Source organism: Loxodonta africana, chromosome 3 (assembly GCF_030014295.1).
Source record: "Loxodonta africana isolate mLoxAfr1 chromosome 3, mLoxAfr1.hap2, whole genome shotgun sequence".
NCBI lineage: Eukaryota > Metazoa > Chordata > Mammalia > Proboscidea > Elephantidae > Loxodonta > Loxodonta africana.
Window position 1 is genome coordinate 36,207,176 of NC_087344.1, and position 129,420 is coordinate 36,336,595.

Here is a 129,420-nt window from a genome sequence, read left to right on the forward strand (position 1 = left end):
TGGTAAAGAATGCAATGACTCATGGTGCCGTTTGGCACCAAGCCTTGATCTGTGCTAAGGCCCAGACATTTTACCCACCATTACTTTTTACCATCAGTGCAAACATCAACACAGGGGAAAAGACAACGTCACCTTTTGTGCAGAGAACCTGGGTTTGATTCCTCATGTGTAGCTGCCGCCCATCTCATCTGTCCGTGGAGGCTTTCATGTTGCTGTGGTGCTGAGCAGGTTTCAGTGAAGCTTCTAGACTAAGATGGGCTAGGAAGAAAGGCCTGGTGATCTAATTCTGAAAATCAGGCAGTGAGAACCTATGGATCACAATGGTTTGATCGGCAACCATCATGGGGATGGTGCAGGACTGGACAGCATTTGGTTCCATTATACAAAGGTTGCCATGAGTTGAGGCCCAACTTGATGGCAGCAAACAACAAATTATTATGAAAATCATTTGGATCTTGCAGACCCTGAAAGGCTCTGGGGCTCCCAGGGAAGCACTGCTCTATGTACTGGTTTGAGTCATGTACTGCATTCTGTTTCTTACTTTCCCACTAAATGTGTAACACCTGTTGCCGTCAAGTCGATTCTGACTCATAGTGACTGTCTTAGGCTAGGTTCTCTGGAGAAGGAAAATGAGTAAAGCATATAAATACATATATAGAGACATTTATATCAAGAAAAATGGCTCATGGGATTGTAGAGCCTGGAATGTCCCAAGTCCGTGGATCAGGATAGAGGCTTCTCTTGATTCACTTAGCCACAGGGGCTGGCAAACCCAAAATCGACAGATCTGAGAGCAGGGCTTCTGCTCTCAGGCTGTGAAAATTGAGGAATCCCAAGATCTGCAGGTAAACTGATAGCTCAAGTCCCAAGAGCCGGAGGTCAGATGAAGAGGAGGCAGCCACAGGATCCAGAGTGAGCAAAAAAACAGAATGTCTGCTTATATTTGGATGCAGGCCACACCCCTAAGGAAACTCCCTTTCAACTGATTGAATACTCACAGCTTATTCCATCATGGGAGTGATCACATATAAACACTGAAACTCATGGCCCAGCCAAGTTAACACAATATTAACCATCACAATGACCCTATAGGGCAGAGTAGAACTGCCCTCACAGGATTCCAAGGAGTGGCTGGTGGATTCGAACTGCCAACCCTTTGGTTAGCAGCTCAGATTTTAACCCCTACACCACTACTGCTCCTTTCCCACTAGGCACTGTGTTTTAAAGATCCATCTGATGCCCATGTGAATCTCTTTTCTTGTTTCTAACCGACATGTGATATCTACAAGTGTGGCCACTCCTGTGGTCTCGTCCACCACTGGACACCCGGTGGCTTCTAGCACCACCACCCCAACGGGACTGTCATGAACACCCTCCTGCACATCCCCTTGGGGGCCTGGAGGAAATTTCTTCCTGGCACAGAGCGGCTGGGTCATGGGGCGGCTCAGCCACAAGTTGGCCCACACAAGCCCTGATTTAGTGACTCATTTCTCATCTCTGACTTGCCCATTGTAGGCCATTAGCCTTTCCCTTAACAACAGCCCTCCGCTCCCGTCTCTCGGACCCTGGAGCACTGGGCAGTCTCTGCTTGTGAAGACAGCCCTGGCCAGATGTGTGGCTTGTCACTCTGTCTGTTGCTCCCTCCCTCTCTCCCTGGCTTGGGGTTGGATGAACCTTTGAATTGGGGTGGGGGGGATGGTGGGGAGGGATGGGGGGGCTGCACCTTGTTGGGTCCTTGGGTAGAGGCTAGAACTGCCTGTAGCTCAAGGGCTCTCAGTCCAACGCCACACCTCCCATCACAGTCTCAGGGCAGGGCTGCTTGAGCGTTTTGCTTCTTACAGTCCCAGGGTCTGCTGCTGGGTCTGGGCTCCAGCTCTAGCTCCAGCTGGCTTGACCAGCTATGTGGCATCAGTGGCCAAGCTTGCCCAGACCTGTGGCTCCTCCCAAGCCAGCCTTAGTTCTCTGAAGTTTCTGCATCCATGAGGACTGGGGAGGGGGTGGAGAGTGGGGCCTGCAAAGGAGCCTGGGAGGCTGGGCAGCTGGTGGCTCCGGGTAGAGGCCCAGCTTCCGGACTTAACACCCAGAGGTGCCCTGACCCATCACCAGGACTTCTCTGCCATGGGTCTCCATACTATGGGTCCCACTCCAGCCTGGAGACAGCCCCCCCATCTGATACTGGTGGGCACCTGAAGAGCCAATGTGGGTGGCCCAGGCTACCTCAGAGGCTAGGGCCTCTGCACACTGGTTGGCGTGGGGACTGCAGGCACCAGGAGGTCCTCCCAGGGCAGGCAAGTACCGGGAGTGGGAGCAGTCAAGAGGGGCTTCTCAGTGGAGGGGATGCAGGCACTCTGGAAGGAGAGAGCTCAGTGTGGAAGTGGGCATTGGAGGGCAGCACTGGCCAGTGAGGACAGCCTGGAGCGGAGATCCCTCAGGGGCTCCTGGGAATCTGGGAGTGGGGGCTGGGCAAGGCTGGAGTGGGGGCCTCCAGGACAGGGAGCAAACGGGGTCTGGGGGCTGGAAGCAGGTGGCAGCTCTCTGATTTCTAGTACTGGTTCTGTGTCAGCCTTTGGGGGCCTTGGGCCAGGGGTCTAACCCAGGGTGGACCCCATGGACAAGACTGGGCAGTGGATCCCAGGAGTAGAGAGTCTGGAGGGGGAGCTGACTCCAAAGTTGGCTGTGTCCCAGCTCAGCTGGGTTGGGGAGAGGTTTGCCCTCTCTGGGCCTCAGTTTCTCCCTCCAGAGAGCGAGATTTGTCTGTGTTCTGGGTGGCCAAGTGGGGCCAAGAGAGGGGACACCCACCCTGACATCTCCTCCTCAAGAGGCTGGTTCCCTACCCCCCGGGGACTTCCCAAGTAGGGTTGCCAGATCAAGGTGAGGCAGTTCCACTTCCTGGGCCCTGACGCAGGTGATGGGAGGAAGAAAGGTGTCAAGGGGCAGGCTGGGGCTTGTGGGGGCTTTGCAATGGCTGCTGTGAGCTGGTGCTCTGCAGCAGACAGTGGAGCCAGGATGGGGCTGCCAGTGAGTCCTCTGGGACAGAGAGCCAGGACAGGGCTCTTGGGTCCCTCTCCCCCACCAGGGGCCAGGGAGGGCTGTGAGCTCAGGACTTCAAAGGTCTGCCCAGGAGCTGCTATATCCCTTCCTTGTGGCCTTGCAAGGATAGAGGCTAGTTCCTGTATGGGTGAGGGTGTGTTATCAGGGTGTTGGGCAGCATACCCTGAGGACTCAGGGCTCTGGGGCCGGGGCTACCTCCTGGTTCAGTGAAGCTGCTGCTTGGGGACAGGAGTCAAGCAGACCTCTCCACCTTGTCGCCAGGCCACCTGGTCTAACCTGGTGCCCCCAGCACTGCCTAGAGTTGAATGATGCTGCCAGGGGTGGTCATTGTGGACAATGGCCAGCTCCTGGGGCATGGTGTGGGAGTCTGGGCCAGGTTTCAGCAGAGTGGCGAGGCCTGAGGCTGGAGGTGCAGCTTCCTTTAGTTATGGCCCGGAGGCCTGGAGGCCTGGAGTCGGTCAGAACCCTGCTCCAGTGCAGGACAGGGCAGGCCTCACTTCGGGTGGCACCACAGTGGACTGACCACTCCTGCTCTGACCCATAGCCCCCTGCCCTGCTCTGGGCCTCTCTTCAGCTCCTGTGGGCCCCAGAAACTGTTGGGGTGGCAGTGCTAGAAGGGGCAGCCTTGCTAAGGGGATCATGAGGCTTTTGGGGCAGGGACATGTGCGAGGGCCCCTGGACACCTGGCTTGGTGCACCAGGGCCCACGCCAGGGCTGACTTCATGGTCCTCATGGCCTCGCCCTGGCTTGTGTGGGCCTGGTGGGGCACCCCTTGCCTAATCAAGCTCTCTGTGCCAGCTCCAGCTGAGCCCCACGCCCGGCCTGCGCACCACAGACGTGTCTGGACATGGTTGCCGGGCTCCAAGGGAGGCAGGAAGCTGGGGCGCCTGCTCCGGAACCAGCAGCGTGGCTAGGACAGCACCGGGAAGGCACGCGTGTGGCGGAGGGGCTTGGCTGTCCAGTTGCTCAGGCGAGGCTGGCCTGGGAGACGCCATACCTGTGGGTGAGCCGGGGGCCAGGGGAATGTGGGAGAGGGGGCTGAGGAGAAGAGGGGGCCTGGGAAGGTGGTGATGGGGCCCAGCCCGGCCAGCAGGGGATGCCTCTGGGCTGAGAGCCGAGCCTCAAGTGCCAGGTGCCCGGGGCCCTGGGGCTGTCTGGTGCCCATCCACCTATGCTGTTCTGAGGCCCAGTACCTCAAAGAGTTCCTGGGTAGCCCATTCCATGTCTGCTGCTGCTCTGGGGGGCAGGCTGGTGGGCCAGGGAAGAGAAGGACAGATGACGAGGGTCCATCCATCCTCGGGGACTGGAGGGAGTCCATGAGGCGTGGGTTTGAGGAGGGAGTGAGGCAGAGGTGGGGGCCCACCTGGACCCACCTGCCACGGGTGCTCTGAGGTCCTGGAAGGGGGCTGGACAGCCTAGGGCTTGGCAGGGAGCCTGACGCGGCCCCCTGTAGCCACTGGGATACTCCCCACGCCACCTCCTGGCTGTTCTACCTACCACAGGGCCCTGTCCTGATGTCTACTCCAGGGCCCCTTGAGCTCTGTCCTGGACAGGTCGACAGGCTCCGGGACCCATTGCCAAGCTACGCTAGGCCCTGCTAGGCTCTCTGTGGTCACCAAGGCCCAGGAGCCAAGGGAGGGGGCTCTAAGTGGGGAGTAGGCACCAGTGAAGAGGTGGCCAGGAAGGCTCTGGAAGACACTGGCCTGGAAGAGTAAGGCGGAGTTAGATGGATGGAATGAAGGTGACAGGAAGACTCCAAGTAGGGAGATGAACCCAAGCAAAGGCGTGAAGATGGGGCCACGCTCTGGAAGGTGACAAGAAGGCTGGTGGAGCCTGGAGCACTGGGGAGCCACGAGAGTTAGGATTCTGGGCTTTAATGGTTCAGCCAAGTGGGTGCCCTTGGCAAGACCAATACGGCCTTGATTTGCTGCAAGGACTGAGTAGCAGCTGATGTGACCAGAAGACCCTGGGGTTTGAGAGTGACAGTGCGGGAGCCTGAGGGAGAAGGACAAGGGGAGCCCTCCTTGGGGCTCCTCCTGCCGACCAGAGGGCCAAGTGAGCACCTTTAGCACCCAGCCCAGCAGATGGCACTGGCCCAGTTCTGAGACTCCCAGGCATCCCTTGCTTTGCAAAGTTTGCTCCTTGGAGGTCGGCTGGTTTCTGTAAGATGATTGTTCTGCCTTTGTGTTTTATCAAGATATGGAGAAAGTCCAGCACAGAGAAACACTCTGAAAGTTGTGGAGAGGAGGTCCTTAATGTGGTCATCAGCCTCTGGCTTCACTTCCCTCCTGCTCTTTGGCCCTTCCTGCCTGGCCGTCTATGGCCTAACACCACCTGCCTTACACCCCACCTCAGTGGTGTGTTTATTTATAAGGCCTGGTGAAACTGGGGAAACCCTGTTGGTGCAGTGGTCAAGGGCTACAGCTGCTAACCAAAAACTTGGCAGTTCGAATCTACCAGGCACTCCTTAGAAACACTACGGTGCAGTTCTACTCTGTTCCATAGGGTCGCTCTGAGTTGTAATCAACTTGACAGCAATGGGTTTTGTTTTTGGAATCCCTGGTGGAGTAGTGTTTAAGAGCTATGGCTGCTAATCAAAAGGTGCTCCTTGGAAACCGTATAGGGCAGTTCTACTCCTTCCTATAGCGTAGCTATGAATGGTAATCTACTCAATGGCAGTGGGTTTTTTTTTTTTGGTTTAGTGTAGCTGGGCTGCAATACAACACCCCACAACAGGGGGCACCATGGCATTCCTGCCTGAGAGTTGCTAACCTGGACAGCTGGTCTCATCCACCAACTCCCTCTGCCCCTTCTCACTCTCTCTAGGTGTCCAATGACCAGAAGGCCCCAACTCCATCCCAGCAAAGGACGCCGGGGCCCCTGGGGGTAGAGTGAGCTCAGAGCAGCCCCCTCCTGCCTCCTGTGGATGGTTGGTGCCAGCTGGTAGTCCAGGCCAGTTCTGCCTCTCGCCTGCTGCTGCCCTAACAGCTAAGAGCAGTTGGGCACTCCCTATAACTCCCCCACCAGCTGGCCCCTCACCTGGCGCTGCTGCCTTGCCTGAAGACCCAGGGCCTGACCTGGAGGGCAGAAGAATGTTCCTTTGTGCCAATGTGCTGCCTGTGGGTAAGTGAGGGCTCTTGGCTCCGGCCAGAGGGCATTGTTCTCTTCTTGCCATTGAATGAGGGGACAGTGGGGTTTTGGGTTCGGTTCACCAGCGACGGTGGGGTCCCAGGCTCACCTTGGGAGAAGGGGGCTCTGCAGTCTTGCAGAACAGCTGGGCTGCCACACACCTGAGGAGCCTGGGTGTACATTGCCAGGAGCCAGCAGGGCTCCCTGTCAGTGTACAGGGCGGGAGTCCCTCTGTCGATCTTTCTCTAGGCTGGGGGTCTCAAGCATCCACTCCCCATTCCAAGGCCCTGGACTTTTCTCTAATTGACATGAAACATGAACCTCGGCATCTCATCTCCAGTGTACCCCAACTGTGGCTTTCCGTGGCTCCAGGCAAAAGCAAGAGCTGGGGGTGGGAAAAGGGGGCTGCCCTGGGCTCATCCTCCCCTTGAGGGGCAGAACAAGGGGTGAGAATGAACAGGGAATGAATGCACAGGGTGGGTTTGAGGGGCAGAACAAGGGGTGAGAATGAACAGGGAATGAATGCACAGGGTGGGTTTGAGGGGCAGCCTCTGGGCCCCCAGCTTCTCCTCAAACAAGACCAGCTCGGTCCAAAAACACCAGTTGCAGTCTTGATGACCCTGTCTCATGGCGACCCCATGTGTGTCAGAACGGAATTGTGTTCTGTAGAGATTTCAGTGGGTGATTTTTTGGAAGTAGGTCTCCAGGCCTCACTTCCGAGGTACCTCTGGGTGAACTTGAACCTCCAACCTTTCAGTTAGCAGAGGAGCACATTCACCGTTTGCACCACCCTGGGACTCCCCACTTGGTCAGATCCCTGGAACCATGTCCTGCCATGGTGGGTCTGCAGGGAATCTGTGTGTCCCAGAGAGGACGCTCTGTAGGTCTTTAGGCTTGGCTCTCTGTGCTGTTTCCCAGTGACTCTGAGGCTGTTGGCAATGACACTGAGGCCTCTGACAGGGAGTTATGCTGGTTCATGTGTTTGCTCTCTTTCAACTTCCAAGAAAACTCAAGCTGTAATCTGCACATTGTAAAGTGCACACATCGTTAGCACCCAGCTGGCCGAAGTGCCACAAGTGAACATGCTGAGCAGCCAACATCCATATCAAGAAATGGAACATTCTAGCACCTGGGGTCTCCCCTTGCCTCCCTGGGACTGCCTCTCCCCTCACCAGGAGGGGACAGCACTGTTCTGGTTTCTCCATCGTAGATTTGTTTGGCTGCTTTTTGACTTTCAGTATTTGGGGCCACACAGGTGTACTCAGGCTGGCCAGGTGTGAGAGCCCCCTGTCCCTGGAGAGGACAGATGCCCAGCGGTGCCCTCAGCCTGCCACCCTCTGGGCAGCACAGGCCCCACTGGCTGGACCCCCCTTGCCTTGAGTGCTGCTCCTGTCCCATTCCTGCTTACAATGTGCTCCATGTCCAGCCAGATAGAGTCTGTCTGCATCTACAATCTGCAGCTACGGATTGTTCTGACAGCCGGCAGGCATTTGGGCACGAGGCAGGGGCTGGGCCCGGGTGTCTGGAAAGTGGGACGCTAACACCCTTTGCCCCAGACCAGTTGGCTACTGCCTTTCCTAGGAGCCAGCTTGGAGGGCTGAGTGGAGCTGTCATGGGCCTCGCCTGCCTGCTGTTCTGGGCCTCAGGGATGGGCTGAGTTGCCCCCACCCGAGGCCTGCCCTCACTGGCTTGTCTTGGGACCCACCCACTCCAGGACAGGTAGTGGCTCAGCCCACCTGGGAGTGGGGTGGGGACCCCTGAAGGACAGCCCTCAGCCCACCTGGAGTGTTGTGGGTACCTGGGACTGGGTGGAGGCAGGGGCTTCCGGGGAGCTTGGGAATGTTTTCTTCTCTGGTGTGTTGTTGGACCTGGCGCCTGGGCAAGGATCTCTCAACATGGGTGAAAGCTTCTGAGTCTAGCCTGGGAACCTCCTGGTGCCTACTCTGTGTGGGAGGCCTCAGGGAGTCAGGGCTGGTTCTTGTCACTCTTGCATTTCTGGTTAGTCTGGCTGCTCGTCTGTGCCAGGTAGGGTCTCCCTGCCCACGTGTGCATGTGTGTGTGTGGGTGTGTATGCATGCATGCATGTGTGCTGGTACCTGCTGCTTCTCCTGGGGGCTGGCTTGGACCTGACCTTCCATGGAGAGCAATGGTGGAAGTCAGCGTTTGTGTGTGTGTGTGTGTGTGTGTGTGTGCGTGCACTGTGTGCCAGCATCTGCGTGTGCTGGTCTGTGCACGGGGTGGTGCCTGCATGTGCGTATGCAGGCTCATGTGTTGGGCCCCCCGAGCTGGCTGTGGCTCTGGCTCTGGCTTGCCAAGCCCACATTCTCCAGACGAGCCCAGACAGGTCTCTGCTGAGAGGTATACTATTCTGCTGAGAAGCACGTGGCCCAGCTGGGGCACCGAGGGCCCTGTGTTTTCATCCCTGTCTGGAATGGACACCCTGGCAGGGAGTGGCTGAGGGGCGAAGGGAGAACAAGCTGTGCTCCCTCCTTCAAGGCCCCAGAGTTCCTGAGAGTCCCTGGGCCCAGGCAGAATGTTTGGTGGAGAGGCTGCAGTCCATGGTGCAGGGTAGGGGGGGAGGGTGGGTCCGGGTTGTTCCTGCCCACACCCCCTGCTAAAAGAACCACAAACCCTACTGACAGGGCCCCACCCCTGACTGAAACGCCCCACCCCCTGCTGACAGGGCCTCACCCCTGCTAACAGGGCCTGACCCCTGCTGACAGGGCCTCACCACCTGTCGATAGAGCCACACCTGCTACTGACAGGGCCCGACTGCCTACTGACAGGGCCATGCCCCTTGCTGACAGGACCACACCCCCAGCTGATAGGTCCATGCCCCCTGCTGTCAGGGCTCCACCTCCTGCTGACAGGGCCATGCCCCCAGCTGATAGAACATGTTCACAACTGACAGGTAACCACTCCCTGAAGACAGGGAACCACCCCTGCTGACAGGGACCAAACCTCTACTCACAGGGCCACACACCTTACTTACAGGGTCTCAACACCTGCTCGCAGGGCCACAACCCCTACTGACAGGGCCAAAGCCAATGCTGACCAGCCCACACCTCCTGCTCACAGGCCCCACCCACATCTGGTTTTGTCATGCTGACATCATACCTGGCCCTGTGCTGGGTGATGAGCAGAAGGGGGAGTGCCAGGCTATATACCCTTTGTGGACAAGCCCACACCCCCTGCTCACAGGCCCTGCCCATGCCTGATTTTGTCATGCTGATGTCATATCAGGCCCTGTGCTAGGTTCTAAGTCTGGGAGGGAGTGTCTGATGGGACCCTGAGATCCCTCCTGAGGCTACCTGAGGCTGCCCTAGTGAGCAGGGTGGGAGTCACCCAGTCACCCATGGCGGAAAACAGGGAAGGGCTTCAAGGCACTGAAACTACAGGGCCTGGGCTGGTTCATGCAGGGTAATGGTCAGAAAGGTGTCCTGGGTGGTGTGGGTCTGGGGTCTGCTACAGGGCCCTCAACACAACCCAGTGCCCACACTGCGTCAGCCTCACTGCCCATGCCATGTCCCACAACGGGGCTCAGGACACTACTCTCCAGCCAAGACCACTGAGTCTGCCTGGGTGTGTTCTCCTGAAAGCTGGGCAAGAACGCAGACCCTCGGCCCTCATCCCTTCCATTCGCCTCTGCACTTGAGAGAGTAGTGGTGGGAGGACGAGATCGGAGGTTGGGAGGGCACCAGCTTCTTGGGTAAGGTGCACTGAGCTCCCTTTCAGAGCAGCCCTCTAGCCCTTCCCCATTGGGCCTGCAGCCCTCTGCCCCAACCCAACTCCCTCTCCACCACCAAGTGTCTGAGGCCTGAAGGTCCCCTCTTCCAGGAAGCCTTGAGCAGGGAAGTGGCTCCCATCCCCTGAATCCACAGGCCCTTGGCTGGCCTCTTCCTCACAATTTTTGCACCCTAGGGCCCATGCTTCTACTCCCACTAGATACCCTGTCCTTGAGGACAGAGGCCAGGTCTCACCTGCTCTGATCGGGACTCAGGCACTGACCAGAGAGTGATGGATAAAGGTGTGGAGATCTTCATGCCTCAAGAGCCCCAAGACATGGGTTGGGAGGGCAGTTCACTTGGTGGGGAGAGCGGCCTAGCACCCAGCTCAAGCTGGCCAGATCAGAGGCCAGCTAGTAGCTGAGAAGTTGACCTAGAGTCATAGCACCCCTATGTGTGTCAGACTACAACTGTGCTCCGTAAGGTTTTCAATGGCTGATCTTTTGGAAGTAGGTCATCAGGCCTTTCTTCTGAGTTGCCCATGGGTAGACTCGAACTTTCAACCTTTTGCTTAGCAACTGAGCAAGGGTACCATTGATGAATGAAGCAGGGGCTGCCTTATAACTCCCACCCCCCTCCCCTACCCTTCCCTCCCCCCTACCATCTCCTCCTTCCCCTCCCCTCTCCCTCCCAGAGCCCACCCAGTACCATCACTGTGGACCTCACAGCTGGGTGGGCCATCTTACTGACGGTCGGGCTAAGGCAGGCAGCCGCCCCCCTTCCCGGGGTGGGAACATTGCAGGCACAGATCATGCAGCCTCTGGGGAAAAACATGGGGTGGTACTGGGTGACCAGGCCTGGGGAGTGGGCTGCTCTCCCCCTACCAACCCCAGCAGGGCTCTCAGAGAGGTAGGGAATTGGTTGGACCAGCGTCGAAGGCCTGCCTGGTGGGTAAGGAAGCGAGGCCTGGGGGCAGGGGGCAACATTGGGGGCCTCCCCCGCTGCCCCCTCAGAGCTGACAGCCCCCACTCCTACAGTGTGATTTGTTTTACCCCAATTCTCGTGTATCCATGGTAACGCGGTTTCATTTAAAGTGACTGAATCCAATCCCACAAGCTAAGGATGGGGGAGAATGCCAATGAGCCCAGATTGTAGGAGATGAGGGGTCAGGGCTGAGGCCAGGCCTCAGCGACTAGGGGCTTCAGGAGCCTCCATCAGACTGCAGGCCCCCCCAACTCCGAGAAGTGAGAGCTGAGGCTGCCCCAGGGCTAGGCCCCTCCATGGACCTGATACCCTCACTCACGAGGCTCTAGAAGTGGCAACCTTTTCTCTGAGCCTTGTGGGATCATTGATGCCCAAGGTGACAGGTCAGGGGCCAGAGTCCAAGGTCTTGAGGAACAGAAGGGACAGGGTGTGCATCCTACAGCTGCCGATCCCCTGGTGCAGGAGTGGCAGCCCACCAGGTCTCCAGCCTGAGGGCCGGCAGCCAGCTCTTGCTCCTGGCACCCCCTGGGTGGCCATGCCCTGGGTTGGCAGGGTTGGAACCAGAACACTGCTTGGTTGGTTGTTGCAGAGAATAACAGGGTTTTGAGCCAAGACACTGCAGACAGGCTGCAGTCAGGGGTCCTGGAAGTACCCTTCTGTCCACTGAAAGGGTCCTGGGCTGGCTGGCTGGCATGTGCAGGTCTGTGTCCTCCTGAGGTGGGGCTGCAGGGGGCGTGGTGGTTGTGGTGAGGAGGGGGTGGTACAAGGCAAGAGTGTGTCCACATGAAGGACATGTCCAGCACTGCACTCCCGGGCTCGGACTTCAAAGTGTGTACAGATCGGCACCTCCCCTGGGGATTCACACCCGGCTCTGTGGCAGCCTCGCTTGTATTTTTTTTCCCTGATGATGAAAGCAAGACTAGCTCAAAGGAGGTGCTTTGGAAAATACAGAGAAATATAAAGAAGATATTAAAAGTTGCCACAAATCCCTTGCTTAGAGATAGCTGCCCAGCCGTAGGCATCTCTTCTTCCCACCTCAGTGCCTGTCTTAGTCATCTACTGCTGCTATAACAGAAACACTACAATGGATGGCTTTAACAAACAGATTTTTATTTTCTCACAGTTTTAGGAAGCTAGAAGTCTGAATTCAGGGCACTGACTCTACAGGAAGGCTTTCTCTCTCTGTCGGCTCTGGGGGAAGGTCCTTGTCTCTTTTCATCTTCTATTCCTTGGCTCCTTAGTGACCTTCACGTGGCATGGCATCTCTCTTCCCTCATCTTTGCTTCCTTCTTTTTGCGTCGCTGCTGGTTTGATATCTCAAAGGTGATCAGTTTTAGATAAAAACCAAACCCATCGCCCTCCGGTCGATTCTGACTCATAGCAACCATACAGGACTGAGCAGAACTGCCCCGTAGAGTTTGAATTCGCACTGCTGACCTTTTGGTTAGCAGCTGTAGCATTTGACCACTATGCCACCGGGATTTCCTGGTTTAAAATACACCCTACAATAATACTGCCTCATTAACATAACAAAGAAAACCCATTCCCAAATGGGGTTATAACCACCATTGAACGTCTCATTGATTTGATTCAGACTCATAGCAGACCCTATAGGACAGAGTAGAACTGCGCCATAGGGTTTCCAAGGCTGTAATCTTTGTGGAAGCAGACTGCCATATCTTTTTCCCTCAGAACAACTGGTGGGTTTGAACTGCTGGGTTAGGATTTACCACATGTATTTTGGAGGACACAGTTCAACTCACAATAGTGCCCATGGAGAGCACTGACCTCAGATGGTTTTGCTCCTGACTGTTTGACCCCCCCCTCATTGCTGTTCTACCCCCTCCTGGGGCAAGTCCAATCCTGGTGTTCTAAAAATGACCAGGTCGGTTCCCTCTTAGCCTCTGGGTTTTCTTTTAGAGCCTGCTTTTAATGGCCAACCCCATAATCCAGCGCACGTGGCCCCAAGTCAGCAGCAAGCATTCCGGAAACTTCTAAGCACTCATGTTTTTCAATAACGTTGAAAGGCAAGCTCCTGCCCAGGTGTCTTGGTCTGTGCCTCTGGTGTATCCTTGGGAGCCACGTATCTTCCCAGAGGCATCTGAGAGCTCTAGGCTCTTTGAAGCTCCCACCTTCAGCTTCTTGCTGAGAAGCCCCAGGCAACAGCTGGCTGCATTCACGTGTTCCCGCGGGTGGCCAACCAAGTAGCCTGTGCCGGAAGCGCTCAGAACCCCGAGCTCACTGCCGCCTCTCCTGAGTCAGCCTCTGCCTGGTGCCAGCCCAGAGGCTTTTCCAGAAGGAGGCAGGACACCTGCTTACCTCCAGAGCCATCTGCGGCTCTCTGGAGTGTGGCAGTCTTGGACTTCCTCTCTTCCTGGGCACCGTGAGGCTCCTCTTTGTTCCTGGGCAGACAAATAGAAGTTGCCACGTCCGAATACCTGTGAGCTCCCTCCCTCCCTCTGATGCTCACACTCAGCCTGGCAACTCTTGGTTTAGGCACAGTTCAAGTGGATAGCTGAGGCGGTCAGCCAGACTTGGCTCACCAGGGCCAGCTTGAATCTCCAGCCTTGGAAGGGCATGGTAGGGGCCTTTCTTTTAGGAAACACCCCTCCCAAGCAAGTTGGCTGCACCAGCCTACCTGGGTCTCCAGGTCTGGACAGGGGAGGAAAGGGGGTCTTGTTGTTTGATCCCCATCCTGAAAATGTGTGGGTCCCTTTCACATGGTGACTGATGCTTTGTGTCACTGTAAATCCCTAGGCAGGTTGCATGATTCCATTGTGAGTAGTTTTATGTCCTTGGGTGTCCACATCATGCCTGGGAACACCAGGGGGGACATGAGCCCCAGCAGGCAGGGGGTCCCTCGGCAGTGGGGATTCCCCCTGTGACCGAGCTAGCTTCATGGGGAGGTTTGTTCTGAGAAGTGTGGGGCGTCAGCTCCCCGCTATCCATGACTGTTAACTCCATCACACACCAGGTCCTGCTGGGTGTCCTGGCTCTTCAGGGTAGGCACAGGCCAGCCTGGCCGCGGACTACACTGCCTGGCCTGCAGAGCAGCGGGCAGCCGGGGTCTCAGCCTGGGAAGGTAGGGACTGTCAGACACCATACCAGGGAGAAGGGGAGACTGGCAGGGTCTGGAAGGGGGTTGGACACATTGGAAGCAGGGGACAGAGCTAGGCATTGGTGGACAGGTCACCTGGGGGACAGCAGCCAAGGAAGCGGATAGGCTTGAGGCGGGGTGGGTCTTCATGCAAGGTGCATTGCTCTTGGCTTCCCCCGTACCTGGCCCAGCTCTGATTCCGAAGGGGGTTCCAGAAGCCACTGTTGTTGGTGCCGTCGAGTCGCTTTTGACTCATAGTGACCCTGTGTACAACAGAACGAAACACTACCTGGTCTTGGGCCATTCTCACCATCATTGTTATACTTGAGCCCATTGTTGCGTCAATCCAGCTCACTGAGGGTCTTCCTCTTTTCTGCTGACCCTGTACTTTATCAAGCATGATGTCCTTCTCCAGGGACTGATCCCTTCTGATAACATGTCCAAACTATGTGAGACATAGTCTCACCATCCTTGCTTCTAAGGAGCATTCTGGTTGTATGTCTTCCAAGGGCATTCTGGTTGTACTTCTTCCAAACATTCTGGTTGTACTTGTTCGTTCTTTTGGCAGTTTCTGGTATTTCAATATTCTTCACCAAGACCACAATTCAAAGGTGTTGATTCACTGGGGGTGGCCAAATAAGGCTGGGGCCAAGGAGAACTATGGATCGTTCAGTAAGGCTGGAGTCCACCTGGTACTGCAAGAGGCCCCGGCCTGGGTGGACTTGCCAGGGTTGCGGGGTGTGGGAACATTTTTCCTCCGGCCAGGAAATGAGCATGGTATCTCCCCTGTCCCTCCTGTGGCCAAAGCCCCTCCCATGGCAGCTCCTAACAGAGCATCGCCTTTGGGCCTGTGGCTTGAGAGCAGGGAAGAGGCAGGGAGGGTGGCTGTGGGGGCCACTGGCAGTTGTGGCCTGAGGGCCCAGCTAGTCTTGTTCCTGGTGGCCCATTCCCTGGGGACTTTAGCCAGTAGGCATTTGCTGTGCTGCAGCTGGCAGGTGCGCGCTGCCTTAGGGCACAGCTCCACCTGAAGTCTGAGGATGCGTGAGGTGTCAGCAGCCAAGGAAGCAGGGTCTGCAGAGTGGGGAAGGACAGGCAGTGTGGCCTGGCCTGGGGGCAGGCCACTGGGGCCTCCCAAGGTGCCAGCTGAAGAGGGCTCCCCTGGGCCCAGGCCAGAAACATCACGGGGAGTTTTGAGGAGGCTAGGGGTCAAGGAGGGGCCAGGCATGACCCACCTGGTGGGGAGTAAGTAGGGGCATGAAGTCCTGCTGAGCCCAGTACTACCCACATGCCAGTCCACAGCTGTTTCCTCCCAAAATGGAGGCTGGGAGCAGCCCACTGCCCCTCCCTCCCCAAATTTACACCCTCCCCTGAGCCAGGGGGACTTACGGCCTGGTCCCGTGGGCACATCTGTGAGGTTCTGGCGCTCCACAGGGGCAGTTACAAAGGGCCCCGGTGTGTCTGTCCTGGGGGGACTAGGGCAATTCTGGCCTCACCCCCGTGCAGCTGGGCCGCTTCCTGCTCAAGACCGTGTTGCCAGTGTGGATCCAGGCTGGCCCAGAGGGTTCTGGGGCTCTGGCCTGCCAGAGGTTCCATATTAGGAGATGGGCAGCTGATTGGCTCACAGGTGGATCTCCATTCTACGAGGCCTAGAGGTGACTTGGGCAGGGTACCCAGTTTCCGGGGACCCTGGGCAGGGGCCTTCCTCGACCTGAGCCTCTGTTTTCCCTCAGAGAAAAAGGTGTCAAGAATCAAAGATTTCCAAAGGTCGGCAGTGCCTCAAAGGCGCCTCTGGCCCATCACAGGCTGCCCTTCCAGTGTGTCCCCCGTCTCCTTGGCACCAGATCCGCCACCCCAGGATGTTGGGGTCAGAGGTCCCTCTGAGTCTGGCAAGCAGCCGTGCAGTGACGTACCTGGGAGTCTTGGAGCCAACTGGGTTGACCCTTCCCCTGGAGTGGGGCCAGGTCCCCTCTCCTCCCAAAGCACCCCACATGCCTGTGGGAGATGCCCAGGCTGTCATCTACTGCCAGCCCTAGTGAGACCGGCCTCTGCTTCCCTGCACTGGGCCCTGGGGCCACCCTAGACTCTAGGCAGCAGAGGCCGGGCTGGGGGACCTAGGTCCAATCACCTCACCATGTTATCTTAAGTTCTTACAATCCAGAACAGGACATTTTAAGATCAGATGCTGGTGAAAAATGAAGCACACACTTTCTAAATTTAGCCAGTTGAGAATCGCACATTTACCCAATTAGACTTATTGATTTGACAAGCAGGCGCTGGCTGTCTGCGCCTGCCCAAGACCCACCCGCTGCCCCATTGCTCGCGTCTCTCCAGTCTTGTGTCTCTCTGGGCCTGCCTGTCTCTCCCCAGGGCTACCCAAGCCACCCTCCCCAAGCGCAGGCCCTGCCCTGGTAGCTCTGCCCCTTATCCCAGGAGCTGAGACACCGCCAGCAGAGGAGAGTTCTGGGTCAATGGGGCAGTGGGTCAAATTGGCAGATTCCTCTCCCCTGAGTGTCACCCTGGGAGTCCCATACTGCACCAGGCCCGGCTATTGACTGTGGGGAGCTTGTGGTCTTGTCAGGAAGGGCAGCACAGACTCGAGTCCTGCCCTGCAGCATCACAAGGGGCATCTGAGGCTCAGACTGGGCGCTTCCTGGTCTCAGAGGAGGAGGTGAAGAGGCAACCAGGGAAGGCTTTCTGGAAGAGATGTCTTGATCCACCCTTGGAAACATGGGAGGGGACAAGGGAGGAACGCGGAGCAGGAGGGGTCAGGTCTGGTGGAGCACCTGTGCATGGGCCCCTGGGCAGACAGAAGGAAGGGGGAAAGGGCATCAGCCTGTATAGGGGCAGCCAGGTGCCAGGCTGAGGGGTCTGGTGTAGCCTGATGGGAGTGGGGCTCATGGCCCGGGTGTCAGCAGCAGGTATGCGGCACTGGAGAGAGGCCTGGAGCCAGATGGGGCTGAGGGTAAGGCCCAAATATTGACATATCTGGGACATGGGGGCTGGGCAATGGTGGGTGGGGGTGGGGGAGGGCAGGCTATCCCCCTGTGCAGGTAGTTCCCCCATCTCCACAGCTGGCTCCCTAAGGCCCTGAGACAGTGGGTCCAGAGGTCCAGTGCCTATGGTCTGGGAATTCTGGGAGTTCCTGACTTGGAAAGGAGATTTCTTTCATGGTTTTACATTTGCATTTCAGTTTTGGCTCCATTTTTAGAGGAAGCCTGGGCTCCTTGGTCTGTGGTTTCCTCAGGTTCTGTCTTTCTGTCTCTAGGTTGCGGTCACTCAGCGCTGTTCTCTCTCTCTGTCTCTGGCTCCAGGTCTCAGTTACTTGGCTCTAGTCACTCTCTCTGTCTCTGGGTCTTTGGCTCTGGGCACAGAGAGCCAAAGATTCTTCCCTGGGCCTACCTCTGAGGGCTGCTGGAATCTGGCTGTGCCCGGCAGCCCCCTCCTGAGCTGAACCCCAAAATGTCTGGGAAAGGCAGGCAGGTGGGCAGGATTTGGAGGGCTTTCTCACCAGAGATGCCAGGAGGTAGATGGAGTAGGTCCCCTCTACCACCCACCACACCCAGTGGGGGTTTCTGAGCTAGGCCATGATGGCAGCCTGGGGAGGGCCTGGGATGAACCAGGTGCAGAAGGAAGCCCCTGGCCTGCTGCCAGCCCTGCCTGTCCAGGCCCCTGCTGATATCTCAGGAGCCAAAGAATGTGAGACACCACAGGTGTGATCACCGATGGCTGTGCTGCTGCCAGGCAGGAGTTCCATCCCAGCCACCTTGGCTCTCCCAGGCTTCTGCACACCTTCGGGTGGGGGCTGGGCATGGGGCAGGAACATGGGTAGGGGGCTCCTTTCTTCTCATAAGCACACGCATGCTGTGGGCTTTTGGCCATTCACTCTGTCCATCCTTCTCTGGTTTCTGAGCATTGTTCCATGGGTGTGTCTGTTGTCCATCCCTGTTGCCCATTCGATGTGACCTTTCTCACTCATTTTGGGGTCCTGGGCCCCCAGGTTAGGGGTGTCACACCATCAGGATTGGGGTAAGGAGGGTAGAGGAGACGGTGGCCCTGCCCAGGCTGGGGCATCAGGCTCTGGAGTGCGAGGAGGACAGAGAAGTTGCTGGAGCTGGTATTCCAGGAGCAGAGGCCAGGGCAGAGGAGGGGGGGCCAGTACCCATGCAGTGAGGGAGCCAGGAGCTGGCCTTGGCTATGTGGAAAAGCGCCGAGCCTGCACCCTGGAGCCCTGGAGCTGGCCAGGGAGGCACAGCTGCTCTAACTCCCTCTGCTCTGCAGTCCCATTAAGGCAGCACAGCACAGGCGCCTCTCTCGGCAGCCTCTTGCAGAACGATGAGGAATCTTCTCCTAGGCTGCACTGGGAATACCCCACGCTGCCCCGAGCAGGTGGGGGAGAGGGCTGTTAGAACCCACCCAGCCTAGCCAGACCAAGTGTCCCCAGATGCAAACTGGCGCAGAGCTCCGTGGGCACTGTCTGCAGAGACAGCTGAGAGCAGGTCTCAATCATGCCAAGCACTCCTAGAAAGTGGGTGGCTTCAGAGTCAGCTGGCCTGGCAGGCCCGAGATGAGGTTTCTTGAGCGTCAGCCTTGGCACTCGAAGGCCTCCCGGGCACACTCTGGGGTCTTCAGTGCTGCTAAGGAACTGCCGTGTGGTTTGGGGGAAGTGAGGAACCTCCCGGGCTTCAGCAAACTGGAAAGAACCTCAGAAACAGCAGGTCTTACACCTGGGGAAACTAAGGCCCAGAGGGGCGGGGCTTGGTTGAGGCTATTTGTGAGTCTGTGTGGATCAGAGGTATGAACCTGCACCTCCTGCCTCCTCCTTAGACTGAGGCGAGCTGGCGGACAGGTCTGCCTAGGGGCAAGATGGTGACATTGTCGATGTGTCTAAGGGACACCCTCCTGGACTGCCCTCCCTCCAGCCCTGGTCTCCCCACCTCCTGCAACCTGCTCCCTGCCTGGCTGACCCAGGCCTTGTCCCAGACCTGGGCCCTCCCTCCGCCACTGGGCAAAGCTGCCTGGCCTGTGGTTCTGAGGTTCCTGAGGGCTGAGCTGAGAAAACACGGGGACCATATTCTCTGCCCCATCACTCTGGTGAGGAGCCCACTGTTAACTGAACCTCCCATGTCAGACCCGAAAGATTTGACTCCAGGGCCCTTCAGGTGCAGAACCTGGGTGGTGGTACAGACGGGGTTGTCCTGAGTGAATTCTGTTGACTTCCCTAGCAGTCTGGGGCTTGGAGTGGCCAGTGCGGAAGCTGGGGGGCTCAGAACCTTGGAAGGAGGGGCTTGCCAGAGGGAGTCCCGGCCTCTGTGGACACAGGTGGCTGTAGGGATTTGATCTGTTCCTCATCTCAGCCTCCACCTTCATCTCTCTGGATGGGGGTGGGGGGGTGGCGGTGGTGGTGGTGCTGGGGTCTCTGAGAAGGCGCAGGGCATCCAGAGAGCCAGGTCTGGCAGGGTGGTCCCATGAAGGGTCTCCAGGGTCCAGGGCCTATCTCTGCCCCTGCTCTAGGGGTTCTCAGGACTGGGAACAGTGGGGGTGGGGGAGGAAACTTGTGTGCTGGGGCTAGTGACAGGCCCAGGGGGCATGGGCCAGCTGCGCAGGGGGGCAGTGCCTGTGCTTACAGGTCTTGAGGTTGCTCCTTGTCCAGGCATGTGGCACATGACCAAGACTGCCAGCCGAGTGCCCTCCCCCAGACCCGGGAGGGCTGCCCCCCAATCTGGAGCCTGGTCTTTTCCCCCTATGTGAGCTAAGGGATGCCTCCACACAAGGGGCGGCTACGTGTTAGGCTGTCACCCCTGCCCTGCCAGTGAGGGCACTTCCCCAGGTCCCTGTACGGGCCACTTAGTCTTAGTTAATGGAGGGGTGGCCTGGCCCCACTCTTTCAAACACGAGAGTGAGGGCAGCATGGTTGGGGGCTGACGCCCAGAAAAACGCCCTGCCTGGGCTGCGCGGAGCTCCGGGCTTGAGAGCGCTTGGCCCCACCCCCTCCCGGTCCAGCTAGCGGCCACGCGGACGCGGTGGGGGGTGGACAGGCGGGAGGCCGCGCGCGTCGTTGCGGGAGAAAGTACTTTGGCTGCGGCAGGTGCGGGCCAGGCAGCCTGGCCGGCTCTGCGCCGCCTACTCTGCGCCCTCCGCTCCGCACCCACGGTCCTGCACCCCTTACCCTGGGACACCGCGCCCCGCTGCGCCGCTCCCTTGGCTCCCTCCCGGCGCGAGGCGGGCAGGGGGTGTGGTACGGGCGCCACGAGTGACAGCGCGCTTCTCGCGCTGCGCCTCCACGGGGCGCAGTGTCACTGCGCCGAGTCCGCCGCGCGCATAGCCCCACCGCGGGCCGCCAGAGCTGCGCGACCATGCGGCCGGAGCCTGGCCCGGAGGCGGAGCAGGGCTGCTGACGCCCTGAGCCCTCACGCCCCGCGCCCGCGCCCGCTACCGCTGCAGCAGCTGCCGCTGAGACAATGGACGCGGGAGCCGCCCCGCAGAAGCACAGTAGGTGCCGCCGCGCGTCTTCGCTCCTGTTGCTGCGCCGCCTCGGGCTCGTCGACGCGCGGGGGCGCCGCGGGGAGAGAGGCTGAGGAGGGGGCGCGGGCCGTGCGCTTCAGAGCCCCGACCGCAGAGGGCAACTGGGTGCTGGGTGCGCCTGCAGGGGGTGCGGGATTGCGCCAGGGCAGGCAGAGGTCCCGGGCCCTCCTGGAGCCTCAGGTCCCAGAGAGGGAGTTGTAGGGGGGCACTCCCCAACTTTCCCGAGTCCTTCCCTTGGCAGGGGTGGCTGTGCGCTGGGGCTGTGCCATGGGTGCCGAGGGCTGACCCCGCCGAGGCCAGGCAGGATACCTGTCCCCTCCTGGATGGGCAGCGGGGGCCGTTTGGGTCTGCAACGAGGTGGCCGTGCCTCAGCGACTGCCTGGAACATCTGCCTGGGCTGCAGGTGCGGACTCTGGCCCAGGGCCAACCTCTCCTGCACTACTAGCTGGTGGGGGAGGCTCCGGCCACTGCCCCCATACGCAGGAACGCGACCAGCCCGGGCTGGAGGGGGGGGGCAGCGAGTGTGGCACTGGGCAGCACTTCCTGGGGGTGGCGTTGTAGGGCGTTCTTTAGGGAAGGTGGGTACTTATGAAGCTGGCCCCCCTTTTCTCTCCCCTCTCTTTTTCCCTCTCTTCCGCTCCCCACCATTTCCCTCCCCTTGCCACCCAGTGCATCCCTCCAAAGCCAGCTGTTCTTCCCACCCCATCCCCACCCCTCATGAGCATTCGCCTGGTCTGGGTTGCCTTTACCCTTTTCACATTGACCTCCTGTGAGGTTAAACTCAGTATCTGGATGCTTCTGTCACCTACTGGGGTCTTCTGATCTGCGGCTACAGAGGGGAGTCCAGGCACCAGGGGGAGCTGGGCCTCGGGGCAGGTCAGAGGTCACCATCGTTTCTCCAGGTCCCTGGGGACTGGAGCCAGCCTGCATGCCTTCCAGGACTCTGGGCTTTGAAGTCCCCAGCCTTTCCTCATTCCCTCCTCACCCTGCAGCCACACAGCCATGTCCTCTGTGTGGCCCACGGGGGGTCTGGGCTTCCAGAGGAAGAGGAGGCAGGTGGTGGCTGGCGTGGGTGCCATTGGCTCTGCCCTGGAGGGTCCCCATGCCCCCTTTTCCTGAGGCCCTGATGCTTGGTGGCCCTGGCCTCTGGCAGCTGGCAGGGTGACCTCCTGGTCTGGGCTGGGTGCTGGGTAGGGTAGAGGGGGTGAGCCCAGTGCCTGCTTGGGACACCTGCCCAGGGAATAGAGGGCAGCAGAAGGGAAGCTAGGAGCTGGCCCGGGCGGCTCAAGGTTTGAGCGTCGGGCATCTTCAGGCAGTGTGAGCTGTGCCCCCCTCCTAGAGGGTTTGGCCCCGGGGCCTTCATATCTTAGATCCCACTCCCTGGGGGTGCACAGTGAGACTGGGGGTCTGTAGGGCTCACGCCTATCACCCAGAGCTGCTGTCTGCTCTTGGAAGCAGCTGGGGCAGCGCTGCGGCTGGAGGACCTTTTGGCACCGGGGGAACCGTCTTCAGAGGGTACCAGGCAGGCCGGCGGGGCCCCTTTTGGGGCTGACCAGGCAGGACCCCACCCTCCTCCCCTCAGCTGGCTCTTCAGGGTCTGCCCCTCCCAGCTGCATCTTGAGTGCCCCCCTACACCCTCGGGGCCCCCATAGGGGCCAGAGGGGCTGTGGGTGGGAGACCCCCTGGACAACTCTCTTGGGGGCTGCTGGGGCCAGGCACCCATCTCCACTAGGCCCACCCTTGGAATATGCAGCCCCTCGCCCCACCTAGAGTTGAGGTTACATAATCCCCCAACCCACACTCAGGTTGCCGGGAGTACCACAGCAGCCAGGTTTGACAATACAAGTTGTAATTGGATTTTAATTTTTAATGTCTGCAATAGATGAAGAGCTATGGGCCAATTTGTATATATTCTGTTACTCTACACCTAACAGGACTACTTCATTAGCTGGTTAACTACTGAGCCCGCCCTGCTGCCTGCGCCCAGCCCGGAGCTGGTGCCAGGAACTAACAGGCTGCCTACCACCTGCTCCTGGGACGGGGGACAGGAACGGCTGGGCTGCTGGGGGTCATGGTGAGGTCTCGGGGTGGGGCTGAGGACCCCCCAACCATCCTCAGTTGCCCAGCCAGCCATCTCCACCCAATCCTGCCCTGTGCCGGCTGCAGCATTCGGGACCCAGCATGCATGCCTGTGGCTGTACGAAGGGGCAGCCACTGGTCTCAGGCTTTGGCCAGGGCTTCTGAGGTTCCATCAGAGCCATTGAACACCCACTTCCATGTAGCTGCCTGTTCTCAGGCCATGAAGTCCTGTCCTTTGACCCTGAACAAAGGCCACTGGGCACAGGTCTGGATCTTCTGGGGTTCCACTTACCATTCCTGACTGCCTACGCTGTGGGCCCTGCCAGGCCGGCCCCATGAACTGGGGTGGGGCTAGTGAATCAGGACTTCGCGTTCTGCCCTCTCAGGGGCTGGGGGCAGAGCCTGCCCCCAGGTGCCCTAAGCCTCCAGAGGGACCCAGGCCCCCGGGTAGAAGCAGAAATCAAATGCCTGCTGGTCCTTGAGCTGGAGGGGACCCAGGAGGTGAGCGGCCTGTCCCCCTGCACCGCCATCCTCCGAATTATTCTTAGGCCTGTTGCGTAACAGGCAAGCATCTGAGCAGAGGAGGACGGCTCCTGGGAGATGTCTCCAGCGGCAGAAGCTAGCCAGCCGGGAGTGCAGCTTTTGTCCCTTCTGCCTGCCCAGCACAAAGAGACAAAGGAGGATGTCTCCACCACCTGCCCAGCAAAGGGCTGCCAGCCAGGGCTATGGAGAAGGGCCAGGGCCAGCGAGGGTCTGGCCACCCCACCTACTGGTGCTCCCCAAGGCTGAGTGTGGCTTGAGGCTTCTGCCCCTGCAGCCATGTGTGTGTGTATGCGTGCATATGTGCACGTGTGCCTCTGTTCACGTGTTTATGCATATGCATGTGTACATGTGGGTGTGAGTGCTTGTGTGCACATTGTTCATGCATACGTGTATGTGTGCATGTGTGTGCTCTCCTCCTGGGTCCAGACCGAGATTGGCACAGTGGCCTGGGTGAGTGAGGTGGAGGTCTGCTCTCTGCAGTTCTTCTTCCTGCCTCCCTCCCCCTCTTGTGCTCGCAGCAGCCTTCAGGCATTAAATGGGGGTCTCCACCCCCGTAGTCAGAGCTGGCGCTTCACAACTATTCTCTGAACTCCTGCTGCGCACCAAGGAGGTGGTGGGGGGATCAGCCTGCTCTCTAGGAGTGGGGCCTCCGAGAGGCTGTGGCAGAGCTGTCCACGCACGCTCGGCATCTTGTGGGCAGGGCCTGAATGCCTGCCCTGCATCCTGCAAGACTGCCTGCCACCTGCCACACATCTTCTTCCTCCTTGTTGGGCCCACAGAGGTGTGTGTGGTGTGTGTCGTCCTGCATACGTGTGCACATGCATGAATACGTGTACACATGGGGTGGAGTGGCCCCCACTGTCCCTTTTAAGATTGTCATGTGAGGAGAGTCTTCACACCGACTGGTGGAATCAGGACCTGGGACAGTGTGGGGAGCAGGAAAGGACATAGCACAAGGGGACAGATGGTGGGGGTGGGGGTCTTTAGATGGACTGAGCTGCTGACCCTAGGGGGATAGGCTGGTGGGGGCAGTTCTCTGGAATATCCCTTTGCTCGGTCCCCAAGGGGGGCTCAGTGAATCCTCAGCCTCAGCTACACGCCCTGGGCCCGGTCCCCCACTTCCCTGATGTGGCCCTGCCTGCAACCCGGGGTGTTGGCGATGAACCCTGTCCTTGCCAGGGCCAGAGGTTACCTGAGGGCCTTCAGTTACCTGAGGGCAGGTGCTCTGTTGGTTCAGGCTTTCCTCAGCCCCGGTTGCACGTGAGCCCGCTTGTGTATGCCTCAAGACTCAGGGGCTCCTGTCCCTTTGGAGGACCCCAGTCCCCTTCCTGGCTTCAGGACCTAGTTGAGTCCCCTCACCCCCTGTGTTGCCCTGCGCTTCTGGAAAGCAGCGTCTGGAGCCAGCTGCTCAGGGGCACTGCAGATGCCAAGCGAGGCCATTCCAGTGATCATGTGACCCTGGGCACAGCTGGGCAGGACTCCCTTGGCCATGCATGCTGTGGTTATTGTACCTGGGGCGACCCTCCAGGGCAGCCAGACCAGGCAGAGGGGCCTCCATGTCCAGGAGGGCTTCCCTGAGAGCCCAGCCTGTCTTCCCCCTGCCCCAAGCTCCAAGGTGCCCCCAGTGACACTTGGCTCTTTTAACCAGTTGCCATCAAGTTGACTCTGACTCACGGCGACCCTATGTGTGTCAGAGTAGAACTGCTCCATAGGGTTTTTAATGGCTGATCTTTCGGAAGTAGATTGCTGGGCCTTCCTTCTGAGGTGCCTCTGGGTGGGTTTGAACTTCCATCCTCTTGGTTAGCAGCCGAGTGCGCTCACCAATTGCTCTGTCAGGGACTCCAGCTCAGCCCTACATGACTATATTGGTTTCCTGGGGCTGCTGTAACCAATTACCACAAACTGGTGGCTTACAGGAAACCGGGAGGCGTAGTGGTTAAGTGCTATGGCTGCTAACCAAGAGGTCAGCAGTTCGAATCCACCAGGTGCTCCTTGGAAACTCTATGGGGGAGTTCTACTCTGTCCTATAGGGTTACTATGAGTCGAAATCGACTTGACAGCAGTGGGTTTGGTTTTTTGGTGGCTTACAGAAATGGATTGTCAACAGAGATTCATTCTCTCACAGTTCTGGAGGCCAGAAGTCCGAAATCAATGTGTCAGCAGGGCGGCGCTCCCTCCGAAGGCCCTAGGGGAGGATACTTCCTTGTCTCTTCCAGCTTCTGGTGGCCCCAGGCGTTTCTGGCTTTTGGCAGCATGGCTCCGTCTCTGCCTCATGGTCACATCACCTTCTCCTTTGTATGTCTGTCTCCTCTTCTGTCTCTTACAAGGACACTTGTTGGTTGATTTAGGGCCTACCCAGATAATCCAGGATAATCTTATCTTGAGAAACTTAATTCCATCTGCAAAGACCCTCTTTCCAAATGAGGTCACCTTCACAGGTTTTGGTATTAGGGTGTGGACACATCTTTTGGGGGGCCACCATTGAACTCACTGCAGTGATGGTGTGGCCAACTCTGCCCACTCCCTGCCTGACTACCTCTGGACCCACACTGGCCTGGGAGGTGCAGCCCATGTAGGCAGAGCAGCTGAGCAGTGGGAGCCCCTGACTGACCTGCCTTCTGGGATCCTCTGCCTGAGTCTCTCCTCAGGCTGGGGCTCCAGAGGGTCCTGGAGGGACATGCTGGCCCCCTAGGGGGTGTCGAGCCAGGTGAATCTCTGGTGGCCAGAGATAGGAGGCCAGACCTGGATTCCAGATGGAGGCCAATGGAGCCAAGCTGCTGCCAGTGGTTGCAGGGAGGGTGGAGTGACTCAGACAGCCCCTAGGGGCCCCATAGCTCTGATGACACCTAGCCCAGTGCCACCTAATTGCAGCTGGCTTAATGCGTCCTCTGGGAGTGTGGAACAGGCAGATGCCCGGCCCCACTCTCAAGCCAGGGCTGCTTTAGTAGACAGACTTATCTGAAGCAGGCTCTGTAGATGGGAGGACCATGCTTTGAATGGTGTCAGTGGGAGTGGGAACAGGATGGCACCTGGCCTCCTCTGTTTTTGGAAGGATGATCCCCAGGCTAGCCTTGCCCAGTGTGAGATCAGCAGGTTGGAGGCCTCAGCCCTGGAACTGGGCTGGCTCGGGGAGGAACCCAATTCTACTACCACTCAGCTGGGAGCCTTGGCTAGGAAGCTTGACTTCAACGTCTTCATCTGTAAAATGGGCCAAAGGTAGCATGCTGTGAGTGATATGGGCAGTAGATGTGAGGCCGAATTGAAGCTGACCTTGGCAGTCTTTTGAACACTGCTGCCCCCCATCCTTACCCCCTGTCCCCTCACCCCTGCTGCCTCTGGTCCAACACAAGGAGTCCACTCAGAGTCCTCCACCTATACAAGTGGGAGTGAGGGGCCAGGGAAGAGCCTCATTTCCGCCTCTCTGCTCCCTGTCATACCCAGAACCCACTGATCTCTGCAGAACCCAGTGCCCAGAGCTGAGCGGGTTGGGGGGCCTTAATTCATAAACAGGAGGCTAGTGCTGGGCCTTGCCTGTGCCCGGGCCCCAGTCCCCCCACGCACAGTAAGTACTGGGAGACCTTTTCTTTGCACGCAAGGCCTTGGAAGCCCTGGCCCTCAGCCACCTGGCTAGTGTCCCCTCCACTCTCCCACAGGATTGTCCACCTGCCAGCAGGAGTGCTCCTTCCTGGGGGCCAATATGGGGAGACCCCTCCCAGGAGGGCCCTGGCCTGCATTTGCAAAAATGCCGATCAGAGCCCACCTTTCCTCTCACCTCTCCCCTTCAATTCTGCACCTTCCCAGCTTTCGCAGCTCCTTCCTTTGCTGCTGGCCTTTCCCTTCGGGCCTCGTTAACTAATCATGAAATGCCCCACTTTTCTGAGAGCTCTGACCACCTCCGAGCTGCACAAAGTGGAAATGCACGGCTCTGGATAGCTCCCACAGCCTCAGAAAGCTAATGAGCACATTCTGTTGGTGGTCCCCAGCCTGCCTGCTCCCAGACCTACTGTGTGCTCAGCATCGACTCCATGACCCTTGGCCAGGCCCCAAGCTGCCAGCCTGGCTCACATCCTGGTTTGAGGGGAGCCCCAGTCTCCCTGAGCCTCAATCTCTTCGTCTGTAGAAGGAGTTTGTGATGACCTTATGCATAGGGTGATTATAAGAGAAAATTAGGTAGCAGTAGAGAAGGTGAGGAACATTCTGGAAGGTGATGATCACCCCACCTTGCTAGGGCTTCCTCCTTCACAAGGCCCCCCCATCCTTGGAGAAGGTAGCTTCTGGGAGGGGCTGGGGTTCAGCCTCCCCCTCCCTCAGGGGTCTGCTGCTTGGTCACTTGGCATGCATTGTCTGGTACCCCACAAGCCTGGCCAGAGTGCTAATGCCCTCCGATCATGTGGAGGGGACAGCCAGCCTGGAATGTGACAGCCCCTCTCCCAAAGCCACAGCCACTTCTCTGGGCACCTGCAGAGCCCATCTGAGCAGGGTCCCTGCAGCTGGGAATAGAGAACCTGGGCCGGGAAACTGTGGACTGACCAGGCAGATGGGGTCCCTCTGCCCGGGCGGGTGGCACACTCCTGAGTCCCATCACCCTGGCCCACGGCTGGCTGTCAGCCCCCAGCCCTGCCCCTGCCCTTGCAGAGCTGCCAGGGCGCCGATGATTCGAGCTGAACCTTGAAGGCGGTGCTGTCATCGGCAGACGTGGGGGAATGTCTGTATGCACAGAAAGCCCGTTCTGAGCCCGGATCTTTGTCATTCTCCAGAAATGCCAAACCTGGGCCCTGTGCCTGGCGGCCCCTCTGATCCTGATAGTTAGCCCCTCCCACCAGTACAGGTGACGGGCACTGCCCTCCTTCCCAGACCTTGCTGGAGGGTGGCGCCCCGGGAACCAGGGTGGGGGCCAGGCAGCCTTCACCCATGCTGCTGAGCTTTTGTCACTTAGTCCCCTCCCCATGGGAGGTAGGTGGGCATGTATCCAGCCAGGTTTGTTGAAGGAGAGAGACGAGGCCCGAGGGCAGCTGGCCATGGTGCCCAGACAGCACACCTCCCGGGAACAAAGCAAGAGGTTTCCAAGGAGTTGCCATGCTGGGTCCCGGGCCTTGGCCCCCTCTACCCCATGCCTTGCCTGGCGGGAGTCAGCCCCTCGGAAGTGTTTCATCTGGGCTCAGAGCAGCAGTGTTGTTCCAGAACAAGCCCCCAAAGGGAGGGGCTGCCGTGGGAGCGCTGGAGCCTTTGATCCAGCCCCTCCACCCACTCCTGCTCACCAAGTCTTTGGTCTTGGGTGCAGCCACCCTGAGCGGTGGCCTTTACACTAGGCCTCTAGGGGGCTGGGGCTCTGGTGGAAGCCACGCTCCCCTCTGGAGGGCAGGAGGAGCTTGCTGCCCCTCCAGCCCCTAGCTGCCCTACTGGCAGGCTGTGGGGACTTCATGTATCACTCGCCCCGCCCCTAGCCACCAAGAGAGCAGCAGATGGCCGGGGAGGTGCCTAAATAATTCACGGCAATGGGAATGGGAAGCTCGGCAGGGCTCCCTTCCTGGGGCCTGCCCAGCCTGCATCCCTGGTCAGCCTTGGGCCTGGCAGGGGCCTGACCCAAACCCCCGCCTTACCCAGCGTATCCATGTCTGCGCTCATCTCTCCTGGCACAGGGCCTCAAATGCAGCAGCAAGCCCTCTGCCCACCGTGCTCACCCAGGCCCATGAAGGGACTTCCTATGGGGGCTGTCTGGCTGTGTGGCCCAATAGCCACTGGGGTCAGGAGGGCTGCCTGTAGGAGAAGGCTCCCACTGCTCAGGCAGGAAGCCACCTCCACCCTGGCCTGGGTCACCCCCAGGATGGCAACAGCCTCCCGACTATTGGATCTCCTCAGTCTCCTCGTGGACAGCTAGGGTGAGCTTGCCAAAGCTCAAACATGGTGGGGCCCCCACCTCTCCCCACAGTATCAGTGCCTGCTGCCCTTAGGACGAGTGTTCCTTCTGGCCCCACAGCAGCTCTGGGAGGTTGGCCCTATTCTCTTGCCGCCTTCAAGTTGAGGGTCAGGGAAGAGAATAGCTGAGGTGCCAGGGGTGGCAGGTGAGGCCCTCCAACCCTTCTATGGGGGGAGCACATGGCTTACAGAGGTGCTAGAGGGTTAAACAGGAGCATCTGTGCACCCAGTCTGTACTCAGTGGGTGCTGGTCCCTCTTTCCCTCATGAAAGGCGCTGTGAGGTAGCCAGTATTCTGACCACATTGTGGGAACTCTTTTCTTCTTCTTCTAGCCCAGGGCTAAGAAAGCAAGTAACTCATAGAACCCCCTCCATGGCATCCTCTCAGCCAGCACCCTCCCAGACCCTGCTGCCTCTGTCCTCCTGCCTCCTGGAGCCCACCTGGCTGAGGCCAGCCTTGACCCAGAAGTCCCCATGGACCACCCTGTTCTGGCTGGCCCAGAGTCCCCTCTGGGCACCCTTCACCTCATTCCTGATTTTAATTCTGCCCTCTGCAGGGCATGAGCTGTGTCCCTCTAGCAGCTCTGAGGAAAGCCACAGCAAGCCCCTTCAGTGGGATCCTTGTTCCCATTGTTAGTGTGAAGCCCCTGGTAACCCCCTCCTCCCCATATCCCCAACCCCCATTTCATAATGGACAAGTGGTTCCCAGGTGGCCCCAGGACTGGCCAACATTAGGGGAGGGGATGAACAGTTCTTTCTGCATTTCCCAGGTCGGGTGGGGCATCGAGGGAAGCCCCCAGCCCTGGGGAATGGGGAGCCCTTGGAATCCTCCGATGACCTGGGGGTTGGCGGTATCCTCCTTCCTCTGAACCTGACGGGGACTTACAGCCAGGTGGTGGGTCGGGGGTGGGTCGGGGCTGGGCTTGGGCAGGGGTCCCATCAGTAGAAGGGCTGCCAGGCTGGCTCCCCGGGGTGTCAGCAGGATGGCTGGGGAGCCCCTCCTAGTAGGGGGGAGCAGGGCTGGTGACCACTGGGTAGAGGCACCGGGAGAGGTGTGTCCTTGAGCAGGAAGTCTGACTTGTGTAAGCTGCCCACTGCCCAATACAGCAGACCTGTGACCCAGCCAGGCTCTGAGCAGCATGGTGTCCAGCCAGGCCCATGGCCCACTTCTCTTGGCCACGCGGTGTTTCCCATAGTGAGACTCCAGAGCAACAGGTGGCCTCTGTTTGCCCTGGTGGCAAGGACTGGGGGTGGGAGACGAGACGGGAGGGAGTCCACGCCACAACAGCAGTTTCTGTTTGGAGCAAAGCCAGTGTGTGTCCCTGCGGACAGGGGTGCCCTCAACCCTCCTTCCCTCGCTCTCTCCCTCCGCCCAGCCTGTCCCCTGAGTGCTCCCTGCCAGGCCCAAAGCCCTGGTCTTGGGGGATGTGGACATCATCAGAGTATTTCCCACTGTGGGAAGGGCCCTCCGAGTGCTGTGGGGGGTGTCAGGCCTGGGCTTGGGAGCAGGTGAAAGCCTCGGCACCCCACGTTCTTGCAGAATTCAATTGACCTAAGTTCTTGGGGCCCTGCACCTTTCAGTGGAGGCTCAGTTGGCCGCTCTCTTGAGACAGACTCGGGCGCCTCTGGGTCCCTTGTGGTCTTGGTGGGCAGGGCAGGCAGGGTTGGCGCAGAGGGACAGGTGTGAGTGACCAGTTGCTGCAAATTTAGGATGGTAAGGAGACCATCCGCCCTCCACCCCCCGCAATGCTGCAGGGACCACCGGTGCAGCGCCCTCCCCCCTGTGTGGGGCAGGGTCTCAGCCTGCCCAGGGAGGCCTGTGGCCCCGCCTTCACACAACTTCCCCCCATACCTGTGGAGCGGAGGCCCGTGGGTGGCGCACGCACCCTGCAGGCGGGCTTTGTGTTTGTGTGTGTGTTTAGATGTATTTTTAAAGCGACTCTGCAGCTGTGCCTGAGTCAGTTGCATTATTCGGCGGGAGTTCGGCACGCAGCACATTCCGGGGTTATTTTGGGCTTGGCATTATTGAGAATTATTATATTCTGTATTTGCAAGGAAGCTGCACTGCTCAGGGAATAATCATCAGGCTGAAGAGGGGGCTGCTGGATGCAGTTTGGGAGAGCGAGACCCAGAGGAGGAGAACGAGCCCTGGTGTCAGACGTACGGGCCGTACTGGACACCTGGGGGCCAACTGTGATGCAGACTTTTCCTGGGCTGCACCCAGCCTGCCCCTGCCCACCTCCATGCCAGACCCCTCTTGGAGGGGACACCTTATAGGTGTTCCTGGCTCACCTGACCAGGTTCTAGCAGCCCTACCCCGGGGCATTCTTTCTCCTGCTGACCCTTGCTCGCTACCATCCCAAATCCTGGTTCCCAGGCCTGTTGAACAGAATGTCATGAGTTCATATGCTGAGGGGCTAAGCCACACCGACAGTCTTTGTACACTCCAGACAGACAGACTGACTGACTGGCCCCGGGAGAGCCAGGCATGCCGACACAGGGACATCAAGGCAGAGGGGACAGAGGAGAGAGCATGCTGGGCTGCCTGCGTCCCTCAGGGCTCCAGCTGCAGCCTGGGCTCACCAGTCTTGCAGAACCTGGGTTTCAAGTGTCAGGCCATTCCCTGGATGCTAGTCTTCTTCTGGGCAACAATGTCCACTTTGGGCCTTGGCTTAGTCTCCTAGTGCTGCAAAACCCACTGCCGTCGAGTCGATTTCAACTCATAGCGACCCTATAGCCTAGTGCTGCTGTAACACAAATTCCACGAGTACGTGGCTTTAAAGAACAGACCTCTACTGTCTCATAGCTCTGGAGGCTAAAAGTCCAAATCAGGGTCTCGGCTCTGTCAATTCCTTCCTTGTCATAGGTGATCTTGGTCTTTGGTGATCCTCACGTGGCATCTGTCTTCGCCTGTGTGTGTGTCTGTGTCTAATCTGTTCTGTTTATAACTCAGAGGTGATTAGGTTTAAGGCACACCCTACACTGACATGACCTCATTAATACAACATTGCCATCCACAGGTATAGAGGGATTAGGATTGCAACATATATTTGTGGAGGCACAGTTCAGTCCATACATAGCAGGCCTCCCCCGGCTGCTACCCAAGGACAAGAGAACAAGACTGGGTGGGGTGTGAGGACTTCCGGGCCCTCCCTCCTAGGTCCCCCACCCCCCAGTCATGGAACGAGGTAGGGAGGGCCCTACTCAACCCTGCCAGGCCAGGTGTGTAGGCCCATTGCACAAGCTTCCTGCAGGGACAGTCCCTCTTCTGCCTGACCCAAGTCCCTCATGCTGTAACTGAGAGTCTGGCTTCTCCTTTGGGTTGCAGGGGGGAGTCATTGTCACATTTGTGGGCACACAGCTCTGCATTTGGCTCTGACCTGCTATTCTCTGCCACCCGCTTCCTCATCAAAAAGACCCAAATTGCCCCCTTGCACTCAGCTGTGCCATAAAAAGCCCCATTGGTGACTCAGCTGTCACCATGGAACCATGCTCTTGGAGACACTTGAGGTCACAGGGGCGGCCCGTCCTGGGCAACAGTGGCCTCCTCCAGACCCCCAGGCCAGGTTGGAGACTCAGGCAGAGCTCAGCAGACAGCCTCCCCCATGCCTGAATTTGGCCATTGCAACCCGTTCCTTGACCCTTGCTGGGCAGAGGGCAGGTAGAAAAGGACTTGGTTTGAAGGACTTTGGTTGAGACTTCTTCCTCCCTTACTGGCCGCCTCAGTCACTCTCCCTGCCCCCACCCCCCTGGGTCTCAATTTCCCATTCAGAAGTGGGGAGTTGACCTCTCTAACCTTATGTGTGCAGGCGTCGTAGTGGGAAAAGGGAGGGAGCCTCAGGCCCTTGGCTCACCTGTCCACTGGGACCAGCCTTAGCTGGGCAGGGCCCAGGGTAGAGGGGCTAGGCCAAGGTCTGAGAGAATAGGTCTCAGAGCCAAGCAGGGCTCCTAGTAAGGGACCCAAAGTCACTGTGACCCCCTCTGGCATCACGAGGGGTGAGTAAGCCTCTTCCTGAGCACTTGGCTCAGGTCCCCTTGATCACCCTATGTCTCTGCTTGTTGTACCCATTCCTCCAGAGCTGGGAGTGGGAGGCTATAGCTAGAGCCCCCAAGTCTCTGGCTTCTTCAGCCCTTAGTCACCCAGATGTGTCTGCAGTGGCCTTGGTCAGGCCCCGGTTATTGTCCCGCATTGGCCGGCCCTTACTTGGGGGGGTCTGGGCACTCGATTCTCTTAGGATGGGTGAACAGGCACTGGGGTGTCATCTCAGGGAGCCCTGCAACCCCAGTCCAGAATGCCTGGCACTGGAAACTCCATCTTAGTGGGGCAGAACAAGATCTGGGCTCCGAGTGGTGTGGTCCGGGTGGCCCACCTGCCTCCTGGGAGTCTGGCCATCCCTCCCCTGGGGGCCTGTCTGCACCAGGAGTGAGTGGGGGGCTGCATGGGTCCAGGCTGGCCCTGTGCCCATCAGTACAGGGACCGTCATCCCTTCTGCCTCCAAAGGGCTTCCCAACACAAATGGCTTCTAGGGGGTCCTAAGCTGCCTCATCAGTGGGCACAGTGGACTCCACATCTGTCGAATGAACAGGCATCTCCTGACCTTCTCTCCCAGGGGCTCCCTGGGGACAGAGATCTGCTGAGAGAAGACCACCCTCTTCTCCAGCATCCACCCTGACTGCTCACGAGGGCTGAATCCACTAGGTGTAGAACCAGCCTCTCCACCTTGAGGGACCCCTGAGGTGGTGAGGGAGGGCTTCCTGAAGGAAGCAGCTTCCTTGAATGTCTGGCCAGGGGTGTAACAAGCCCCGAAGGCTGACCGGCCACTCGCCAGAGTCCAGGCTGCCCTTGGCACCCAGGAGGGTGGGAGGACAGCCTGGTCTTGCCCCAGAGGGAATGCTGGGCGGGGCTGCCCCCTCTGCTCTTTATTGAAAATTCCCAGTGACTCACCACCTAATGGGCTGCTCCTCTTGCTGCTTATCTTTTCTTTTTTTGCCCTCAAGAAAAAATAAACGCTTGCTTGTGTGGCATTCGATGCCGCAGGGCCCACGCAGCCTGCAGGCAGCCTGCATCCAGCTGGGGGGAGGGCAAAGGGCAGGAGAGGGCAGGCACCAAGGGCAAGGCCCTGTCTTTGTCCTGGGTTCGGCTGGCCCAGCCTGGGGGTGAAAGTGTGTGAGGGGGGACATTGCTGTGGCCACAAGTGACACAGAAAGTGACCTGTCACCACCTAGTCCATCATTGGGAGCCCCCAGGACAGAAGAAAGATGATTGTCACCCAGAGCTGCCCAGGGGTTGGGGGAGGAGCCCTGGAAGACCAGCTCCGGGCCATCGGTCACTCAGCAGTGCTTGGGTCCAGCCAGGCTGAAGGAGCGGGTAAGAGTGGCTTGTCCATGTGTCCTTTGGCCAGACACCTTGGCTGAGGGCCAAGTGTGTGAAACGGGGTCCAGCTGAGGCATTTGGTCACTCTAGGGTCATTGGAGAAGCAGCTCACATGCATGCCAGACAATTGGACAGGCCTGCAGGGCATGAGAGGGGCATGACCATTGCGCAAGTGTGATCATTGAGTAGGTGTGGTCAGTGGAGGTAGGTGTGGTCAGTGGAGGTAGGTGTGGTCAGTGGGGGCATGGTCCGGGATGCAGGATGGTGGGTGTCCTGGGAGGCACAGCCTGGAGCAGAGGCTGCAGCACGGGACTCCGGGGCAGAAATCAGGGTGGGTGCTGGGGAGGCGGGGTTGGAAGTCTTCCCTTGCGGCCCTGAACTCAAGAATGGCCAGCTGGAGCAGTCCTGCAGGAGGCTGATGAGAAGGCAGGGGGGCAAAGTGAGGCTGGGGGTGGGGAGAGCTCAGGGACAGGGCAGAGTGGGGTCTTATGGAAACTCACTTACCCAGAGCAAGGTGCCCAGACTGAGACCAACTCAGGGCAGTGCCCACTGCTGACCCTCAGCTGGCTGGCTGCTGGCATTGAGTCCCTGGTGGCATGTATTTGGGACCCACAACTAGAGGGCCCCCTCTTTCCCTGCAGGCCCTGAGGAGACTCATCCATCCATAGGCAGGCAGGCACTGGTCAGGTGGGGTCTGGGTACCTCTCTCCAGTCTGGAAGGAGGCAGTGTCTTCCAGGTGCCTGGAGAGCCTTGTCCACTCCCCAGCCCCCTAGACCATCCCCTACCTCCTCCTTGCTCAATGCCCATCTGGGAAGGGGCCGAGGTAGGCGATGGGGAGCAGGCTCTGCTTGCAGGGAGCTAGTGGCCATTCGCCATCCTCTCAGCTGGTCAGTAGCCAAGCCACCTGAGGGGAATGTTGGGGGAGGCGAGCGTCCCCTCCCTGCGTGGGTCTGGATTTCAGGGGGCCCTGCCATAAACACCAAGAGCAATTCGTGCGCCAGACCCAGCGCTGGGCACCTTGGAGTGGGCAGGAAGCCCCCCTCCAGCCCCCCTCCCAACACAGGCACCTCCAGCCCCGCCCGCCTCCACTTGGTGATCTTTAGCCAAGTTTCATTCTCCTCAGCAGCTCCGTGTCGTCTCGCTGGCTTTTAATCTTTGTGCTTATGCAACATCAAGTCCGCTGTGATACAAAAGGTTATTACGGCTCCTCTTCATGGAGGCCTCGAGATGTGTGTTTTGCCAGCCCCTCAGCTGGATCGGGCCGTGCGGTCTCTCCTGTGAGCTCAGGTGGCTCTCGGTGATCTGGTAGGATTAGGTGCGTCACTGGGCTGTTTAGGTGGCTCACAGAACTGGCTGCCTCAGAGGAACTTGGACCCTCTTTTTTTTTTTTTTTAATTTTTATTGTGCTTTAAGTGAAAGTTTACAAATCAAGTCAGTCTCTCACACAAAAACTTACATACACCTCGCTATGTACTCCCAATTGCTCTCCCCCTAATGAGACAGCCCGCTCCCTCCTTCCACTCTCTCTTTTCGTGTCCATTTCACCAGCTTCTAACCTCCTCTACCCTCTCATCTCCCCTCCAGGGAGGAGATGCCAACATAGTCTCAAGTGTCTACCTGATCCAAGAAGCTCACTCCTCACCAGCACCCCTCTCCAACCCATTGTCCAGTCCAATCCATGTCTGAAGAGTTGGCTTTGGGAATGGTTCCTGTCCTGAGCCAACAGAAGGTCTGGGGGCCATGACCACTGGGGTCCTTCTAGGCTCAGTCGGACCATTAAGCCTGGTCTTTTTATGAGAATTTGGGGTCTGTTCTCCTGCTCCCTCAGGAGTTTTCTGTTGTGTTCCCTGTCAGGGCAGGCATCGGTTATAGCCGGGCACCATCTAGCTCTTGTGGTCTCAGGCTGATGTAGTCTCTGGTTTATGTGGCCCTTTCTGTCTCTTAGGCTCGTAATTACCTTGTGTCCTTGGTGTTCTTCATTCTCCTTTGATCCAGGTGGGTTGAGACCAGTTGATGCATCTTAGATGGCCGCTTGCTAGCGTTTAAGACCCCAGACGTCTCTCGCCAAGGTGGGATGCAGAATGTTTTCTTAGTAGTTTTTATTATGCCAATTGTGGACCCTCTTTTTTAAAAGTCAGCTCCCACCCCCTCCCCAACTGCCAGGCCCTGGTCTCTCTAGGGGCAAAGTTCAGGACAGGCCTCGGAGTCTGTGATGGGACCTTGTGCTTGCTGCCAAGGCATTGTCTTTCCCCACTGCCGGGACCTCCAGGCCTAAAACCCCTCCCCATTCCGATTTCTCCTTCCGGGGCCCCTCCTCCACCTGTGTGGAATATTAAAAGAAATCGCGCACTCACCGTAGAGCCCTCTCTGGTTTGTTTCTTCCATTGTGTTGGCTCGAATATGCCACTGCTCACATTTTTTAAATGGTTTTTATTCTAAAAATGAACAATCAGTCTAGTCTGGTTGCCACTGAGTCGACCCCAACTCTTGGCGACCCCCTGTGTGGCAGAATAGAACTGTGCTCCCTAGGGTTTTCAGTGGCTGAGTTTTTCTGAAGTAGATTGTCAGGCCTTTCTTTCGAGGTGCCTCTGGGTAAACTTGAGCCTCCAACCTGTTAGCAGCTGAGTATGTTTGCCTTGTGCATGACCCAGGGACTCCAGTACAAATGAACACCAGGAAAGGTAACTTAAGTGCCGTGGTGGAGTTTGAGGAGCCGGCTTAGGAGTACTTTACACATGGAGCTGCGTGGTGGGGACATCAGAGGCAGCAGCATTTAGAGGGTGCCTCCAGGCCGTGAGCATTCTGAAGTGGGGTCTGTGCTCAGGGGGCTGGCCGGCTAGGGAAGGGCCCTTTCCTGCTGTGCTGATGGCTAGGACGGGGTCTCACGCTGCTCGCCCCTCTTCAAGCAGCAACACTCCCTGGTCTGGGCTGATACTGGGCCAGGGTGGCATGTGGGGCCCCACCCAGACCCTTCCCGCTGACAGCCTCTTCAGCCTCCTGCCCTGGGCCTGGCTGGAGGACAGGTTCCGGAGTTTGGGCTCTGGGGTCTGGTGGGCTGGCCCTTCTGAGCCCAAGCTCCCCAGGCCCTTGCTGTAAGCTTTCCAAGGCTGTGTCCCCCAAGGCCTCTCCTCTGCCCACCCTGTCAAGGGCTCCCCCTAGGAGTGAGACCCAAACTGGAAGCTCTCCGAAGGTGGGCTGCTTCCGGTTGCCCACGACTCCCTCCTCAGCCCTAGCACAATGCCCGGCACACAGCAGGCACTTAAAAGACATTGGCTAACAGCTGGGAGGGCATGGAGCAGGTAGCAGTGATAAGGGCAAAGAAGGGGCACAGGGTGGCAGGTTCTGGTCTGTGGCCTCAGGCAGCTTCCCTGGCCCTGGGAAGGGCTTTACACCTGTAGCCCCAACCTGGGGGATCCCTCTGAAGGCCTTATAGCTAAAGGACAGGGCTTATTTGCATACATTTGCATGCAGTGTGGACAAGCTTCTAATTTCAAGGGTTTTTGTATTTTTAGTCAAGACAAGCCATGTGGCTTCTTGCACCCCTGCCCAGGGTGGCATGGAGATGCTAAAGTGCTGATGGACTGTCACACTGGCACAGGCCAGACTCTGGGGTGTGTGTGTGTGTATGTGTGTGTGTGTGAAGGGGAGGCAGGGCCGAGGCTGGAGGTCTCCAGGGCTGATGGAGCCAATGGTTGTGTGTGTATGTGTGGAGGGGGGAGCCTCACAGCTATCCTCCTGCCCGATTTGTGTAGCAGTGTGACACCCCCCACCAGCAGGGCTGTTTCGAGATTGCCCCAAGGTGACAGGGAGCGTGAATGGTGGTGGGGTCTACCTCCTCCGTCTCTCGCCTTCCTGTACCCTCTTCCTTCGGCGGGCTCAAGAGCCTGGCTTGGGACCGTAGGGCCCAGCACTGAGCAGAGGCTGGTGGCATCAGGGGCAGGGTTACCCTAAACGTCCAGTGCGATTGTCCTGAAATCAAGCTTGTTGAAGTGCCAGGCGAGGTGGCTCTGCCTGCCGCCAGCAAGCAGGCTCGGAATCTAGGTCAGGCTGGTGCAGGGAGGTGGGCCGGGCAGTGAGGGCAGGCGCCTGCTGCCACGTGCTTTGGCAGGGCCACAGGCGCCTGGGGGAGGACCTGTCCTCTTGACCCTGGCCTGGCCTGCCCCTCCTGGGGGTGGCATCCTGAGCAGGGCGGAGCTGGCCGCCCCTGAGGGGAGTGAGTAGGCCCTGCGTCACACCTGATTGTGACTGTGGATGCCCTTGTATGGGTGAATGTGTAGTTCTCTGCTCTGGGGCCCAGATGAGGCGGGGTGGCCACAAGGATTCAGGCCAAGACCTTCCAGAAGCTCCCTGGCGGCCTTGGCCCTGCAGCTCTGTGCCTGCTTTCACTCCCTGCCAGCTCATGCCCCTTATTGCACTTCTGGGCCACCTAATCACCCTGGTCCTCCCAGCTTCCCACAGCCACTGCCTTCCATGGAGGTGCCATCCAAAGACCCAGGCTTTGCTCCAAGGTTGGAGCTGGTTTCCAGCCCTCGGGGCCTCGGCTCCCCTCTGTGGAATGAGCATAGCTCAGGGAGCAGAGGAAAGAGTGACCTCCCCAGCCAGTCTCCACCACACTCCTGCAGCCTCCAGTACCTCAGACCCCAAATTCCAGCAGCTCCTGCTGTTTGGGTCTCTGCTTGTTCCCTCGTCACCCCTGGAATTAGCAATGCTCCTTCTGAAGCTGCCGGGCTTGGGAAGCTGGGAGCAGGATGGGCACCCTTATTTGGGGGCTGGCATGGGGTGATGGGGCAGGGTGGCACAGGCCTCACCTGGGACAGATGGGGACAGAAGGCCCCAACAGAACCTCTGCGTTTGGGTTGTCCTCGGCCAGTACCACTTGTTCCTATCTACTTCTGGGTTTGCTGAGACCCCACTTTCTTGAGCCTTCTTCCAGATGCCCCCTCCCTGGAGCTCAGCCTGTGCAGGCCGTACCGTTCGTGGTAATATTTTAATGCTGCCCTCCACTCCGTTGTCGCCACCCCGTCTTCTCCCCGCAGCCTGTGGTCAGCCTGGGGTGGCCCATTGTCAGCCTGGGGTGGCATATAGTTACTCTGGGTGGCCTGTGGTCAGCCTCGGGCAGCCTGGTATCACTATATGCAGGCCAGTGGTCTCTCTGGGGTGGCCTGTGGTCAGGCCAGTTTCCCACTGGGGTGTCCTTCTCCTCAACCAGGTCACATGCTCCTCTGTGACCCCAGCCCCCAAGACCGAGCCTTGGGGTTGACTTACGATTGGAGGTGACTCCACATAGGGACCTGGGGCCCAGGAGAGCAGGGGGTCTTTGTGGGGGATATGAGAGACCCAGAGGGGAGGGACATCCCAAAGACAAGTGTCCCCTGAATTCCCCCTACCCAGCCTCTTCCCAGGAAGGAAGCTGCTCAGCCCACACTGGGGCGCTATGTGTGTTGGGAGGACTGGGGTGGGTCCGGCCACCTGCAGGGCCCTCCAGAGTAGCTTAGTTTCTTAATAGAGGCTGTAATGTTGACCGAACTCTTAAACTGGCAAGAAAGTGACACTGAATTGGCTTCAATGCTGAATAATTAATAAAACCTCCCAGTGACTGGCGGCTCGGCTGTTTGTCTCCCAGTGGCAGGGCTGTCAGCTCCACTGTTACCGGGTGTGCTTCCGTCCTTAAACACTCTTTTGACACTTTGGAGAGGTAATTAAAATGCTTGGGGGAGCGAGGGGACTATGTGGCCTCCCAGAGGGAGAGCTGCGGGGTCTGTGTCCTGAGGCCTGGGCCTGACTGGGAGGCTGGGCAAGGGCCCTCTGCTTCAGTCTCCCTATCTGAGAAGCCAAGAGGTGGGACCAGGTGGCCCCTGGGGCCCTTCTAACTCAGAACAGCAGGATCGGGGCCACACTCGGGGCTCCCCTCTGCTGTGCCCCACAGGGTTCCTATAGTGCCAGCTGGAGACTCAGAGCCCTGTCTGCTGAAGTTTGCCATGAACTGCGCTTTATCGTGGCAAGTCACTGGGAAGCGATTCCTGGAGCTTGTTGTCATAGGGCATACAGATCTGTGGAGCACCGCAAAGGTATCCAGGTGTAAACCTGCTTTAGTCCAGGGTCTGCGAGGCGATTTCTCATGGCCCCCTGCTTCCTGGAGGTCAGTGGGCAAGGTGGCCGGTGCTACTCGGCTACCAGTCAGGGCCTGAAGCCTGAGAACAGCAGAGAAAATTCTCTCCGAGCCCCCTCCTTGAGGCTATGCCATCAAGCGGGCATCTCGCTTGGACCTTTGGTGCAAGAAGGTCTGGCCCCAGCTGGTCCCACTGAGGGTGCTCACTATCGTCTCTCATTTCTGCCTCCCAGACCCTCCTCCAGGGCCCAACTCAAGACTCCAGTCCGGTCCTTCTTCTGGTTTACAAATGGAAACTGAGGCCAGAGCTGGCAGTGACTTCCCCCAGGCCACATGGAGAGTCCAGGCAGAGCCAGGACTTGAACCTGGGTCTCCTGATCACCTGGCCAGGGGTACCCAGCACAGTGTGAATGTGGCAAGCGTAGTAAACGCGACTAGAGTGACTAATGGGCCCTCACCCCAGCCCTGGGGCAGAGGTTCAGTGCAGTAAGGAGGTGCTTTAGTGTTCTAGGGGTCCCCCAACAAATGTGCATGAGAACAGAACTGTGCTCCATATAGGGTTTCCAGTGGCTGATCTTTCAAAGCAGATCACCAAGCCTTTCTTTCGAGGTGCCTCTGGGTGGACTGGAGACCCCAACCTTTTGGTCAGCAGCTGAGTGCGTTAATCTTTCGCACCACCCATGAACTCAACAGCAACTGGCGTTTTGGTGCCATAATAAAATACCACAAAGTGGATGACTTTAAAGAACACAATTTATTCTCTCACTACCCTGGTCAGACCAGGGCGGGGGGTGCCCTTTCCAAAGGACTCCTCCTTGCCGGCAGGAAGAGGCAGGAAGGAAAGGAGGATGCTGGTGGTGGGGGAGGGAGGCACAGACTGCAGAAGGCGGAGCAGGGTCCGGGAGGGCAGAATCTGGGCTCCTTGCCTCAGTCTCCCTTTCTGAACATGAGAATTGGTTGAAAGGAGAAGGGCTCAAGGCAGAGCCCCTTGGCTCCCCACCCCCAACTTGCTATTTGTTTATACCTGCTACCCTCTTCAAATAAGGAGGAAATTAAACTCCTGGGGGGCCTTCTTTCATAAAGACACTCTCCAAGTGAGCTGCCCGCCACCAGCCAGGCCCAGTGATCTCAAAGACAGAATTCTGCTAAATGCCCAGAAAGGAGATTTACGAGATCAGAATCTTAAGCAAATTAACATGTGCAGCAGGCTGCTTTTAATCACTGCTTTCATCGGTGAGGATCCACCACCGGCTGTGTGTGGTGGGCGGGGCTGGCAGCGGCATGGATTATTCATTAGAACCTGAACTTGGTGTCAGCTGGCCTCTTGAGAGAGGAGGGCCCAGCGGACTGGTGGGGTCCCCCCTCTTGGAGACACACTGGGCAAGCTCCAATCCTTCCTCCTTCCAGGACCCTGAGTTGGCACCTCTCCTTCCTCCCCCATCTCTGGTTTTGCCAACCACCTCTCCCCACTTCCTCTCTCTCCTTGCCCATTTTCTCCTTCTCTGAGACTTGGGGGGCTGTTGATCACCCCGCTGGCTCTGGCCACCCCTTATATTTTTGCACACTAGTGCCATGGCTTAGACCCGGCAGACACCCCACCCCCAGCCTTCCTAGCCTGGCTCAATCCTCCCCACTAGCTGTCCTGGCCCGACAGACCCACCCCCAGCCTTCCTGCAGACCTTGCCCCCCATCCAGCCTTCCTGGCCTGGCAGAACCTCCCCCCTCCCCAGACCAGCCTTCCTGGCCCAGAAGACCCAGCCCCAGCCTATGTGGCCCAGCTTCACCTCCACTAGGAAGGACCCCCTCTGTCTGCAGCCAGCAGCAGACCTCAGTTAGAGGCAGGACAAAACTCTTCCTTTCCTGGCCTCTGCCCGGCTGGGTGGGCACAGGCCCAGGCACACTGAGTGTCTAATAGGTGCCCTGCCCTGGCCAGAGGGACCAGGGCCCCTGTGCATTGCAGTGGAGGGAAGAGGGTGGCCCCTTTAAGGGTACCAGGCAGTTGGCCCAGGGCCTTTCCCTGGCAGGATCCAGGTGATAGTGCCGCCTTGGTGGTGTGCCCCTCCCCCTCCACACCTGGGGGCCTCAATGGCAGGAGCAGTCACACTCAGAGGTGGTGGTGGCCAGCCATAGTCCTCCTGCCAGGGCTCAGGGGCCTTGAGGCCCAGGACTCCCTGTCCCTGTCACCTCCCCTGGTCATCCTCTGGGCTGTATCTGCCAAACCCCTGCCAGATGGGGCTGTGAGCAGAAGTGGCACCTTTCAAAGTGTCACTTGCTAAACAGAAACATCTTTTGTTGATCTGGAAAATGCTATTTCCCTCAGATGCCAGAGGAGGCAAGTAAATCAAAACACCCCCCAAGAGGAGGCAGGAGTGGGTGGCTTGGGCCAGGGAGGATGTGGCTTCTGGGGACCAGGGATGGACCCTGCCCCAGGCAGGCATACATGGGGGGCTTGGCTGTTCTCAGTACTCCCAGTAGCGTCCCACCATCCCCAGGCCTTACAGGCTTCGAGCTCTGCTTTCTCCTGCAGGGGGCTGTGTGGCCAGGTTGCAAACCCCAGTTTGGAGGACACAGTAGAGGGGCAGGTGTAGCATACAGAGAAGGGAGTTTGGGAGCACGAATAGCTGGAGCTCTCTACAGGAGCAGTCAGGTCTCAGCCCCTCCCTTGGTCTGAACCAGGGCAGCCACTGTCCCCTTAGCCACCCTTAAAGTGGCCTCAGTCCTTCTTGGGAGCCCCTCCTGGGTGGGATGACTTGTCCTGGATCCAGCCATCAGCCTGGGGACTGGCTTATGTGTAACAATCCAAGAGAACCTGGGGTCTCTCCTGACCCCAGGGCGTGGCAGCTACCCCTCTGGAAGGAGGGGACACAGCCTTGTGCATCTGTGGGCCAACCTGGAGGACAGACGGGGATGGCAGGTGCTGGGAGGTCACTGAGCCTCTGCGGGAGGAGCTGTGTCCAGGCACTGCCTCCGCTGCTGGCCTCTGAGCAGAACCAGCTCAGTGCTGCTGAGACTCCCCCCCTTGTGTGTGTCCATCTCCACCGACAATGGGGCATGAGGGGCAATGAGATGGGCATCAAGGAGTTAAGGGCAGGCGGGGCTCCCGCAGGAGGGGCGGTGCCCAGCGGCAGGCGGAGGCTCTTCTCTGCTTCTCTCTCTTCCTCCCGCCCTCCCGCCCGCCGGCAGCAGCGCAGCGGCAAGCTGTTAGGCATGGGCTCCACGCTTGGGGCACCCCTGCTAGGGCTCAGGCTCTGGCAACCCACGGGGCGAGCTTGGGGCACAGGCCCCCTCGGGCCACGCCGGTAGCTGTGGGGTTGGTGCCCACGGGCCATGGAAGAGCCTGGGGCCCCCAGCGGGCTCAGCCGGGACCAAGGTAAGGGTGCGGGTGAGGATCGGATGCAGGTGGGGCAGGAGCTCAATAAAGGTGCTGCCTGGCCTGTGGGAAGCCCAATGCAGGCAGTGTTTGCCTCTCCTCATGGGGTTCCCAGCAGTACAGCCCCATGACCCCATTCCCCAGCAACACACACACCCCTATCATGCGCTGCTGCCTCGGATACTTGGAGAGAGGGTCCCACTCACTTGGGAAGGGTGGAGACAACCACGGTGGGTGGCAGGGAGGAGGTGCCCACAGCCACACTGACCCAGTTCCACTGACCTCTGACCTGCCCCCAGCTAATACCAGCTGCCTGGAGGGAGACAGAATCTGGGAATGTCCAGGGCTGGTGGGCTCTGGCCTCTGGAACCCTGGGCCCTCCCCTGGTCTTCCTCCCCAATCAGGGCTTTAAAGGCAGCACAGGCGGCCCTGAGTCTTGGTCAGCACCATGGACAGCAGCAGCCAGCCCCATCCCCGCCTGCCCTAGTGCTGGGCACTCAGGTTGGAGACATTAGGCTCTGATCTGTCCTTTCCTGGTCTGGGAGCCGGGGTATTGCCCTGGGAAGATGGTGCTGAACACCAGGGGCGGCAGGAACCTTCTGGGGCTTCTCAGGGTTGCCTGCCACCAGGAGCTGGGTAGTGAGAAGGGGCTTAAGGGTGAGGGGCTTCAGGACCAACCCCCCAGGGCTTCTGAGGAGGGGAGTCTTCAGAGCTGGACCCAGCAGAGCTTCTCCTCAGCATGGTCTCTGTCTGCCCCTCGCCCTGGCAGTGCTTGTCCCTGGAGCCAGGGTGGGGAGAAGCAAAGTAAGAGGGACCAGCAGCCTTGGCCAACTCTGCAGCAGGAGAGATTTGGGCAAGCCAGTGGGAATAACTTTCTGATGAGGGGAGAGCAGAATCTGACTCTGGAGACATGTTTGGTGCCAGACATTCTGCCCTCTGATTGGTGTGGATGCAGGGGATGGGCTAACCGGCAAGCATGGAGAGGGCGAGGGGGAAGCACAGTGTCAATGCCAGGGGACAGAGTGGGCTGGGGAGGTGCCTCTGACAAGCTGTGGGGCCCCATGCCAGGTTACATGACTCTCTGAGCCTCTCGTGTGAGAGACACCATCGGGCCATGTACCAGAGAAGCCGTGAGGATTTTGGAGCAAAGGTGTCTGCAGGGTGCCGAGCACAGGTGGGGAATGTCTGCCTGCCCCTTCCCCCTGCCAGGCTGAGATGCCCTTAATGAATGGAGGAGTGTGTACATGGATCTGGTGAAGCAGACATCACAGCTTGGCACTTTGAGGACAGGGCTGGGCTTCGTGTTAAGGCCTCCCCAGGTGTACCTGACCAAAACCCCCACCCCAGTGCTGGGCAGGGCTTCCATGTAGGGGTGGTCCACAGGGAGGGCCTGGCCTGCAGACAGCTTCATGGTGTCAATGGCCTGGGGTGACCCAGCCTCAGTCTGGGCTGATGAACACAGAACACCTGTGCCCTACTTGAGGTTGCCCGATGCCCAGTACACTGGTTGTTGCCCTGTGGCCCCAAGGCCTGGGGACCAGGGAGCCTGACCCACCGAGGGTCCTACTGCAGCCAGGAAGAAGCAACCACTGAGTACCCAGGCCTTGGCGGGGAGCAGTCAGCCACCATGCCCACTCCATTCCCCCACCCTGGGTGAGGGCTGGCCATGAGGGGAGGCGATGCAACAGCACTGCCTTCTCCTCTGGGATGAATGTGCTGGTGGCTCCTCCCAGAAGAACAGTCTCTGATGTCTTGAGGCCGGGAGCAGATGGGCCGGAGTTCTGGGTCCGGCCCTCCATCTGCCTGCTAATGAGCTGATGGCGACGGCTTCGCAGCTCCTGGCACCTCTCTCTGAAAGTGGGCAGAGAGCCTGCTCCGGAAGCTCCCCGTCCTGGGACAGGTGGGGGTGCAGGCCCCTCCACAGCTCATCACAGAGGGCTGGGGGCTGAGGAGGGGGTGACTAATCATCTTCCTGGGACTGTGCTTGCAGTGCAGAGGATGTGGGTTCCGCTGGTGGACATATTTCCTGTATGGGGACAGCAGTGAGTGGGGTACTCTCAGGGGGATCTGTGGGAAAAGCAGGCACCCTCCTGGGTGGCCCAGTCATGGCTGTCAAACACCCCACCCCACTGTGGGGCCTGGGTTGTGGTTGGTCAGCAGGAGAGGGGTGATCTGCTCTGAACGCCTGTGGGCCAGGGGCTGTCCATGGAGCCCCTCGAGCTCTGGGCTCCAGAGGTGGGGCAGCCAGAGGCAGGAGTTCCCAGGTGGCAGAGGGTCCAGAAGGGCAGGGGAACTTAGAGGGGTGGAGGAGCCGGGGAGCAGAGAAAATCAGGGCCACAGGGGAGAAGAGGGCCTGGGGAGACAGGGGAACCTGTGCTGGGCCAGGTACCTTCAGCCTGCTCAGGCTGGGCGATCCATGACTGCTTCCACATGTCTCTGTGGCACTCTTGGCTCCTGGCGCAGGCAGGCCCCTGCCCGAGGCAGCCCAGCTCCTCCGCTTTCTTGTGGAATTCTACACAGGTCAGTGCTCAGCACCAAGGGCCAGGCTTCCGGTGGCCTCCTCCACAGGTCCCTCCCTGGGTCAGCGGTGGGTGTGAGGATAGCACAGTGCGGGGTGGGGAGATATAGGATGGGGGCATGTGGACCAGGGAAAGCCTCCTGGCCTGCCCTCCCCTCCCCCACTGTAGGGAGGGAGGCAGGGGTCAGACCCCAGGCCAGTACCTGGAATCAGGTGAGGACGGGGCGCCTGGGAGGGTCCCCCCTGTACTAGATGCCTGGACACTCAGGAAGTAAAGCTTGCAGGTCACCTTGCTTTTTGCAGGCCCCCGGCAGGTGCTTGGGGCTGTGGGCCCAGCTCTTGAGGAAGCTGCCTTCCTCCCCACCCTCTGCCTCTTCCTCCATGGGGCCTTGCCTTATGTTTCCTGGCTTTTCCCTGGTCCTGCGCCTGCTCCACTTGGCCCTGCCAGCTGCTCCCCCCTACCCTGGCCTGGGCTCCCCTGACTTTGGGGATCCTTGCCTTGAAGCCACTGCCCCCTACTGTCCAGCAGGAGTTTCCTCTCCTCCTGCCAGGCAGCCTGGGCTCCATCTGGTGACTTTTCAGGAACGGCCCCACCCTGGCCACTACTGGAGCCTCCCACCCTCTCTACTCGTACTGGGCCGCTCTGGGTCGGTACAGTGGCCTGGCCTGACCTCTGCCAGTGCTCTGGCCTGCCCTGGCTGCAGCACCCTCTGTCTTCCCTGCCTGGACTCCCCGGTTCTCTATGAACAAGAAGGAGGCAGGGAGGCCTTGGGGAAGCTAAGGCTGGTATTGGGAACCCCATGGACACTGACAAGGGGACATTGACAGAGTCCCTCCCTGGGGGACACCAGGTGTGATGAGTATCCACAACTAACCCAAGGAGCTGGGCTGCTACCTGCCACAAGCTGGGCTGCCACCTGCCACCAGCTGGGCCTGCTGGGGTGGTGGGGGGCCAGAAGGGAGCCTACTCTGGGGGAGGCGGCTGCTCTGGGGGAGGTGGCTCCTCTGGGCAGCAGGTGGAGGGAGGTCCAGTGTGGAGAGCTTCCTGGCTGTGTGAGGACTCCACGTCTCTTTGTGGTGCCCAGGGGGCAGGCCTGGAAGTAGAAGCGGTAGTGGTGGGAATTGAAGGGGCTGGCTGGGCAAGAGCAGGGGCTAGGGCCACCTGCACAGGAAGGGGCTCCTCCAAGGAGAGCGCATGGAGCCTGGATCCCAGCCTCAGAGAGCTTGTGTCCACACCCCATTCAGCCTCTGGGATTGCCCCGTGATACTGTTCCTGGCATCCCATCCCTTACCAGGTTGCCTCTGACCATCATGAAGACTCCTGGTTGAGTGACAAGACAGAAGGACCTCGCTGGCCCTCACCTGTATCCACTGGGGGCTGGATCCTTCCAGTTGGGGGTGGTGCCACCATCTGGGGGTAGGCCAAGCTTCTGTCACCCCCAACCCAAGCAGTTGGGGCTGGGCCTCTGATCCCCCTGGACCTCTGTGGGCAGAGCAGACTCTGGGATGGCAGGGAGGTGTCCCCTCAGGCTGGGGGTGGGCTGCCTACTCTGAGTGGAGCCAAGCTTGGTGTGATGAACAGACAATGACCAACCACCGAAAACCTGTCTCCTCCTTTAGGACACACACCATCCCTGGCTTCCCCAGAGGCCAAGTGCATAGGCAGCAAAGGATGAGGTGGCCAGAGCTGCCCTTTGGGGCAGAACAAAGTCTGGTCGGCCTGCCCCCGGGGCTCCCCCTGCCTGGGCCGTGCCGTGGAGTCAGGCCTTCCTGCCTGAGGGACTCTCGTCACTCCTGGGGGAAGCTGGAGCTGCTGCTTAGTGAGAGGGTGCTGCTGGGGGAGTGGCCAAAGCTGGCAGGGCCCCACTGTTCCCTCTGACCTTCCAGTGCCCCCACTTGTCATGGGGCTACCCAGGCTTGGCTGACCAGGCTGAAACCACTCTGGGCTCGGCAGTGGCTGCTGGCACCAAGGTACTGGGCACTATCCGCCCCCCACCCCAGTCCTGCCTGGAGGAGGTCTGAGTGAGCCGACTCACACACCCTGATAAAATAAAAATAGTTGGGGAGGAGGCGCCCAGACATGTGGGGGGATGAGCTGCCTCTTGAGACGTTGAAATCATCTCCGCCATCTGTGTGTGGGCCGTCCTCCCCTATCGGCGCCAGGCCAGCGGCCGGCCCATCTGGGGGGTGCAGCCGGTCGCTGCTCCACGGATGGCCAGGACCTCTCCCTTCGGCCTCCTTTCCACCCTAAGTGCAGGCCAAGCATCACTGCATGGCAAGCTGAGTCCGAGGGAGGACAGCAGATGCACCTGGGAGGACTCCTCCCCAGGCTGCCGGAGAGGCAGGTGCTGCCCCAGGCCAGCATCAGACAGCAGGGCTGAGACACTGTTGGGGTGAATGACTGGGCAGGGGAAGGGCTACTCATGTCCAGTGATGAACGGAAGGGCCATGGGACTGTCCTCCAGAAAAGCACACATATTGGAAGAGGAGGGGGCTGCCAGGGGATGAGGTGGCCAGGCTGGGGGGCAGCCTGGGGTGGGCAGGTCTGCAGTCCCTGGAGGCTGCAGGGAGGAAGAATATGTGGTCCTGGCTGCAGCCTCCCCATGTATGCTAAACAAGGGTTGAGTGAACAAGGGCACATCCGTGCATCCCAGCTGGGGTGGGGGGGCGGACCCCAATAGGTCACCCCATCAGTGCTGGAAGCTCATGGGTGTCATTTGTGAATTTTGTTGGAAAATTTAATTGATTTTGCCGTCGTCCTCTGGGGGACAGGAGGGATCTCGCCACCGGCACTGCAGGCCGTGTTGCCTGCTATGTTAGGACAAGATCAATCTGAGCCATAAAAACAAAATTAAACCGTGGGCCCCCAGCTTCCGAGGGTGTGGCGGCAGCTCCCTCCTGCCTTCTCTTGCTCCAAGTGGCTGCCACCTGCTGCAAGGACTCAGGGAAGAACAAGCAAGGGGATGGGGAGAGGGCTCCCTGAGAAGATGGGAAGACTGAGGCTCAGGCAGGCAGGACCAGCCCAAGGTCATGGTGGAAATCAGAGGGGGTTGGGGGCAGAGTAGGACCCCTTCCCCCAGCTGCCAAGCCTGGGCCTTCATGGGGGCACTTTTCCTCTGTGGGGTTAGCAGGTGCAGATTTGAGGGCGCTGGGGACTCTGGGTTCTGTGGAGTTCTCCCTTTATCCTCTTCCTACCCTGGGGAGTACATGTCATGGAAAGACCGAAGAAGAATTGACACCTTTGAATTTTGGTGTTCGAGAAGAAGGTTGAATATACCATGGACTGCCAAAAGAACAGAAACCCTGGTGGCGTAGTTGTTAAGAGCTAAGGCTGCTAACCAAAAGATCGGCAGTTTGAATCTACCAGGCGCCCCTTGGAAACTCTGTGGGGCAGTTCTACTCTGTCCTATAGGGTCGCTATGAGTCGGAATCGACTTGATGGCAAAGGGTTTGTTTGTTTGTTTGGCCAAAAGAACGAACAAATCTGTCTTGGAAGAAGTACTATCAGAATGCTCCCTAGATGCAAGGATGGCAAGACTACGTCTCACATCCTTTGGACACGTTGTCAGGAGGGATCAGTCCCTGGAGAAGGACATTATGCTTGGTAAAGTAGAGGGTCAGCAAAAAGAGGAAGACCCTCAATGAAACAGATGGATTGACACAGTGGCTGCAGCATATGGGCTTAAGCATATCAGTGATTGGGAGGATGGCGCAAGACTGGGCAGTATTTTGTTCTGTTGTACATGGGGTTGCTATGACTCGGAGCCCACTCGAAGGCACCTAACAACAACAACAAACCTAGGGAATGACCTTGCCAGTCCTTCTGTCTGTCCCTGCTGTGTCCCTGCGCCCTGGATCCTCTAGGACGGATTGAAGCTGCTGGTACTGGCTGGAAGCGGCTGAGTCCTAGAAAGCTGGACCCCAAGCCTGTCCAGGGGTGTCCAGGCTAGGAGCTGGCTGCAGTCACCTCCTCAGAGCTGTCGTGGTGGACTTGGCACCAGTGACTGTGTCATCACCTGTACTTGAGGACTGGGCCTGGGCTCTCTGCAACGCCCCGCCCCCATCTCTCTCGTCACCTCACCCGTGGAGCGTCCATTGTGTGCCAGGTCCTGGGCCAGGTGCTGGGAACAGAGCAGGGGGCAGGGGCTGCTCTGTGCCCAAGGGGCACCGGGGATCAGATGGTGAGCAGATAAATACATGCGGTCGGGTAGCCACAGGCCATGGGGAGCCTTGTGGGAATAAAACAGGGTCACAGGACAGAGGATTAGAGAGGTGGCAGCCTGGGAGGGGCTGGGGGGGGTTACCACTGGTGCGTGTGGATAGGGGAGGGGATTGGGGGGGATGAGGCAGGGTACATCTCTCTCCCATGGAGCCCCCTTCAGACCCAGGGCCATGTTCCTACCTGCCTTGGCCTGGGGGGCTGGTGGGCCTGGGGGATGGATGGGCCTGGGAGAATGGGTGGTCCAGGGTGGATCTAGCCTCCATGTGAGCCAGGGAGGTGTGGCTGCTCCCTTCCCACCTGAACTCTGGGGGCTGCAGGGCTATACCAGGTGTGTCTGCCTAGGCCACAGGGAGGCCCATGAAAAAGAAGGGCAGGGCGGCCCTGGGCTGGGACCATGGCTGGGGCCCAGGGTCTGTGAGTGCCGCAGGACACAGGACAGCTTCCTAGGGCTCTCCCAGGGCACTCAGTACGCCCATACCCAGGGCAGGTAGGGTAAGATGTGCCCCAGGAGGGGGAGGGGGGCCAGGGAGGCTGGCCGTGGTGGGGATGGGTGAGCCTGTTCCAGGCCCAGTGTGCTGAGGCTGGGTGATGGTTCTCCTGGGCATAGGCCGAGCCTCCTATGACTGTGGGTTCTTGAGCCAGGAGTGAGTGGCCCAGTGTCTCAGAGAGAGAGGTATCTGGTGGTGGGACAGGATGGGATGAGGTCAGGGCAGTGATGGCAGGGTTAGTAGGTGAGGAGGGTGGGAGCTGGAGACCGGCACTGGGCACCTGCTCACCTCCAGTGTCGCCTGGAGGCAGGTCTGCAGGTACCTGGGTACAAAGGTTTCCTCAAGGTGTGTGGCCTCGCCTGGGGTCTTCCTGTTGAATGGAGGGTGGGCTGGCTTGGGTGGCCCCCCAGTCATTGAACCACACAAAGGGGTGATTCGGCCAAGGGCAAGCCAGGCATGCATCAGAGATCATGGGACATGGCAGAGGGGCTAGCAAAAGGTGACGTATGTGGGCCATGGGTGATGTGGGCCTTTCCATGGGGCAGGTGGGTCCTGGCTGGCTCTGCCCAACCTTGAGCCTTTAAAGAGCTGGAGGCTGGGGGGCGGGGGCACCCTCTGCTGTGCACCGGCAGCAGCTGTGCCAGAAGTGGGGTGTGGGACCTGGTATGTGGACCCCTCCCTGGGGTGGGGGCTGCTGCTCCTAGTTTGGGGCATCTGAACCATCCTAGGGCCAGGCCATCAGCGTCAGGAGCAGTGGGCTCAGCCCTCGCTAGCTAGCTCCCTGTGGTGGCCCTGACCCAAGTGGTCATGTCCTGGTGCCCCAGGTACCCCAGCTTTGCAGCCGCTGAAGTTCAGTGCTCCGTGTCCCTGAAGTGTCAGAGAAGGTGGGGTCACCTTAGTCCTCAGGGTGGAGGGGGCCCTAGATGGTGGAGCCGCGTGTCAGAGGGCGAATTAGATGGGCCTTCATCTGGCTGGGTCTGTCCAGGATTACAGCTTAGGGCAGCCAAGTAAGTCAAAGGATCCTAGGTGCTGGGGCTCAGGCCTATGCTGGGGAAGGTGGGTTGGGCCCACCCAACCTGCCCACCTCCCCCCCCCAGACCTCTGCCCTGGGCAGAGGGGCAGCCAGACCCACCAGGCTGAAAGCAGGAGGGCATCTCATGGCCAGGGGCCAAGGGGCCGGACCTGGTAGCCTCAGGGGCTTTGAGGAGAGCTGGGCTTTGGGCTGAGCCTCAGGGCTGGGTGGGTAGGAGGAGGGGGTGCCCCCAGATTGTGACAAGGCAGCCCTGAGGCAAGAAGAACCCAGCCTTCTTGGGCACGAAGAGCCACAGGCTCTTGATACAGGAATGGATAGCCCACTGTCATGGAGGAAGGGTAGTGTGTCAGGGGGAGGATGGAACGAGGTTAGGGCAGTGACTGTAGGGTCAGCAGGTGAGGAAGGTGGGAGTATCACACCGAGCCCAGGGCAAAGGGAGGGTGTAGCCCTAGGCACTGAGGGTGTAGGTCATGAGAACTCATCTAAGCTGGGGTCCACTAGCTATGGGATCCCCTCCAGCCCTGGCTCTGGTCCTGGAAAGGGAGGTTTTAGCGCCTTGGTTCTGACCCTTCTTGGGGATCCCCCCAGACCTCTGGCACAGGCAATGATGCTGTGGTGGTGGTAGCGGGGGCCAGGGGCCCCATCTTCCTGAGATGCACAGGCCTCCTCCTTCCTGTTCCAGGGGCTAATGGTTTCCTAATCCAATTCTGAAGCAGAACATGCAAAGGCGCTGACCGCCCTCTGTAGATAAGCCAGTTAGGGCTTCCTTGACAAAGGCATTTAATTGGGTTCTGGAGTTTGGCTTCCAGTTGATCACATTGGCTCTGGGTCGGGGTGTTCTGGGCTCTCTGGTCAGCCCACCAAGTTCATGTGCTCTCTGCATCCATTTCCCCTTCTCGGTGACCTTAGACCTCTGCAGCTCTGCTAGGCTCTTCCTGTTTTGGGCTCTGTAGCTCCTTCCTTTGGGCAGGGTTCAGGGTAAACTACCCCTCTTGGACATTTCTGACAGAATCATGGGAGCCTCAGCATGGCAGGGGAGGGGAGCTGGAGGCTCAGGACAGGCTGGTCGCTCCTCCTGGGCATAGTCAGCAGGGCGGGTGGCCAGCGTTCATGAGGTCTGCCCCCTCCAAGGCCCAGGCACTGCCTGCAAGCTGCCCCTGGTGACCACCGGGCTTCCAGCAGGACCCTGGGATGGATGAGGCAGATGCCTGGCCCTCCCTTTGAGGCCTGGCAGTGCCCAGGCAGAAGGAATGGGGTGGGCATAGGGTGGAATGTGGGCTTGAGGGTCCCAGGGGTTGAGTTCTTTGCACAGTGGCTGGCCAGGACTGTGGTTGGGGTCAGCAGCAGGGGTCCCAGAGCTGTCCCAACCCTGAGGCTTCCATGTAACCTCTGGCTTCCCCAACCAGGAGGAAGGTTTGCCAAGTTGGCCTGGGGGTGAGGCAGGCCGGGGTGCCCAGCAGCCCCCCAACTCCTAGCAGTAGAGTCCCCTCTGCCTTTCTTCCTTTCCACTCCTCTGCCTTCCCCCCACCACACCCAAAATCAGCACCAGGGGCCACCCGTTGCTCCCCAGGTCTGTCTCTTGGCTGGACCCTGGGTCCGGTGGGCAGGCAAGGGGGGTGCTGCTGAGTCTTCTCCAAGGCCGGGTGGTGGTTAGGGGAGGGCGGCTGCCTAGGTTAGCCCAGCCTCAGGAGCCAGAATGTGGTGAGGAATGTACTTGGAGCCTCAGCCGCCTCTGCCTGTGGGAAAGGTCACCTGCCAGGGGCTGGGACTTGGAGAGTGCCTAAGGCTACTAAGGCCCTGCCTCAAGCTGGGTGAGGTAGGCATGGGTGTTCGGACTGGGCCCAGGGTCCTTACTCTTTGAAAGGGCCCCGGTTGTCTGTGTCTACCTCCAGGCCAGGGTGGGGGGTGGGGAGAGGAAACTGGGGACCCCACCCTACAGAGGGCTGGGCACTGGGCCTTGGGACAGGATGCTGCTGCTCCTGCCTCTCCTTGGGGACTGCCTTCCTCTGGACCAGGGGAGCCCTCTTGGGGGTCCCTGTGAATATAGACATCAGCCTCTGCATCCCAGTGTCGGGGGGCTGAGATAGGAGCTCTTGGTGGGGTAGTCCATGAGGACTGGCATCCCAGGCTAGGTTGACCATTATAGATGCATCCTGGGGGTGGCCAAAGTCCTAAGAGGCCACCCTCCATCCTGCCTGTCATGACTTAGCCCTTGGGGGCTGGCACCTTCCTGGTCCCCTCCTCCCCAGCTGGGAGTACCTAAATCCTCTGAGCAGCTGGGCTCAGTGGTGGCCTCGGATTAGCGTTGGGATTGGGCCAAAGAAGGCTCCCCCCAGAACCCTGTACCCACACCCACCTCGGCCTGATGTGAGCCGGACCCCCTCTGGCCTCTGCATGCCCTCCCTGGTCCTGGCAGCCATCCAGCATGACTTCGGCTGGGCCCGCTACCCACCACCGGGCCCGGGGAGCAGTGGCCTGCCTGGCTGAGGCACTACTCTGGGTCGGAGGGAGCGTGGCCATGTGTCCGAGGTGGCAGCTCGACCATCTCGGTGAGCAGGGGCCAGCCTGCCTGCCCCCGGGGGGAGGGCAGCGGCACTGGGTACAAGACCCCTGGGGCCAATCCGAGTGCGGAAGGCCCTAGGTGGACTCTTGTGGGAGAGAGGAGGGGATGTCACTGGCGATGTCAGTGGTCAGTGGCCTGGGGTCTCCCATCCCCTCCTCTGCTGACCTCTATCCTCCCTCCCCTTCGGGTCTCCCACTCGGCCTCAGGTGTGGCTCCAGCAGCAGCCTCAGGCCTGACTCCTCCAACCCTTCTGCTTCAGAGCAGGCCTGGGAGGTGAACCCAGACAGGAAGTGGGGTTGAGCAGGGGAAGGAGGGGGCTGATGGGCAGGGACCCTGCTGGATTGCTAGGTGGGGTGCTCAGGGAGATTCCTGGTCACTTTGGGGGGCAGCAGCACCTTCAGCCCAGGTTGGGGTGGGACCAGCATGCTGGTGCCAGAAGAGCACCCTCTTGCTGCCATGACTCCCTGCGGTGGGGTCACACGCCTGCCTGGAAAAGGGGAAGGTCTCATGGTCTGACTTGGGAGGCCCAGGGAGGCCTCAGTGGGGCTGCCCACCTGGGTCTCTGCTCCACTGGTGGGCAGGCTGGGTCCAGGTTGCCACCTCCGGGCCCTGTTCTAAGCCTTCTGTGGCCCAGCCCTGTGGCCGCCCTTGCTTCTCCCTCCCCACCCCCTCCACTGTTCCCTGGAGATCGGGCCTCCACGCTCACCCCACCCCACTGCCAAGGTTCCGTCCCCTCCAAGGTCTGATACTGGTTTCTCTCTGGAGGTCATCATTGACCATTGCCCTCAGGCTGGGGTCACTGGTAGTGTGGCTCTTGTGGGGTATGGTTCCTTGGGGCCTTCCTTGTGCTGAGCTTTTGGGGAGCTGGTGTGAGGGCCTGGGTGGCTGACCCTGAGCCTGCAGCTCCTCCAGTCTCATGCGCTGCTCCTGAAGCTGGCATCACTACCCACTGTGACCTAAAAGAGGGGCAAGCTCATACAGAGGAGGGGAGAGGGCAGTGGGCCTGGCGGGAAGGCCTGGGTTTCAGAGCTCAAATCGGTTCTGCACTCCAGAATCCATGCTCTAGGGGTTTTGGCCTGTCTGGCCTCCTCTCCCTCGTGTCGTCCATGGTTTGAGGAGCCTCCAGGAATAAGTGTGATCGGTGTTGGTGTTGCTGTGTGATGGGAGGGGTGGCTTTATGGTGTCAGAGGAGGGGAAAGCAGGAACCCAGGAGTGAGACTGGATTCTCTCAGGGGTGGCCCGTGTGGTGGAAGGCTGACAAGCCAGGCCAGGTGTCATGGGCCGCCCACCACCTGCCCAAGCCTGCCCCATGCCTAGCAGAGGCCTCCAGTGCAGAGGGGCCCCTGAGCTTGGCTACTGTGGGGCCCTGCCAGCTCAGCTGCTGCACTGTGGTCCTACTGTGCACGCTCCCTCTGAGCAGATGATCCCAGTAGTGGTGGGCTGGGCAGGTGGCCTGAGTGGGGAAGGACCTTACCTGGCCCTCTGTCCCTAGGACGTGGAGGAGAGCAGCCATGTCTCCTGGTGGCCCTGATCATGGGCAAGCCCAGACTGAATGTGATTAGGCGACAGCCTGGGCTTGCACCTGGGAATCTCAGGGGTGGGCAATGGGTGGGTGGTCTCACACTCCCTCCTGCCCTGGGACAGCACTGGCGGGGTAGCTGGGGTGGTGGGGAGGAGGCCAGGTTGCTGTGAGGATGGCATTGCCCCAGGGCTCACCAGCACTCTGTCTGTGTCTCTGTCTGTCTGTCTGTCCACATGTGGCATCCAGTGGAGCGGTGTATGAGCGCCATGCAGGCAGGGACGCAGATGGTGAAGCTCCGCGGAGGCTCCAAAGGCCTTGTCCGCTTCTACTACCTGGACGAGCACCGCTCCTGTATCCGCTGGCGGCCCTCGCGCAAGAACGAGAAAGCCAAGAGTGAGTGCGGGGCTGGGGGTGGTGTGGTGGGCAGGGGAGGGGGCAGCCCTGGATGGGGGCAGACCCAGGGCCCCTGGGTGAGAACCCCTCTGGGGGGGGAGTAGGGACCCTTCCCAGAATAACCAATGGACAGCTAAGGGGGCAGTAAGACCCTGCCCCCAGAATTCTCTACGTCGCTCTAGGCCTTGGCCAGACTCAGCCTTGGAGTGACATCTCGACCATGTGGTGGGGGAGCCAGGGCCCCATCCCTTGAGACCCTTGCCTGGCGTTGAGGCTGTCTGGCGGTCTCTGGGACTCAGAGGCCCATGCAGCTCCCCTGGGGCCCAGCCCTGAGAGGCCAGTGGATGGACAGAAGAGACCCCAGCCAGGGCCTGAAGTGGGATAGGGAGGCAGCTCCTGAGCTGGGAGGGTCTGCACAGGCAGAGGGAAGGCAGGATGAGGTGAGGGGTCCCAGGGGTCAGGAAGAGACACATAAGCGTCCTCTTGGGCTGAGAGATGGGAGTTTCCACACCTGCTCTGGTGTTGCTGACCTGGGTGGGACCAGGTGTCTCCAGGGCCTTAGCCCAGCAGTTACCAAGGGCACTACCACCACCATGGGCCCAAGAGAGAGCCTGCTGCAGAGGACCCAGGGGGCCAAGCACGGGTGAGCTGAGAGAGAGGAGTCCTGGAGCAAGAGGCTGTGTGTGGGGAGGTGCAGGGCCAGGGTTGCCCTCTGGGTCCAGGAGGGAAGCACCCACGCTCAGCTGTGAGTGCCTACTCTGTGCCAGGTGCTGTTCTCTGTACTGGGCCACATAAGTGAGAAGATAATGCCCCATGGTGAACATTCAAGAGCGGCAGAAAGGGGGATAGACAGGTGGCCTGAGGTTCAAGAAAGCCTCTCTGGGGAAGGGAACAACTGAGCTGAGACTTGAAGGTTTGGGGCCCAGGGCTGGGGTGGGCCTCCCTAGCCTTCTGCCCCTGTCTCCATACTCAGGAAGACATAGTTTGGGGCAGACAAATCCCTGGGCCTGGGAGGTGTCCCAAGGAGGGAAGAAGAGGGCAAAGCAGCTCTTCCCTGGACTGTCTCCCTTGTCTGGGGGCCCATAGCCAGCCCCTCAGTGCTGTGCACAGGAATGAGGGAAGGCCAGCAGGCGGGGAAGGCACCATGGGGGCCAAGGAAGGGGGCTTCCGGGAGAGGGTATGAAGTGGCAGGGAGAAGTGTGAGGTTACCCATCACTGCACAGATGGAGAAACTGAGGCCCAGGGAGGGGGCGCCTAGGTCACCTGGCAGCAGTGGCAGGGCTGGAATGGGGACCCAGCATCTGGAAAACATTCTTTCCATGGCATCTGAGGCTCTAGAGGAGCCTCGGCATCCTCATCGCATGCTGTTGGCATCCTGGGTTGCCCTGAGTGTTAGACACAGGAATGCACAGAGGCTGGCACGGATCCGGCAGGCAGGAGATGGGGCACTGGTGTTGGCCATCAGGCCCTGGTGGTGCTGTACCAAGGGTGTCTGCCTCCACCAGTGGGCACTTGCCCCCAGCCCTTTTATGCCTGGACCCCAGTGCCATGAACAGGCCCTGCTGTGAGCAGGTATAGGCCTTTTACAGAGTCCCTCTGAGCTCATCTGTCCATGGTAACTCAATGTTTTAAACAGAGTGTCCTGGAGCCTGAGCGCCGGGGCCAGTAATGAGACCCTTGATGGAATTTGAGCCAGGCAGCTGTCCCCCTGCCTCTCCCCCTGCTGAGCATGCTAGGTGTCAGCTACCAGCTGTATTTCTGGAAGTGGGGATGAGTTGACCAGGTGATGGCCTGTCTGTTCCTTGAAGTCTCACTCTGCTCCTTAACCAGGGGACATCTGGAGCACTCATGGGAAGAAGTGTTTCCCCCCTTTTCTGAGGGGCGTCTTTTTCATGCTCAAAGTGTGGGAGGGGGACCACACTGTCAGAGCTGAGTAGGGAGGGCGGCGAAGGGGGCTTGGCTGCCTGAGCATGATGCATTGTCTCTTCTTCCCAATCTGAAATGTGCCAGGGGTCCCTGAACCCTCTGTCCCCAGTGCACTGCCTAAGCATTGGGCAGCCTCTTGCCACAGCAGGCTGGACCTGAGTGCAGGTGGGAGATGAGAGGGTGGATTGCGAAGCCCCTGGAGGTGGGGTGGAGTGGATCGTCTCTTGCCGGCCCCTGGGGCTGGTCCCTCTGCTTTCCATTGCTGCTGCCCGGGCTTCAGCGCTGGCTCAGTGGAATCAGAGCCATACCCTACTGGGATGAGAGAGCTTCATTTCCATCACAGAAAGGAGCTCCCAGAAGCGCAGCTGCCTGGCGTTCCGAGGCTTAGAGGGACTGTGGCTTGGTGCTGAGCTGTTGCTGTGACGAGAGCCCAGCACTCTAGTACAGCCCAGGCCACTCAGTCCTCCATGGTTCCCAGACCCAGTGGACTCTGGGCTGTGGGCCAGGGGGACTAGGCCAGGGGGACTTGAGACCCTGTTGACCACCCCCTGCTCCCTGCCCGCAGTCTCCATCGACTCCATCCAGGAGGTGAGCGAGGGCCGGCAGTCGGAGATCTTCCAGCGCTACCCTGACGGCAGCTTCGACCCTAACTGCTGCTTCAGCGTCTACTATGGCGACCACCGTGACTCACTGGACCTGGTCTCATCCAGTGGGGACGAGGCGCGCACCTGGGTCACTGGCCTTCGCTACCTCATGGCTGGCATCAGTGATGAGGACAGCCTGGCCCGCCGGCAGCGGACCAGGGACCAATATCCTTGGGGTGGGGTGGGGCAGGGACAGTGCCCCTACCTGTCCTCCCAGGCCAGGCCACACACTAGGGATATGGGCGTGGGAGGGCAGTTGGGCTGCTTGCACCAAGGGTGGGCAGCGTCATTGTCTTGTGGACTGCGTGGCCCTTAACTCGGCCCCAAAGTGGCTGAAGCAGACGTTCGACGAGGCTGACAAGAATGGGGACGGCAGCCTGAGCATTGGCGAGGTCCTGCAGCTGCTGCACAAGCTGAACGTGAACCTGCCACGGCAGCGTGTGAAGCAGATGTTCAAGGTGAGGCAGGAAGGGGGCGGGCTTCCTGCTGTGGGGTCTTTGCAGAGGACTGGGGACTATGCAGAGATGAGGAGGGGGGCACCCCGGGCTGAGGCATAGCCTTGTCTGAGCAGGAGGGGTCCTGGGCAGTGGTGGTCCAGCTACAGACGGGTGGTCTGCAGCAGACACAGGGGGGCAGCTAGGTGGGTGTGGCTCCACCAACCCTAGGTGTGTGGACTGGGCTTTGGGGGTAGGAGTCAGCTCCCTGAGGTAAGTGCCCAGAGGAGGCCACAGCCCCTCTCCTGGCCCCCCAACAAAGCCACAGTGAGATGAGCCCGGCCCAGTCTGGGCCCCAGGTGCCCTAGCTGGCACCATCTCGCCCCCCTGGCCCCACACCTCCCTGGCCTCTGCAGTCCCCCAGCCGCCCCATAGTTAAAAGTTACGAAAATGCATCCCCTAGATACTTCAGCTGGAGCTGCAGCCTTTATTGTCTGTAATTAGCTTCTGTCTTTCTGGAACCCCTGCTGGGATGGGGGAACATGGCCGTCAGCAGATCTTGCTCCAGGTAGGTGGGCAGCGTGAAAACAGGCTAATCTTGAACCTCACTGCCCCGCCCTGGGCCTCATCTTCTTCCTTCCACCTGGAGGAGGGTTCTTGAGCTGGACGTCAGGCTCTGCAACCCCCTGCACCACCACCCCAGCCTGACAGCTCCCCACAGCGGCCCTGGCTCCTGTTGCCTGTCTTGAGATGGACAGGGAGGTCGTGCTTGGCCGGAGAGAGGCAGCCAGCCTGGCTCGGCACAAGCAAATCTGAGTGTGGATGGGAAGGGGAGCAAGAGGCTCTCAGACCCTGCCCGAGAGGACTAAGGGGGCTGGGCACATCACCCACCAGACCGACAGCCCCCTGACTGCCTGAGGCTGGGCTGTTCACGGCCTATCCAGGCTCCAGGGGCAGCTCTGAGGTCAGCAGCCCTTCCAGGGAGGTGAGGTTGTACGGGTACCAGTTGACAGGCTGGCTGGAGGGGAACAAAGCCCTTGCTGAACTGAGTATATGCATCATATACACATGAAAGCTGGATAATGAATAAGGGGGACTGAAGAAGAATTGATGCCTTTGAATTGTGGTGCTGGCAAAGAATATTGAATATCCCACGGACTGCCAAAAGAACGAACAAATCTGTCTTGGAAGAAGTACAACCAGAATGCTCCTTAGAAGCAAAGATGGGGAGTCTACATCTCACATACTTTGGGTATGTTATCAGGAGGGGTCAGTCCCTGAAGGACATGCTTGGTAAAGTAGAGGGTCAGCGAAAAAGAGGAAGACCCTCAATGAGATGGATTAACACAGTGGCTGCAACAATGGCCTCAAGCATAAAGATGATTATGAGGATGGCTCAGGACTGGGCAGTATTTTGTTCTGTTGTCCATGGGGTCACTGTAAGTCAGAATGGACTTGATGGCACCTAACAACAACTGGCTATAAGTGTGTCCAGCTCCTGGGGCCAAGGTTCTGGTGTGGAGTCCTGGCTGGAGAAGGCCCACATGGGGAGCTCTGGATCCCCTCCCCGCCGCTCGGTCCTCAGTAAGGACACTGGGCCCCGAGTCATGGCAATCCGGTGCACAATGCACCAAAATATTACCCTTTCCAGCCCATCCCCATGATCGCTTGTGGATCAGATCATTGTGATCTATAAGATTTTCCCTGGGTGATTTTTGTAAGTAGATCTCCAGGCCTTTCTTCCTAGTCTTAGTCTTAGTCTGGAAGCTCCTCTGAAACCTGTTCAGCATCGTAGCCACACAGAAGCCTCCACTGACAGACAGGTGGTGACTTCAAGTGAAGTGCATTGACCAGGAATTGAACCTGAGTCTATCGAATGGAAAGGGAGAACTCTTCCACTGAACCACCACTGCCTCACCTCAGACCTATGGCGCCCTCAAATCTAGTTTCAGGCGCACTAGGGTCTTCCTTTGCCATCTGTGGGGCCAAGCACCACCTGGGTTGGGCCCCTCACACCAAGGTGGCACAATCTCTGCCGCGCCTCAGCTCTCGAGTTCCAGAGGGAGTCATGGAGGCCCCGATGGGTGCCCACTGCCAGGCCAAGCCCATGCTGGGGTACAGCCAGAAGCGCATCAGGGCCCTGCCTCCCCAAGAACCCTGCTTTCATGGGGACAGGGATATGGGGTGTGGCTGAGGCCACCGCACTCTCTGGGGTGCTCCTGGCTCAGAGGGGACCTTAGAGGACCACCCCCAAGAGTTCAGCAGGTGATGCTGTCCATGGTTCTGACAGTATGCTGGGTGGGGGCTGCCTGAGAATGACCTTTGGTGGTCTGCTCCCTCCCTTGTCCAGCCCCCCTGTCACACCCACTGTGGGCTCTTCCAGGCTCCCTGGGAATCCCCAAAGGCAGCTGCTGAGACTGTCCCCTGCCCATAGCACCTTGAGGGGGCCCCCAGCCCACCCACTCAGGGCTTCCCGGCATTTCTGGTGTGGTGGGCATGGCACCACTTCTACTTCTATGAGGCTTCGTCCTGTCTCAGGGACTGATGAAAAGTTAGAGACTCTGTGGAGACCTGTGGAAACCCTGGTGGCATAGTGGTTAAGTGCTACAGCTGCTAACCAAAGGGTCAGCAGTTCGAATCCGCCAGGTGCTCCTCGGAAACTCAATGGGGCAGTTCTACTCTGTCCTATAGGGTCACTATGAGTCGGAATCGACTTGACTGCACTGGGTTTGGTTTTTTTTTTGGTGGAGACCTGTGGCCTTGGGCAGTGTCCGAGGATAAGGGTGGCTGTGGTCCTCAGTGAGCCAAGCCTGGGGAGACCGTGCAGCTGTGGTCAGGGCTGGACTGGTGGCTTCAATTGGCTTCGCCTGTGGCCACCCCACCAGCGTCTCTGTGAGCCCTGGAAAGGTGGGCATCTGAGCTGATGGAACCATGGCTGACCTGGTTCACTGACCACAGATGCTTTGCTGCATACAGGGCCAGGTGCTGGGTCCCACTGGCCAGGCCAGCTGGAGCCCAGTGCCTCTAAGTGGGTCATGTTCCCACTCCACCTCCACCCCACCATCCCCATCCACCTTCATCTTGGGCCTCAGCCCAGCCTCTGTGGTCAAGCAGCCTTTCTTGCACACCCCCAGGTGCCTGTGGCCCCTGGGCACCTCAGCCATCCACTGGTCTCCAGCCACTGGGATACCACGTCCTGTGCATCTGTCCCCAGACTTGGGTCCCTTCTTGTAGGGCTGTGCCTTTTCCCTTGGCGTCTTGGGGTCTGGCATGTTGTCAGTAAATGCTGTGAGCATGTGGGTTCACTAAGGAGCCCATACCCTCACAGGGATCCCTGGTGGGTCTGTGCCACGGAACTACCACCCCCGCGGAGTGCCCCAAAAGGCTGCTAGGGGCATTTTGTGAGTGAAAGGAAGGCAACAGCTAAGAACAGGTCCTGTTTGTTTCTGCCAGGGAGACCTGGGTCCTGGGTCTCCTGGGGCCATGAGCGTTCCTAACTGATAAGCATCGATTTCATTAAAGGCTCAGTGGCATGGAGACCAGGGTGGATACTGACTCCAAGTGTGGGTGATGGTGCCAGATTTGGCTGTAGATTGACCTTGGAGGGCTCAGAGCCAGGGGGTCAAATTGTGTTTTAAAAGGATTGCCCCAGTGGCTTCTTAGTGAGGAGAGGCAGACAGGGGGAGGCCATTGAAGACACAGATGTGATTGTCCAGGGCACTGTGACATGGCAGCGAAACAGGAAGTGGGGGGCGGTGGAGCTGCGGTTCTGATTGGCCAAGGAGGGGGACAAGCCTGAGGACTCCTTGTGGCTGTGAGAGGACGCCGACAGGGACCCAGAGGCCTTCGCTTGCAGGAAGCAGACACAGATGACCAGCAGGGCACACTGGACTTCGAGGAGTTCTGTGCCTTCTACAAGATGATGTCCACCCGCCGGGACCTCTACCTGCTCCTGCTGACCTACAGCAACCACAAGGACCACCTGGACACCGCTGACCTGCAGCGGTTCCTGGAGGTAGAGCAGAAGGTGAGTGGGCTGAGGGGGTTCCAGTGTGGCTGATAGCTTGGGGTTGGTGGGGCCACAGCCTGGCCTCTGTGGCCCAGGATCTGCCTCTGCTGATGGCACCTGTTCCAGCTCACATCAGTACACCAACCTCATTCTGGGGCCTGGGGAGTCTGCTGTGTGGGGCAGAGAGCTAGCGGCTTCTCCAATGGAGCCTGAGAAGGGTGCTGTCCTGGCTTTGGCCACCCAAGCTTCCAGCAGGGACTTGGATTCCATGGCCCAGACTTTGGGAACTGCTCCCACATGCCCATGCTCCCTGCATGGGTCTGGCTGGCCCCTCCCCAGAGCTCGCTCAGGGCCACCTCCACTCATCATTTGCCCGGCAAACGCCCAGTGCCTCCTGGTGCCCATGAGACCCACCCACCTCTGTACCTTGACTCCAGAAAGCACCATCCAGCCCAGGGTCCAGTGCAAGAACCATGTTCTCCTGGGACTGCGCTACTGGCCTGAGCCCTAGTGTCCAGAGGCTCAGGGGTCTGGACTGTCCTCCTGGGCCCCTCTGATGTGTAGGACCTGAGGTGCATGCCTTTGGCTGAAAGCCTGCCATGGTGGGAAGAGGCAGAGACCCTTGAAGAGAATGCTTCCATGGGAGGGGCCCAGGCAGCATGTGCCCTGCACCCTCAGTGCTGATAGGGGTGGCCACCATGAGGACCAGTGTCATGGGCTTCTCCTCCTAGGACCCTCATGGACCCTCTTTAGGGAGGAGCAGGGGAGGGGCAGGTCTTGGGCAGCCACACCCGGGGGCTCAGCGGCTTTCCCCACCTATGACAGAGCCCCGTTGTCACTCAGCCGTGAGGGCACAGTCAGCCTTGTGGTGACAAGCCATGGGCGTCTTCGAGTGCAGGTGGGGTTGGGGTGCTGGACTGGTCCTGGAGGGGGGACCAGAGAGCCGCTCAGCCTCCGATGTGCAGAGCCTTCTCAGGAGTGGCTGGGGGTCCAGCTTCCCATGACAGTCACCTGCAGGGACCTGGGGTAGATGGCAGGGGGCTCCCCCATGCCCCTGAGTTCCCCAAGCCTGGGATGTGGTCCTGGCTGTCTGTACGTCCCCACACGTGGCCTCTGCTCCATGCTGGGCCCACCTGCTGAGCACAGACCCCAGTCTGTCCCAAGTCATGTGACACTGGGGGTAGCCAGTGAGCCTTCTGGGGAGGAGGAAGCTGGCTGCAAGGACAGGAGGTGGGAGGCAGTGGCAATGGGGAGGGTGGGGAGCTGCTTGAGGCTAGCCCGGACCCCTTCTCTGCCTAGATGACAGGTGTGACCCTTGAGAGCTGCCAGGACATCATTGAGCAGTTTGAGCCCTGCCCAGAAAACAAGAGCAAGGGTGTGCTGGGCATTGATGGTAAGTGGGGCCGCTTGGTGTCCACTGTCCTGGGGACTACCCTGAATCTACTGTCCCAGAGGGCCACTGGGGGCACTGGCCACAGCGTGAGCTGTGCTCAAGGCAGTGGCCTGAGCCACTGGCACCATGAGGCATGGGGGTGGGTGGCTATGTGATGAGGGACTAGTGCAACCGGGCCAGGGGCCAAGCACACAGGGATGACCCCATCCCACCTTCTGCAGGCTTCACCAACTACACACGGAGCCCAGCTGGTGACATCTTCAACCACACGCACCACAGTGTGCACCAGGATATGAGCCACCCGCTGAGCCACTACTTCATCACCTCATCCCACAACACCTACCTCGTGGGCGACCAGCTCATGTCCCAGTCCCGTGTGGACATGTATGCCTGGGTCCTGCAGGCTGGCTGCCGCTGCGTGGAGGGTGAGTAGCAGCCACCTCATGGGTGCTCCAAGACCTGCTCGCCCCCAGGGCCCAAGCAGGCTCCCTTGGGGGTATAGGGGGTACACTGGGCTGAGGATCAGGCTGGAAGCTTGGGATAAGGCCTCCCCTCAGTGTATGAGCATGTGGACGGTCCTCAGCTGGAGTCTGGAGGCTCAGCAGCCTGTGTGTGCCATGGCTGGTGTTGGAGCAGATGTGGCCTGTGTGCCCTGGTTCTGACCCATAGCCTGTCTCCCCACAGTGGACTGCTGGGACGGGCCTGATGGCGAGCCTATTGTACACCATGGCTACACCCTAACCTCCAAGATCCTCTTCAAAGACGTCATTGAAACCATCAACAAATACGCCTTCATCAAGAATGAGTGAGTAGGAGTTCCTGGGTGGTCCAATAGTTTAGTGCTCAGTTACTAGTGAAAGGTTGGAGGTTTAAACCCACCCAGAGATGCCTCAGAAGAAAGGCCTGGCGGTCTGCTTCTGAAAAGTCACAGCCATTGAAAACCCTATGGGGCACCATTCTACTCTGCACATATGGGGTTGCCATGAATTGGAGTTGACTCAATGGCAATTAACAACAAAGAGAAATAAATTAGGATATAACAGTGAGTGGCTGGGACTGGGGTGCTGGCCCCAAGGGGCTGGGGAGGGACCGCGAGGCTCTGGCTCTTCCTGCCCCTCTCACACATCCTCTTTGGGGGGCAGTGGTTGTGGTAGCCTTGAGCTGAGGGGCTGGTTTTGGGGTGTCTCACTGAGGAGAGAGGGACAGGGAAGGGATGGACCCACAGCTCCAGGGAGAGGGACAGTGGTGGTGAGCAGGCAGACAACATGACAGGCGTGTGCAAGCAGCCCCCTGCCTACACTCGCTTGGCGGTCATCCCTGGATGTCAGTTGCCTGCAGTGGCTTTGGTCCTAATTACCCTCAAGAAGCCACTCTGCGTCTGGACTCAATTTGCTGTCACTCAACTGTGGCTACAGACATTGCTAAACAAAATGCAATTTCATTTCTGGAAATAGAAGACTGCCTCCCTCACTTGGAGAATTACCTTCAAGTCTCTGTTAAACAAGGCTCGAAGGTGAAGAGGGAGCTAACCTGATGAAGTGGGAGGAGAAGCAGGTTGATTGAGAAAATAGTGACAAAAAGCTCCTCCTGGAAGGGCAGCTTGGGCTGTCTCAGCTACCGGGAGGGATGAAGGGAGGGTGCTTCAAGGCAACCAGCCCCTGGGGCTGTAGGTGGGGAGGGTGGCTCGGGGCGGGGGGCTCCTGCAGCTGCCAAGGAACCAGGGCCAGCCAGCATCTCAGAAGAGGCATGCATCTCAGGTGCCCATGTTGTCTTTGTGGGCACCCTAGTCCCACCCCAAATGCTGGGCTCCAGGCCTCAGTCTCCAGCCTGAGAAATGCGAGAATGGGATGAGCACCTGTGCCGCAAGCCCTGCTTGTCCCCCCACACCACAGCACATGCCCATCTCTTGCTCTGGTTTGTGCCCTCTCCATCAAGGTCATATTTCCTAAAAGAACCATGACTACCTTTGGGTAAAACTCCAAGGAAAATGTGCACATGGTTTGAAAAAAAAAAAACAAGCAGCAGAGCAAATAATGAAAAATTCTATGCTCCACTCCCTATTCTGCACTTGCAGATAACAGCCATGTTCCACCAGATGGTGTGTGCCAGGCTTATGTCTCTTCCTTGGGGCCAATGTTGAGGCTCCAGGCCATCCAAGGGCAGTGTCCCCAGTGTCTAGGTCAAAGGGTCATCTTTCTCACCATCTGTCCATTGCTCTACAACATGTCTTGGTTTATTCTGCATCATTTTTGAACCACAGATTTCTCAGATGTTGCCTTTTGTTTTCCTGGAGTTTCTAATTGCCTTTCTTTTTTCTCACCAAGAGATGAAATGTGTGTCTTCTTTCCCTGTCCCTGAGGTCTTCCAGCCCTTTTCCCATCTACTTAGTTGCTTTTCAAAGTCATTGGTGGGCCCCTCCTGGAGCAGCTGGCAGCCCTATCTGTCCAGGCCTCTTGATGGAGACCCCTCCTTGATCAGTGGTTCTGAGGCCCTGGCTCACCCAGCTCCTCCTGCCTTGGGGCCACAGGTACCCAGTGATCCTATCCATTGAGAACCACTGCAGTGTCATCCAGCAGAAGAAGATGGCCCAGTACCTGACTGACATCCTTGGGGACAAATTGGACCTGTCGTCGGTGAGCAGCGAGGACTTCACCATGCTTCCCTCTCCAGAGATGCTTAAGGGCAAGATCCTGGTGAAGGTCAGCCACTACCCCTCCCAGGGCCAGCATCCAACTGGGCATCTGACCTGGGACCAGGACTTGGGGAAGACCCTGCTCCAGACAGGCCTGTGTGCCAATCTAGGGACCTCCACCCCTGCCAACATGCATACTGAATCATGTCCCTTCCATGCTGCTACTGTAGAGAGGTGACAAGCCCTGGTCCCTACCCCCTGCTCCACCCCCTGAGTCACCACAGGCAAACTTGAGAAAAGCCTTGCCCCTTGACAGCTGCTCATTTCGGGTGCAGGCTGTCAGTACTTCCTTCAAGGCCCCTGGGCCCTTGGGCCCTTCCCACTGTCCGCCTCCTCCCCCAGGGAAAGAAGCTCCCGGCCAACATCAGTGAGGACGCTGAGGAGGGCGAGGTGTCTGATGAGGACAGCGCTGATGAGATTGATGAGGACTGCAAGCTCCTCAATGGGGATGTGAGTGGGGGTGGGGCTGGAGTGGGGGCAGGGCTGGGTATGGGTGGGGCCAGGGCAGCCCTGGGCAAGGGGCAGGAGTCCTGCAGCCTGATGAGGGGCTCATGTTCCTGTGGTCAGTGGAAATCAAGAAGGGAGGTGGCTGGAGTGAAGAACATCAGGCCAGGAGCTGGGGGATTTCCAAAGCCAACCAGGCTGCCGTGCATGAGCACTGGTCCTGGGGCCATGGCGGTCCCCTCCCTGCCCACCTCCCCACACCCACTGGAGTGTGCACTCTGCATTCCCGGTGAGGCTGACCCTCAGGGTGGCGGACATATGTCTGCTTGGGGCCCCTCTCAGCTTCCATTTCTGAACGGACCCTGAGGGAACCATCCACTCAAACTCCTGTGACATCCTCTTGGCGTCCTCAGCGGTTAGGAGTAGCACGGGGCTCAGGGAACCTCCCCGGTCCCAGACAACACCACCCACACCTGTACCAGCCAGGCTCTAACCTGGGTTCCTCTCCTCATTCCTTGCCTTTCTGGCCAACCCTGGTTCAACCCTGGCGCCACCTCTAGGCATGAACCCCAAGTCCCACACAGATGCCAGGAGGCATGTGGAGAGAGCCGCCTGTCCTGCCAGGGGGTTCCTGCGGGTGTCTCCTCTCTGCAGCTCAGCTAGCTATCCCTGCTCCCAGCGGCCACCTGGGCTGGGGGCTGCAGGTGGGGGCCGAGGACCTGTGCTAAGCTGTTGCTGACAAGGCAGCAAAGACTTTATCTCTCCCTGAGGGGCCATTGGATGGGAAAATAATTGCACAGGAGCCTTCCCCGCCTCTTGGTTAATTATTTTAGAAAGCCCTGAGGCAGTGACTTCTTCCGTGTGCATTTCTCACCAGCCAGAGAGATGGCACAGCTGCAGTCCTGATACCCACTTGGGCTACTCCAGACGGGGCTCTGGGGACACTCAGATGCCTGAGCCCAGACCCTGCCCCTGAGACATCCAAGGTCATCAAGGCCATGTGGACACTGCATGGGCCAAGGGTAGGGGGTCTTGGCCCCTGGTGCTGAATAGTCTGTCCACTGTGGCTGGCCCACTTCCCTAGGGTGATAGGACCCCAGACCCTGCACTACTGAGTGTTTTCTGAGAGTCCAGGGCAGGATGCGGGTGCACTGACTCCTCCCCTCCCCCCGCCACCCTGAAGCCCACTGGGTTGGCACCCACAAACTGTGTTAGGTCGTAGGGGAGCATCACCCTGCAGCTGAAGGAGCCGAGAGTTAGAACCAGCAGGGCCAGGGTTTACGTCCCGGGGGCAAATCATCTGTTCTCCGTGAGCCAGCTTCTAGGATGAGTGACCTGACCCACATGCTGGTGGCCAGTGCAGTGTGGGCCTGGACAGGACTCCAGTAGCCCCAACTGACCCACTGGAGTGCCCTGCTGCTGCCGGGCTGGGGACAGACACAACAGGGCACCATCTGGCTCCTGCAGGCCTCCACCAACCGGAAGCGTGTGGAAAACATCGCAAAGAGGAAACTGGATTCCCTCATCAAGGAGTCCAAGATCCGAGACTGTGAAGACCCCAACGACTTCTCCGTGTCCACGTTGTCCCCTGCATGGAAACTTGGGCACAGGGCTGAGGGAAAGAAGGTGAGGCTCCCAACGCCTGTTCTCTTCTCCACAGGTACAGGTTCCAGGCCTGGCCAGTGGGCTGGTGAGGGGCCTGGAGTGTGCTGTGTGCTGCACGTGTGTGCATGCATGCACCCCTGTATACACATACCAGCACACATACCTGCATGAAAATACCTGCACACACGCCCTTGAACACACACACATGCATACATACACACATTGACACCAAAATGCACATACCTGCAGGTACACACCTGGCTGCACACACCTACATGCATGTACCTGCATACACACCTGAAAACATGCCTGTATACACGTCTGCACACACATCTGTGTATTCACCTGTATATATATGTTTCCACACATACCTGCGCACACATCTGCATATAAACGCCTACACTCACACACTCGCTAGTACTCATGCACACACACCTGCACACACATGCACACCTGCACAAATGCAGATATACTTGTACATACACACCTATATGTACACACAAACCTGTGCACACACACCTGCACATATACACGCATCTGCACATATACATGCACAAGTGCAAATACAGACACTGCCCATGGTGCATCACCAGGGTCCTCTTGGAGCTCAGTGATTAGGTTTGTTTTGATTTTCCATGCTGAGGGAGGACTTGAGACGTTTAACCTGTCACAGAACAAATCAGCCTGGGGCTTGGCGGCACTGTTGGTGTGGCTGTTTTCACATCCTCCGGCAGTTCTGTTGTAGTCTGACAGCCACACGCGTCCCCTCGGAGGCCTGCGGGCAGCTCCCAGCCCACACCCTCCACCCAGTCTGTCTGTGGGCAGACAGCCCTGGGTGACCGCAGCTCCTCACAGAAGGGAGTTTGCCCACAGGCTCGTTCTGGCCCCCATCTTGGGGGGGGGGTCTCGTGAGTGGCAGGGAGGGGCCCAGCAGGGTCTCAGGGCCAAGCCAGTCCAGGAGCTGTCCAGTGAGGAGTGTGTGGGGCTGGCAATGGGACTGGCCACATGGGGCAGCTTCAGGCCCCTTACCCCGGGAATGCTGGAGAGGTGGAGGCCTCTAGCTCCTACCAGAGTGTTTCAAGGCCAGATAGGGCCAAGCTTGCATGCTGCCCCCCACCCACAGCAGGCCCAGCCAAGTGCAGAAGGTTGGAGCCTCCCTGCCCAGGGCCCCCATGCTGGGAGCCACTCACAGCCCCATGGGGCACTTATCCACATGGAGAGCGGCTGTAAGGGGTGTCAGGGCAGATACAGGGAAGCGTGTGTGTCCGGGGACCCTGACTGGGCAGTGAGGCTGAGCCTCTGGGCTGCAGCCAGCCTGGAGGGATGGCTCCTCAACAACTGGCCTGAGGAGTCAGAGGTGCTTCCCTTATGGCGGGGGCAGGTGCAGACATGGGGTGGGGCAGGTGGCGGGGGGCGTTGATTGCCCTCCCCCCTCAACCTGGAGAGGGCACTCATGGTGGGTGTGGCCGCCTCCACATTCTTGGAGAGCCCGCCATGCAGGCACTGGCTCACCCTTCCCCTTCCTGCAGCCCCGCCCGCTTTCCAAATTTTGGGGGGGGGGCAGCAGTAGCTCCTTCCTGTGCCCCCACTGGGACCTGTATTTTTAGACGCAGTTGTTTTTGTTTCCACCCACAAGTGTGGCACCACGTTGCACAGCTGACGCTTGGGGAACTCAGCGACACTCTTTGCAGGTGGCCCCGGCAGGTCCCGTGCCGCCAGGCGCTTGCTTATTCTAGTCTTGAGATGGAGAGATGGAGCCCCGGCAGGGGCAGGGGCGAGGGGAGGGGGGACTTTGTCAGCCATGGAGCTCGCTCACGGAGGGGTGCAGACTCCAGGCAGAGGGGGCGTCAATGCAGGGGGTCCCACCACAGCCACTTGGGCCCCATGGGGGCAGGCACTGTCCTCCCCAGAGCTGACCCCTAAGGCGTGAGCCTGGGTCCTGAATGCTATCCATCCTACAGGGGGGTCCTGTAGGGAAGGAGGAGGCACTGAGTTCAGCATGGGGGACACCTGGACACTTGGAGGCGAGGGACGGATGAGCACGAAGTGCCTCTGCAGTACAGGACAACTCCGGGGGAGCTGGTGCTGGCCAAGGCGAGGCCTCGCCCTCTGCTGGGGACCCTGTCCTGCCCAGCCCTCCCACCCTGCTGTGCCATCACAAGGGCTGAGCCCTGTCAGGAGGGAGGGGCTGTGCTCTGCCTCTGGTGGATGCTGTCTTTCTGCTGGCTGACTGACTCGCCCTCCCCTATGGGCTGTCAGCTCTCCTCTGCCCAGCTTTTGGGGGAGAATGGGCTGTGCCATTAGCAGTCCATCCTGGTCCAAGAGACTTGGGCCACAGTTGGCGGCACCTCCTCCAGGGACTTGGGCCAGTAGTGCTGCTCCCTTAATTGTGGCCCAGATTTATGGGCGCCTGTGGCTCTCAGTAGCAGCTGCAGCGTTTCAGGCAATGTTTAAGGAGAGCCGGAGCGTGTCAGCCTCCACAGGTTTCAAGCAAACGCTAGTGCGGCTTCCAGCATACTTCAGCATCGTCAGTAAATTAAGAGGAAAACGAGTTGCTGTTGCTGGGGGCTGTGGAGAAAGACATACATCTCTCAAAGCAATTGGGGACTTAATCCCGTGTGCCTTCATCACTGAGAATCTGTCCGTGCAGTGGCCAGCGTCCCACCACTGTGGGCTCCTGGGGGCAGTGGGAGAGCAGGGCCAGGGTGGCCAGACCTGGGGCGCGGGCGTGTATTTGTCCTGGCTTCTGATGTGGGAGAAGGAGGGAGGAAGGTCTGGGCTGTATAGGCACAGTCTCCAGGCATTGGAGCAGCTGGGGCAGCTGCCGGCCACAAACAACTGACAGGCTGTCTAGCCCAGGGCCACAGCCGGCAATGTACTACGTCTTTAGATGTGTGTGGCTCGGTATCCAGTTGGGGATGCACACAGTTTTGTTGGCTGTGAAGTTGGCTCCAGCACCGTGGCTTCTTTGGTTCCTGAACGCCCGTGTTGGGCTCCTTGGGGTGCTTTGAAGTGTGGATCCTGGGGCCTGGAGAACCCTACTTGCAGGACAGACACCCATCCTTCCTGGAATAGGGTGGATAAGGCCCCCAGCTCCACACTCCTGAGGCCCTCCCAGACGATGAGAGCTGCCCAGGAGGGAGTCTTACTTACCACCTGGAGCAAGGGGTGCCGGGCCATGGGCCTGAGCAGGAGGCTGGGCTAGGAATGGTGGGGGGAGTCTGGTGCAGGGATGGTGGGGCTGCTGCTTCCCTAAACTTTGGTCGCTGGAGGCCTCTGGGGATGCTGCTGAAGCGTGGAGAGTGTCCACCCCCGGGGCCTGAGGACCTCCAGCTCACCCCTCAGCCAGCCGAGAGCCAGCCTGCCAGCATCACCTTCCTGGCCCTGAGGACCCTGCTGGGGGCCAGTACCAAAGCCACATTAGGGGCTAAGTATGAACAGAGAGCCCAGAAGAGGCTGTTGGCCTGGACTCCCCAGGTGGCTGAGACTCAGGAAAGGACAATGGCTTTCACCAGGGATGGAGGGACCTCCAGCTGGCCACACCAGTGGGCATAGCAGCCCCATGTGAGAGCAGGGTTGGGTGTGTAAAGGGGTGTGTATAGGAGTATGTGTGCAGGGGGTGCATACAGGGGTATGTGCAGGGGTGTGTGTGCAAGAGTACCTACAGGATGTGTGTACAGGGGTGTGTGCAGGGGTGTCTATAGGAGTATGTGTGCAGGGGTGTGTACAGTGCTGTGTGCTCGGGTGTGTGTGCAGGGATGCATACAGGATGTGTGCACACATGTGTGCAGGGGTGTGTGTGTAGGGATGCATACAGGGGTGCGTGCAGGGGTGCATACAGGGGTGCGTGCAGGGGTGTGTGTGCATACAGGATGCGTGCACAGGTGTATGTGCAGGAGTGTGTGTGTAGGGGCATGCAGGGGTGCATACAGGGGTGTGTACAGGGGTGTGTGTGCAGGGGTGAATACAGGCATGTGTGCAGGGGTGCATACAGGCATGTGTGCAGGGGTGCTTTCAGGGGTGTGTGTGCAGAGGTGCAGACAGGAGTGTGTGTGCAGAGGTGTGTGCCAGGGTGTTTGCAGAGGTACGTGTGAGTGAGATGAGACGTGGGCCGAGACTGGGAACATCTGCAAAAGGCTGGCAGTGGCAGGTGGCGGTGGCTGCAGGCCTCAGGGATGGAAACACGTGGCTCAGGTTCCCAGGGCTTGGGCATGAATGAGCCCCAGGCGAGTGGGTGGTTATGACCACTCTGTGGTACCTCTCACAGCAGACAGCAGGGAGGGCCCAAGATACTTGGTTTTCAAATAGCAGGAGACAGGTGAGTCCTGCACCCACCCTGGGAGCCCTGACGGTGAGCAGAAAGCAGCATCTGGGTTTTAAACGCAGCCTATCCTTGTTCCTCCGAGTCTGCCTGTTTGCCGCCGGCTGGGCATCAGAGCACAGGTGTCCTGAGAGGGTTACATAAGCAAAGAGCTGAGGAACATTCCAGACCCACAGACTATGGGTATTATTCCGTGGAAAAACATTCAGAACTGGGAACTTAACGGGTTTAGAGAGTGCATTGTGAAAAGCTAGTGTGTGCGTGCGTCTGTGTACGCGTGTGTGCATGTGAGAACACCACCATCGGTGCCTCGATGGCCCTGATTTGCGGTTGTGTTTTCACTGGCAGCTGCCCCCCTCACCCCCTCCAGTGGGCCTGGGCTCTGCTCTGGGACCCCAGCACCTCGCTCTGCTGCCCCGGTCCCTCTCGGGCCCAGCTCAATCCCTTGCTTCCAGGAAGGCCTCCTGGAGCCTCCTGGAGCCAGGCATGGCAGAAGCTCCCGGCCCCACACCAGGTTCAGGGCCAGGCTCACCTGTTGCGCTCACCCCTGCTGCTCTCCCTCTCTCTCTCTCTTTCCCTGGGGCTCAGAGCAAAGCCGAGGAGGATGTTGACTCTGGGGAGGACGCCGGAGCCAGCCGGCGGAACAGCCGGCTCCTTATAAACAGCTTCTCCAAGCGCAAGGTCTGGTGGGCTTCTGGGGCTGGGGGGCCAGAGACCATTGTTCTCCAGACTGGCGGGGTGGTGGGTCTCCATTCTCCCTGGCTGGTTCTCAGAATCCTCGCTGGTAGCATCTCAAGGGCGGCTTCAGGGGGCCAGGGTCGGGAGCTGGGGCAGGGGCTGCAGCAGAGCAGGGGCCACAGTGCCCTTTCCGGTTGCCCCCTCCTCTGGCCCAGGTTCAGGGCCCCCATAGCTGGGCTGAGTGCCTAGCAGGGACAGATGGGGTGGGACTGTGGCAGAGGACGGGCAACCACAGCTAGGTGTGGAGGGGCTTGGGAAGCAGTGCAGCTGGGGCCCACCTCTCAACGGCCTAGTTGGAGCCCAGCGCTCCAGCAGGTCTCAATGCTTCTCTCCTTCTGCCCAGAAAAAAGGCAGCAAATTAAAGAAGGTGGCCAGCGTGGAGGAGGGGGTGGAGGACCTGGACCCCCAAGGAGGCCAGAACCGAGGGTCAGTGCCCTACTGCGGTGCCTACACATGCACCCCGGGAGGCAGTCCCTGGAGGCGGGCACAGGGGGGCTTTGGTGGGGCAGTGGGGAAGGAAGGGGCTCCCCACCACCCTGCACCAGAGGCATCCGGAGCTGCTGAAGTCGAGGTCCAGGCAGTAGGGCAGCGGATCTGCAGTCCCAGTTCCAGTAGCTCGGAATGGTTGGTGGGGTCCAGTCAGGAGGGTGGGCCCTGTGCTCCAGACCCTGGAGCAGAGCGCCCAGACAGAGACCCAGGCCCACTGCTGGCCGTGCAGCATGGATCTGCGGGAACCCAGGGCAGGGCTCTGTGTGGTGGCTGGGGGAGATGGGATCAGGTCTCAGTCCTTCTCTTCCCTGGGCCCCTGATCCAGCCAACACCCCCCGCTTTCCCCTCTGGGACCCCCTCTGTCCCTGGGGTCCTTCTCCCAGGACCTCCTCCTCCTCTCAGCGTTCCCTCCCAGAGTCTAGCCCCCTCAGCCAAATGCCCTCCTGAGGGGTCATGTCCACCCTTCAAATGCCCCTACATGCAAACTAGGCCAGCCCAGCCCAGCCATCCTATGTTGGTGCCTCCATGGGTGTGCAGTCGGCCTGTCAGAGCTGCCCTCTAAATCTAGGCTTCCTTGTGTCCCCGAACTCTGTCCCCTGTTATCTCTGTCCCCCATACTCTGCCCCCTGCATTCTGTCCCCCACACTCTGTCCTCCACAGTCTGTCCCCCCACACTCTGTCCTGCTTGCCTCTGTCCCCCCTTGCTTTGTACCCGCTCCCCTCTGTACCCCCACTCTGTCCCCCATACTATATGTCCCCTTATCTCTGTCCCCCCTCACCTCTGTTTCCTGTCACCTCTGTCCTCCCCACACTGTCCCTAGTCACCTCTGTCCCCCATCACTTCGGTCTCCTCTGCCTCCCCCATCCTCCATCCCCTCCACTCTCACACCCCCATCCCTGCTAACAGCTCCCTATCCTTTCCATCATCACACCTGGCTCCTCCCCACTTCCTCCTGGCTCTGTCCTCAGTGCACACCTGGAGCCTCGACCTCTCACCCCAACAGCCTCTTTCTGTCTCAGGCTCTCCTCTGCTCAGGACCTCCCGGAAGGCCCCATTTCTCCTGGAGGACCTCCTAGCCCAACCCCCCTGGCCACATCTTGCTGCTCTGTGCTCCTCTTACACCCCTGAGCCTGGGCACCTGCTGTCTCTGCAGGTCTGAGCCCAGGAGTGTGGCCATCCCAGCCGCCTGGCCCCGCTGTCTCTGCAGCACTCAGCACTGGTCACATACCCCTTTGATGGGTGCACACCTCCTGGCCCCCACGTGACCTCAGGCTCCTGACACCCCTCCCACCCCACAGGGTGACCCGGCAGAAGAAGACTATGAAGCTGTCACGGGCCCTGTCGGACCTGGTGAAGTACACCAAGTCGGTGGGAACACATGATGTGGAGACCGAGGGTGAGCGGGGCCGGGCGTGGGGCCTGGCCAGCCCTGATCCCAAGGCACAGTGGCGAGACCCTCCCTCCACCCCAGGTGGACCCTGACCTCAGAGTGCATGTCAGAGAGGGATGCCCTGAGCCAGGTACACACCAGAGAGTCCTGAGCCCTGCTGGCCCTGACCTCAGGGTACATGGTTGTAGGGAACACCATGACCTTAGGGTGCATGTCAGGGAGGGATGCCCTGATGTCGGGTGCACACTGGGGAGCCCCGAGCCTGGTGGACTGCCCTCTGATGCCTGCCGGTCTGCATCTGCCAGTGGCATCCAGCTGGCAGGTGTCGTCGTTCAGCGAGACCAAGGCACACCAGATCCTGCAGCAGAAGCCGGCGCAATACCTGAGCTTCAACCAGCACCAGCTCTCCCGCATCTACCCTTCGTCCTACCGCGTCGACTCCAGCAACTACAACCCGCAGCCCTTCTGGAACGCCGGCTGCCAAATGGGTGGGTGCCCATGGGCAGCATGCTGGGAGGCATCGAGGAGCCCCCAGGGGAGCCTCTGTGCCATCCCACCAACCCTGTGTATTGGCGCTGGGCTGGGTCCTCAGAGACACGGGTCTGCCTGTACATACCTGGGGTCTGGGGTCTGCAGGGGCTGGCTGTGCAGGGCTCCAGGGGCGCCCCACTAGGAACCGGGAGCCAGGGGTTGGGTCTTATGTGGCCCTGAGGGCCCCCATCACACCCGGTGGTGGGGGTGGGGTGGGGTGGCAGGTGCACCCAGCAGCCAGGCAGGCCAGTGTGACTGGCAACCCCCACCCTGCCCCACAGTGGCCCTGAACTACCAGTCGGAGGGACGCATGCTGCAGCTGAACCGTGCCAAGTTCAGCGCCAATGGCAACTGTGGCTACGTGCTCAAGCCCCCATGCATGTGTCAGGGTGAGGTGCCTGGGAGTGTGAGTTGAAAGGGAACCTGCACCAGGTAGTAACTGGGGACAGTGGCTTCAGCAGGGCCTCCTGGTGGGGGACCTGTCGGGTATAGCTCCCAGGATGCTGGGGCTGGAGTCACCTGCCCTGCTGGGGGCAGGGGCTGCATGAAGGACCCCCACTCAGCTAGGAATTGGAGGCGGTGAATTAGAGAACCCCTCACCTGGGCTCCCAGCATGAGGTTTATTAGCAGGTGCAGGCAGGATTTGTCAGGTGGCACGGTGCCAACTCTACCGTACCCCAGGCCTGTCTCCCACCCACAGCCTGCTTTGGTCTGTAGGAGCTGTAGACCAAGGTGCTCTTGAGGCTAGCCTCTGGGCTGGGCATTTTAAGGAGCTCCCCCTTTCCTCTTCCCTCCCCACTTCTTCCTCACGCCACCCCCCTACCCCCCCTACCCATCCTCTCCTCTCAGATGCTTCAATTTCTCCCTGACATGCTGAAAAGAACTTATGGATTTTTTCCCATTTTAATCCTAATCTTTCCCCCCACACCCCCTCTTTGTTTGTATTTGACTGTTTTTTAGCTGCACTTACCTCCCACCAAGTTTTCAGCCTTCACAGCCTCTGGCGTACTGCCAGAGAGCCCACCTCTGGGCTCCCAGGGCCTGGACCCCCTCCTCTCCAGGGTTCCCTGCCCCACGAGAGCTCCCAGGGCCCAGCCCCCACACCACCAGGGTCCCCCACCCCACCAGGACTCCAAGGGCCCAGCCCCATCCAGAGGCAGCATGACCTTGTACAGGTCCCTGAGCTCACCTGTAGGATGGGGGGTGGGAGTCCCATATTGTGTTCCAGGTCTCGGTCTCAGAGCCACCTGCCAGTCTCGATCCCCAAAGCCCCCCTCCGCCAGATGCGTTGTGATATTGCCTCCCCTCCTTTGCCTGGGCCTCAAGGTCCCATCTGTAAAATGGGGGAAAGAGGGATTTGACTGTTTGCAGCCTGGTGCCTGCCCAGGATCTGTGGGGCCTCAGGGAGGGCCACGGCTGCTCAGCCTCCCACCCTGGCCCCCAGGCATCTTCAACCCCAACTCTGAGGACCCGCTGCCTGGGCAACTCAAGAAGCAGCTGGTACTGCGTATCATCAGCGGGCAGCAGCTCCCCAAGCCTCGGGACTCGATGCTAGGGGACCGTGGGGAGGTAGGGGGGCTGCAGGGAAATAGGGGGGTTCTGGGGAGGTAGGGGGCCGTGGGACTCCATGCTGGGGCGCCTTGGGGAGGTGGAAGGGTGCAGGGAGATAGGGGGCTGTGGGACTCCATGCTGGGGCTCCGCGGGGAGGTGGAGTGGTGCAGGAAGTTAGGAGGGGGCCACAGGGGCAGCAGAGCTGAGCTGGGCCGGGCGGCGGGAGGGCAGAGACTAGAAGGGCAGGAGCCTGGTGCCTGGGCCAAAGGTGCCACCTGTACCTCTGGGGCCCCCAGATCATTGACCCCTTTGTGGAGGTGGAGATCATCGGGCTCCCTGTGGACTGTAACAAGGAGCAGACCCGTGTGGTGGATGACAATGGTGAGACACAGGGCAGTGGGGCAAGGGGACAGTAAGGCCTCCGTATACCTGTGCCTCAGATACCCCATCCCAGCTCCTGGCCATCTCCCTGCATTCAGGGACTACATCCCGGGCCACTATCAGCAGACACTGTCTCCCTGGATGCAAGTAGCATTGATGGCCCCAACTCCCAGGTGGCCAGCCCAAGGCTGGCACTTCGGTGGGCAGGGCCTGGCTGCGGGTGGCTGGACCCTAGGCAGGGAAGGAAGGTGACAACCCCCTGGTGGCCTCTAGGATTCAACCCCATGTGGGAGGAGACGCTGGTGTTCCTGGTGCACATGCCCGAGATGGCGCTGGTCCGCTTCCTCGTGTGGGATCATGACCCTATTGGACGGGACTTCATTGGCCAGAGGACACTGGCCTTCAGCAGCATGATGCCAGGTGGATGGGTGGGGCCTGGTCATTCCACAGGGACACAGAGGGGGCTTGGGGAGGAGAGCAAGGGAGGCCCGGGGACTCCATCCACCTAGGGGAGGGAAACACCTCATCCCTGAGGCTGGTGCAACCCCAGTGGGCTTCCTGGAGGAGGTGGAGCTAGGGGTCAGGCGGAGGCCCCAGACTGGGCTTGTCGGTGTCCTTAGGGACCTGTAAGTGGGAAGTGTGAGTGATCAGGGGCAGGTGGGAGCTGGTGACTGCTGTTGCAGGCTATCGGCATGTGTACCTGGAGGGCATGGAGCAGGCCTCCATCTTTGTCCACGTGGCCATCAGTGACGTCAGTGGTAAGGTGAGTGCTGCCTGTCGGGCCACCTTTGCCATCAGGAAAGGGCAGAACCAGCCCCAGCCCAGCAGCGTGTCCTGCTGCCCCAGGGCCAGCCCCTGATCCACTGGGCAGTGAGCCCTGTAGTTACCCCCCAAGGCCTCTTTCTCCACCGTTAAGACAGGGTGGTGGGAGGCTGCCTGGCCCTAAGTCCACCAGGGTGGACTTCCGTGTCCCCAAACTCACTGTGGGGCCCAGCTCCCTGCCTTGGCATGCCCAGGGCCTGGTCATTAGCTCTTATCCTGCCCCCACCCTGTGGTGACTCCTCTAGGCCCTTCCGGCCCCACCCAGGTCAGGGTGCCATGTTCTTCTGGGCACCGGCCAGCCAGTTTCCCCTTCTTTCCCCAAGACTCCTCCTCTCCCTGCCCCTTCCTGCCCAGGGCAGTCCTCCTACTCTACAGGCCTGTCCCCCTGCCTGGGCCGGCAGAGGGCAGGTGCAGCTGTTTGGGCACAGCTCAGGCTCAGCCCCTGGGGCCGTCAGGCACAGCAGCCACTCTGGGTCCCAGCACTGACCGTCTCTCTTGCTGCTCCATGAGGCCAGAGGTGCCGGCCGGAGCCGGGGCTCGCCATCTGTCCGTCTGTCCGTCCGTCCATCCGTCCGTTCGTCCGTCGTGTCTGCCTGCCCACGGGCGCTGGGCCCCAGCGGCCACACTGCACCTCACCTGCCTTCGCTCTGTCTCTTTGGTCTTGCAGTGGGTCTCTATGTGCAAAGTCCACCTTTAGAAGCGCAGCCCTGTTAGGAGCCTCCAAGGTACCCTGCGGGGACATTGCCACCCACCCCACCCCACCCCCGCATGCTCAGACCGAAGCCCCTCATTAGCATCTGCCACTCGGTAGCATTTTGGAAACTCTGCTCGTGTGACATGGGTGATGCCGTGGCTCCTGGGCTTCGCGGGCCATCCTCAGCCAGAGCAGCATTTACAAAGCAGACCCAGGACTTCAGCAGGGCCCTGGGGTTGCCCTCTGTCCGCTCCTCCCCCCACTGCCCTGCCCTCTCCCCTGTGCCCACCTGCAGCCTGCTCTGGCCCCTCCCCTCCTCTCCCCACTGCCTGTATCCTCCCCCCCGCAAACCCTCCCCCTCCCCCTCTGGAAACCCTCCTCCTCTGCAAGCCCTCTCCCTACCTCCCCTCCCCTTGTCTTCCCCTCCTTCCTGCTCCCCTTCCCTCTCTATGCTTGTATTTCCCTCCCTTTCTCTCGCCCCATATTCCCCTTCGCCTGTACCCACTCTCAGCCTGTGACCCTCCCGCTGCATCCTCCTCCCTCTCCCTCCACTTGTCTCTGTGCCCCCCATATCCCCTTCCTCTGTGTCCGCCTTCCTGTCTCTGCTCCCCCACTGTGTCCTCCCCCTCTGATTTTGTCGTTTCTCTGTCCCCCCATCTGTGTCTGGGGTGGGAAGGTCCCGGGACCGGGAGCTCCAAGCCTGAATTCTGGATCTTCTTCTAAATGACTTTGGCCATCTCTGACCAAATTGCACTGGATTTGGGATCTTGAATCGGGATGCTGATTCAAGTGCTGCCACACGAACACCTGTGCCTAGAGTGCCAATGGGGGTGACCTCCCGCCAGGCCACAGAACTGCTCCGTGCACGAGCCCGAGGGTCACCAGGGAGAAGAGGGGCGGGGGTGGGGGGGTCTGGGGTGGCAGAGTTTCTGGGGGCACGGCGTGTCTGGCATGCAAGGATTCCTGACCTGTGCAAACCTGGGACATGGCTGCCAGGCCCTCTCAGCAGTGACTGGGCCCACCTGACCAGGGCCCCAGGCCAGCTGTCCAGGAGGGCTGCGTGGCTGGAACTGGCATCTGAGAGGCAGGAGCCTGAGCCCTGAGCTCACAGTGGGGTCCCTGAGGACCCGCTGGAGTTCGGGGGGCTCTGAACAGGCCATGGGCTCTGCCTCCCAGGCCTGGCAGGAATGTGCCTCCAAGAACAGGCCGCCTGCCTCAGTCTTCTGTGACCGCTCCAGGCTGCCAGCACCCAAGGGCAGGAGCTAGGCCAGCCAGGCAGCTCTTGGGGTCCTCACTCTAATGTCTTTCTCTCCACACCAGCACCCCTGGCAGAGCTGGGGGCTGTGAGCCTCGAGGGGTACAGCGCGCGGTGGGTGCTGGGTCTCAGGTTCCAAGTTTCTGCTTCCCCACCCCCCCTTAAGGCCCCACCTGCTGCACACCTGGGGACCTGCCTCTACCCCAGCTAGCCTGGCTTGGCCCAGGCAGTCACTGTCCAGAATTGTCCATGGCCCCTCCTGCCCACACTCGCCAGTGCCACCGATGCTGGGCCCTTTCTCTTGCAGGTCAAACAGGCTCTGGGCCTAAAAGGCCTGTTCCTCCGCGCCCCAAAGCCCGGCTCACTGGACAGTCATGCTGCTGGGCGGCTGCTGCCCCGGCCCTCCGTTAGCCAGAGGCTCCTGCGGCGCACGGCCAGCGCCCCCACCAAGAGCCACAAGCCGGGCCGGAAGGGCTTCCCAGAGCTGGTGGTTGGCACGCAGGACGCGGGCTCTGAGGGGGCAGCTGACGACGTGGTGCCCCCCAGCCCCAGCCCCACCTCAGGAGCCCTACTGCATGAGGGGCCCAGCAATGCCAGCCCCCGAGGTAAGGTGCTGGCACCTACAGTGGCTGCAGCAGCGAGGAGCCTAGCCCCAGTTCCATCCCAGTGTGTTCCTGAGGGCACTGGGCCTGCAGGCATGGCCGCCACGTGCATGAAGTGTGTGGTGGCCTCATGTGCTGGTGTGGATGCTCAGGGCCTGCTCAGGGAGCGGCCACCCAGCCCCGGGCCCATGAGCGCCCACTTGCCCATCAGCCAGCAGCCCCAGGCCCGGCCAGATGCCCTGGGGGACCCCCGTGGCAGCCTGGGCTCCCGAGCCACTGCGGCCAAGTCAGGAAAAAGCAGAGAGGCCTCCGAGGGCCGCGGAGCCTGGCGGCAGCGGCCGGGCGGTGGTGGCTCCGTGTCCTCGGACTCCAGCAGCCCCGACAGCTGTGGTAGCCCTGAGGAGCCCCCCTGCTGGCCTGGGGGTGCCCGCAGGCCCCCGGGGGCCCTACAGCGGGAGATGAACGCCCTGTTTGTTCAAAAACTGGACGAAATTAGGAGTAAATCCCCCATGTTCTCAGCTGGTAAGGCCGGCCCCACTGGGCCTTCCCCTGCGTCCCTACTCTTGGCATGGCCTGCCTGGCTCCGCCGCCATCATATCCCTCCACCCTTGGCCCACCATTTGCTTTCATTTCACTGTGCTCCATCAGCTTGTCTCTCCCGCCCCCTCAGCTCTGGCCCTCCCTTCTGACCCTCCCATTTAACCCGAGGGGCCCTGGTGCTCTTGGAGCCCGGAGGTGGGGGGTGGGGGGCTGGGCAGCATGGCTGTGCCTCCCACCCCTGATAAGGTGGGCCCAGGCAAGGGCCTGTGGGCAGCGTTTGCTGAAGGCCACATCCAACCCAGTGCACACCAGCTGTCCCAGCCGGGCCCTCATCACAGGGGCCTATAAGGAGACTGGGGGGCTCAGATGCTCCTGACACCCTTCCTGGACCTTGGTTGCCTTCTGTCCCCCACTCCCCAGCTACTGGCCCAGTCACTCCCCAAGTCTGACGTGTCAAGGGCCAGCCCTAACCCCCCCACCGGTGGTCCAGGGCCCTCCAGATAGCGCTGAGAGTGCTAATGGAGTAGATTCCACGTGGCTTGGCATGGGCTCACTCTTGGCCCAACATGCACTGAGCGCCTGACCCAGAGGCCCTTCCAGGCAGGTCCTACAGCGCTGCCTGCAGTCCTGAGTGCTGCAGGCCCACAGCAGGGCGAGGTCGCACAGGCTCTGAGCCGCTGGAAAGCCAGCCTGTGGGCAGGGAAAGCTGGCCCTCCCTTCCTCCCTCCTTCGAGCTCCCGTCCTGCACCTGCTCGGGCTTGCTGTCAGTTTGTCAGTCTGCCAGCCACCTCACCCCCACCCCCTCTGATCATCCATCTTCTCCTTTCTGTCCCTGCCCCCATGCTGCCTCCATAGTTAGGAACTGATGGCGGCGGCCGAGCGCCAGGTAACAGGCTGGCAGCCCTGTGTGCTGTGTGCGTGCCCTGCCCTGAAGACCCACGGGTCAGCACCAGGCTGTGGCCCTGTGGCCTGCCTGCTCCCCCAGCTCCAGAGGGTGGCCGGGGAGAGGGGCATGCTGGGCACCCATGTGTACAGATGGAGGGCCTGGCCATTGAGGGCCCCAGGGTCCTGGTCCATTGTCTCATGGCATGGGGGCCTGGGGCACCTACTGATACCCCTCTCTCTCTCCCCAGACACCCGCCCCCTGTCCATGCAGAGGTCTGTCTCCTCCCTGTGTGGCCTGGAGACCATCGCTGAGGAGCCGGCACCCGGTCCCCAACTGCTGCCGCGGGCTGCCCCTGCCAGCCCCTCCCCGGAAGGGCCCCAGCACTTTGAAGGACCCAGTGCCAAGGCAGCAGGCCCCCCAGGGGCAGCCCCAGGAGGTTCTGAGCCCCCTCAGCTCATGACTGGTAGCCACAGGGACACTGAGGCACCCCCTGACAGCAGGCAGTGGCCTTGCCACGACGAGAGCCCTGGGGGGCTAGCTGAGGGGGCCGCTGGCAGCCAGGTGGGCTGCAGGGGCCAGCCCCAGGCTCCGGGCCAGCTGCACCTGGTCAGAAACGCCAAGAGTGAGGGGCAGGTGCTTGCAGAGCCCCTGGCTGGGCGGCGGCTCCTGGCTGGGCCCTCCCCAACCCCCGCCGTGTACTCAGACGCCACAAGCGGTGACCGGCTGTGGCAGCGTCTGGAGCCCAGCAGCCACCGTGACAGCCTGTCCTCATCCTCCAGCATGTCATCCAGTGACACCGTCATCGACCTCTCCTTGCCCAGCCTGGGCCTGGGCCGCAGCCGAGAGAGCCTGGCCGGAGCCCCATCCAGCCGTTTGCCCCCTCGGCCCTGCTCCACCTGCCCAGGCCTGCCCCCGGTGACCAAGAGCAAGTCCAACCCCAACTTGCGGGTCACAGGCCAGCTGTCCCCTGTGTCTGATGAGCTGCGGCCCCGGCCCCTGGCCCCTCGGCTGCACAGGTACCCAGCTGGTTCCCGCCTCCGGCCACCCTGGGGCCGTCTCTCCCTGGTGGGCCTCCAGGACTGCCCTGCAGCTGCCAAGTCCAAGAGTTTGGGGGACCTGACTGCCGACGACTTTGCCCCCAGCTTTGAGAGCAGGCCCCGAATCCCAGGCCGAGGCCTGGGCCCCCAGGGCGAGCCACAGCTGGACGCCCTGACAGAGCAGCTGCGCTGGCTCACAGGCTTCCAGCAAGCAGGGGACATCACCTCGCCCACCAGCCTGGGCCTGGCCGGGGAGGGAGTAGCGGTGGCAGGGGTACCTGGCTTCCTGCGGCGCTCCTCCTCCCGAAGCCAGAGCCGGGTGCGCGCCATCGCCAGCCGTGCCCGCCAGGCCCAGGAGCGGCAGCAGCGGCTACAGGGCCTGGGTGCACCAGGACCCCCCGAGGAGGAGCGTGGCACCCCCGAAGGTGCCTGCTCTGTGGGTCGTGAGGGCTGTGTGGATGTGCCTGCCTCCACCAAGGGAGCCCCCGGCCAAGAGTTCGGGGCCTCTGCCAGCCCCCTCTTGCTCAGACTCTGACCACTGCCCCAGCCTGCCTGCACCCTCCAGGCCTGAGTGGGGAGCCTTCGTGTTTGCTCAGGAAATAGGGCATCTGTCACAGGTCCCCAGAGCTGGCCTGTATGCTGAGTGCACCAGTGGCTGGCTATGCCCGGGTGACCGTGCTGGCTGGGGCTGTGGCCCTCTGCCCTGGTTGCTGCTCAGTGCCCTCCACTCCCAGGGGAGGAAGAGGCTGAGGTCGTCACTCCGTTTTAAGATATATACAGAGAGGTATTTAAATTTTTAGAGACAAAACTTGTACAACACTGAAATTATACCGAAGTCCTTTTCCATTTTTTTACCTGGGCTTTTAGCCCATGGGTGTGAGCGTGTGCCACAGTGTTGGGGAGTCATGCCCCCAAGTGGTCTTCCTCCCAGGGTGCAGGCCACGTGCCCAGAGCTGCTCAGACTGCCGGCATCCCGCCTGACTCGGCGTTTGGCCTGTTCTGACCCCCGTCCTCCATATCGGGACGTTTTAAGGACTGCGTAAACTCTGGAACATGACTCCAATAAATGCATTCTCACTTGGCGAGGCTGTCTCTGGGGCGCTGCTGGCGCAGCCCCTCACTCACTCCTGCTCTTGCTGCTGGGCAAGGTCAGTATTGGCCGACCGGCTCACGGGGCAAGGGGAACCCCACATACAACCTCCACCAGGTGTGTGACGTGATTCTAGTCCCCTCCCATTCCTCAAAGGGCAGTCTTGACCCAAGGCAGGGCCCCCAGGCCAAAGGCACCCTGGGTGAGGCTGCAGAAAGCAGGGTGTGCTGGAGCCCCGAACCCCGTGGTCACGATCCAGGAGCTGTTCTCCCCCGGTATGCTGAGGCTGAGAAACTGGACAGCTTTGGAGGGGCTGGGGGCCAGAGCAACCAGGGCTGGGGCACATGGGGCTGGAGCACCTAGTTCAGCAGCCAGCTCCCTCCCTGGACAGGGCGGGGGCGGGGGGGGGTGCGGTCCTTGAGGGCAGGGCAGGCACGGGTAGAGGGGAGACTCTGCATTGGTGAGCATGCGGTGAGAGCCCAAGGTCAGAGTGCTCCCTCCCCATGGGGCCCTGCACGCTCTCGGGTGGGGCAATGCTCAACCCCACCCCAGCCCAGGCATCTCCCCCAGCCCCCCGTGGCAACTGGCAGGGCCCCCTTCTGTGCCTCACAGCCAAGGGGACCGTTTGTCCTCCACAGGGGGTCGGGGCCGCAGGATTGGCCCCTGGGGGTGAGCTCAGGAGCAGAGGGCAGCCTGGGGCTGAGCTCAGGAGCAGAGGGCAGCCTGGGGCTGAAGATGGTCAGGGATACCTCCCAGACAAGGATACATGGGGCTGAGCTCCCCAGGGGTGCAGGCTAGGAAGGGCTTTATCGTCCACAGGTCCCAAGGCAGAGTCCAGTGCAGCTGGGAGGGGTCGGGCTCACAGGCTGGAGCAGGAAGTTGGCACTGGCAGCAGGGGCTGTGGGCAGGGTCTAGCCTGGAGGGGGGGCACCAGGCAGGAAGGGGAGCCGGCCAGGGGGTGTGGCTGGAGGCGGGGAAGGGGTCTCTGCTCCGAAGACCCAGGGCAAGGGCCCTGTTGCTGCCCCAGCCACAGAGCACAGGGACTGACCCTCACTACCACTGGGTAGACTGACCTGGCCCATAGCCACTGCTCCGGTTCTGGGTCATCCAGGAGGGAACAGGAGGACAACTGCAGCCCAGGCCTGGCCAGCTCCTGCTGCCATCTGGTGGTGGTCTTCAACCAGGCTCGACTGGTGCTGTGGGCCTGCCTGACTGATCAGTCACTGCCATGGGCTGGCCTGGACTCCGGCCACCTGCAGATGGCCCGGCACGATCCGGCAGGGGCTCCATGCAGAGGCATCTGTGGGCACTTGGCCAGCAGTAGCAGGAAGGACAGACCCAGAAATCGTCCAGCTGGGGAGCAGCTGTTCTGCATGGAGCCTGGGGCAGACATGCAAGCCCGGCCTTGCCCTTGGCCCACAGGGCAGTGGTGTCTGTCCACAGGACCAGAGTGATGATGCCTCCTGTCATGCAGGGCATCATGAGGACCAGGCCCAGCCCCATGTGGAGGAGGGGCAGGGAGACAGGGTCCCAGGACTGGGGGAGCTGTGCAGGTTCCCTGAGTGCTGGGGAGAGCCACTTGGCAGGAGTGCAGGTTGTCAGCTTCCTTGGCCCAAGAGCAGAGCCAGAGCTGGGGACCTTGTTGGAGACCACGGCCACGACTGCCACCTGGGCCCGTCCCTTCCCAGTTCCTCTGCTCCCTGCAGACAAGCAGGCCTTGGAGGGGCTGCAGCGGCTCAGCCTCTGTAGAAATCCCCTCCAGCAGCTCAGGGGCAGGAAGAGTCCGCATGTACCCCCACTGCAGGGCCACAGCCCTATACTCTGCAGCCGAGTGCCCCAGCATGGGTCCCACTGGGCAGCTCCCGGCCCCATCAAGATCTGAGAGCAAGGACTCTGGGTTCATGATCTCTCCCTCTCCAGGAAACGCCTCCCCGCCCCCAGTCACCTGCAACCCGGCATGTGACCCTACTCTTGTGGTGGCAGGTTGCACCTGCTTTCCTGTTCCCTGTACCCCGGGGAGGTCAATCCAGCTGGGAGGACCCTGTGCTGGCCCAAGTCCAGGAGCAGTCGGCGAGAAACCCACAGCGTGCTCAGTCTACCACTCTCAGCCACCACCTCTACCCCAGGAGCCCTTGAGAGTGGTCGATGCCTCCTCTCAGTGACTCTCGAGCCAGGAGTGTGTGCACAGGCTTCACGCATCCCTGCCAGGGGAATGGGGGAGTGGGCCAGGGATGGTTAGAGAGGCACAGCACACAGGCAGCCCAATGCACTGCTCAGGGCGGCCCCCTCTCTGAGCCCCCAAGGCCAGGGTAAGGGGGTGGTGAGGAAAACCAGGTGACAGCAGTCGAGGCCAGCCCTGGGAACACTGCTGCAGAGGGTCCTGGGGGCTGACATCATGGTGGGGAAAAGGGGTGCTCAGGGGCTAAGAAAGTTCTAGAAGTAACTTTAGAAAAAGTCCTCATTTCAGGCTTCCCCTGCCTGGACACGCTTCCTGAACAAGACGGCAGATACACAGGCCACGTGGTTTCACTCTTTAAAAACTCTATTTGGCGTGTGCCCAACCCTGCTGGCGAACTCTGTCAAAGATATATATGTATAGATTTATATATATATGTATATAAAAGATTATTTACCAGTTAAATATACCCCAGCACAAGTGTCTCACAGGACGCCAAGTCAGTCCCCATCACAAACACACAGCATGAAAAGAAACACGCGTCACACAAGTGCCACAGTGATGCGGCACACTGCTACTCGCTGTGGGCATGGGCTCCCTCGGTGCTGCGTCACAGAAGCACAATTACACTCGGGCTCCGACAGGTGCAGCTTCCCCGTGGCGGTAAAAATACATTCTCTACAAGGCCGACACTGGCCTGCGTGGTGGGCGCGGCCCTCACTCGGCCGGGACCTCGTACTTGAAGATGACGCTGAAGAGCCGGCCTCCGAGCCGGTCAGCCAGCCAGGAGTTCTTGATGACAGCCAGCTTGAGGCTCTCGCAGCGCAGCGCAGCGTGGTAGTTGGTGTGGACGGCGCGGCCCATGCCCTCGATGACCACCAGGTCGGCAGCGCGCTCCCGTACCAGCGCAGCCAGCCCCTCGTCCAGACGGCTTTGGGGAAGAAGGGGGTCTGTGAGGTGGGGTACCAGTAGGGACATCCCCCTGCCTCTCACCAAGTGTGATGACGGAGAGCGTGCCTGGAAAAAGCCCGCCAATCAATGACTCCATCTATGCAGCAGCACTTTGAGTCCAGGTGGTTCTTAACGATGGGCCTCCACCGACCCTGGGCCTCCTCTGGGCTCGGGTAAACCACCAGCACCAGCGCTTCTTTACGAAGGCTGCCCGCCCAGTTCTGAACACTGCTGCAGTAACCTTCCCCCTTTTTTATTTTTTCACTTTAAAAGATTTTATTCCTTTTCACAGATGTTTCATCATCTTTCCTCATTGAAGAAAAAGGCATAAACATGGGAGAATCGCTACTAAAACAGACTGGGTGACTATGTGCCCCAGACCAGACTTTCCCTGCTGGGGAAGTGTTCTCCAAGTTACCAGTACTTCCATTTCTAGGACCACCAGGGACTGAGGCACCAAAAGTAACCTGGCTAGTGGGCCACTGGGAGGTGGCCTTGCTCACTCAGTCCTCAGCACAATGGACCCATCTACAAACAGGGATGCCAAGGCCTGAGAGGCCAGGTGGGGCCCTGAGTCCCACAGGTGGACATGCTTGGCTCAGGGGTGTCTATGTCTCTCCTGCCAGAGCAAGCCATACCTAGTACACAGACTCAGACCTGCCCACTCTCCACAGGCCCCCGAGGAAGCAGAGGAGGTCTGGGGTCAGGGGTTAGGAGGGGGTGAGGAGCTCCTTTGGGGCAGGTGCTGACTCCTGTTGTCTCACAGGTACACACTGGACCCCGGGGGGGACCATGGGAAGGACCCTAGGAGGGCACAAGGGTGCCGCCTGCCTGCCTGCCAGGTTACCTGAGGTCGAGGCACGGGGAGCTGGAGCCAGTCTGCACCAGCAGCAGCCTCTCTTCTCCAAGCGCAGAGCTGCCGGAGTATAAGACAGTCAGAACCTGTGAGCGCAGGGCTGTAAGGCTGCCCCACCTACCTCAGGAAGCTCCACCCACTTGGCACCACCCATCTTTCTTCATGACCAAAAGACCGGCCTGGCATCTCCTACCCCTTTTTAGGAGCATCTGCCCCACCACCAGCCCCCAGGGCCCCACTTTTTACACACACCCACACTCACACACACAACCCTGCACTCACTGGATGATGGGGTCCATGGCGGCTATCCGTTCAGCCACTATGAGTGACTCACTGTAGGTCACGTCATTCAGGGCAGGCCCCGAGTTGCACGCCAGGATGACCTGCAGCAGGGAGGGCCCGAGGCACTTAGGGCCCTTTGCAGGGCCAATGCCCTGTGCCCCCCGAGGCTCTTGAAGGCCCCTCTGCATTTTAACAAGGTGACTGGCAGTGCCCATCAAGGCTGGGCTAGGCCTCTGACCACCCTCACTCACACCACCCTATGGCCTCCGGAGGCACTCAGAGCCTGCCATGGGGATCCCTCCAACCCCACCACGTGGTCAGCATGGAGATCTGGCCCCAAGAGCATCTTTCTGGCCGCAGAGAACCGGGGCAGCATTCCCAGACTTATGCATATTGATCCCGGCCTCTTGACATGATGACCCAGGCACCCTTCCCAGGGAAGTCTTGTTCCCCCTGTGCCCCTTGACCTCACCTACCTTCCATGTGAGGACAAGCTCTAGCCACTGCTGCCAGAACCCACAAACGGCACCATCCCCACTGACCCAGAGACACCCCAGAAGGCCCCCAGCCCAAACACGGCCTCGTCACTCACCTCAGTCCCTCTAAAGAGTAGCTCCCTGACAAAGGGGAAGACTCCCAAAATGATGTCTACTCCACTGTTATCTGCGAAAATTAAGGCACATTTATGAGGGGGCCCCTGCAAGACAAAACCAGGGTGTTCAGTTGGGGACAGGTGAATCCAAGCATTCTAGACACACCCGCATCCCCAAACAGTCTGAGTACTAGGGATGGTGCCACCTGCCGGCCCAAGTGACCTTTGTATTGAGGTCAACTGGCCCTAATAACAAGTGCTGACGACAAGGGTAGGCACAGAGCCAAGAATGTCCTAGATTAGACTCACAGATCGGGGAAGCAGCGGGACTTGAAGAGAAGAGGCTCCTTCATGCTCTGCTGGGATCCTGACCAGCTGCCCAGGGTCCCTCTCTGCTCCCAGAGGTGGCCCCACACCCCATTTCCCAGCCCCCTGCTCTGACCTGGTCTGACTCCTAGTCCCCACGACTCCTGTTCCTAGCACTCCCATTCCATTCCTGGTCCCCCAAAGGCAGAGGCAGGGAAGGCACCTCCACGTACCTTTAGCCTCTGGAGCCAATCATTGTAGGAGTCCACCAGCCAAGGCCGCTCTGGGAAGAGAGAAGAGACCCACAGTCAGCCACATCAGCCCAGTAAGCACCAGTCAGTCCACATCAGCCCTGTCAGCCCCCAGTCAGCCTAGATCAGACCCTGGCCACATCGGCCCAGTGAATGCATCCCCAGTCAGCTCACATCAGCCCCAGTCAGCCCGCAATAGCCTAGTCAGCCTCTAGTCAGCATGGTCAGTCCCCAATCAGCCCATCAGCCCACATCAGCCCTAGTCAGCTTCAGTCAGCCCACAACAGCCCCAGTTAGTCCGTCAGCCCACATCAGCTCCAATCACCCCCAGTCAGTCTGTCAGCCCCCAGTCAGTTCAATCAGCCCCCAGTCAGGCCCAGGCAGCCTGGTCAGCCCCTATACAATTCAGTTAGCCCCTAATCAGCCCAGTTCCCTCAGGCCCAGAGTTGTGAAGACAGTTAAAGGGAGTCATCTGTCTTCACTCATTTCTCCATCCCCTGAATCTAGGGGTGAAGCTGTACCAAGAGAAAGGCCCTTGTGCCCAGCCTGTATGGTCCTCATAGCTCTCTCAACAAACATGTAGTGGACACCGGCTAACCTGCACCGGCTCTGGGTTTGTGGGGGTCAATACCTTGTAACTTCCTCTTAGCTTCCTCAAATCCAAACTGGGGGTCTGATTCAAGAACGCTGTGTGGAGCAGGAAAAAAAAAGTTACAAAACAAAACTTGAGTCTACGTAGCTGAGTGCAGAAATGTCAAATACGGCATTTCATGAGCTGAGCGAATGCACCATTACCGACGTGCTGTTTATGTTGCTACTTCCAGTTGTTCAGGAAAAGCTCAGGGGTCCACTGAGCAAATATCTTGAAAGAATCACAAATTGTATTCCTTCAGCTGACTTATAAAATTTCCTCAAGAAAGAAGATGGTGCCCAGGGCCAGTCATGGCCTAGGCAGTCCTAGCAGACTCCTTCCCCCTTCGCTGGCCTGGGGCCAATGAGAGCCTCAAGCTGGGACATCACCACAGGACACGGGTTGCGGGGACGGGACATGAACCAGACACACCACATGGCCTTCAGCCCGATGAGCTGGTATTCGAGCAGGACAGAGGGTCTATGCCAGCCAAGGGTGGTGGTGGGAAGGGAGTGGGCAGCCCTCCTGGGTCCTGGTGCCCTGTCCCCCTGGGTGATGGGCCTGGTACCGAGCAGCCCACCACACTAGCTCCCTGTGGCTTCACCACCACATGGCACCGCAGGCCAGGGTGAGACAGAGGCCACCAGCGAGGCCTGGGAAGAGGAGCATGACTTTCTCAGCAGTTAAGATGGCTACTGTGGAAACCCACAATCATCACGTGAAGCGCTTCCTTTTGGAGACACCCACAGGATAGCTCCAGGAGGGGCGCTTGGCAAATGAGGAACACGTGCAGTCCCATGGAATGAGCTGGTGAAGGCCTCTGTGTGCAGCCTTTTTCCCCAGTGTAATTCCCAGGGTATGTGGAAGACACAGATTGGACTTTTACCACTGAACCCTGGCCCCAAGTCTCTTTCTTTGAGAGGGCACAGGATAAGACTGGGCTTCGTAGGGCTCCATGAGGGTGCAAGGGATGCCTGGCCCACCAGCCAATGGGGGCACCACAGCCTCACCCCTTGCTGAGGCCCAGGTCCAGCCAAGAGCCCTAAGTGGCACCCAGTCCACCACGTGCTAGGCAACCCCATCCAAATCTCCCCTACTCTCCCTGCTAGGGCAAAGCCAGGCCACCAGGGCACAGGGCTGGGGCGATGCAATGGCGACTTTGCTGGGGCCACCAAGCACAGAAGCAATGTGTGTGTGTGTGTGCATGTGGAGGGGACAGGGACAGACAAGCTGATGAAGCCAACGCTGCGCCAAGCAGCCATGAACATTACGGGGAGGGCGGGCCTCCGTAGTGGAATGGAACATAGGGCACCTACTCGGAGACGGCCTTTGCGCCCCAGTCAAAGACATTCCCTGCCAGGAGTCCTTCCACCAGCGCCAGCTGCCTCTCCTCCCAACCCAGTGCGTCCAGTGACTGGATGACCCGCTGGAAGCATTTCAGTGCCACGCCGTTTTCCTTCTGCTTCACCTGAGGAGACACGAATGGGGCTATGGGTGAGACCACGCTCTCCTCAGACCTCCTCTGGGCCCTCAGGGGAGTGTGCTCAGCGCGGTCCAGGAAAGATGCTTGGCAGAGGACGCTATGGAGAAACCTAAGCCTGTGCCCTGACAGAGAACCTGCCACAGCTACACTAGGAATTCACAGATGCAGCTGGATGTTTCAAGGTCATGTCAAGTTAAGGGAGAGCCTGGCTCTGAGGACCCTGGAAGACAGCAGGTGTGCCAACACACACACACATCACTGTGCAGAGGGCAAGGTCTGTGGGGCCTCAGCCCACAGATGGGGGTGGGCAGGAAGGAGATGGGAACAGGGACCACATGGCAGCCCGGGCACCATGTGGGGTCGGGTGGTGTCACAGGAGTATGGCCCATGGCACAGCCTCCTTGAGGGCGTGGCCACAGGAGGAAAGCAGCTGTTTCCAGGTCACCTCCTGGCTCAGATGTCAGGCAGCAGGACAGACACCCCAGCTCTGCAGCTCAGTGCCCATGAAGTGGTCCTGGCGGCCCCAGGTCATGGCAGGTACACAGTGGAGGCCCCGAGTACCAACTCTGCAGCCTCACGCCATGAGCCCTCTCCCTCCTGGTGGCCACTCCTTCTCAGACCTCACGATAAACTCTGCTTTCTCACACAGGCCTTTCTGCACCTCTCAGGTAATGGGTCAGGTAAAGCAGGCACTCAGGCATCCAGTTTGTGTCCCTGGGCCCCATGGCACTTTCCTACCTCGCTCACATACCTGTCCTGACTGGCCGTCTTTGGTGCGGAGTCCCCACAATGCCCCTAGGTCATACAGAGGGGAGCCCCACGCATCTCTAGCCCGCAGCTCCCTGGCAGATACTGCAGCAGAGGGGCCCAGTGCAGCTCACCTTGCACCCGCAGGAGCCATCCCACAAGGCGCTGGTGCAGACTGACCCCCTGCAGTGTAGTCACTGGCCCCCTGCACCTACCAGGGCAGCACATTTGAGATCACACAGCAGGGTTGACCATTCACTCACCCATCCGCCAGGGGATGGGCGGGACTCACTTTTGAGTAGGGATCCGGGAAGTTGAACTCATTCAAACAATGCTCCCTCGTGTCCAACAAGCTGCGCACGGTCAGGGTCCCATAGGCACTGCGGACAGACCATGCCGGAGAAGGTGAACAATGCCAGCTCTACTGGGGCTCCTCGTGGGTGCAGGGTCCGGCACACACGGGAAAACCAGAGCACATGGCTACGTGCAGCCCGAGGACCTGGGGTGGCCTGCCCTCCGCACTAGCCTCACCCCTGCACGCCTAAGCTGGGGAGGCGGGAGGGCGGCTGCAGCTTCAGATGACCAAGGAGTGGCCCTGGAAGAACCCAGCAGCAGGCGTGGGCATGTGAGCCAGTGGTCCACCTTCAGGGATGTGTTTTCAGAGATCCCTGTTTCCTGGGTCCTCCCCTCATCACTGGACTAAAGATTCAGGCCAGCGGGGTATGCACCCACGGAGACAGCAGTCCCTCAAGGCCACAAGCCAGCCACAGTGCCCCAGGGGTCCCAAGTGCCCCCAGAGACAGAGATCCTCAAAGGCCACGCCCAGCCCACAGCACTGGGGGATCCTAAGCGCCAACACACTGGGGTCCCTAAAGCACCTCGTGGGCAAGTGACAGGCCTCCCAGCACCAGAAGAAGCTGAGGCAGAGTGACTCACAATGGCTGGTGTCTCAGAGTCTGAAGCTTGTTCCAGTACTTCTGCCGGAACTTCTCGGCCCTCTCAGCGGCGTCGATGGAATCTGGCTGGCTGGCTACGGCACGCTTCACCACCTGGCAATGGCACACAGTCAGAGGAGGCCCCAGGCTGCTCCGGGTGGGGAGCAAAGCCTTTGCTCAGAGCAGCCCCGGGAGCAAGCGTGGTAGACTGGGCACATGCTCAGGCTGAGAGCCCAGCCCCATCCACAGGACGCTTCCCCTCTGCCTCCGGGCCTCCAACTCCACGGAGAGGAGGGGGCAGGTCACCATTCACCCTGACTTAACCTGGAGACCCACAGCTCGACCCATGGTCCAGCTGTGCTGTCGGGCCCAGGCCCCTTCCTTCCAGCTACAGGGCGGTTCTGGCTGTGCCCAGAGCTCTCCCAGCACGGGAGAGCCCGAGGTCTAGGTAAGGCTGGACTGCCGAGGCCGCAGACCCAGGAGAGCCCGAGGGCTCATGGGAAGAGAGGTATTCCTCCCAGAATCTGGCAGCTCCGAGCACCTCACGGGGCAGCCATAAGCTCAGGACTTGGCACCATCCTTGCAAGGGTAGGACGAGGCTCGAGCTGGAGTGGCTTCTCCCAAAGTGCAGCACATGCTGGGGTGGAGGCGAGAGGGGGCCAAGCGAGCAGTCCCTGGTCCGAGCAGCCGCCGACAGCCCCCCAGCAGGTCTATCAGGCACACACCTCAAGGGGCGAGGGCTACCTGATTGCTGGCTTTTTGAAGAAATGTCATAACTAGCAACATTACTTGGAGTACTTACGAAAAGCACGTCTACTAGTACCACGTCCTGACTTGCTAACCCAACAGCTACTGGAGCCACATCGTCCCCCTGAGAAATGTGAGCCAGCCCGTTGAACACGGAAGCCACCGCACAGCATCTAGAAGCTCGCCTGCCATACTCCGAGGCTCCTGGGGAGCTTGCCCGGCTTGTCTGGCCACACCACTGTGGCTTCATGCCCACCGCAATGGACAAAGGCAGAAAACTGTCCACGGTAGAGACATGCTCAGGGGAAGGAGCCAAAAAAGGACAGACAACATTTTCCAAGATAACCCAGGTCTTCCTTGCTCTTTCCAAGCATGCTCTTCCCGTGGGATCCGTCCCTTCACGTCCAGAGCCCTTACCCCATCAAGTGCCTCCTCAAAGCAGCTGAGCCAGTACTTTCGGGCCATGGGGTCCTCAGTTAGGTCCACTGTGTCGGGGACGTAGGAGGATGGGTCCAGGAGGAGTGGCAGGTCCACCACTGGCCGTGCCAGCCGGTCCATCTCCAGCAGGTCGAACTGGCACAGAAAGGGGGCAGAGTCGGTGGCAACATTTTTCCACAAGATCAAAGTATTCCTTTTTTAAATTTCGCTGTGGCAAAATGCATATACAACATAAAATTTGCCACTTAGTCTTTTTTAAGTGGACAGTTCAACGGCATTAATGACACTCACCACATTGTCCAACCATGATTACCATCTGTTTCCAAACCTTTCTCACCCCCCGCTCCCACAGAAACCCAGTCTCTCGAGCAAGCACTCCCCTCTTCCCTTTCCCCAGCTCCTGGAAGCTGCTAATCTGCCTCCTGCCTCTGTGCAATTGCCTGTTCCAGAAACTACATACAGTATGTGTTCTCTTGGTCTGACTTCCCGTCACCAAAATATTCATTTACAGGTTTTGGAATTAGCTATTCTCTGTGAGAACGGACAAGCTAAAGCTGAACTCAGAGAGTAGACAAGCACCTTTCTCAATGTCTAGGGGCCACAACGTGTTACCCATCACCCACCAGGGCCCCACGTGGATGTCTCCTGCCTCAAGCTTAGCATGTCGGAGGCTGTCGTGGCTACCTCATCTATACCTCTGTCTTCTTCCTCTGGTACTCAGTTGCCCAAGTCAAACACCTGGGGCTTGTCACCAGGTTCAGCAAGTTGGGTTGGTCTATCACCAGCAGATCTTAGGTCTGCTCACATCACCTCCTCCTCCACTGTCACCTCTGCCGGCCTCAGGATGGCCTCCCAGTGGCCACTGCAGCCCTACCTGGTTTCTATCTGCCCAGCAGCCTGAGATGCCTCCTGGCTCCCTCTCTCCCCTCTCCTCTGCCCCCTTTCACTGTTTTCGCGCTGAGGCTTGTGGGCCCCTGTGACCCTGGAGCTGGTGGTCCTACTGACCACTCCCACCCCAGTTTGGGTTATGCCCCCCAATCCAGCTCTCCCAACACATGGCCAAGGTCCTGGGCCTTGGCGTGCCCCTTCTCTGGCCTGGGCCTTCCCACTGTTCTTACAACCTGCCCTACTGACTCCTTTGGGCCCTGTGTACTGGCAGCTGGGCACAACTACCATGGCCTCCACCCCCATAGACACTCACTCCTCTGTCCCCCATCACCATTCCCTGCCCTTCCCCCAAGCACATCTGACCCTTTACAACCACATCAAAAAAAAAAAGTTTTCTTTTTTCCCTTTTTTTTTACAACCACATCGGAGTGTTCAAAATCCACCTCCTGATCAACACAGGAGCGGTCTACACTACCAACTACTTCGCTCTGATAGCGTCAGCAGCGGGCACACCCAGGACATGCAGCATTTTCCGATGGATGGTAATACGCCCGGTTGGCTTGTTTCGTTTTACGTGGGAAAGAGTTACGCCAAGATGTGCAAACTGACGCTTGGCCCTTGGCACAAAATACTAACTAAGCACCTGCTGCCGTGGAGGCCTGCCCCCACAGGGCACTTCTCCTTGCCTTTCAGTGACTAGACACTATGTCGCACACCTGGGACTCAGCCCTTCTTCCCTGCCAGGAGCACTGCTACTGCAAGCGACCAGGGTGGAGATGCAGGTGTGACCCTGAGGCATCAGTCGTCTGACACTGAGGCCTGGCCCATAGGGGAGGACTCGCCTCCAAGACGCACCCACAAAACTGCAGGGCTAACACAGAAACCGTGGCTTCGCTTCCGAACTGATGAGGGCAAGGGAACACAGTCACTATGTTGACTGTCTGGATGGCTTTCCCCTATCTGGGGCCACAGAGCACTCCACTCAGTGCAACAGGCTAAGGGAACAGGGGGAGGGCACTGTCTAGTCAAGGTGGCCTTGCCCCAAGTGGGGACTCAAGACATAGGCCAGAACCTTCCTAGGAGGGTGGATGCTGTGTGTGACTTGTTGCCACCCTGAAACCGCCAGCTAAAAAAATACCTGAGGGAAGCCCTGGGTTTGGCTCCTGGGACTCCAGGTTTCGGTCCTGGTTCTGTCACATAGCCTGGTAGAGACCCCTGTCCTCTCTGAACTTCTGCTTGTCTATACGAACAGGGGGCTGCACTGAGTGGTCTCCAGGTTCCTGCTGAGCTGAGAGCTGGGTTTGCAAACAGGGTGAAAAAAGGCAGCCACGGTGTCTTACTCTGCCCTCAGGGGAAGTCCCCACGTCCGTGGCTAGGTTTTTAAAAGTCTGGGCCAGGAGAAAGCGCCCATCAGTCCAGTTGCAGCTGCACAGGGACTTCTCTCAGGAGCAGGTGATAGGCCCTGGCAACAGCTTTGTGGCTGCAGGCGCCTGCCCCAAGATACACACCCCGTGGCACAGGCCCTTACTTACGGTGCCGCTGCGCGCCCGCTGTGCCGGGCAGAGCTCAGGGGACGAGCTCCTCAGGCCGGAGCTGCCCGCGTAGTTCTCACCCCAGCTGTACTGGTTGGGATCTGACAAAGAGAGAAACCAAGTCGCCGTGTCAGCCTGGGCAACAACACACCGCTCTCTGAACCCCCACAGTGAACCCAGGACTGCTTGGCTGCACTTGAAAAGGGGCAGCTCCCCGAGGGTCCCTGCCAGGCTACACGAGCGAGAACTTTCTTTCCCGGTCGTTTTTTTTTTTTTCTGTTATTTCTTATTTTCCTGCTAGAGATGAAACTTTGGGAAAGAATGATTTAGACCTTTTTGAGCCTCTCAGGGAAGAGCTCTCTGATACATATCAAGCAGAAAACTGAACTTAAGGACATGGTTTTTAAAGCTGGGATGGCCCAGGTTCCACAGCACTCTGAGTCTTCATTGAGGCTGACAGGCCCCTGGCACCAGCCAGTCCCCCGGCAGACAGCCCGCACTTTCCCGGCCAGGAACACATCTGTAGACCTTCAGGCACCTCTGAACCTGGGAAGGTGAGCTGAACCGAGCAGTCACTGAAGCAGAGCACACGGGAAGTAGAGGGCTGAGGCCTTCAGGGGGCCTGTTGTCTACAGTGACACCCTCAACCACAAGTGAAGTGCTGGCGTGTCCCTTCCACTGCAGGCAGGAATTGGCCCAGCAACAGCTGGCAACTCCAACTCGAAAGGGGAAGAGCAGAGGTGGGGGGGTGGGGAATCATTTCTTTACTCAATGTTAAAAATATCCATCCTCACCACTTCCTGGGGCCTCAGTCTCCCCCACCCTCACTTCATCACCCCACAAATCCCTGCTGCTGCCCCCAACACAGAGGAAGGGGCTTCAGCGGGCCCCACGCACACTTCTCGACATGGCTGAGGCTGCTCACAGGGAAACAACGAGGGCACGCTACTCACTGTCTTGCTCGGCTCCTTTCAGAAATGCGCCGATGGCCCCCAGGTAGCCCTCGTGTCTCAGGAACAACGCCTGGACTTCTCCCTGCCATGGCCCAAAATGCCCCATGTAGCCGGCCAGGGTGGCCACGACTTAACCAGAGTGGTTCGGGAATGATCTAACACCTTGCAGTGGTGGCACCTTCCTGAAAAGTTGTCCATGGCAGGCTTGTCAATGGGACAGCATTAAAGTGCACAGGGGAGCGTGCAGGTCGATGAAATCTGAGGGCGAGCATTTCTACAATAATCCTTCCATGAAATAAATAACCACCCAGTTTGTCTAGTTTGTAAATCTGGTTCTCTGGAGTCAGGCTTCCCTGGTGGGGCTCATCTTACAAAGCACATCATGCTGATCTCACACCGTCCTGCACACGCATCATTCTGGTCTCCTCACACCATCCTGCACACGCATCGTTCTGGTCTCCTCACACTGTCCTGCACACGCATCATTCTGGTCTCCTCACACCATTCTGCACACGCATCGTTCTGGTCTCCTCACACCATTCTGTACACGCATCATTCTGGTATCACACCATTCTGCACATGCATCATTCTGGTCTCACACCATCCTGCACACGCATCATCCTGGTCTCCTCACACCGTCTGGCACACGCATCATTCTGGTCTCCTCACATCATTCTACACACACATCCTCGTCTCCTCACACCCTTCTGTACACACATCATTCTGGTCTCCTCACACCCTTCTGTACACATATCATTCTGGTCTCCTCACACCATACTGCACATGCATCATTCTGGTCTCCTCACACCGTCCTGCACACGCATCATTCTGGTCTCTTCACACCATTCTGCACACGCATCATTCTGGTCTCCTCACACCATTCTGCACACGCATCATTCTGGTCTCCTCACACCGTCCTGCACATGCATCATTCTGGTCTCCTCACACCATTCTGTACACGCATCATTCTGGTCTCCTCACACTGTCCTGCACATGCATCATTCTGGTCTCACACCATTCTGCACACACATCATTCTGGTCTCCTCACACCGTTCTGCACACGCATCATTCTGGTCTCCTCACGCCATTCTGCACACACATCATTCTGGTCTCCTCACACCATTCTGCACACGCATCATTCTGGTCTCCTCACACCGTCCTGCACACTCATCATTCTGGTCTCCTCACACCATTCTGCACACACATCATTCTGATCTCCTCACACCATTCTGCACACGCATCGTTCTGGTCTCCTCACACCATTCGGCTGACACACTTTGTTTCCTGTGGGCACACATCCCAGAAGTAGTACCGCCCTCTGGCCCAGATGCCTCTAAGCTAGCTGTGAAGCTTGTCAATGGAGAAGGAGGCAGCCTCAAGCCCAATCACTGGGGCAGGCTCAAGGCCTGAGGAAGCCAAGGCACTCCAAAAGGCAGGATGCCGAGGCGCAGCAGATGAAGGGCAGAAAGACAGAAGGATTAGCAAGGTGGGTGTAGACTTCTCACTACCCACCTCCCCTGGTGGCCTGGGCCCGGTGAGCACACCCTCGTCCCCTGCCCTATGCACCACACCCTGGGGCTAAAAGCACCAGAGTCCACATTAATGTGCCCAGGAAGAATGAAGCTCAGGGCAGAGGCCAGGAGAGAGGGCCTGAGTTTCACTACCTTGGAGAAGAAGTTGATGCTGTAGGTGATAGTGCGCATGGTGACGGGGTGGCCGCGGATGAAGAAGCCTCCGAAGTAGACCCTGTCCAGGTGGTGGAGCTTCGCGTAGAGGCAGGCGAGCTGCCCGATGTCATTGCTGATCATGTGCAGGAGGCTCTTGGCCATGTCCTCTTTGGAGAACTCTGAGAGGCAAGTGGAAACAGGCTGTGACCGAGGCAGTCACACAGGCTGTGCGGTACACAGGCCCTGGGGGGTGAGCAGGAGAGGGCAAGGGACAGGAAGAGGGAGCAGGGCAGAAGGGGGGAGGTGGAGATAAGTGAGAGAAAATGGGAGAGGGAGAGTGAGAGAGACGGGGGAGGGGGAACGGGGAGAATAAGAGAGAGGAAAGGAGGGAGGAGAATGGAGAATGAGAGAGAGAGAGCAAGAGAGAGGGATGGGGGGAATGAGAGAGCAAGATAGAGGGGGAGACGGAGAAACAGACGGGAGGGGAGAATGACAGAGACAGGGAGGGGAACGGGGAGAATAAGAGAGAGAGAGGAAAGGGGGGAGGAGAATGAGAGAGAGCAAGAGAGAGGGACGGAGGAGAATGAGAAAGCAAGATAGAGAGGGAGATGGAGAAAAAGACGGGAGGGGAGAATAACAGACAGGGAGGGGAATGCGGAGAATAAGAGAGAGAGAGGAAAGGGGAGAGGAGAAAGAGAGCAAGAGAGAGGGACGGGGGGAATGAGAGAGCAAGATAGAGAGGGAGACGGAGAAACAGAAGAGGAGGGGAGAATGAGAGAGAAAAATAGAAGATAGAGAAAGTGACACATGGAAACCAGACTTACTGGATCCATCGAGACTGGGGGAACCCCTGAATCTAATGCCCAGAAATAATCCTTAAACCTTGCACCAAAACTACGCCATGAAGCCATTGTTAAACTAAACAACAACCGAGCCCAATTAATAATGTTTACCTCAAGCATGGCACTCTTCCAAAGAATTACCTACACGAGTATAAACCGACACCAATTAAAGCACAGACGAGAACTTTAAGAGGCAGTGGGCCTAAGGGGATGGTGATGAATCAGTACGCGTGAAGGGAGAACGGTGATACGATGTGAAGTATGTTGCCGAAGTTACTAACGGCTCGTGTAGAAACTGTCAACAGATGTATGTTCGGTTGTGTATACTGCCACTAAAAACGAATAAAACATTTTAAAAGTAAATAAAAGAAATAGAGAGCGAGGGGGGAGCGGGAGAGAGTGAGGGAAAGCCAGAGTGAGCAAGAGAGCATGAGAGAGCAAGCGATAGACAGAGACAGTGAGAAAATACATATGCGCGGGAGACAGCAAGAAAGAGGTGTGTGGACCGTGTGTGCGATCCAGGGAAAGTTACAAGGGAAAAAGAAAAAACAAAAACACCTTTCCTAAGTCATACAAAGAAGGACTGAATGAATTTACTAAAATCAAAGTGAAGTCGGCACGAAGTGAAGGCTGTAGTAAATGGGTGATGGGAAGGAACATGGGGAATTATTTTTCGAGAATCCAACTCCTCCAAGTAGCCAGCATGTAACAGTGACAGACCAATCCTTTAAGAATAAAAGAGGCTGCTCCCTCCACCGTGGTCATAGATCCCAGCCTGAGGCACCTCGGTCGGCGGTGGCCGACTTCCCAAAGCTGCTGGCGATGAGGGTGCCGCTGAGCCCCAATGTCTGGCAGGCCCCACCATAGATGTCCTGCACTAGCATGTCCACGTTCGTGTGCTGGCCCTTGGAGGCCAGATGCAGCAGCTCATCAAACTTCTGTGGGGACAGAGCAGATGACAGCCATTAGATCTCAGGGGCTGGCAGTGTCCCTGTGGCACGTGGAACCACGTCCATGAAAGGTCAAGCAAAGCCTGTGGGTGCTGGGCAGCCTCTCTGGCATGGCGTGGGGCAGGTATAGGGCAAGGCCAGATGCCTTTCTGTGGATCACCCACCCAGCGATGCCCCAGGCCCATCTGTATACTCCATCCTCCAGAGCACAAACAACTCCATGCCGACTGGGGCTGTGGGGTCCGAGACCCAGGAGACAGAATAAAGTCCAGAAAGGAGCCACTTTTGTAAAATTCTGGCTGACTACAAGTCTCCGATCCCACAGCCCCAGCCCTCCCAGCCCAGGCATCCTCCTGCAGGCAGCTGAGCACCTTTGTCTTGGTGAGCAGAGCACCGAGCCCCCAGAAGGTGCCACCCCCGATGGAGCTGCCGCCGATCCATTCGAACTCATCCTCGGTCTCCACCTGGGAAGCAGACAGGGGTGCATTAGCACCTGACAGGTCCCCAGGGGACATAGTCGTTCAGGGCTACCCCAAGAGCAGACCCTGCCAGGTGTACTGCCGCCACCACCATGGGTGACCGCTCTCGAGGGTGCAGCTTGATGGCCTAGAGAGCCTGAGGCTTGTGGTGGGGCTGGCCTTCCTGCTGATGAGGAGCACTGGCACTCAGCATGTCCTGTGCACACCAGGCCGAGGGCCAGTCCTGTGTCATGCATCATGTGTCCCCATGTCGCAAGTTCCTGTGTCACGGGTCCCCACACCCAACACTGCCTCTGACATGTACAAGGGCCTCACCAACGTCCCCCGCATCCCTCCCTCCCTCACTCACCTTCACGATGGAGACCCCAGAGCCGATATTAACGAGAAGGTAGGGGAAAATGTTGGGGTGGTTTGTCTGGAATCGGAACTCGGGGTCAGCGTCCTTCTGGTACATGAAGGCCTCGTGTGGGATGTTCTTCAACACGAAGTTGCAGCCCTTTATGAGGCAGGTCATCACGTCCTCCTTGTCGACTCTGCAAGGGAAGCGACAACACTTGGAGCATGGTGGCCACAGAGGATGGAGCTCATCCACAGCGCAGGGAGGCAGGCTGGCACAAAACCCCTCGACGCTGTTCCCCGCATGCTGTCCCCAGGCTGCCGATTCCACAAACAGATAAGACGCTCAAGGAACTGCAACCAGCAGGGCAGCTTACAGAATGACCACTAGCTCTGTGACAGAGAATGTACTGGGCTCTGCCAGGCGGGTGCAGCCCAGGACCCCAGAAAGCCCTGGAGAGTGTCCAGCCATCAGGACACTGGCACAGACTCCTTCCCCCAGAGCCCATCTCCTTCCTTTGGTCCCGACACCGCTCTCACCCACCGTGCCCACCCGTCCTCAGTCCCTCCCAGGCCTTCCTGCTGCTCAGTCCCCAGATCTGCTTACAGAGCTCGGCCCAGAACCCTAGACCCACTCAAAGGCAAGCGAGATCTTTGGGTCTCAGGCACCCCACGACAGGACTGGAACAGATGCAGAGCAGCCAGGTGTATTGCCATGGAGCCCAGGAGAGCCCGAGCCCAAGGACTGACCAGCCTGTCTCCATCCCTACACCTCCAGGGAGACCCCCACCCCTCCCTACACCCACAGGGAACCCTCACGCCAACCCCCGCACATAAGCAGGGAGCCCCCCACACACACCAGCAGTAAGTCCCCTGCCCCCTCTCACCAGTAGGGAGCCCTCCCCACCACCCCACCCAAGCAGGCTGGGCCACCTCACCCGCTTTCGCCTGCCGGCCCCATCTTGGCTGCTGGGCCCCACTCACTTGAGCCGAAGCTTCTCCTCAATGAGGTCCTTGAACTTGTAGGCCCCGCCCCCCGTGGCCTGGATGACCTTCGTCTCTGTGTTGACCAGGTGGTCTTTGATAAAGTCCAGGCAGGCTTCGATGTAGGTGTTCTCGAACTTGATGAAGTGCAGGCGGGCGGTGATCTCCTCCTGGACAGAGATTTCATAGGGCGGCTCATGGTCCTGCTCTGTGTCCTGGAGAATAAAGTTGGGAGGTTCTGGAACATTCTGCTGCTCCACCCCAGCAGCCTGGCGACCCAAGCCGACCTTAAGATAAGCAGAACTCTGATTCCAAATTCAGAGGGTCCGAGCTGAGGGTCTCCATGAAGCGAAGAGACCCAAAGACCCAGTGAGGGGGCTGAGAAAGGAGGCCTCCCCAAGGAGCCCGGCAGGTGGAGATGCCTGCCTCCAAGGTCGGGACTGCAGGGAACAGGGCCGGGGACAGGGAGGGACAGAAAGGCTAGCGACGTCCAGGATGGTCCGTCCACCTTCACTAGCAGCCAAGGGGCTGGCAGGCGAACACCACTGGGGGGAGGTGCCACCAGTTAGCCCCTCTGGTTGAGCCACATGCTCGCCTGCTGCCTCAACCCACGCCTGCCAGAGCCTTCTCCACTGAAGAGCTCACCTTTCCCGAGTGGTCGAAAGACCTCACTTTGGCGACCTTGTGCTGCACGGTTGAGTAGTAGGCCAGCTTGGTCAGGGACCCACCTGTGAGGGGGAGGCAAACCACACAGTCAAAACCGGGTGTGGGGACAGAGGATCCACCAGCTGCTTGCAGCTCTCTGGGACATTTCTGAGCAAGCATGGGGCCTCTCGCTGGGGGCTAGGATGCAGATGTTTGGGGTCCCTCTGCACAGCCTGGAGCCCCACAGACAAAAAGCTATCAAATCTAAGCCTGTTTTCCCTTTACAATTTCAGTTCCTCCTCAGACCCTGACCAAACTGGGTTCAGAGCTTCCACTCTCCCTGGAGAAGGAAGGAGCCGGTCCAGTTTCTGAAGGAGCTCCGCTGCTGTTCCCAGCTTTGGAAATGTCAGCTTCTAGTTCTGATCTTGAGAATGACCCACGAAATAGGCTCTTACATCCAGTGCGTTCCCATTACAAGTCCCACACGTGGCCACCCATCTTAACAAGCGGGGCAGGCTATACAAGTATTTTCCTAGCAGATACACTGGAGACAATGGGGCTGAGCAAGACCTGGGGCCCAGAAGTAGGCTGCGGACCTCTGTCTGGAGAGGCTCAGAGCTGGAGACGGCAGTACACTCCCCAAAACGAACCAGAAGAAACCAGAAACACCACAGTATTTTCCCTCAATGATCAAGATTTTCTAGATGTCCTGGAGAAGTCCCACTGCCCCTAGAATGCTGCTGGACATGCAACATAGACAGACGGCCAAAGGCTGTGCCAGACATCAGTGGACAGACGAGGCCTTCCCAGTACGTATCTTGGGAACGAGTGTGAAGTCCCCCTCCAGATGAACTAAAGCAGGCTCCTCTCCAAGTCAGAGCAGGCATGCTGGAGGCAACGGGGCTCCGGACACAGATGTGAGGGCCCGCGAATGGGAGACAGAAGGAACCACATGCTCAGAGCACAAGAGGACTTCTGAGCAGGCTGCCTTTCTTACAGGGCCTGACAAAAATAAGGCAAACATCCCTCGCCGTGAGAGAATGAGAAGGGGAAAATGATTTCCAAACAGTTGTTTTGTGACAAAATACTAAAGGGATGTATAGGGACAAACGCATGTCAGTAAATCGATTTAGAAACGTCCAGGTGCCAAGGGCCAAAGGTCCTCCCTTCACAGGACCCAGGCCACCTTCCTGTGCCCGCCCGTCCCAGCTGCGGTCTGATCTCCATGGTCCCGCAGCTTCACCTCTGTCACGATAGAGGGCACACCTGGTTGGGTCAACTCGGTGCTGGCCTTAATCTCGCCTGCACCGTGAGCTCAGAAGACAGAGCCAGCCTTGAGCCTCCTTACCCCCGGGGTAATCCCAGCCTAGCCAAGTCCTTTTCTAAGATGCTTGTTGTCCGAGTCACCTCTGTGAACACACTGTTTTCTAACGACAGGTGACGCAAAGAGATGGTGACATATTTTAAGAGACACGTCAAAAGCCGCTATAAACAAACTTGAGAACACAGAGACTGAATTTCAGAGTAGTGCTCTCTGGGTTAGCTTTGGACCACAAGCCAAACAAGGTGTGTGAGTGGTTCGGGTGGAGGGCTTGGCGGCAGTAGAGTGAGGAGGGCTAGTTTCTGCGCCCCGTCAACAGGGCAGCAGAACACACTGCCTTAAATAGCCCACGCTGGGCCCTGACAAGACGGTCATGGCAGGGCCCCAGTCCCTCTACCACCCCACCCAGGAGGAGGCAGACAGGGCACCGGAGTGCGAGGGGCGATGGGTACAAAAGGGGGGTCAGTTTGGACCAGAAGTGGCTCAAAGAACAGTGGAAGCCTGAGGAAACCAGAAGCGTTTGGCCTGCTGTCAGGGACTTGTTAGAATTCGAATGTACCCTAGTCCAGGTGTGTTGTCACCTGCTCCCCAGCCCCACCTCCAACAATGACAAGGGCCAGGCTGGCATCAGCACACTGCCCTGTGTGCTCTGCCAGCCAGTTTCCACACCCCTCCTTGAGGACAGGAGAAAAGGGGGCCCAGCCGCTTACTCACACATGGTCCACCACCTGAGCCCCACCACCACCTTCCAATCTCCAGACCTCACGGGGCCGGGGCAGGGTACCCTCGGGCTGCCTGTGCCCTGCACCTTCTCCTGCCCCAAAGGCCCTCCTTGGGCCCTTACTGAGTGAGGAGGGACAGGAAGCCAGAACCCATCACCCCTGCTGCCCCTTCCTGCCCACATGCCCACTGCCCCCGAGGAGTACTCCCTGCCACCCGGCAGCACCAGGCCTCCTGGACTTCTTTGAAGTCTAATCATCACTTCAAGTACATATGGGGACACAAGCATCCCTGATGCTCTCAAGGAAGTAGGCTGGCCAAGATGGCTAGGTGTCCCCATTCAAGCGAGGCAAGGCCTCAACAAGAACACTTGAGCAGCTGCGGTCTCCTGGGTCCACAGTCCTGGTTAAGGAAAGGGAAACAGAGAAGCCTACTACTGATGAGCACTCTGGCTGTGTGGATCCCTGGGCCGAGCACCCCACCTAGAGGGACCTCCCAAGGCTACAGTAAAAAACTTTCAAAGGCTTGTACTCAGTAATGATGAGAGTGTCCTTTTCAGACCGAGAGACACTGGACCTGGACCGGGGGTCGGGGGGACTTCAGAGAGAGGAAATAAATAACAGCACTAAAAATATCCCTCTGTATGCTCCTCTGCCAGCAAACCCCACCTGGCCCGGGCGGCAGGTCAGGCTGGGACCCTCCAGGGCAGTGACAGCCCTTCCTGCCAGCAACACTCAGTGGCCCCTTGTGGGCCTCTGAGGCCACAAAGAACACAGAAGGCAGGCCCGGCCTCTTGCTGCCCCCCTCACCCCGCCCCACAGTGATATCTGCACCTCAGAAACACTGATTCTTTACTTGTTCCCACTGAACAGGGCCCCGAGCGCAGGATGCACACAGCGGGACAAGGAGCGGAACCTTTTAGACCACACGCCCGCCAGGACGCCATGACCTCATGGTGCTGCAGGCCACCGAAGGCCTTTCTTTTTTCTTTTCAGTTTTTAACATATATTTATAATACAAATACTATTTTGTTTCAAAGCATGTATGCTTTTAACAACTTGAGAATGTCACCTAGCGTGGGACAGCCGTTACTGTGAAGCTTCTACAGCAGCGATTGAGGAGAGAGAACTGCTCTGGGGATGTGGGGTCCCAGGAGTGATGGGCGTGAAGGCCTGAACCTCACAGGGTGTGTGAAGCACCAGTCTGCCACTATGGGTCTGGAGTGGATGCTTGCTTGAAGCCTCGGCTAGGCTGGCATGAACAACGCTTGCAGTGGGGCCTCCAAACTCACCGCTTCCAGCCCTTCCTTCTATTTGATTCCTCTGTGGCAGTTGGTCAGGCTCTGCCCACTTCTGTACAGGCTTCTTCCCCAGGCCCAGCCTCCAGGTACCTCCCACTGGCCATCCCCCCCAAAGTCCCACCCCTCAAGCCCTCCTTTCTGCTTCTCTGCAAGCTCAACCCATTCACCAGTCCAAAGGAAGACATCCACATTGCAAGGCAGGAACCCGGGACCCAGCCACGCCTCCAGTCTCACTGTTCAGTTTTTCCTGGAGGACACCTCTCCCCTCCTTGATGGGGCATCATGGACTACAGTGAAGGACCAAACCTATGACTCAAGTGATCCCCAGAACATGAGACTTGCAAATGCATTAAATGCACCAGAAACAATGAGCTCCGAGGGGACAGGCCTGGGTTCCTGACACCCCAGCTTTCCCAGGAGGGTGAGCAGCAGTTCACAGCTCACTCACTGGAGCATTTATTGAGTTCCAACTGGGCACTGTGTGGGTGCTGACGACACAGGGGACGCAAAAGGAGACCCTGCCCTGCCCCCAGGGGCCTTAACTGTCTATCTGAGGACAGTCAAACGGACACTCGGACAAACACAGGCTGCTAAAAGGGCAGCCACAGGGCCCATCCAAGGGGCTTCACCTAGCTCCTGCCCGGGAAGACCTCTGCCCCAGGCCACAGTGTGGTTGTTGCCAGAGGAGTTCCAATCCCAGCTCTGTCACTTTCTAGCCTGGTGACCACCAGCTGATCCATCGTTCAGTGACTCAAGTCTCCTCACCTGTAAATGGGGTGATGCAAGAAGCTCCTCAAGGGGTGTCAGTGAGTAAGAAGTGCCCAGGAGGGACAGGAGCTAATGCCAATAATATGCTGCAGGGTTAGGTGGGCAGAGTGCACCCCAGCAACCACCTAAAGGCCCGGTGGTGGGAGGATGGAGGGAGGAAACAAGGGACCCCGAGAGGTAGGAAGGTATGGAGGGCTAGAAGTGAATGTCCCACACCCTGAAAACACCCGTGGGAAGGCCCAGAGGATGACCCCAGTTGCGAAGTCCACCGTCCCTGGTTGTTAACAGTCAAACGTTCAAAAGCAACGCCTGGGAGTAAAGCGCAGGCGCCCAGCTTGTCCGGGAGGACCTCAGCGCTGCGCCCTAACGAGTCTGCCAACGGCCTCTGCCTGGGGCCGCGGGCCAAAGGTCGACGATCGCCCCGGAAGGGCTGAGAGGGGTCCCTGCCGCCGGCTCCGCGGCCATTGCTGGGCCGCCCTATGAAGTGCTTGGGCACGGATTGGGGCTCCAGCTTCGCCTTCAACCCCAAATCTCAGGCTGGCCTCTGAGGACCGCGAGACAGTGGTGGGGCATCATCCCCTTCGCCTGCCGGCCGAGCGGCTCGACTCGGGCCAAGATTTAAACCCAGGGTCCGGCCCCAGGGCCCCCGTTCCGCGGCGGTCCTCTCCTCCGCCAGGATAACGGGGTGACTGCCGCCCTGGGCGCCCAGGGGCGACGCCTCGAGGTCATGCCCCTCGCCCGCTCTCGCGCCTGGGTCCAGTCTCCGCCGACTGTGGACCGGGTTGGCCAGCTCCCCCGCGCCCACCCCGCTAGCATGCCGGACTACGAGCCCCGGCATGCCAGGCGCCGCCCCGCGCGGCGCCTGTCGGTAACTGTGGTCCAGCCGCCGCCGCAAGCCTTCGCGCCGGAGGCCCGCGGACTACTACTCCCGTCGCGCCGCGCGCGCCGCGGCCCCCGCCCCACCCTTCGTCCTTCCCGCCGCCCCCGGCTCGCCGGTACCCCAAATAGGCTCCCTCCTGCTCCAGGCCGGGCAGCTCCCGGCGCCCCGGCCCACGGCTACCTATGTCGATGGCGAAGCGCTTGGCGTTCTCCAGGTTACGGAAGATCTCGTCGGGAGGGAGCGTGATGCTCTTGTCCAGGCTGTCCCCGCTGCTACCGCTGCCGCTTGCCCCACACTCCGCCATTTTGAATGTGCCCGGCCAGCCTCATCAGCCATGGAGATATATGCGCATATATTTGGCTGCTAAACACCTCCCGCGCATAGATTATGCTAATGATGATCCCGCCCCGCCCGCCTACCTTGGTCTTCTCAGCCGCTGGAGCCGCCGGGGGCGGGCCTGGGGAGGGGTCGTAGGAAGCTGGGCTGCGAGAGGGCCCGCGGCTGTTCTGCGGAGACTGCGCCTCGGCACTAAACATCTGGCGTGTGTTGTGGTTTTTTTTTTTTTTTTTTCCCTCCCCACTGAGCTGGCCAGATGCTTAACTCGGGTCCTCTGAGCTGGTGCTGAATAAGACAGGGCAGGCGGCGTTCCGGCTTCCAGAGCAGCCATGGAACTTGCAGAAGATAACACCTGCCTCTTGGCCCTGCGAGCGCGCTCTATAAGCTAGGCTCCGGCACGCTAGGGTGCACATGACGTCTCTGCTAGGGTGACCCACCGTCCAGGTTCAGTGCTAAAAGTCCTATGCAAGCAAGGAGGAGGAGAGGACTCTGCCCCCAAGGAGCCCCCAGCCCGGGTCTAGATAGGCCTGGGACACAGACCCGCAGCTAGGGAAGAGGAGCGCTCTGCTGGCGTGCCACAGAAAATACAGCGGAAGCAGGCCCCTTCCTGCACCGCCAGGAAGCCTGCCTGGAGGAGGTGCCTTCCAGCAAGGGATGGGGGAGGGGGGGACCAATGGGAGTTTGCTGAGAAACACGTTGAGACTTGAGACTGCTGCAGAGCAAGGACGCAGGAAATGTCTGAAATGGCTTCCGGAGCGAGTCCCTCAAAGAACCCAGCACAGAGGCAGGCAGACTCAGCCCCTGAGGTCGGTTTCCTGCCTCCCAGGTGACCCTGGTCATTGCTGTGTGCCTCTGGACCTTAGCCTCTCTGCAAACTGAGAGTGCCACCAGCTGCTAGACAGGTTCCTGGGAGCCCTGAAAGAGCCAAAACAGACTCATGGGCAGCAGGAGTGCAGAGCCCTGGGCAGAATTCCAGGGTGTATTAGGTGGGTTCGCAGTGCCTTCCAGGAGATGGCTGTGCTGCCGTAGGTGAGCCTGCCTAAAGGAGGCTCTGGTAAAGGAGGGCAGAGGGTCTGCTCCCCAGAGGGCATAGCAGGCGACATGGCATAGTGGCCTGGACAGCGGGGTGGCCCCTGGGCCAGCCCAGCCAGCAGGCACAGTTCACAAGGGCAGCGGCGCTCCTCCCAGTCACGATGAATCCACATGCCTGCAGCGAGCCTCCCCTGTCCCCTGCCCACCACAGCTGGGGCTCAGCAGCTACCAGAGAGGGCCGGTGGCAGACACTCGGCTGGCCCAGAGAAGGCAGTTTTCAGAATGAGCCAGAAAGGGCAGAAGGCAGAAGGGAGAGAGGGATGAGACCCGCGCTGCCTGAATTGTCATCAGAAAGTATCTGGGAGTCTCTGGAGTGCCAGGCTCTCCTTTCTGCTCCTTGCTGGGTGGATTTCACCCCTTGGGGAAATGGCACTTGGGTGCTGAAGTTCTAGGTTCTTGCAGACTCAACCAAAACCCCGTAGCCTGCCTAAAAATAGGTGCCCTTTCAGAGCAAGGGAGCAGCCGTGGCCGAGTCACCACCAGCACTGTCTGTTCCAGCTCGGCAAGCGGCCTGCAACTGGGAGGACAGGGCGGACACCTGGGAATTAGCTAGATAGGTGCCTCTGGGAGGGAGCTTCTGCCAGGGCTGCAGGTGGCTGCAGGCTGGAGGGGAGGGGCAGGGGCTGGCGGTAAACATTTCCGCCTGTTTGTTTGGCCTGGCCAAGCCCCCTTTGATTGCAGCAAGGGCTCCACAGCAGGCTACAGGTCCCCAGCCAGACATCAGGAAGGGCTCACCCATAGCTGTCACTTTGTCCTCACCCAGGCCCTGGAACTCGGGTCTCCCGCCTGATTGCCCCTCCTCCACACACAGAGGGAATGCAGTCTACAATGTCCCTCACCTTCCAGCCTCCCTCTCCCCTCCCTCCCTCTCCCTTTTCTCCTTAGCGTTCCTCTCCACTTTCCCTCTTTCCTTGCTTCTCCCCTCCCCCCTTCTTCCTTCCAGCTTCTCCCCTGCCTCCTCTTTCCCTTGTTTCCAGCTCCTCCTCTCTTTCCCTCCCTTCTTCCTTCCCTACTTGTTTCTCCCCTCCCTCCTTGTGTCTCTCCTCCTTACTCTTCCCCTCCCTCCCTAATTTCCAGCTTCTCCTCTTCGTGTGCTTCTCCTGCCCTCTTCCTTCCCAGGCCAGGACCCAGACATTCTTCCAGCAGCCAGAGGGTCACTGCTAAGCAAATCTCCAGCTGTGGCCACACACCGTGGCCATGCTCACTCTCCTTCACCCCTAAAGACCTGGCCTTCCACCCCCGTGCTGGCAAAGACACCCTTGTAAGGCAGAAGAGGAGACAAGGACTCAACAGTCAGATTTTATTAAAAGCCTGCAGAGCAGTCTGCATAACAGACTTCAAATACTGAGTACAGACATCACGCCCACGCATGCCCACGTGCACCCACACACAGGAATCCTTTAAGGATCGTTATGGGGACCCACCCGCCCCAAACAGCCCACTATGAGCCCCAACCAGACAGCTGAGCACACAAGGGTGCCTTTCAGGAAGGAATCCACTGCGTGGCTCTTCCATGCCCTCAGGCTGTTACTCTCTCTCCTATGAGGATGCACACTGAGTTCGCCTTCACAAAAGGCAAGACAGCCCCCACTGCACGGCCGCCCGGGGGCGTGCCCACAGCCACAGGCCTGAAGAAAGTCCTCTACAGCAGCTCCCGCCAGCCCCACCACCTACAAATATCATAGACCCCGGCATGTGGCCGGGACTTCCCAGAAGTCACTTGCTGAAATGCAAACACAGAACGACCCCTTGGGGTCAGATGCTGCAGCAGCTCTCTCTGAAGAAGATTGGCCCTGATTGTCCTAAAAGGACAAGGGCCGGCACACATTCTCTGAGAATGACTCCCTTGCTGGCCCACCAGCTGGGGAACAAGCCCTCCAGAGAGGCCTTCAAGCTGGACCGAGGGGATGGGAAGGCGCTTCCCTACTCGGGAGAGGAACGGCTTGGCTCGCCCTCTGGTCCTGGGCAGTCCCGGTCACCAGGGTCGCCAGAGGCCGCAGGCGGGCTGCCTTGGGGCAGCAGCCTTGGCAGAAGTGAGCGCAGGCAGAGGCGCCGCGCTGGCAGCTGGGGGCTCCTTAGGCGCAACCGAGGTGGCTGGGGGTCTCTGGAAGTGGTAAAGCAGCTTCAAGTGCGTGTCGCTGGCCGCGTGCAGCGTCAGGAACTGCACGGCCTCTTGCAGGCACCACGAATAACCCTCACTGTAGTCCTGGTGTAGGCTCTTGGGGCCGGCGGCAGCGGCAGCAAAGGCTGCAGGGAGATAGGCAGTGAGCCGGCGGCGGGCACTGGGAGACGGGGAGCAGGGACACCGGGAGCTGGAGATCTGGGGAGCGGTGACCCAGGGAGCGGGGCCGAGGCAAGGGGGACCCGCAGCGGGGTGAAATTCAGGGACCGGGAGAGCGGGTGCCGCGCTCACCTTTGCTGTGCTTCAGGTAGCTGACGGCCATCTCCAGGATGTCAGCCTTCTCCAGCTTAGAATTGGGCTGGTGCCGCGCGAACTCCTGCTCCAGCAGCAGCTTCAGCTGCTCGATGCTGCTGTTGATGCGGTCGCGACGCATCTTCTCCACCACTGGCTTGCGCAGCTGGGGAGGAGGGGGCGTCAGAGGGCGCGGACTCGCGGGCGGGCGGGCCAGAGGGGATCGCTCGGGGAAAGACCGTACGGAGACGACGGCGGGGCTGGCACTTACCCGGTTTTTCTCCTTGGGGCTGAGCAGCTCCACGGCCACAGTGCTGGGGGCCATGCCGGCGGGCGCGGAGGAGCGGGCGAGGACTGCGGTGGCGGGCCAGGCGCTGGCCGGACCGGGCGCGAGTCGCTTGATATAGGCGCCGGCGCGGCCAGGGCCTGGGGCCCGGGCGCCGCGGCGGTTCCCACGCTCGGCAGCCAATGGAGGCGCAGGCCGCACAAAGGCGCCGGCCCATTAGCACACGCTAAATTGCCTGTGAATTGGCGCGGGCACAATGGGCGCTCCCTGAGGAGCAGGTGGGCCGCGCGGCACAATGTCCGGGCTGTGGGAACACGCTCTCCCTCATTAGCATCCCGGGCCTGATGCTGAGACCCGCGCCTCAATATGCTGCCTTTTCCCAGGCTGCAGGGACGCCGGGGAGGGGAGGGGGCAGGTCAGGAAGAAGGGGCCCCTCCCTTGCCCTCCCCTCCCACTCGCTCCCCTCCTCCCCACCCCCGCTCAAAAACCACAAGGGATGATAAGGGAAAAGCTTAAGAATTAACAAGAGCGGAGAGTGGCTTAACGGCAGCTTTCCACACTCCCTGAAAGAGACTCATGCCCAGCTGGGAGGTGAGGAGGGGCCACACGTCTCCTGGACTGGCGTCTGGTCACCTGGACCGTAGGTGGACACAGTCAAGGAAAGGCCCTAGCTCCTAGGATCAGACCTGGCAGCCATGTTGCTAGTCCCCTGGCTGTGTCACCTGGGACATGTGACTTACCCAAGCCTCAATCTTCTCACCTGGAAAATAGGCAACCTGCCTCCCTGGCTGGGGTTCAGGGAGCTTCAGGGAGACAGAGTGCCCAGCGTGGAGCCTGGCATTTATCCAGTCTCCTGGGGCCCCTGTACCCTATCCTCCTGGGAGCAGCCTGGTAGGCAGTAGCATTTGGGGTGCTCCAGCCTCACCCCACCCCCATCGGGCTGGGAATTCAGCCACACTTGGTCCAGACCAGCTGCCTTAGAATCCTGGGGCATCCTAGGCGACTGGGTGGCCTCTCTGCTGGCCTCACCCCATTGTGGGGTAGGGGTGCCTGCCTGGAGCCCAGGTGAGCCTTGGGGCTGGGAGAAGTCTCCCAGGGCCTGGCATGACTGGTGGGAGGCCACAGCCCCCTGTCACCCCTCTGCACAGCCCATTGGGCACTTCTGGGGTCTGCTTTCTTCAGGCATCTTGCTAGTGGGTGGAGAGGTGGGCACCAGGGGAAGACAAGAGGGTCTAAGCAGGGCAGGCCTGGAGCCCACATGGATGCAGTGCCACCCAGACTGGCCCTCTAGGGACCCACTTGACAATCTGACAACTCCAGTTCTTGACCAGCCAGCTGAGGGCCAGTGGCTGTTTCAGGCCACCAGCCCCACCCTGGCCCCTTGGGGAGAGTCTGCTGTGAACCTTTTGCCCAGAACAGTCCCTTGCCTCTGATCCCTGCAGCCTGCAGGGACTGAGAGAGGGAGTGGGGCTTGGGCTGTGTCCTACATGCCCCCTGCCAGCTCTCTTTCCCAGCATCTTGTGGAGAAGGGGCAGGTGGGACTCAGCCAGGTGCTAGGGGAAGACAGGGTCTGGAGCCCACTGGACCAGGCACTTTAGCCAGAGTTTAAGTCCAGAGGCACAGCTCCATGGACAGCAGTCTTGTCCAGATATGTCTGGGAATTAGGTGGTGCAAACAGTTATGAGCTTGAAAGGCTGGTGGTTCGAACCCACCCAGAGACACCTTGAAAGACAGGCTCGACAATCTGCTTCTGAAAGGCCACAGCCTTGAAAACCCTATGAAGCGTGGTTCTACTCTGCACACATGGGGTCACTTTGAGTCAGAATCGACTCAGTGGCAATCAACAACAAACAAGGGCCTGGTCTTGGCAGTGACTCACAGCTATGAGTGGCCTGTTAGGTGGATGTGGCTCCAGATGTCCCCAGCACAAGGAACCTAGCAGTGGAGCCATCAGGGGAGGAGGTAGGGCAGTGCCAGGACACCAGGGTGGGGCTTTGCTTGGTGCCAGTGGAATCACCAGCCAACTGGTCCAGCATTGGGTCAGGCTAGGCTGGGGATTAGGGGAGTCCTGGGGTGGAACCTCCAGGTAACTTTAAAGGGGGGAGGAGAGGAATCCCCTAGTCACTCTTCCTCCCATCCTGCCCCCAATAGCATCTCCCTTGAAGGTGACACAGGCCGCAGGCTGTCTGTGGGAGAAGGGGAAGCTGAGGGCCAGGGTGGCCTCACCAGAGGTGGGGGCTCCTCTGTGAGCACATGGGTCCTTCCTATGGACACATGGCCCTTGTTTGATGCACAAGGGCAAAGGACACTCAGGGTGGAGGTGAGGTGCCAAGCCTTTGGGCAGCCCTGGGCTCTCACATCACTGACAGCCTCAGGGCAGGCCAGGGTCCCCAGGCTGAAAATGGCACCAGGGGATGCCCAAAAGGGGCTCATGCTGGGTGGCCATCACACTTCACGCCTGCCACTGGTGGTTGGGGGCTCTCTGTGGGCTGTCTGGGGCTGAGGTGGGCAGGATGACAGTCACCTGTGTTCCCATAGCCCACATCCTGCCAGCCTAGGGCCCAGTACGAGTAGGCACTTAGCCAAGCAAGAGCTGGGTGGGACTGCAGGGATGAGGGGGCAGTTTGTGCCAGCCCTGGCCACAGTCTACCACCTGGGGATGGGGGTTGAGCCCACATGTGCCATGACCACTGGGCTGCTGGCAGCAGGGCCCCAGAGCTGGGCCCAGATGTGGGGGGTGGCACTCAGGCAGGGGCTCTGCACCCCACCCCCCACCAGGCATCGGAAGAAACAGTTGGCTGGGGCTGGTGTCCCTCCCCCAGCTGGCTCCACGGCCAAATGAGACACGTGCCTGGAGCAGTCCAGCCCCCCTTACCCCATCGCCCGCCCACCCACCTGCAGTGGCCAGGGTGAGGGTAGCGGGTGGGCAGAGGGGGCTGTGGCCTCTCTCCCTCTCCTCCTTCCCCTGGGCTGCACAGCTTTGATCCAATTTTCGATTGTGGGAAATATGAAATGAATGGTGTTAAATCCTGTCCGGTGCGTGGGCTGCAGTAAGGGGCGGGGGCGGCCGCCTGGCCGGATGAAAGGCCTGCTCCCTCCCTGGGTGCGGGCCAGATGGCTGCCCCGCCAAGGCTCAGGAGGCCTCTGAGGCACACGCCCGGCCTTTGTGGGCCGTTTAACACTATGAATGGGGCCAAAGTGTGGGAAACTTGCTGGGCTCCTGGCTCACACCATCCGATGTGAATAGCACCCGCGTGGCCCTGGGAGGGGCTGGGGGGAAAGGAGGGAGCTGGAGGCCTGGTCCCAGGAGGGCTTTACTGTGCAGAAGCACCGTGGAATGTGGCGAGGAGCTCAGATCATCCCCTTGGCTGCCCCCAAAAGCCATGGAGGGGTGGGCTGGGGTGGCTTTGAGGAGGTAAGGTAGCTTGTCCTTCCTGCAGTTCCCAGAGCCCTCACCTTGGAGAGCTCAGTAAGTCTGAGGGGCCAGCTAGTTGGGGTGAGGGGGTATCTGGAGTTAATGATGTGTCCCAGAAATAACCACTGTGGCAGAGAGCCTCGGTGTGGATGTGGAGTCTCCTGGCAAACCGCGCTAGTTGGTCATGGTTATGTTAAACTCACCAATCAAGGACCATAACAGTTTCTAAGTAGCCCCTACCTCCTACACCACCCCAGTCTCTGCAGTAGGAAGACTCCTTGGAGAAGAGCCACAAACTACTCCCCTCCTAGGCACCTCCCCCCCGCCCGCCCCCCACACTGGAACTGAAGCCTTTAATCACCTCTGGCACTGGAACCTCCTAGGCCGTGCAGGCTGGGCTGGCCTGGGGCACCCTGCCTCACCCACCTGCCTCCTGTCCACCTGCTCCCCTGAAGCCCAGGTGTAAAGCGTGAGTCCCAGGATTGAGTGTGCAGGCCATTGTCCTGCGAAGGGCCAGGGTCCCCCCACAGTGTGTGTGTGGAGAGCAGGCAGGATGGGGAGGGTTAGGAGCTATGCTGGCCGTCTGGGAAAGGAGAGACAGGGATGGCCCAAATCTCACCACTTTTCCTCCTTCTGTCCCAGAAGTCCTTCCTTGGTGGAAATGCAGAAAGTCATGCCACCCGGGAGGTGGGGAGATGGCCTTACTCCCAGGTTGCTGGAAGCATGACTCTCTCTGTCCAGGAAGCTGCCAGGGCCCCCTCCCCCGCTCCCCTCTCCTCTTCTCCTCTGCACAGACCTGGGGGTGCCGCCTGGCTTTGTGCTGTGCATGTGGCCCATCCAAATGCAGCATCCCCCCCCTCCACTCCAGGGGCTCCTGGTAGGGCCCCAGGCCCTCCCTCCATCGCTAGAGTGGTCCCCCTGTGGTCTCTGAGCAAGGGGGCACTTGGGCTCCTGTCCCCAGGTGTGGACCAGTCCCAGCCACTGAGGATGCCTGGGGGCTGTAGTGTCTAGTAGCTGATTAGCCTACTTGACAGTGGAAGGGGGTCAGGGTCTCCCTTTGGGAAGAGCTGTAGGGAGGAGGGAGTAAGAGTCCACAGTCATTGAGTTTGGAATGTGAAATCTCTAGCTATGGTGCAGTGGTGAAGAGGGAATATCCCTTTCCCGGTTTTAAAGACAAGGAAAGAGAGGGTCACAGAGGTTAAGTGACTTGCCCATGGTCTCCATACCCTGGGACAACTAACACTACGTTGATGATGATAGTGATAATGTACCATGAATCGGAGCATTTACCGCAGGCTAGGCCAACTGAGTGCTTTCCCTATGTTTGCCAGGTTAGCCTTCACCACGTGGATACTATTTATTACCCCCATTTTACAGATGAGCCAACAGGAAAAGAGAGGCGCAGAGGCCACACTGTGGGTGAGGGTCACAGTTGGGATTGGAACCTGTGGCACTTGTTATTTCTCGGTCCTGAGGAGCCAAGGAAGGTCCGGTGAGAGGGAGTGAGGAGAGTAGGCCCGGGGCAGGGAGCCTAGGGCGCTAATGTGTTCGGAGTTCCAAGAGGAGGAGCGAGACCAGGCGTGCGGGGTCTGAGTCCCTTTGAGGGGGCGTCGGGGAATGGCTGGCTCTCCCCGGTGCAGCGAGCCCCTTCCCGGGTCCCCAGCAAGGGGAGGGCGGCTCCTCGATCCATCGGCGGCGCAAAGAGCGCGCGCTCCAGATGGCGGGTGGCCGCGTGACCGCGGACAAAGGCGACCACGGCCAGAGGCGGTCCGCAAGGGAGGCACGCGCTGCCCTTTGTCACCGCCAAAGGCCGCCAGGGGCGCGGGGAGTGTGGGAACCAACGGCTGCGCACCCACCAGGGTTAGCAAGGCTCTGGGGCCCCTCCCCTTGGGCGTGACCCCTTTCGGCCTCAGCTCCCGGCAGCCCCTTTGAGAGCCAGAGCAAAGGACTGGGTGGAAGAGATGGCGGGGGGGGGGGGCGTTCTTTCTCCCTCCGTCCCTCCCCACTTGTGAAAGATTATCTTTCTCTGGCGGGGGGTGGGGCAGGAGGCGACTGGGAGGAGCAGGGGACTGAGACCTGCCCCCCGCCCCCACTGGGGAGGTGGTGGGGGCTGAAATTGGTCCGGGGAGATCCTCACCTGGAGAAAGTAGGGGGTTTACGTCCAAGAGGAGCACACCAGCGGCCAGGCCACCTGATCAGGGTAGGAGACCAAGGGAAGCTCCCAAAATGCCCACAGAGTTTGGGGGGCATGACTATGGATAGTTTTTCTTCAATGTCTGTATTTTCCAAATGTTCCTGAACGACCATTCAGAACTTATGTAATTTTAAAGAATAATCCGAACAAATGAATATAATTTTATTTGTGTATGTATATTAAATCTGCTGCAAAAGACCTCTTAAAAATGTTAAAAACCAAAGATGTCACCTTGAATACTAAGGTACGCCTGACTCAAGCCATGGTATTTTCAATCACCTCATGTACATGTGAAAGCTGGACAATGAGTCAGGAAGACTGAAGAAGAATTGGCGCCTTTGAATTACAGTGTTGGTGAAAAATATTGACCATATCATGGACTGACAGAAGGACCAACAAATCTGTCTTGAAAGAAGTCCAACCAGAATGCTCCTTAGAAGTGAGGATGGCGAGACTTCGTCTTATGTACTTTGGACATGTTATCAAGAGAAACTGTCCCTGGAGAAGGACATCATGCTTGGTAGAGCATCAGTAAAAAAGAGGAAGACTCTCAACGAGTTGGATTGACACAGTGGCTGCGACAACGGGCTCAAGCATTGCAACAATTGTGAGGATGGCGAAGGACCGGACAGTGTTGTGTTCTCTTGTATGTAGGCTTGCTGTGTGTTGGAACCGATACAATGGGACCTAACAACATATTACATATATATAATACACAAGAAGATAGGAATGTAAATATTTATATAATATAAAATACATAGACATAAATATATCTGTAGTTATGGCCCTTGGGTGGCCTCCAGGGAGCCTGGAGGCATCTGGGGGCAGGAGCTTGAGGCACTCATGTTTTCCAGAAGAAAATAGGGGTTTTGCCAGTGAAAAGTCCTGAGAAGATAGAGGCGAAAAGGAAGGCAGGGTGATAAGTTAGGGGCTTCCAGGGGGAGGCGAGGCCTGGGAAGCGTGTCCAGGTGAGAAATTCCCAGAAGCACCTTCCAGGGAGGGAATGGCAGGGATGCCGGCTTGCAGGTGAGAGAGACCATGGCCACCTGAGGCAGGGCTGGAAGCCTCCGATTCTGGCTGGAAGGAGGCTCCCATTATCGTGTGCCTGTGTGCTGCATCCATACGTGTATGCCCGTGTGTGTGTGAGTATGTGTGTGTGCGCGCATCTGTATGTGTGTGCAGCCATTCGTGTACCCCTACCTGTGTACCCACGTGTCCGCCCATGCATGTGTGCCTGTACATGTGTGCCTTTGCTTGTGCTCCTGTTGCATCTGTGCCTGTGTGCACTTGTGCATGTGTGCCTGGCTCTAGAAATAGAAGGTCTGACGCTGGCCTGGAAGGCCTCACTGGCTGGGACCTCTTCCCTCAGCAGGTCAGTGTGTGGATGCCCTTCAGGCTAATGGATGCTTCTGGAACCACCTTCAAGTCACTCGTTCCCAGCCCTGCCTAGCTGCCTGGAGGTTGAAGGGCGGGGCTAAGCACTCTATGTGCGTCCTTCCTGGAACAGGTCTTTGGGGTGAGCGTCCCTGGGGTGAGCATGGGAAAGACCCTAATAACTACTCCCACCCAGAATTTGTTGGGCCAGCGTCTTGCTGACGCTGCACCTGTGGCCCATCCAGGCCTCCAGCAACCCTCAGAGGCAGGAAACATTATCCCCACTTTGTAGGCTGAGGCAAGGCAGGCAAGGGCAGCTGTTGGGCTGGGGTCAGCAGGCCTTCTCCTGCCCCCCAGCCAGGCTGTCAGGGCTGAAGAGAGATGACTCCCAGCCCTCTCCCCACCATAGTTGGGGTGAGAGCTCCAAAGTTGGCTTCACAGTTTGATGGCTGTATCTAGGCTTGGGGTGCTGCTGTTGTTGTTAGGTGCCATCGAGTTGGTGCTGACTCATTGCAACCCTATGCACAACACAACGAGAAACTGTTTATGCTTGAGCCCATTGTTGTAGACACTGTGTCAATGCATCTCGTTGAGGATCTTCTTTTTTCATGACCCTCCACTTTACCAAGCATGATGTCCTTCTCCAGGGACTGATCCCTCCTGATAACATGTCCAAAGTCCATGAGATGAAGTCTTGCCATCCTCACTTCTAAGGAACGTTCTGGCTGGACTTTTCCAAGACAGATTTATTTGTTCTTCTGGCAGTCCATGGTATATTCGATATTCTTTGCCAATACCGTAATTCAAAGGCGCCAATTCTTCTTCAGTCTTCCTTATTCATTGTTCAGTTTTCACATGCACATGAAGTGATTGAAAATATCATGGCTTGGGTCAGGCACACCTTAGTCCTCAAAGTGACTTCTTTGCTTTTTAATAGTTTTAAGAGGTTTTTTGCAAATATGTCATTTGATTTCTTAACTGCTGCTTCCATGGGTGTTGATTGTGGTTCCAAGTAAAATGAAATCCTTGACAACTTCAATATTTTCTCCAATAATCATGATGTTACTTATCGGTCCAGCTGTGAGGCTTTTTGTGTTCTTTATGTTGAGGTGTAATCCATAATGAAGGCTGAGGTCTTGGCTCATCATCAGTAAGTGCTTCAAGCCCTCTCTGCTTTCAACATACAAAGTTGTGTCATCTGCATATCACAGGTTGTTAAATGAGTCTTCCACCACTCCTCATGCCACATTCTTCTTCATATAGTCCAGCTTCTCAGATTATTTGCTCAGCATACAGATTGAATACGTATGGTGAAAAGACACAACCCTGACGCACACCTTTCTGACTTTCAGCCACACAGTATTTATCCTCTTGCTCTGTTTTAACGATTCTTGGTCTATGCACAGGTTCCACGTGAGCACAATTTAGTGTTCTGGAATTCCCATTCTTGGTAATGTTATCCATAATTTGTTAGGATCCCCATAGTCTAATGCCTTTGCATAGTTAATAAAACACAGTGAACATCTTTCTGGTATTCTTTGCTTTCAGCCAGGATCCATCTGACATCTGCAATGATATCCTTTGTTCCACGTCAGACTAGAATTTCTGGCAGTTCCCTGTTGATATACTGCTGCAAACATTTTTGAATTATCTTTAGCAAAATTTTACTTGCATGTGATATTAATCATATTGTTTGATAATTTCCATGTTTGGTTGGATCACCTTTCTTTCGAATGGGCACGACTATGGATCTTCTCCAGTTGGTTTGCTAGGTAGCTGTCTTCCAAATTTCTTGGCATAGACGAGTGAGCATTTCCAGTGCTGCATCGATTTGTTGGAACATCTAATTGGTATTCTGTCAATTCTTGGAGCCTTGTTTTTTGCCAATGCCTTCGGTGCATAATGGACTTCTTGCTTCAGTACCCTTGGTTCTTGATCGTATGCTACCTCCTGAAATGGCTGAATATTGACCAATTATTTTTGGTACAGTGACTTTGTGTATTCCTTCCGTCTTCTTTTGATGCTTCCTGTGTTGTTCAATATTTTTCCCTGTGGAATCCTTCAATATTGTAACTTGAGGCTTGGATTTTTTCTTCAGTTCTTTCAGTTTGAGAAACGCAAAGTGTGTTCTTCCCTTTTGGTTTTCTAACTCCAGGTCTTTGCAAATGTCTTTATAACACTCTGCTTTGTCTTCTCCAGCCACCATTTGAAATCTTCAGTTCTTTCACTTCATCGTTTCTTCAGTTCGCTTTAGCTATTCTATGTTCAAGAGAAAGTTTCAGAGTCTTTCTTGACATCTGTTTTGGCCTTTTCTTTCTTTCCTATCTTTTTAATGACCTTTTGCTTTCTTCATGTATAATGTCCTTGATGTCATTCCACCACTCATCTGGTCTTTGGTCGTTAGCGTTCAATGCGTCAAATCTACTCTTGAGGTGATCTCTAAATTCAGGTGGAATATATTCTAGGTTGTATTTTGGCTCTCATGGACTTGCTATAATTTCCTTCAGTTTCAACTTGAACTTGCATATGAGCAATTGATGGTCTGTTCCACAATCAGGCCCTGGCCTTGCTCTGATTGGTGATATTGAGCTTCTTCATCATCTCTTTCCACAGATTATAGTCAATTTGATTCCGTCTGGCAAGGTTGATGTGTATAGTCACCATTTATGTAGTTCAAAAAGGTATTTGGAATGAATAAGTTGTTGGTCTTGCAAAATTCTATCATATGATCTCCGATGTCTTTTCTATCACCAAGGCCATATTTTCTAACTACTGATCTTTTTAAAAGTTTCCAACTTTCACATTTCAGTCATCAGTGGTTATCAATGCATCTTGATTGCATTTTTGATCAATTTCAGACTGTAGAAGTTGGTAAAAATCTTCCATGTCTTCATCTTTGGCATTAATGGTTGGTGGTAAATTTGAATAATAGTCGTGTTAACTGGTCTTCTTTGTGGGGATATGGATTTTGTCCTATCACTGACAGTGTTGTACTTCAGGATGGATATTAAGATGTTCTTTTTGACAGTGAATTCGACACCATTCCGCTTCAATTCGTCATTCCTGGTTTGGTAGACCATATGATTATCCAATTCAAAACGGCCAATACTAGTCCATTTCAACTCACTAGTGCCTAAGATATGGATGTTAATGCATTCTATTTCCTGTTTGACAACTTCCAATTTTCCTAGATTCATACTATGTACATTCCATATTCCAATTATTAATGGACGTTTGCAGCTGTTTCTTCTCATTTTGAGTTGTGCCACATCAGCAAATGAAGGTCCCGAAAGCTTTACTCCATTAAGGTTGACTTTCCTTTGAGAAGGCAGCTCTTTCCCAGTGGTATTTTGAGTACCTTCCAACCTGAGAGGCTCATCTTCCGGCACTATGTCAATGTACTGCTGCTATTCACAAGGTCACTATTTTCAGAAGTAGACTGCTAGGTCCTTCTCCTAGTCTGTCTTAGTCTAGAGGCTCTGATGAAACCTGTCCACCATGGGTGATCCTGCCAGTATTTGAATACTGGTGGCATAGCTTCCAGCATCACAGCAACATGCAAGCCCCCACAGCACAACGAACTGACAGATGAAGTTGACTTTGCAGTTGGTTGGCTGTGACTAGGCTTGGGATGCTGCTAGGCCTGGGTTATTGGGGGGAAGACCACTGGGACACTCAAGTGCCAGCAGGAATGTAGGCTGCATGGGAGGATTTGGGGGAGGGTTCTCCAACTTAGGGACAGGGCCTGTCTCCACACCCCTGACATGGAGTAACACCCTCCTTGTGCTGGGTAAGTGGAGTAGTTTAAGGCTGGGAGGTGCCCACTTACCCCACTGTGCAGAGGGCCCCTGGGCAGGCATTGAGTATATGGTGGAGAAGAGCGTCCTGGGTGAGGCTGGCCTTCTCACCCCCTGCTCAGAGCTCCCCAGGTCCCAGAGTCAGGGGAGGGCTCTCTGCCCAGCACCTGCTCTTACCCCACCCCTGCCTGCCAAGATGGGAGCCTGAGGGGGCTCTGAGCAGGGGTGTGTTTGGAGTGAGCCTTGTGCCATTTCTGGGGCTTCCTCAGCTGGGATGCCTGTGTAATTTGGTGGAATTCTATGATTTAGGTTGTTTTCGACCCTTCTCCTCCTTGAACAGCCCTGCAGCTCTGAGTTCCAGTCTCTCCTCTTACTCAGCAGAGCCTGAATGGGGCTGCTTCCCCACCTGGGGCTGGGGTGATGATGCTGTCCCCTAACCTAGTGGTGGGGGTGACATAAAAGCCTTGGGGTGGTGGGCTCCTCTGTGATCCCTTCTCTCATGATGGTCTGATGTAATGCCCCCTCAAGGGTGGCTGCACCCTGTGCCTTGTGCCCTGAGGCTGGGATCCCTCCATCCTGACCACCAGAGCATTCCAGCCACCTCTGGGATGCTGGCACATGGCAGGGGAGGGGCACAGTTTCCCCAAGAGCCACAGGGAAAGGTACTGGCTCCAGAGGCTGGTGCAGCCCCTGGCTCTGCCCACCTGGCAGCCTCAGGGGTTGGGGGTGAGCCTGGGCCCCTGCCCACATCCTTGCCAGGGTGCTCCATCAGGTCTGGGCAAGTGGGGGTTACTCCATGTGGAGGACACAGTGCAGAGTCACCCGTGGACTGCAGCTACATCTATCTGGAAAGCCCTGTTTTTGCTGACAAAACCAGGGCACACCTCTTGGCACCTGCTGGGCCCCAGATCCCCCCCAAAGGCCTGGGCACAAACCGAGCTTGCCTGCTGGCCTCAGTTTCCCCGGTTAAGCTCCCCGCAGCGGTGGGAAAGCGCGGGGCCCACGGTCCCAGGCCCGGGATCAGGGCCCCGCGCGGCCCACGTGGCGTCCGCCCCCGGGCACCCCCCCCTTCCCCCGCGCGCTGGGGCAGGCCCGGGTCGCCGTCCCAAGCTGGTTAAAAACCCCACAGTGTCAGAGAGCAACGCGTTCCCAACCTCTGAAAGGCAGACAAGCCCTTTATTGCTCTATTATAACGCGGAGCCAGATGGTCTTTTGGGAGTTACCCCCTCCCCGCCCCCCGCGGGCGCCCTCATTCATTCAGAAGCAAAGCCCGGCACTAATGCCTCGGGGAGGCCCGGGCACGCTTCCATTGTGGCCACCGCGCCACTGTGGGAACCGCCGGTGAGCGCGAACTCACAGCCCTCACGCTGGGCCGAGCCAGAGGGTTCCTAGAAGTGGGGTCTCGTGAGGGGAGCAGAGATAGGCTAGCAGCAGGCCCCCCAACCCCTGCATCCTGGAAGCTTGGGTGAGTGCGGGACTGCTCACAGCAGGCCACCCCAGGTGACATGGGGCATCGTCCTTAGACCCTCTGTGTCTCAGTTCCCCATCTGTGAAATGGAGTCAGCCAAGGACAGAACCCATCCCAGAAGGTTTGAGAGGATCAGCCTTGTTAGTGTCTGTAAATTGTTTAGAGCAGGGCTGGCATCAAGGCCCCTTCCCTGCTGAGAATGGTTTTTTACTTTTTGTCTTTTTTTGGTAAATATGAGGAAACCCTGGGGGCTCACAGTGGTTAAGTGCTATGGCTGCTAACCAAAAGGTCAGCAGTTCGAAACCAGCAGGTGGTCCTTGGAAACTCTATGGGGCAGTTCTACTCTGTCCTACAGGGTTGCTATGAGTGGGAATGACTCAAGAGCAACGGGTTTAAATACATAGGTACAAAACATTTGCCCGATCAATGATCTTCACATGCATTAATTTGGTTCATTGTTATTCAACCATCACCCAGAACAGTTCCCCAATTTTTCCATCACCCTAAATAGAAGCTCAGTGTCCCCTAAGCATTTTGGTTTCTTTTCCCTCTCCCTCTTACCCACCCCTGGTGACCACTAATAAACTTAGATCTCTATTAAAAAAAAAACAAAAAAACCCAAACCTATTGCCTTCCAGTCAATTTCAACTCATAGTGACCCTATAGGAAAGGGTAGAACTGCCCCATAGAGTTTCCAAGGAGCACCTGGTGGATTTGAACTGCTGACCTTTTGGTTAGCAGCCATAGCACCTAACCACTATGCTACCAGGGTTGCCATATGCTTACTTATTCTCGATATTCATTTAACTGGAATCATACAATATTTGTCCTTTTGTGACTGACTTATTTCACTCAACATAATTTTACATTTTAAATGGTGAGGAAGTATCAAAAGAAGAAGAATATTTCACTGAATGTTAAGTATGAATTTCAAGGTTCAGCACCCATAAATAAATATTTATTGGCACACAGTCACGCTTATTCCTTTACGGATTATCTGTGGTCGCTTTTGTACTACAGTGGCTGAGCTGAGTAGGTGCGACGGAGATCGTGGGGCCTGCAAAGCTGAAAATATTTACCATTTGGCCTTTTACAGAAAACAAGACATTTGCCCTTCTCTATCCCCCAGCTCAGAACACCACCTGCACGTGGTGACAAGCGGAAACCCCCAAGAATATTAAAAAAAAAAAAAGAAAAAAATTTTTTTTTTCTTTTTTTTTAGTGCTGTGGCATCACCACCCAGTCTGCTTGCCCCACCACCCTCTCTGTGCTCTGGCTGGTGTGGGAGCTTCGGTCAGCTGACTGTCTGTTTGCACTCAGGATGGCCATGTTCCTGAGGTTGGGTGTCATCGTACCCATTGCACAGGCTAGCAAACTGAGGACCAGAGAAATCTGGTCTTCTACCCAAGGCCAGGCTGCCAGTTGGTGGCCCAGGCCAGACTAGACCCTGAAATAAGGCAGGTGGGGAAACACCACCCCCGCCTCCAGAAAGGACCTGTGGGGTGGAGTTCCTGGATCAGTTCCTACTTTGCTCCCCCCCTCACCTCTCCCTAAGTCAGTCACAAGCACTTCCTCCAGGGCCTGGGAGAGGACCTTCCCCTGGCCACCCACGGGGTCTGTTCATGCTTCAAGAGCAAGCACCAGAAGGCGGGTGAAGCACTTTATATTCAAAAACACCCGAGTTCCTACTCTCCCGCCAAGTTCACCTCCCCTCCAACTGCCCCTACCTGCTCAGAGGGCAGCTACTGGCTGGTTGGGCTCAACCCCACCTCCATCTCCTGCCCCCAACCCCAGCTCGCTAGTGGGGGCCCCTGTCAGGATTTGCCTTTCATGAGTCTCATTTTCCCTACCTGATTATTGAGGGGTTGGCCCGGCTATTCTATAAAACCAAAAAACCAAACCAAACCCAGTGCTGTCAAGTCAATTCCGACTCATAGCGACCCGCGCTGTTCTATAAGGACATCTTGAATTGGCTCCTGGTCACTGGGGGCTCCCAAAGTGAGCGTGGGTGTAGGGACACAGCATTTCTCTAGAGGGTAGGAAACCCCTGTGGGAAACCCAGGGGAACAGTGCCTGAGGCAGCAATCCTAGGCTATGGAGGGGGTGACTAATCTGCAAGCAATGTGAGAATGGGCTGCCAGGGCCTTGGGGCTGCACTGGGGGCCTAGGCTACGGCTGGTAGATCCACTAACAGAGAAACCTGGGATAGGGGCCAAGGGGACCTCCACAACTCAGGGACTCTGGGTTTAGAAGCCCCTCCTGAGCCTTTCCC

General features: G+C 58.7%; 3 protein-coding genes across 3 annotated transcripts; 1 reads left to right on the forward strand and 2 right to left on the reverse strand.

The window, feature by feature from the left end:
- The first annotated feature begins 54,663 nt into the window (after positions 1-54,663).
- Positions 54,664-85,558, forward strand: PLCH2 (phospholipase C eta 2). Its single transcript, XM_064281125.1, has 22 exons — positions 54,664-54,709; positions 56,492-56,638; positions 59,130-59,389; positions 59,538-59,666; positions 63,499-63,669; positions 64,951-65,044; positions 65,266-65,469; positions 65,729-65,849; positions 67,572-67,743; positions 68,079-68,186; positions 69,648-69,791; positions 74,695-74,787; positions 75,188-75,270; positions 76,633-76,730; positions 77,030-77,212; positions 77,537-77,644; positions 78,700-78,824; positions 79,103-79,187; positions 79,461-79,607; positions 79,871-79,950; positions 82,266-82,563; positions 84,234-85,558. The coding sequence occupies exons 1-22, from the start codon at positions 54,679-54,681 to the stop codon at positions 85,556-85,558; spliced, it is 4,206 nt and encodes a 1,401-aa protein (XP_064137195.1). The 5' UTR covers positions 54,664-54,678.
- A 3,165-nt stretch (positions 85,559-88,723) lies between these two features.
- Positions 88,724-111,114, reverse strand: PANK4 (pantothenate kinase 4 (inactive)). The gene is made up of 19 exons (XM_003413506.4): positions 110,954-111,114; positions 105,785-105,867; positions 105,140-105,354; positions 104,169-104,352; positions 103,712-103,804; positions 103,175-103,328; positions 101,546-101,727; positions 99,882-99,963; positions 98,929-99,029; positions 96,488-96,643; positions 95,325-95,437; positions 94,681-94,768; positions 93,475-93,626; positions 92,159-92,214; positions 91,510-91,559; positions 90,971-91,075; positions 90,379-90,479; positions 90,088-90,156; positions 88,724-89,220 (listed from the first exon to the last, which is right to left on the reverse strand). The coding sequence occupies exons 1-19, from the start codon at positions 111,075-111,077 to the stop codon at positions 89,007-89,009; spliced, it is 2,322 nt and encodes a 773-aa protein (XP_003413554.2). The 5' UTR covers positions 111,078-111,114; the 3' UTR covers positions 88,724-89,006.
- A 53-nt stretch (positions 111,115-111,167) lies between these two features.
- HES5 (hes family bHLH transcription factor 5) lies at positions 111,168-114,980 on the reverse strand. Its single transcript, XM_064281126.1, has 3 exons — positions 114,886-114,980; positions 114,615-114,780; positions 111,168-114,448 (listed from the first exon to the last, which is right to left on the reverse strand). The coding sequence occupies exons 1-3, from the start codon at positions 114,937-114,939 to the stop codon at positions 114,177-114,179; spliced, it is 492 nt and encodes a 163-aa protein (XP_064137196.1). The 5' UTR covers positions 114,940-114,980; the 3' UTR covers positions 111,168-114,176.
- Between the last annotated feature and the right edge of the window lie 14,440 nt (positions 114,981-129,420).

Excerpts from the sequence above, each read along its gene's own strand:
- PLCH2 (XM_064281125.1), top strand. The coding sequence starts at position 54,679 with ATGTGTCCGAGGTGGCAGCTCGACCATCTCG. Across the intron at positions 59,390-59,537 it reads ACCAATATCCTTGGGGTGGG|TGGCTGAAGCAGACGTTCGA; the intron begins GTGGGGCAGGGA and ends TCGGCCCCAAAG. Across the intron at positions 59,667-63,498 it reads GTGTGAAGCAGATGTTCAAG|GAAGCAGACACAGATGACCA; the intron begins GTGAGGCAGGAA and ends CTTCGCTTGCAG.
- PANK4 (XM_003413506.4), bottom strand. The coding sequence starts at position 111,077 with ATGGCGGAGTGTGGGGCAAGCGGCAGCGGTAGCAGCGGGGACAGCCTG. Across the intron at positions 91,560-92,158 it reads AGCTAAGAGGAAGTTACAAG|AGCGGCCTTGGCTGGTGGAC; the intron begins GTATTGACCCCC and ends CTCTCTTCCCAG. Across the intron at positions 90,157-90,378 it reads GCCATGGACCCCATCATCCA|CTCTGCGCTTGGAGAAGAGA; the intron begins GTGAGTGCAGGG and ends ATACTCCGGCAG.
- HES5 (XM_064281126.1), bottom strand. The coding sequence starts at position 114,939 with ATGGCCCCCAGCACTGTGGCCGTGGAGCTGCTCAGCCCCAAGGAGAAA. Across the intron at positions 114,781-114,885 it reads GCCCCAAGGAGAAAAACCGG|CTGCGCAAGCCAGTGGTGGA; the intron begins GTAAGTGCCAGC and ends CCTCCTCCCCAG. Across the intron at positions 114,449-114,614 it reads CTACCTGAAGCACAGCAAAG|CCTTTGCTGCCGCTGCCGCC; the intron begins GTGAGCGCGGCA and ends ATCTCCCTGCAG.